We start from the raw sequence: 144179 nt of genomic DNA, 5'->3' as shown, positions 1-144179 counted from the left end.
AATTAGCTTTTCGCACTAAGTCGAACACATTGAGAAGGGGAGTGGCACAAGCTAGACATCTGGAGTCTTGGAGAACAGAGGTGCTACACTGTTCTTCATGAACTCAAACATAAATGAATCACCAATTAAACTGGCAGCTATAGTTGCTTCTGCAAGCCACATTAACTGGTAGAGAAGAGAACTCACACATCCACAACCCTTGTGGGAAATTGAACCCTCCGACTACTTTAGAAGGTGAGGAAGTCATACTGGGCTACAACCCTTACCGAACATATCCCTTAGCTATGCCTCAAACACAAAATAGTCAGGGGTAGCCATTTCGAAGCAGTAATCGGAGCTCATCAACAGAAGGGAAAGTTTGTATACATTGAAATATGCCCCAACTTTACAACCATGGTTTATAAAATTAAACCTTTAAAGTAGAATGCTAATCTAAAGTCTAAACTACTCAAAAAAAGGGTGCCAAATGAGCCATTTGGTTCCCACAAAAATCTAAAGTCCCCCGACATAAAATTAACTAATCATATAGATGAGAGATCCTCGTATATAGTTTTGATACCTGGCCTCTCAGATACAGAGTGAATACATCGTAGAGCTATCCCAAGGACATCTTTCATTCCCTTCTCTGCTAGTGGATTTCCCATCTCTGGCGCCAATGCAGCATCAAAGCAATCTGGTCCGCGACCTTCGGCCACCCTCAACCGCACCCAATCTGTTAAATCAACCCCTCCGTCTTCACCAGAAACCACATCACCGGCACACCTGCCAGTTAAAAGTTCCAACAAAATTACTCCGAATGCGTAGACATCAGACTTAAAGGAAGGCATTGGCTTCTTGGAAGCAGCCAGCTCTGGTGCACGATAACCAAACACCCCAGCATCAAGGATCTGTTCGACGGTGCCAGCTTGAGTCATGAGGCGATGGAGGCAGTAATCAGCAACACGGGCATTAAGATCAGGACCATCTAACAGTATGTTGGTTGCTTTGAGGTTTCCATGTGGAATGGCACGGTCAAAATGGAGATAATTCAGTCCACGTGCAACATCAACTGCTATTTTGAGCCTCTGAGCCCAGGATAGTGGAGGACCCTTTCTTCCAGGTCGATCTGCAGATGTTGGTTTATCAGATACCCAAATAAAAGCCACCAAGAAAACATGAACAAATACTATAGAGTCAACATATGAGCAATAATTATGGGTGAAAATGGGGTCTCATTGGGATTTGGGACTAAACTCTCAACCTTCTATTTGGAAGGAGGTGGAGATACCATTTGGGTTAAGTCCTTGGTGTGAAAATGGATTTTGTGTCTTTCTATATTATACAAAAGCATGACAAATACATCAGCAGAAGCCAATTAAAGCTGGCATGGTATAATGGACAACAGGGAAAAGAAATAATAGAAATATGATTAATCATACAATTTGACATGTGTTCTTAACAGAATGTATGTTGAAGGAAAAAAAATGGGTTCTGTTTTTGTTATTGGATGAAACGGGATTCTTTCAGAAGTTTGTTGTACAGGACTAACATAATTTTTCAATGAAAGTTAGTTGTATAAGGCATAAGATTTCCCGAGCATTCAACTAATGAATCATATAATCTCGACCAGGGCCATACAAGGGCAACAATTATTAACTATATAAATAAATAGCATGTTTTCAATTTGTTAGAGAAGACTTCTGGTTAACACATAACGGCAATGCACCATGATTAAAAAGGGCTGTCAATCTATATTGCTCAGATGATGATTTGTCAGGCCATGACCCTGAAAATGCTAAAAGTGTGATTTGATCAAATGGATGTTCAATTGCAAATTTGCAATACAAGATAATAAAACCTTATTTCCATAGTGGTTATACTATTTTTATTATATAGCATGTCCAGATAGGAAGAAGTGGATATTGAATCCAGAAGAGGACGGCGACTAATATGATGAGTGATGTTGATAAATTAACAGCTCCAAGGTGCGAATGAAACTTAGCCAACCAGCTAGTGACGTACCAATTACCACTTCATGATACCAGAGGAAACTTACCAAATAAAGCATTCAAAATACAGTTTGTGGCATCAGGCCAGAGAATTTAAGAAAAATAACGATAACTAGTAATTTTACCTGGAATTACATATCAGTGTATCACCTTAATGGTTTAAGAATGAGGACTCTCTAATGAGATGGAAGTCCTAAGTTATATCTTTAACTTCCGGGAAACATATATATATAATATATGTCTTCTAGCAAAAGATAATATGCTGTATAACTAACATTAGCTTTTCATCTTCACTATTAAGTGCAATAAAAAAGGGGGGGCAAGTATCATATCCAATCACTTAACAATGGGAATGAGGTTTGTCCATCGTAAAGGAATCCCGGAATCATATAATTTAAAATTTTCTTTTCTTTCCCCCCAGTCTGTCAAAAGGTTATAGGTCTGTTTCCAGTTTTCCCCATCAAGTATAGCATGGCTCCTAGATAGAACCAACACTAATTATTGATTATAGATAAAGCAACCCACCAAAAGAGCCAAGGGCACAATCCATGTACGCACAAATTATACACAGAAGAAACAAGAGCAAAAAGGAAAAGAACCAAACAGTACCATGATCATACCCTTATGCCCCAAAAAAATTAACAAAAAAGTCATAAATCAGATCTTTAAGAACAGAAAATATACAACACTCAACACTACACATTTATCTTTAATATTTAGTGAAGAATGGAGCTTCATGCCCTTAAGAGATTTCATTAGGAATTTCACATTTTCATAAATGAGTAGCCTAGTAACAAGATTTCCTTAATGCTCACCCAATAACTCTCCCTTTCCTCTGAACATCTCTTGCATGGCTTTGACCCACACATAACTTTGTCAGGATACCACATCCATTAATTTGACCAGCCTATGGAGCCAAGCTTGAACGATTCTACACATAAATTTTGGCTGTGGGACTCGTGTGGTCCTCCACAAATTTATCTGATGGGCATCAGCAACCATGCCAAACATGTACATATTCACAGGAGAAGTCATGGTACGCATTTTAATGCCACCCTTTGGCAGCCTATTCTTTGATCACTGCTTCATCAGTGGAAGCAATGCACAAGAAATGTCAAGCACCACATTTTTTGAAAAATAATCACCAATTTCTTTTCTTTTTTTTAACCAAAAAAATTCTTTTTCACACAACAAATATGGGCAGTACGAAGGCAATTATAGGAATAGAAGCAAATCCATTTCAGTTCAATTCTTTTTCAGTTGGTTATGCAAATCTAATTAATGGGTCGGAAAAGATATTACCATATAGAAAGCTTGCAAGACTTCCAGGTGAAATGTAATCTGAAAGAATGAGTTTTTCATGCTGTGTTGGTCCCCAATAGTACCCTCTCAAGCCCACCACATTTGGGTGCCTGATATTTGCAAATTTTTTTGCCTCCTTGGCAAAATACTTTCTCTGTTTTGCCACCCCTTCTCTCAACCACTTCACAGTCAGTAACACCCCATTATCAAGGGTAGCCTTGTAAGAAGTCCCATGGCTGCTCCTCCCCATAACTTCAGCTGGGGCCCTAGATAGTTCTTCGGGTGTGAAGGAAATTGTATCGTCAAGAAAATACAGCTCACCAGCCAATCGATCCGGTGACCTGGAACTCAGTCTTGCAAGATTTTCTGGTGTATCAGACTCTCCAGACTCTGGTGACCAAGAGAAATGGCTCTTCTTTGTTGGGGAGTAGCCAGTTACAGCTGCCATTTTCTCAGTAGGACTAATCATCTCAGATGAGGATCCTTTTCGAGTAGTTGTAAAATCCTCAGCTGAAACAACTCCAGTACCGGCACTGTCCCTTCCACTAAAGGCGGAAGGATTTGATGGGGCCTGCCTCGGGATGTTTTTTCCTGTAACATGTTCCGGAAGAGGTCTCCTTGATATGCGGATGTAATGTACGAAGATGGCAAGCAGGATTAGAATAACCACTGCAGTGACACATGCAATTATGACCATCACTTTGACTATAGTCTTGATCGGTTTACCCTTGGGATTTCCAACAGGAAAATTGCTCGATCCAGGAGGAGCATTTGGAAATTGTAATCCAGAATTTCCAGGATAGAAAGAAGATTGTGGAAACTTCCTCAGATTCTCTGGGACAACCCCAGACAGATCATTGAATGATGCATTAAAGCTTTCGAGACTGTTTGACAGGTTATTCGGCAAAGGACCTGTGAAATGATTCTGGGATATATCTAATGAACTCAGGGAACTGATTTCAGTCATGGATGTTGGCAGAGAACCAGAGAAATTATTCCCTGCAAGACTTAGCATTTGAAGGCCAGTCAGTGATCCAAATTCACCTGGAAAATAACCATTCAACCTGTTATGAGAAAGATCAAGAACCCGGAGACTGGGTTCTGTCGATCCAATACTTTTGGGAGTGAAGTCAATACTTCCTACAAGCAAATTATTTTCAAGATGAAGTTCTTGCAGTGTGGGCAAGCTTAACAGTGTAGTTAGAAGAGGTCCATTAAACTGGTTGAAACTAAGATCAAGGACCGTGAGTTTAGGAAACTGCATAATAACTTTTGGGAGTGAACTACTAAGAGAGTTATGGGATAGGTTGAGGTAATTTAACCGCAAAAATTGTGAAGTCATCTCAGGGATGGACCCTGTCAAACGGTTCTCGCTGAGATCAAGGAATTCAATGTTTGCCCATTTTGCTAACTTGGTTAAATTTCCTCCAAATTGGTTTTTTGACAGATCAAGTACTTCACAGCTTCCAGTCAGCAATGGAAGTTCACCAGAAAGCCCATTTGAGGAGAGATTAAGAATTCGCAAAGTTGTTGACGTAATCATGCTTATTGGGCCTGAAAGATGAACTAGAATATAAGAGGCATAGCACAGACCAAATCACACAGGACCAGTCATTGTAGCGGTGGCCAAATAGACCAGTTTAAGTAAAATGGAAGTTTGAATTATCAATCACAAAGCAACAGTATTCGCCTTAAAAAAAATTAAGATGTTTCTATATTAGCTTTAAGATTAAATCATTCACTTTTAAAAAAATGATATTTTATAAAGATAAATTCCTAATCATAGAAGTACCTGTGAGGTTGTTTCCGCTCAAATCCAATTCGGTTAGAACCAAAGAATCTCCTTTCAAAAGGTCATTAGGGATAAAACCAGAAAATCTGTTGTTGCTGAGCTTGACAACCTGAAGATCATAAACAAAATCAAACCCAGGTAATTCTCCAGACAGCTGGTTGAAGCTCAAATCCAGCACCTTCAAGTTCCCAAATGATTGTGGCTCCCCACTGCTTACCAGTGATCCAGTAAGCTGGTTGTGGCTGAGATTTAGATACTTAATAGTATCAGAGATACCCAGTTGAACTTTCTGCTTCATAGAATCGGAAGTCACTAGCAAATTCCCACTCAAATCAACATGAATTGCACTAGAAAGGAGAAAGAATTCCTCATCTAGACTTCCATCAAGCATGTTGCCATGCAAGTCAAGCACCTGAAGATTTGTCATCGCCTCAAATCCTTTTGGGATTTTCTTTGTGAACCTATTGAGAGAAAGGTTAAGATACACCAAACTTGTCAACCTTGTAATAGATGACGGCAGTGACCCGGAAAACGAGTTGTGACTCAAGTCCATAGTCTGGAGAGATGTAAGCCCGAAAATTGATTCCGGAATAGGACCAGAGAAGTTGTTCCCCGCCAATGAGAGGTTCCGTAAGCTCCCCAATTTACCAAAAGCTGGTGGTAAAGATGAGAAGAATAGATTGTTCGAAACATCCAGAAACTCAAGGTTTTTAAAGTCACCTACATTTTCAGGGACTTTGCCGGTCATCGAATTGTTTGACATGGAGAGTTTTACAAGCTTTGTAAGGTTCAAAAACAAAGTCAAATCAGCATCCCCGGATAATCCCAGATTATCAAGGACAATCCCTGCAACATTGCTACCATCACACATGATCCCATTCCAAGAGGAAGGGCACCCATTGAAGTCAATGGACTCCTCATTCCACGAATTGAGCACAAAACCAGTTGGGTCATTCTTGATTCCCTTCTTGAATTCAAGCAGTGCCAAAATGTCCTGTGAAGGAAGTTGCCCCATGGCAGATACCAAAAATAGGGAAACCACCAGAACCCTAAAGTACCTCATACTAACCCCAAAATGGCTTCGCCCAAGTAGTATTATACAAGCACAATGTCAAGAACCAAAGTACTATTTTTTCAAGCTCTCAACTCCAAAAATTTGAAGAAATCCAACTGGGTTATATATCATTCAACATCCCAAAAACACAATTCAAAACCAAAAACTCCAATTTGTTCAGCAACCAATTCTTAAAAACAGAGTTCAAAACCCTTGAGGACTAAATCTATAAGAGACCATAGCTAAGTGATGTGGATGTTCAGAAAAATGAGAAAATAAAAAAGTGCTTCAGGAAAACACTTCAAGCAACACAAACTGAACGAAAATAAGAAATGTGTGAAATAAACTGCAGAAACAAAGTCATTTTCACATAACTAACCATGGAAAGTTCAGCATTTTCTTACCATATCCTTTAATAGGAACAATGTGGCTCGGTGCAATCTGAAAACTTTCCTTCAAAGATCCAAACTCGACTCTGATTAGAGATTTGAACAATCTGAAACTACAGATTTGCTTGTGTATGTTTAGATAACATCTCACAAACTTCACATTTGAAGGTACTGTACAGAAAACCCATGAAAAAGGACGCAAATGGGTATTCAAATATACATCTACACTGTACCCAGAAATTTTCCGCCCTCTAGAAACCCTAACAACACATTTTAGCTTCTCAAAAGGACCAAAGATGTCTGGCAATCACAGTGAAAAAACCCTAATCTTTTACTATTGTATAAGAAAATAAACCAAACCATAAACAGTAAAAGAAAAGAATTTTTGTCTCTATCAATTCATTCAGTCTCACTATCACTCTCTCTCTCTCTCTCTCTCTCTCTAAAAAAATGACATTTGGGAACCCAACAAAAAAATACACCCAGCTTTGCTCTGTTTTTTCCAATTTTTGTTGAGGGTACTATTTTAATTAGTGCCCGTGAATGACAAAGAGAAAAAGCGGGAATTAGTATATGTTTTATTATGTACTCCGTATATACTTTATTACTTTATTAGTAAATGAGAGCATTACCCGCCAAAAAGTAGAGAATCTCGGAGTGGGATGTCAGATGGTATATTATATAAATTCAATTAAGATTTTGGGATGTGGACGTGTAGTAGTAGTGTGTTTGGTATTTAGGTTCCTAAAATATTTTTTAAAAATTATTTTTTTATTTTTTGATGTTCGATTATAATAAAGAATTTACAAAAAAAAATTAAAATTTAATAAAAATAATTTATTCATAAATTTTTGATAAATTATTTTACATATCCGATGAACTTGCTCTCAACGTCAATGTAAACTTTTACCAAACACCAACAAAACATAATCTCAATAAAAATTATATTAGTAATTTCTCAACTCCGTATTTTAACACATATTTTGATGTAAATAAAAAAAAATACATGACTGAAGATCAATTTCTCAATTTATTTGAGAAATTATTAAATGGTTACTATGTTACAGTATACTGTTAGAACACATTTGTATTTCTTTAAATATATGAAAAATATCATTTGTAATGTTTACACAAAAGTGTTGTACAATTTTTTTTAAAGTAAACATAAAATATAAAAATAAGTCCTAAATCATTTGATTATTAAGAAGAAATAAAATTAAATTAAATACTAAAAAAAAAATTGGTCAATTGATATTGGGCCCACAGTTGCCCTTTGACTAGGGTTTTGCATGTTGAACTCCCAAAGTTCTAGAACGCTAATACCAGAGGTGAAGTAGGTAATGGCATAATGATAGGGTTGTGGACTATGGGACCCAGTGCACATTTAATCGAGGATATGTGGGGAAATGGGAATCCAACACAAAACCCTTTAAAAAAAAGGTTCATTCTTATAATCTTCTACATTCATTTGACTTTTGAGTTCTTTTCTTAATTCTATTAATACTATGCAAATAGTGCAAAAAAAATAAAAATAAAAAAATACTATGCAAATAGTGCAAAAAAAATAAAAATAAAAAAATACTGTGCAAATAGTGCCAAAAAAAAATAAATTACTATTGTAAGTGCAAAATTCTACTCAACCAATAACAATTGAGAAAAATAGTACAACACACTCAATAATAGTAAAAATAAATAAGAACAGTATCTAGAAAAGCGTAAAATTGCTTGGATCCCTTTATTGGAGGTCTGGGCCTCTATTTATATACAAAAGTTGGAAGGATTATGGTAGGACTCGCGTTGCTTGTCCTCTAATTCTTTCCATATATCAATTTCTTTGCAAATAGAATTCTTTCCTCTTTATAATTCTTCCCTTCCGGATTTTCCTTACACAGAACTTACTTCATTTGATGACTCCTTTTCCTTATAGGACCGGTTCCTTCTTTAAATGGATTTGGGCCGCATCTAACTTGGTACACATGCCTGCTAACGCCTTAATCCGAGCTTTAGTAAAGCCCGTAGTTAGATAGCGGGAGTTTTGGGCTTATGACCAACTCAACTTGAGCTTCTGACGAAATGGGCTTTGACCTTTATTGAAGATAAAGTTATATTTATGATGACGTGGATTGCTTTTATTGAAGGGAGATTTTTCCCTCCACAACTATGCAAATAAAAAGTGCAATTTTCTATCAAATGGATAATAAGCCATTATAGAGTAGTGTTTCAAGCTTTAATCTGACTCTATATATATATTTCCTTCATTTTAAAATAAGCGTCATACTTTTTTTTTTCTCTTTTTTGTCTCAAAATAATAATTCACGTTTTTTTTTTCAAATAATATATTTTACATCTTTCTATATATATGTCTTTTAAGTTTAAAATTTTAAATTTAAATATTTAAAACTTAAATGAGTAAGTTAGTAATTTTTTCGACAGACAATGTATGTCTTACCTGTCCCTTTAAAAATCACTACTCCCCATAAGCAGCATTTAAATTGAGACAAATGAAGTGTATTGAGATATACTTTTATGAATAAATTTTGGGATAATTTCACCTACGTCTCCTCAGGTTAGGCCTAATTACAGGCAGTACTCCTAACGTTTCAAATATTACACCGACCTCCCTCCAAGTTAGCTCCGTCATAACAGTCTGCCCCTCCTGTTAGTAGTCAACGCCGTCTTTTAATGATGTCAGCCTCTTCTCAATGTGAAATACCACATTTGTCCTTAAAAAGGTTGCAAAGACATTTACACCCTAACTTTTGATTTAAAATTCTTTAATGCCCTCAATATAAAGACAAAATGACCTACTATGTCTATATATATATATATAGAGAGAGAGAGAGAGAGAGATATACTATATCATCTCCTCTCTCCTCTGTATGAGTCTCTCTAAACTACCATGTCTATATATAGAATTTCTCTCTAAAATTCTAAATACAAGATCTCTCTAATGCCATATGTTTGTCTATTTATTAACAAACACCAAAAAGTAAACAATGAATTTCAAGAAAACCCATATTAAACATTTTTTTTTTTTTAGGTAATTACCATATTAAACATTTTGTCAAAGGGAAGGCCATATATAGGAGTTCCTGATAACAAAAAAAAAAAAAGAAACAAAGAAACCCAATTTGGGTCTCTACTTGGGTCACGAAGACGGGGAAGATTTCTCAAAGACGGAGAGGAATTTCCAGGCCGTCGTTGCTGGGGTTAGGCGGTGGCGATCTCGGCGGTGATGAGGGCCTCCAGGTGCGGACCAGGTGAATGGGAAGAAGAGGAAACCGAGGACGGCAAAGAGAGGGCTAGCGGGTTGGACCACATGTTCTTCGCCAGAGAGGTGGGAAAGAGAAAGAGAAAGAGAAAGAGAAAGAGAAAGAGAAACAAGTGACAGGAGAGATCCAGTGGCCCGGTTTGCTTCGTAATTTTTTTCTGTGCTTTGTTCTCGAAACCCCGGTCCTTGCTTGCTTCTTGTTCTCTATCCATATGTCTTCCTTCCAAAACTACTTTACCTATGGGATTGTTCAGCTCACTTTGGCCAATTGAACCCACATGCATCCAGAAGATCAAACTCTAAACCTAGAAACCATCCCCTGTTCTTTGATTGATCATCTGTTCCATAAAGGTAGCATGAGGTTGTTTGGTTGTTTTGTTTTTGTTTCCTAGGAAAAAATAAATAAATAAAATAAAAAATCAAAATCAAAATCAAAATCTAAGCTCAAGGGTACAAATGGTCATTTGTTAAAATAATTTGATAATATTTTATATTAATATAATAATGGAGGGTATATTAGTACTTTCACTTGAATTTCTACCGGAATCTAACGGAGATCGGTATAATATTTGAAATATTAAGAGTACTGCCTATAATTAGACCTAACTTCAAGAGAGGTAACTGAAATTATTCCATAAATTTTTATTCAAAACCTGGTTAGGAAATTATACTGAAGTTTATTTAAACTTATTTTTTTTAAAAAAAACTGTGGGTCTTCGATCATTGAATGTAAAGTAATGATGGGATGGTTAACAACAATTCAGACATAGTCAGTATAACAATTCAAAGTTTGATATTGTGGATATATATAATAAAACTAACATCATTTAACAAACTTAGATACTACTACCAACAATGTCACATAATTAGAGAGGACCCATGCAAGGCCTTTGATTGTGGGAGTATCGAATGGGACAATTAATTAAGGGCACTACTGAAGAGGTAGAAATGTTGAAAAGGTGGTCCCCCCACTACCACGTAGTAAAACACACACAACCATCTCTTGTCTTTGTAAACAAACATGTGGGGTGCCCTAGATTTAGAAGGCTACGGACCAATCAATCCACACATGCACAATGTGGTCCCCTTACCTCACTCTCTTGTATGTTTCTAAGTTTAAGCTTGATCTAACCGGTCAGTCACGGGTCCAAAACTTTGTATACCTAGTTTACATGCCAAACTGACTGCTGTTTTGGAACTTAAAACATGCCCATATATACACTGATACACACACTAATACATATGTAATTATGTATGTGTGACATTGTGTACATCGACGTATTCTTAGGTCTTGCTATTTCAAATGCATTATGGTTTTTTTGCTTGCACTCCATTCACTCGTATTAAACGACGACTCTTACTTAGTAATGAATAAATATAGTTCGTTATTGACATACATAGAATGCTTGCAGTTTGCTTAAAAAAGAGAGTAACAAAAAGATATTCTTGTAAAAGGGTATCATTAGACTCGAATCTCCTCCATTTCGCATTTGGATTCAATACCATCCAACAATATTACATCCAAAATCCAACAATACGTGAAAATAATAATAATAATTACTGTTTGGAGTATCGAATTCGTAATTTGAATTAGACATTGAAATAAGTTTAGTTAAAATTTTGAATTAAATTTTATTCCATCTCAAATTCAAAACATCAATTCTGTCTCCAAACACTACCATTTAACTTACCCGCGAAAAGTTGCTTTTCAAGTAACATAAATTTCAGAAAAAGAAAAGAAAAAGAAAAAAAGTAACATGAAATTCCAATCCAACAATTCACTTTTTTAGTGGAATGGTATGTGCGTAGGGCAGAGCATCCGAAAAGGTGATTTATCAAGGGCATTAAGGACTGACTGGTCTAGGTTATTGCATTGGGCTTTTGGTGATTGTGATGGGATATATGTAGTAGATATAAGTTGATGGCAATTTTATTTTTATTTTTTTCACTGACTTGCTTGGATTAACTGCCCTCACCGACTCCTTCCAATCATATTAGAGCTTAGAATCCTGCATTTTTCCAAGAATTGGAAAGATAAGACTTTTACAATTTACTTTCTCTGTAGGTCATGTGGAGATGTGCTAGTGGAATAATAATTTTCCACTACCATTTTAGCATTTTAAAAAGTTTCATCAACTCATAGTATTGCATGCCTTATAGTGCGTGACTTTGATATGATTAAAACTCATATATATATATACATTTTAAAAAGTTTCATCAACTCATAGTATTGCATGCCTTATAGTGCGTGACTTTGATATGATTAAAACTCATATATATATATATATATATATATATATATATATATTAACTTTTTGGTCTGGTGGAGGAAATACCCCACACTTAATGCTTATCAAACCCATTGCCCTGTTTTTTTGAAAGGGTTCTCCATCACACACATAGCACTGTTTTTTTACCCATAGTGGCACTGTAAAAATTTCTTGAATTAAAGGCCCTCATTATGTGCTGGGTTAACCTTTGCTGACTCTCAAGTGCAAGACTAGTAAACAAAAGTTAGGACTTTAGAACCAATAAAGGCAATCAACATGCACATCCAAATCAACATTTTTTCCTTTTTCTTTTTCTTTTTCTTTATTTTATTTTTTTTATTTTTAATTTTTGTTTTGGGATGAATCATCATCTTATAATCATCATTCACATCTAAGTAATAATGCTACTATTGGTTTTTTTCACGAATTTTGTTTTCAATGGATAGAGTCTAACAAGGACTCTTGTCAATATTTCTAAAGAGTAGGTCATGTAGATATTTATCTCAATCATCAATTACCACATTAATCTGTGACCAAAAATCGATAGTAAACTTTATTATATTTCTTCCAAAAATTAGGAGAGAAATAAGATTGAGGTGTGAGATGAAGTTGGTATTCAAACTAGGAGATGCCCAATCAAGTAAGTTGAAAATGGGACTAAAAATTATATATAAGCAGGTATTAATTCTAATTTAAAAGATACAACAAAAAACTAATGAACAATCACAACTCGTTTGCTCTGAAAACTAAAATGATACAAATCATACAATTGTTCTCTATTGCCCGTTAAGTAATTGGTTTTCAGAAGTTCATGATTCATAATTTCAACATATTTCAACTCACAAAAGGAAACTAATTAAGAAGCTTCTACAACTGCATAACAGAACAATATATGGATTCTCCTATAAAATCTCTCCATCACGCTTATACCATGAATGTATTTTCATTATTATAGAATCTTCTAATGTGATGGAATGGCTCCTGTGATTTTATTAAAGATCGGACGATATAACTCGATTGAATGGTAATCATAGATGATACAGGATAAAACGACTTGAATTTCAATATGGAAGTGTCAATTTGAGAATTCGATAATGATGATGATGATGATGAGATGGCAATCGAAGCAACATAAAAAATAAATAAATAAATAAAAATTGTGGGCTTGAACACTCATTTACCCGATTTATTGAAATTGGGTTGATTGGGTGAGCCCATTTCAAATGGAATAACGTAATAAATTATGTTTTAAACCCATGGATTGTTCTCGATGAGAGATCAAACTATCTTGCCTTTGATCGCAACTAAAATCAAGTGTGTCAGTAAACTTGATTTGGGCCTTAATTTGAGAACGGGGCAGTGAAAACAACTTGAAATGGTAAGAAATGGCAAAATTACACCTTTGAAGTACCCAAGGCCCAATGAACATAAGGAACCAGAGAGTCCAATTCTTAGGCCTAGGCACATATTAGTTTGATATTCAAAACAAAAATTTTCAATGATATATATATATATATATATATTCTTGTTAATACAAGTCCAGTGACATATTCTTAAAATTCTATTTTAAAAAAAAAAAAACAAACAAACATTTGATGATGTAAGCACAAAAAATTGAAATAGGTCGGACATAATGGAGTAATGCTAATGGGTTCTGTGTGATAAACGAATGCCAACTAAATTAAAAGAGAATACATATAAGACAATGATTAGACCCGCTATATTATATGTGTTATAGAATAAAAATCGAATAGGAGTTTACGAAAATAAGAATAAAATGAATGACTAGAAAATAAAATAACACATTGACAAATGAGTGTGTTATGGAATAAAGATCCAATAGGAGTTTACGAAAATAAGAAAAAAATGAATGACTAGAAAATAAAATAACACATTCACAAATGAGACAAAGATTTACGTGATTCGGTTATCCCTATGTCCACTGGGAGAAGACAGAATAATATTTCACTATGAAAATAAAGAGATATAAAGCAAAGTAGCTCATACCCAAAACTCAATTACACCCAAGCTAGAATCACTCCAAATGATACTGATACAAACTCACTCTTTTGATGATTTCGGGTAATCTCTAATTGAATGAAGAACAAGGTTATTTATAGCCAAACAAATACTTGGTGCCCAAGTATAACAAAGATAGTCAACTATACTTGTTGATCATGCCAATCAATCAAATTAGTTTTCTTAGGGATGTCAATTTTTACCGCCCCATCCCGCCCCGTTAATAACGGATATGGGAACACTTTTTATACCATTGGGGCGGGCATGGATACAAATTTTGTACCCGTCGCTGGTCACGGGGAGGGTAAGGGTTCAGTATACATATCCTAGGGGCCCGCCCCGCTTCCGCTAAGCATATATATATATATATATATATGTAAACTTGGTATTAAATTTGCTTTTGTTTTGGTTATGGTGGAAGTTAGAGCTTAGAACTTCTTGTGATTTGGTTGTATTAAACTTTTATTTTTGTTTATTATGTTCTTTGAATTATGTTATGTGCATGTTATTTTTTTTTATTTTTGTTGGGATACATAATTTCATTTATGTTGTGCCATTCCCAGGCTTTCCACATTTAAATAACAGGAGCTTAAGTTCCAAAAAGTGGAAGAAAAAAATTTGTTAGCGGGGCGGGCACGGGGGCAGAGTATTTCCCAACGGGGCAGGGCTGGACATGAAAATCCAACCCGTCAAGGGTCTCGGGGCGGGCATGGACTTGACAAAAATTAAAAGGGGCGGGGCGGGGCGGGATTTAGGGAAACCCTCTCCAAACCCGCCCCGTTGCCATCCCTAAGTTTCCTTACAATAATGCAATTATATTGTATAGCTATATGAGCCGTAAATTGAAACTAATATTATTAGTTTCCTTTGTAAATAAGACCAACCAACAAATTAAAGTATATATCATATATATATATATATGCTAGCTTGAATCAATCAATGGTTAGCACAAATTCCATAGTAGGCTGGCAAATTTCAATACAGATACCATGACTTGTGCTCCGCGAATAACTGGTGTAAACTGGGAGCCAAAATTTGAGCCATTGATTATGATGTGAATGCCACGTCATCTAACGATATTGTATGGAATGTTGAGCCACCAAAAGAAACACAAACAACACATTCATGTGAAGAAAATGCTAACATGATTTGTTCACAGTGATGTAATAATGTTTTAAATTTAATTATTTTTATAAGTATAATGCTAACAATGATAAATTAAAAATGTTACCTGATAATGCAAGATTTTGCAACATAGAACAACGTCGTACCTAAAAGAGAAAAAGAAAGGTGATCGAGGGGCACCGGTGTGGTATCGGCCTTGTAACAACCCGGATTTCTCAACCCGGTGCGTTAGTGATGAACCGGAAGTTGACCAGATAACGGACACGAAATGTGGAAGCGAAAGAAGCCAAATGACCTCAAGAGATGTACGTCATCCCTAAGGCCCCAAAATGACTCTCTATGAAGCCACGGAACTCAAATGAGCCAAGCAAATGAAGCAAGAATGCCTAACCCGAAAAAAGATGAATTAAGGGCAAAATTGTCATTTCTCACTGAAAAGGGTGCCATCGTGCACACCATTGGAAGGACAACGAAAAATGAACAAAATTAGACTCAAGAATCGTCGGATTCTGAGTCCGGGCAGAAACAACACACGATGCGAAAGTTATGAAGCAATGACTTAACATTTTTCAATATTTTCATAATAAACTTTGAAAACAAAAGTGCATAGAAAACGAGATACATGTCATTGGCCTCCGGCCTCATCTCATACATATTAAATACATTGAAAGAGTGCATTTACGTACACTTTACATATACGAATCAACGAATACAAGTTTAAACAAATAGGGCTACAAAGAGGCATCTTATGCTAACACTTGCATAAAATAGAAACTTAGAAACTGTAAGCCATCAAAGGAGCAATGGAATCTTCAAATCCTGAGTCCTGTACCTGAAATATGCCCTAGTATTGTAGGAGTGAGTAACATAAAGCTACTCGTAGGAGATGAGCATGCATCGACCTATCATTTTACAATTTTATCACCTTATGGTGAAATATGTTAAAGGGGCTCATGCCACCTAACGTATATGTCAAGATGAGACCCAGGGAGCATCCTAAGCTACCTAGATCATTTATATCATAATCACATTGTTCATGTAATTCAAACAACATGGAAACATGTTATACAAGGCAACAAGATATAGATTCTCAAAATCTTCAACTTAAAATCCAAAATATGAAAACAACAAGTGTGGTTCATGCTACCTAACGTCTATGTTCAAAATGAATCTATAAGGTCATTCCTAAACTACATTTGAATATCAAAACACAAATTATGATATCGATGCAATTTAACCAACAATGTAACTTCCAATACAACGTATGAAGCATGCTTTCATAAAGCTACATCTTAAGCTCAAAATAGGAAATCAAATAAGAAACAACAAGTTACTATATCATTTAGTTATCGACTTGAAATGAAATACGAAATCAAACAAAGTGGATATTCGGACGTCACGCCGGATCAGACTGACAACATAGTTACTTTAGGGTTACTAGCTCATGGGTAACCTCCCTATTTGCGCACTAGACTATATAGAGGGACCATCCCCCGTACTAGAACCAAGTCTTAGCCGTAGCCAAACAAAGACATCCTCAAGTTTCCATAATCAACAAATTGTGCAACAACGTATATATATATCAACATGTATATACAAGATATCAACTATTTACCAAGCACAATCCAAATTTTGGAAACTTATACAATACATGCTCAAAATTCACAACACTATGGCATGTAATATGTCAAATACAAAGTGTGCAATTCCTTACACATAGCAACAATATATTCAATATGGAAAAACATATTCTCATGAATATAAAAGTAACAACTATGTTATCCAATGCTCAAAAATTATCAAGTGAACATACATCAAATCCAAATCCATGATTTAAATATAGAAGCAACTTCCAAAATGCAATTAAATCTATGGAGTAATAAAGTAGAGTTTAATTAAACATAAATAGTTAAATTATCTTAATTCCAAGTTAATCCAAATAACCTCAATTTAATATATATTGAAAGACATGTCATGGTCATCATATATATAACATCAAATGACAAATTAAGTGATTAAAACACTTAAAACAAAATTAATTAAGCTAATTAATTAATTTCCTCTAGATTTTTAAATAATTCCAAATGCCCTCAATTTAATTTATGTTAGAGAACATGCCAAGGCCTATTTAAATACCACATTATAACTTGATTTAATGCTTGATACAACCATGTGAATTAAACTTTCACTAAAGATAAATATTAAATAAAAGTTATAATTCTTAATCAAATGATCCAAATTTGATATATGTTAACCAACATATCTAAGCATAATTTCCTAACATGTTACAATTCAAATCAAAGTTATACATCATCATAAATTTTAAATCTTATACAAAGAAATAAAATTACTAACTTTCTAGATTTGATCAAGGCATATATATATGTTGTATAATCATGGCAAACACACAATACAACACACAAATAATTCTAAAACATTCCCTACCTCAATTGAAATGAAAATCCCAATTACCACCGAAATGAAATCGCCCCAAATTTTCGGTCCGCAAAACAGATTTTTCAGCTTGCTTCCTTTAACTTGTAAAATTCATAAAAAATTCAATTCTAACCCAAATTGAATGAATCCAAAGCCTAATGAAAGCTTAAGCACTGTAATTTGATCATATCAATTTAGTTTAACAAAATATTTTCCCAATTGAAACAGTTTTGACCCACAACTTTGAAACAAATTCTGCCCAGAAAACACATTTTCAGCCTGTAGCTTCCAACTTTGAAAATTCATGAAAAATTCATTTGACATCCAAATTGGGCAAACCTAATTTATTTTGGAAGTAAACATATGAGAGTATAAAACTGGAAATTTAAGCCATGATCCAATGTCAAAAGGTTTGTGAAATAAATCATCTAAAAATATATTTTCCAGCTGCAATAAAAACATGGACAGCAGATAGTTTCGGATTTTTAAAAAAATTTAGAAATGCTCTAAAATTGTGAAAAAATTTTGAGTAGTATAAAATCCATGGAGGAAGTTCCAGTAAAAATTTTAAGGTAATTGAAGCACGACAACTCCATATAAAAATTCATTTCTGGACCAAAAAGGAAAAACTTCAAATTTCCAGCAACTAGCTTGCAACTTCAAAAATTCATAACTAATTCATTTTAAATCCAAATTACATGAAACCAAAACTAAATGAAAGCTAATTGAGTATATTTTTATATTCTATATTTAATTTGACAAGATTAATTTCAAGTTAAAACAGTTTAAGGGCAAAATACAAGTCATTCTCTTCCATGCATGTAAAACACTTAATAATGACATAAAAATACTTCAAAATAATAGATCAATACGTCACTAGAGAATTGAATCTCTAGATACCAAAGCAAAACTAGGAGTTAGACTAGTTCCTTCAAGGGTTTTGAAGAGGAGGATGAGGGGAACAAAAAGTATTTCAAACTTTATGGTCTAAAGTAAGTGGAAGGGCCTCAAAGATCAAGTTCAATGCCTAAGGCTTCAAGCTCCATCTATGGAGGCTAGGGTTTTCTTGTAAGGAAGAGAATGAAATAATATGGTTAAGTGTGAGTGGAAGAAATAGAAATCATCCACTCACTATGTGCTCTTACACCATGGTTAACACACACATCTATAGTCAATTGCACAAAAATCCTCCTTTAAAACCATAATCCCAAAGTGACCCAAAGATATTTGCAAGACTAAATTGTGAACCTACACTTGTCACCAATCCATGACTCCTTCCTAGGCTTAATCCCACACCTACACTTGTCAACCATCCAAGCCAACAAGTGCACCAATCCTAGGCCAACAAGTGGGTGAATCCCCACCCTCCAAATGTCATCATCCAATGCATTAAAGTGTTTCCACACAAATATCAACAAGTGGACCAATGAGAGTATGACACTTGTCACACTTTTCAAAAATTGCAAAAAGGTCCTTTTTGAAAATATCTTCCAAATTTAATTACAAAATGGTTCCCAAGATGAAAAATAATTACTTTATTTAATTACACTAAAATCCCACAAGTTAAGAATAATTACACTAAAGTATGCATTAATGCCCCTTTATGAAAGAAGTAAGTAATTAACATGTTTTTCTAGAAAAGTAAAAATACCACTATCATGGAAATCAAATATCATGAATGCATGCAAAACCGGAATCAAATCCGAACACAAAAAGTGAGGTTGTGCAAGGAAAAAGAATAAACGAGAAAAGGACAAAATGTGAATAGTGTTTGGAAAAATAAAATATGGAAATGACACAATCCCCAAAGGAAGTTGTCAATCCAAGGAAAAGAGTATTGGAAATCATTCCAGAGCACTCGAGACGACATCAAGTGATGAAAAACCGAACCCAAAAAGGAAAAGACAACGGAAAAAAAAAAAAATCCGTTAAAATCTGAGAAAAAAAAAGGAAGAAAAATGACCGGGTCATTACAGGCCTAAGAGCCTCCGACGATCAAGTTAGTGCTAGATTAGGAGGTTAGAAAGAATGTGAAAGGACTTTTTTAGGGATTTGTGTCGTACCTTTTCTATTGACCAGAACGCCCTCTTTATAGAGGTGTCAAGTTACATTAAAATAGGAGTGTTATACTAGAATAGGGGGCAATTGATAAGGAGGTGTCAATTGATAAGGTTGATATATAGACTTATATGACGGTCAAACTTTATTGGTGAAGACTCCTTATCAATTGCCCCCTATTCTAGTGTTTGCATGTCGAACATAAGAGAATATAAATATTTATGTTTTGAGTTATCTTTCACCCTTACATATTTATTAACTGGGTTAATCAGTAAAAATAGCATATACATATTTTATTTGCTGAATAAATACACATGGGCTCATATAACCCACATGGTTAAAGCCTCTCACTATGATACTAGAGGTGTTGTTGCATCAAATAAAGTAGTAGGTAGCAGAATCAAATAATTATATGCTTATAGATGAATTAAAAAACAGATATAGATAGATATACATTAATCTTATCAAAGAAAGATATTGAAAATAAACGTTTCTCTGTGGAAGAATGGAATAAAGTAGGTGGCTATCAATATACAAGCATCAAATAAAAGAAGAGCGGAATAAAGTAGGTGGCTATCAATATACAAGCATTAAAAGCATCAAATAAAGGAAGAGCGGAATAAAGTAGGTGGCTATCAATATACAAGCATCAAATAAAATAATACATTGTATGTTGTATGATAGATATTGAAAATAAACGTTTCTCTGTGGAAAAATGGAATAAAGTAGGTAGCTATCAATATACAAGCATCAAATAAAATAGTACATTGTATGTTGTATGTTCAAAAATCAAATAAATGGTCGGAAGGCAGGAGAACAGTCAAGCAGAAGAATAAAATCAAAGCCATAAAGCACTGACAAGGCATGCGTTCTCTTGCATCGGACATATCCAGTCGTCGAGAACAAGGCGTGGAATGCACAGGTTTCTTCGTTGACTTCCCGTTTGGCTATGCTCTACTTTGTCATTGTCATTGTTACCTTCCATAGGTGTTGCAGGGATAGCTAAGTGTCGCATGATTGCCACATTTTGCTGGACTAACTGATTCATACCTTGACTAAGGTTCTGAACATGTTGTTATAATGTTGAAACACGTTCATCCTCTTTTGGAGCACTTTTTGACGCATTCTTATGACGGGATGCATGCTTGGACTGTTTTCTCCTCACGTGAGACTAAGTTGCGCGAGGTCGGTCATCTCTAAAACGGGGTTGGTTATTGTCATGGTGTAATTGATGACCACTGTTATGACATGACTGGTTCCCACCATCATACTGATGATGTGTGATACCCCTAAATTTCCTGATGTGAGTTGGCCAGGCCTACGCTCGATTACCCGAGGATATCAAACCAATTAGTAATAAACGAACACATAATACAATTAAGATAAAAAGGAATAAATAAAACTGCTGAAAAGAAACTAAGAAGATAATCCAAAACTGAAACCTCAGAATAAAATTTTTTTAATAAGAAAATTATTCTGATACATCAAACTTCTCCATTTTTAATACAACTAGGGAATCCATTTGGTGGACCCCTAATAAAAACCAACACTGAAAAACGAACAACCAAAAAGAAGTCCAATGCTAAACCATGAAGAAACCTCCTACGTCGTCGGTAGAATGAGTAGCCATCTCTGCTCAGCACGAACAAACTCTAAGACTTGGAACAGTCCGTTACCTGAAAAAATAATAGTGGGTCAGGCTCACGAATAAGTTCTATCCTAATTACAATCCAAACAGAGATCCGATACGCAGATACATCCTAGATATCTCAACCATAACTATATAGTCCATAAATAAATATATATATATCCATACTGCAGGACTCTCGCTAGACTATGATGAGGGTCTCAACCTGAATAGAAGGCAACATGCAAAACGTACCTGAGTGGGCATGACTACCTAAGCCTAACAGGGTATACCTCAACCAATATAGCCAGCTACGCATCCTACTGCATATACGCTCCCTAACCGTCGATTGTGAGACTCAAGCTCAGATCGCGGTACCATAATTATATATATAATTTCCATCCAAATACAATGTTGTGTCGGTCAACTGTTCGTCGTCCAGACACGACATATAATTAGGATTTAAATGTTTTAATTAAATCCCTATCCTTCCTACTACAGAAATATAAACAACCATCCAATATGTCGTTCAACTATTTTAGTTGACAGGACATGATACCATGTAGGATTTAACTATTTTAGTTAATCCATTCCGTATGTATGAATGGGTAGGAGTTAACGTTTTGATCTAACCATTCTCTCCGTATGCCACCGTCCCATACCGGTGCGTACCATGCAAATAATCCGTAAATGATGCAACACCTCATACAGTACACCAAATATTATCCACATAATCCATATAGCTGATAGAACAGAACTTAAACAGTTTATCAACCCAAAATCCAACTAACAGCTCTGTAAATTGCTAGAACCTTTTTAAACAGTTTAACAAAAAGAATCCAAAGCATTTTATCCATGTAATTGCATAATAGAGTTTTAATATCTCAGCAATTAAAGTTCCAAAACCGTAATCCATAGAATTGCAGATTAAAATATAATATCTCAGCAGTTATAATCCAAAGTAAGCATAAAACAAGTCTAATAATTAAATGATTCTATTATACATTCAGAACATGATTTAAAAATCATTCTACAGTCCATTAAATTTTTAAAATAAAACTGACCAATTTAATACTGCTTATTTGTTAAAAGCCTGCAAAATTGGTTAAACTTTCCTACGGTTAAATCCATGAGCACAAAGACATTAATTTATTTAATGTGGCTCTAATATAGCATAATATCATGTTTAGAGTCCATGCTATAATTCGTTAAATTTTTAAAACAAGATTTAGTAATTTAGTCCTTCCTATTCGTTAGCAGCGTACAAAGTCGCTTATTTTTACACTGTTTATTCCATTTGCCTTATGGACCAAATTATACAATTAGAGGGATTAAAATCCATTGAAATTACTTTAGAATTCTCATTCTAGTCCCTAAAACCATTTAGAATCCCAAACAATGTCCAAACAGTGTCCAAACGCACCCAAACAGAGCCTAACCAAGAGAGCATGTTCTCAAAACCACAGAGCAGGCTCTTTGCACCATGGAGCCTGCTCTTAGAAGCATAGAGCCTACTTTTGAGGAGTGGGACCCTGCTCTTGGCTTCCCAGAGCCGGCTCTCCCTTTCTGAGAGCCTCCTCTGTCCAGTTTTGCTCCGTTTCGCCTATCAGCTTCGTCTCCTGCCATTCCCAACCTTCTGTTCATCTTTAATACTGAACCTAAGAGTCCTATTTATACCCAATATCATCCCCATGACTTGTTCGCAACAGTTTGAATCAATTACAGTGATTAAAACCGTTACCGATTTAACATGCTTTTAAACCAAACTGAAAACCAGAGATGCAAGAACTGTAACATTGTAATTCAATGCATACAGATAATTGATTTAACATATAACAAGCATGTAAAATTTAATTAATGATCACTTAAAACCCTAGAGACTATCTAAGGATGAACATAACACAGGCCAAAGGGAGAGAGAAAGAAAAGAACTTGCCTCTGTGATTTTTGAATAAAAAACCTTGTTGCCGTCTTCCTAAATTTTTCCGGCGATCATGACTGCCGTCAAGAACTCCTCTGCTCCAGTTCTCCTCCACAAATAGACCCTCTACATTCCTCCTTGGTCTAGCCTAATCCACAGCCAAAACCTCCACCAAGGTTGCTCTGTTTTTCTCACAACCTCTCTCTGTTTTCTCTCAATATCTCTGAACGTGAATAGGGTCTGTGTTTTGTTTTTCAACCCTAAACAGCCTTAATACCATATATTTATAGGTGTACAGGAAAACCTAATTCTAAATAACTGAGGAGACGCCACTGCGAAATAACAATTAAACCAACTATATGTATACATCGGCGCTTAATAAAAAGATAAAACCCTAGAATTATATTCCACCTTATATAATGAATAAAAAATATAATTCAATTAATAATAATAATAATAATAATAATAATAATAATAATTATTATTATTATTATTATTATTATTATTATATATATATACATACCCTTATATACTTGTATATACATCCATGGGTATTAATCGTACCCATTTACTCCATACTATCCAACCCATCCTTAATAAATTAAACACCTTAATTGAAACAATTCATTTAACCATTTAATTCCAGTCACCTATTTTATAATTTTAATTAAACAGCAATGCTAGTTAAACAAACAAATTAATTTACACAATAAAGAAATTCAAATTTCACACAAAAACAGGAAACCATCAAAACACGTATCCACGTAAGCACCTAAAAATAATAAATGAAATAATGAAATCAATAAAATCAATAAAATAAATAGTAAAATTTCAATTATATCCATTTTAAAACTAGGGGTATTACGTGATGGTTGCTGTCATAGCCATGCTACGACTGATTTCTGCCTGTTAATGGTTGTAATACTCCTAATTTTAAAAGGACTGTCTCGGTATTTAATTAATTATTTTATTTTCATTTTTAATTTATTTAATTAGTTTCTTGGTTATTTTGTTTAATTGCTTATTTGACTTAATTGATTATGTGACTATTTGAAATAAATTGTTTATTTAAATTATGCGCTAAATGATGTGTATTAAATTATTTGAATGTTAGGTGCTTACTTGTAATTTATTTTTTAGGAATTAAATGGTTGTTTTTATTTGGTTTTATTTTATTTTAATGGTTTTGGATAATAGGAATGGACCATCCAATTGAGTCATATGGACTACTTTGATAGGACACTTAATGGGTATGGATATTACCCAGGGGAAACTATGCATATATATATATATATATATATATATATATATATATATATATATATATATATAGGTATATATGTATATAAGGGGATTATATTTTATTATAATTTTTTTTATCAATTTATATATATATATATATATATATATATATATTTATATTTTCATAGTCTAGGTGTGTGTGTATATATATATATTTATATATTATGTATACCTTATATTTTTATTTTATTTTATTTTCTATTAAGATAGCTGATTTAATAATTGATTGGGATTAAGGTTAGCTTATACTATATATATATAAGGTTGTGTCTGCTAAGGGTTCTACTATATATATATATAAGGTTGTGTTTGCTAAAGGTTTTAGAACCCTATTCACGTAATAGTGGAGGCAGAGAGAAAGAACAGAGAGTTTATGAGAGAACGGAGAGAGGAGGAAGGAAATGATTGGTTAAGAACCAAGGTTGAATCAAGGAGAGGAAGAAGGGCTGTTGTTCGTGAGTTGAACCAAGGGCAACAGAGGAGTTGAAAGCAGTCAAGGGTTGCCGAAAAATCTAGGAAGACGAAGTTGAGATTTTAATCCGAAATCTCAAAGGCAAGTTATATTTTTATCTTCTTCCCTTTGATCTGTGTTCTATGCATGCCTAGGAAGATTCCAGGAGCTTTAAATCATTAAAATCAATCTTATATGTATACTAAAAGATTAATTACAGTGCTTTAATTGTATTTATATTTGTTGATTTATTTTGTGGAATTATATTGCATGATTCTTGATAATAACTTGTTTAAATTATGCATAAAGGACTAGATTAATGTTTAGGGTTGTTTGGGATTTAAAATAGTAGCCTTAGGACCCTTGACGGAGGAAGACGTAGTCGTCGGAGCCGTGGAAGACGAACTGTTGCAGTTCGGTCAACGGTTTAGGGCACATGTTAACCGGTTTGCATGAACCGGTCGATGTCTAGGGTTTTCGGTCGACCGGTTTATACAAATCGGTCAACACCTGGGTGATTCGATAGACCGGTTTGCTTAAACCGATGGACCCTTGGAGGAAACCAGTTGACCAGTTCCTGTAACCATTGTCTGTGTTGTCCAGTATAGGATTTTGGTATGGGGGTTGGTACCTATGGATGGTTGGGTCTGTTTAAATGATTTTTTTTATGAATTTCTTGAACCCGACAATTAACTGGAATGCATAATATACAATAATATACTAGGTTTGGAATATAATTAACATAATGGTTAATTTATAGGTATTATTTTAAACTGTTTTAAATCAATCAACTGAATTGAAATAATTTAATCATGTTGTGGATGTTATATAATCTATTTGAGATGCCTGATACTTTGTATAAAATAAATTATATGCATGCTATCTAGATTTATTATTATTGCTAAATAATATACAAGAATTATACACGTTTTATATCATGACTATATGAGATCAATGGATATATTTATAATTATATGCATCTTTGTATGGATTAATGCATCAGTATGAGATGGTGGCATTTTAGGGATGAATTAATCAAAGAAGTTAAGTCCTACCTACTTAGATTCATTAGGGACAGATTAACTAATATGTTAAGTCCTACCTGTTCATGCCAGGCCACTTATCAGATGGATGACATTTTATTATACGGATATATATATATATATATATATTTATTTATTTATGGTGTCATGATATGAGTTTGAGTCTCGGGATCATGGTTAGGGTGCGTATCTCGCCAGGAATGTGTAGCTAGATATAGATGTAGTTATGTACCTTGGTAGGTCTAGGTACTCATACCCACTATATGTGCGTTTTTGTATGTTGCCTACTATTCAGGTTGAGACAACCCTATAGTCTGGTGAGGTTCCTTTAGTGTATGTGTGTGTGTGTGTGTGTGTATGAACTATTTAGTTATTGTTGAGTTGACTAGGGTGCATACGTGTATCGGGTCTCTGCTTGGATTGTAGTAGAGTAGAACTTGTTCATGGGCCTGACCCACTATTATTTTTCAGGTGTTCGATAGTTCCAGTCTTAGAGCTTAATCGTGCCGAGAAGAGACAGTCATCATCACTTTACCAACCTGATGTAGGGTTTTATCTATGTTATCTTATTTTCAGTTTTTTTCCAGTTGTGATATTATTAGGGGTCCACTAGATGGATTCTTGAGTTGTAATGATGTCGGAGGTTTTGGATATTTTTTTCATTTGGAGGATTATTTATTATTTAACTTAAGGATTTTTATTTAGTTTCTCTTTCTGCTCTTTTATTTATTCTTAGTTATTTATCTTTTGTATTCAATGCTTGTTAAATACTTTAATTGTTTGATATCCCTCGGGTTTGGGCTTGGGCCTGATCAACCCATGTTTCAGATTCGAGGGGTATCACAATGGTGGCTGCCATGTGACTGATTTTCGCCTTTCAGACTAAAGGTAGCTGTCATCACTATGTTATAACTGATTTTTGCCTTTAGGCTGATGGGGGCCTCTGCCATCAAGACGCAATGGGTGTTGACTTCCTTCTCCCATATGAACTCCGGATCACAACTTAACCACTGTTTTTCTAGAAAACTAGTATTGTTTCCCACAGATGGCACCATTGATTGTAATCCCCCTAGTTTTCAAAAGGATAAAATTGGGAATTAATTTTGTTTTTATTGATTAATTGATTTAATTATGTAACTTAGTTGTTTTGGTTAGTTAATTATGTGACTTATGTGTTTTGACTTCTTAATTGATTAATGGTGCATTTATTTTAATTTAATTATTTAATTGAAATTTTTTTAATTTAATATATAGTTGGTTTAAATATTTGATTATTGATGTTTTAATTGACGTGTCTTTGTAGTGTATAGTTGGTAGATTATATTTGGTAGCTTACAGAATTTATTTGCGTCGTAGGGTTTTATTGTTGTGTCTAATTAGGTCGCCGACTTATATTAGGTTTAATTAAAATTGGTAGATATAAGGTTACAGGCATACTTAAGATTGGGACGGCTATATATATTTCTTATAAGTCTGCTAGGGTTGGAAAAAAAAACCCTATTCACGTAATAGTGTATTGAGAGGCAAAAACAGAGAGGGTTGGAAGGGAAAAACATAGAAGGAACCTAAACACCAACTAGGCTTTCAGCTATGGACTGAAGGTCGGACCAAGGAGGAATGAAAGGATGGCCTGTGGGGTTGAAACAGAGCGATAGGAGATTGGCTGGCAGTCGGCAGTTGCCGGAATTTGGAGACGACGCTATAAGGTTTCAAACCGAAACCTAAAGACAAGTTTCATTCTATCTCCTTCCTGTAAACTTGTGTTCTGTGCATTTTATATAGTCTCCAGGAATTAATTAAATTTTTAAAACTGATGTTTGATGCATGTTTGCTGGACTGTAAACTGATTAACGTATAAATATCTGAAGTTTGCTTTCCTTGCATAAACTGTTTGGATTATGTATTAAACTCTTGTAAATTAATTCATAAAGGAATGTGAGGAGTTTCTGGGATGGTTTGGATGTAAATTAAACTTTAAGATGGAATATTGATGCATGTTATCTGACCCTAAATTGTTGGTTTGTTTTGTTAACGGAAACTATGGTTCTTGTATAAACTGTTTTGTTATGCCGTAAGTTTTGGGTCAATTAAATCACAAAGGTTTATGAAGGGTTTCTAGGAATTTAGGAACTTAAATAGAACTCTAAGAATGCTACAAGGTTTGGGATAGAACACTGGACTTCTCTGGAAGCACAGACTGCAACCGGATGAAACAGAGACGAAGCAATGGAGCAGAGACGGCTCTCAGGGAAAGAGAGTCGGCTCCCTAAGTGAGAGAGCCAGCTCCCATGAAGGTAGAGCCGGCTCTCCATGAGGGAGAGCCGGCTCTGGAAGATGAAGAGCCGGCTCCCATAGGGGGGAGCCGGCTCCTTTGAACAGAAACCCCTCCGGGGTATTTCTGGTAATTTTTTGATACTTTGGGGCAAAAAGGTAATTCTGGAGTTTCATGAGGGTTCTTAAATGGTGTACAGAGCATGTTTAAGATCTAGGATGTATTGGTTCAGGTCATGGGAATGGATAACATAAATTTTAAAATATGAATGTTCAATGCTGTCAAGAAAGAAGGAGAACTAAAATCGTTGGTTGGCTAGCAAATTAAATGAACTGCTATAAAGGTAAGTGTTAGGATTTTATACCAATGATATAAATGACATGTTTCAGTTCCAAGAAGGTTGGTTATGTTGTGGTTAGGGTCGTAATGTAATTCTAACTGATAGGTTGCATGCCGACATGAGTTGTAGGAGTTTTAGTTACTAGCTTTATTTTAGCGAACTAAATGGACTTGTATGGGAATACTTTTGGGGTTTCATAAGATGTATTCCGTGTAGATTTCTGAGTGTCGTTATATCAGACACATGATTTATAATGAGGATTAAAGGGACGTAATGTAATTTAAGCATTACTTGGCATGTCGTTAAGGATGGTGCAGGTTGTGATTACTAGTTTTGTTTTAGCAAACGAACTGGACTAGAATGGAGGTATTTTTGGCAGTCTAGTATAATGTGCACAGTTATAACTCTATTTGTCATTATATTGTGCTATGGATGTTAATTGATGAACTGTTAAAATTTATGTTCGATCAATTGTATGGAATTGGATAATTTAAATTGTTTATCATTACTTTAACAATTTAAAGGAAGGATTTATGATTATAATCATATACTGGATGCATGATAGGATCTTAATAATATCTTATTTCTATTATGCTGGTTTCTGGATATATTTGATGTTCTAATGAATGTGCATCATTTGTGGTTCATTTGCATTATATGTACCGGTATGGGACGGTGACATATTAGGGATGGATTAGATCAAAAAGCTAAGTCCTACCCCTTCATACATACAGAATGGATTAACTAAAACAGTTAAATCCTACATGGATGTATATCCTGTCAACTAAAACAGTTGAACGACATAACAAATGTTTGTTTTATCTTTCTGCATTAAGAAGGAATTTATATATATATATACTTATGGTACCGTGATACGAGCTTGAGTCTCCTGATCATGATTAGGGTGCGTATATTGCAAAGGTTGGGTAGCTAGATATAGCTGATATTCCCTGGTAGGTCTAGGTACTTGGCCGCTGGAAAGCGTGTTTTTATGTCACCTGAACTATGTTATAGGCTAGTAAGCATCCTATAGTGTGTGTGTGTGTGTATATATATATATATATATATATGGATTATTTTAGATATTTCTAAGCTATCTAGGATGTATCTGCGTATCGGGTTTATATACGGATTGTAGTAGGATGGAACTTGCATGTGGGCCTGACCCACCTTTATTTTTCAGGTGTTCGTAAGTATCAGGCTTAGTGCTTGATCGTGGTGATGCAAATACAATCACTCATTCTTCCGACTACGTAGGATTTTTTTTCTTATTTTAGTTTGGATATTTATTCTGTAAATTTATTTATCAGTTGGGATTATTAGGGGTCCACTGGATGGATTCTCGAGTTATACGGATTTGAAGGATTTAAATAATATTAATTTATTATTTAAAGTTTGAGGTTTTTTACTTTAGATTTCTTTCAGCGCATTATTATTTTATTCTTAATTCAGTTTTATTCCTGCTTGTTTATATATTAATTGTTTGGTATCCCTCGGATCTGTGCTCGGACTTGATCACTCGTGACTCTAAAATCGAGGGTATCACATTGATGATATAAGATTTCGCGACCTAGAATGACGTCATACTTGAAAGAAAAAGAGAAAGGTGATCAAGGAAGTCCTTATCCCATGACAAAGTCCAGCACAGAAGAGGGAGATTGGGGTTACCAAAGAGGAAAAAGACCTTGACGAATGCAGAGTGACCCTGTCTATATTTTTCTTGGGAAAATTCCATCATAGTCCTACTTTTTGGCTTTAAAGACCATTAAGTCCTAAAAAAATTATTTAGGACAAATCAATCATACTTTTACCATTTATTTTCATTCAAGTTCTTTATAATCTATAATTCCTCATTTGTCCTTTTACTTATTATTGTAGTCAACACCAGAGAAATGGCTGGTGAAGAGAGAAAGAAAGAACCACCGCAGGTCTACCACCTCTGCACTCTCCATCTCCAAGCCAAAGAGAAAAGCGTACTTGCAAAATTTGCCTACCCACCAGATTGAAGTTTTGGTGTTTCACTTATTATCCAAGTGATTGCACTTGGATACAATATGCTTTCAAGATATGTTGCTCTGTGTTTAACACCAATCAACCCGTCTTTTCTTGCTATTATCTTTGTCCCTAGTCATTGTAGTCTTTTGTATCCACAAAACCTAACAAAATCTTCGATACCAAGTTTCAAAATTGACTATGGAGGCAACTATAAGCTTTTGTACTTTGCAAGCCTTTTCACCAAGTTACAAAAACAAAAGGAAGAAAAAAAGAAACAGTATTATACAGTTGTGAAATTGAGCTGCAGAAAGTTTTAATATGAAGTTTTGGGGGGCACTTTCTCTACAACTCCTAATGAAACCAAGATGGCTTATTGGAAACTTGGTCTGAAATATACCTCCTGTCATTAACAAGGAGGTAAAATGTGTCTATAACACTAATTAGTAAACAATAATCACTCAATTTGATATATATTGTTTATATGCATGTTTTTTTCTTTGTTTTCGATGTGAATTGAAGTGCATTTAACCCAAATTAGTGAACTTTTTTGCTGTTATATTTGGGATTTCAACAATTTAGTTGAAGAAAAGATTCTACTATATATAGATATTTATTGTTCAAATTACGAAGAGTTCTATTGTAAATTTATATGTTTTTGGGAAAATAGAGATAAAATTTTGAAGGAGGCAATTTAGTTATGTTATACAAGACATTCTAGGGAAAGAAAGAACTTGGATGGAACTAAATAATAAAAGTAAGACTGATTTGTCCTTATTAATTTTTTTAGGACTTGATTATTTGTAGAGCCAAAAAGTAGGACTATGATGGAATTTTCCCATTTTTCTTTGCCTCAGGTGGAGCAGATGACGGGCGAAAACCTGCAAAAAGAAGTATTTGTCACCTACCATGTAATAAAACGTGCGTGCATAAGTAACTCACCATTGAGGTCTAATTGACCCCAAGTCCGCAGAAGGTGAAGCCTAGTTCGGCATGAGTATCTTGATAAGAAAATTTCCAGTTCCTTCCTGAGACAAAGAAGAAATGACTTTTCCACTCCGAATCAAATTTGGATAGTCCCTCAATTAAGGGACATTCACATTGGCTGGTCAGGTTCCACCACTATCGATCTACCCTATTTGGAATATAACAGAGTGGGATCTCGCTCATAGTTAAGGGAGGGTTGCCACATGCCTTCCATAAGACAAGACACCCTATTAAAACCTTCCAGGCATTTGGGGTGAGTTGTCCAGGTGTAATACGGAGGAAGAAGAAAATTTTCCTAATACAAAGGGGAAAGGGTAGGCGTAACCCAGTAAGAAAGGCACACTCAAAGAGACGAAGTTCACCATTTGGAGCCTCGGAAGCTCTTTCATGGGGAAGTGGAGCCCGGATAGAAATACAAAAAGGAATGAAGCTCTTTTATAAAGCATGCCTGCTACGGTCAGTGCTTCATAACTTTAATTTGAGCACTTGATTGGTTTTGAAGCATGCCTGCCACGATCAGTGCTTTATGACTTTAATTCGATTCTTTTGCTTGATTGTTCTCCTGTTGCCTACTACTTTATTTAATGCATGTACATTGATAACCACCTACTTTATTTGATTCCTGAACATACAACATACAATGCTGTCATTCTTGCTGAACATATAACGCTGCTAGCCACACTTTGCCACGTGATAGCCTCCGCCTTCGCCACGTGGCACCCTTCGCCACTGCCACGTGGCACCAATAGAATAGGTACAATGTAGTATATTGAATTTTGAATTGGAATAATTATTTTGGGAGAACTAAATAAAAAAATGTATAATCTTAAACAGACATCAGTTAAAAACACTCCTTTAAGAAGGGATTTTTTGACAAAAATATTCATAATGGAATTTTTTGCAACTTGATAATATTAAAAGAGGATTTTTTACAATTTGTCCCATTTTAAATCCATGAAGTAATAATTAGGTGACATTAGGTATTAGTGTATTCAACATCAATGATAAGAAACAAAAATGCGGATCAAATTAATAAAATTAAATGATAAAAAATTAAATAGATCGTGTAATAGAAAAGAGTGGAAATTTTTTTTTCACACATTGGTTGTCAATCATTCGAAAGAGCACTAACAATAGACAATCCTCTCATGCAACAAATACAATTTTCCTTGTTTGGAAAGGAAATATAATTGGGATAGTGAGGGGTAAAAAACGACGCAATCTTTGTTTACCCCAAACATAATTCCCAACGAAACCTCGTAAAATTCAAACCAAAAATCCAAAATCTATGCGGGCTCGTCCTCTCCCCTCTTCCCCTGTGTCCCTCTTTTTGACCCACAAATTCTCTCCCTTTTAGCTCCCTCTCATCGTTTGTACGTACATATATATTTATGTATATATGTGTATGTATTGTTATGTATTGATTTGACGATGATGAAGAAGAACAAGGATGGAGAGTTATGGGGATTCGAGAACGGAGATGTTGGTGGGTCTAATTCTGACGTGATCTTGGGTTTGGATGGTGGCACCACCTCCACCGTCTGCGTCTGTATGCCACTCCTTCCATTTTCCGACCACCACCACCTCCCCGATTCCCTCCCAATTCTTGCTCGTGCCATCGCCGGTTGCTCCAACCACAACAGCGTCGGAGGTACAATCTAATCCCCATTATATGTGTACAAATATATACGCATTTTAAGTCAAAAGTGATGACTTTGTTTTGTGTAATCCATCAATGATCAACAAACAAACCTATTCCCTAATTTTAAACCCAATACGTACATACACATATAGATAATTGGTTTGGAACTATTGGGTATTCTCAAAAATGCATTTGTTGACTACAATTAGTTGTTGTCTAGTCTGATTTTCTCAGCATTATTGGTTTTTGAGGAACGGTAAGGTTAATCGATTGTGACCAGGTCACTGTTTCAAGTCAAGAAACAGCTCACCAAATGTGGAGATAATAAGGTTGCTTATTGGGTTTTCGAGTAAGATGGAATTTTGATAATTCAGTGTTATTTTGTAATAAATTAATTGCCGTGCACACACATAAATAATAATAGTGAACATTATGGGTTTCAAGGGTAGAAAATATTCTTATTTCTTTGACGATGAATATATTTTAATATCATTGAATTGCTAGAGAAGTTGACTTCCATGTTATAATGTTGATTATTCCAGATATTTCTAAAATGTTAATTTCAGAAATATCACAGAAGCAGAAAAGTGTAAACTCAAAATTGCATCTTTGTGCTACATAATTTCAGAAACTGCGGCCAGGGATACAGTGGAACAAGTAATGGCAGAAGCCCTTCTAAAATCAGGTTCAAAGCGATCTGCTGTCCAGGCTGTTTGTTTAGGTGTATCTGGTGTTAACCATCCAAAGGATCAGGAAAGGATATTAAATTGGCTAAGGTGTGGTATCAGGAGAATCTTATTTTAGATGTATTTTGATTTACTTGCCTACTAAGTGATTTGTTCTCCTTAAAGTTTTAGTCTTGTTTCTATACTTCTTAGAGGGGAATTAATCTCACTCACCAGTAAAAAGGCTTTACCTCACTGTTGAAGTTAATAAATCATTTACAGAAAAAAGAATGAAGAATCTTGAGTTAGAAAACCGAAGAAGAAGAAAGTCTTTTTCTCAACTACTTGGGGTCGGCTAAATGAATCCTACGTTTTCATTCCGCTCTATCTAAGGCGATAGCCTCAGTAAATCCACATGCTATTATCTCCTTCCTTACTAACTCTACCCATGTTATCTTTTGTCTTCTTCTTCCCAAGCTCTTCTTTGCACATGTCCAAACCACCATAACTAATTTTTTCTCATTTTAACTCCAATTTGTGCTACTCCAACCATCTCCCGAATGTGATCATTTCTAATTCTATCCTTTCTAGTCTTACCGCACATCCATCTCAACATTTGCATTTGTGCCACACTCACTTTATGCGTATGTTGTTTCCTAGATGCCCAACATTTTGTGCGATAAAGTATGGTTGGTCTAACAGTTATTCAATAGAACTTCCCTTTCAATTGTATTGGGGCCCATCAGGGCCACCTCCATTTGACCCATCCTACCTTGATTCTATGATTAATGTCCTCTGTAGTTTCTCCTTCATTATGAATAATTGAGCCTAAATAACAAAAATGTTCATTTTTTTTATACCTCTTGATTCTCAATCCTCACTACATCGTCATTTCTATTTCTAAATTTACTAAAGTTACACTCCATAAATTTAGTTTTATTTTTACTTATCGTAAACCCTTTTAGTTCTAAATCTTCTCTCCAAACCTCCAAGTTGGCATTAGCTCCTTCTCTAGTCTCATTGACTAAAACGATAATCGGCAAATAACAGACACCATGGAATCTCATCTTGGGTGTGTCTTGTCAACTCATCCATAGCCAAGGCAAAACAGTATGGTCTTAATGCTAACCTTTGATGTAAACCTATGGTAATTGAGAATTCATGTGTTTCTCCTATAGGCTTTCTAACAAAAGCCACACAACCACCATCATAGATGTCTTCTATTGTGTAAATTAAACTATAAGTACATTCTTTGAAAGAATTATCATGTTGCTGAGTCTAAGTTATAAAATGGGATTATGTGGGCTATATGAACAGATAAATCTTAATTTACACACACACACACACCTCCTCTCCCCTCCAGAATATATATATATATATATATATATAAATCAATAAATAAATAAAGAGTTGTTACTCAGTATGGTTCCTGTTAATCCAAGGTGCGGGAAGGGGTGGACAGGATACAACCTAACATTTAGCATTATTTGGATAAAGTGATTTCAAAAACTGATGGCTGCAGAAGTTATCTTAAACATGTTCTTTAGAGCCATACAAGGCATCTTTGTCATCATCTATATATATGCAAATTTTACAGATTTTTCTAGAGTGAAAAAGTTATGGTCATTGAAAAAGAGGAAGGCTTTTAACAATGAGACTGCTTTATTGCCTTGCCGTGCACAAGTTTTTGAAGTGAGAAATAAAAATGGTGAAAGTTAGGTGTCTGGTTAAGAAACTAGGGGAGTTGTACAATACTGAAGACCGTGGATTATTCAACCACTCAAAATGTTGGCATGTGCATGGGTGTTAGAGTTGGGATTACTGATGACAAGTGAAAAACAATGATGTGTATATATGGATAATATGAAAGGACTTCCAGTATGCTGAGGGAATTGATGAAATTATTATGTTCAAGTTCATTTTCTTTTTTGAAAAGAAATTTCGATGTGTCAGACAATTCCTTATAGAAAAAATAAAGTTCAATAAGTTTTTAATCTTTTGACAAATATATTTTATAGAACAACATACACGTGTGTGTGTGTGTGTGTGTGTTTATGTGTGTGTGTGTGTGTGAGAGAGAGAATTGCTGACAGCCAATTCAAAGAAAGACGATGCCTATAGAATAATAACGCAGAAAAGGAGTCTTGCTTTCTTGCTCTTGAAAAGAAAATTTGAATAAATGAATGTATGTCAACAATTTTATACTGCCTTGATTCTTGGAATTTTAAATTATGACTCCATTAAAATTTTGGACATAGGCATTTTGCAGACGAAGCAAAAAGAGGATAAGAAAAATGATTTTGTGAAGTATGGATGGCTGATGCAAGTTCCTCTAGACCTGGTGATGTTAATTTTCCCCTTGATATCACCATTTCTTGTGCTGCTCGATTCGTAACCATATTATATAATGAGTGTCAGTGACGAATGTTAGGCATTTTTGTTGCTCCTGAAACCAGATATATTGTTGTTTGTTGGAGTAATATGATAATTGTATTTACTCTATATTGAAAATTACAACATATACTGGAGAAGCATTTTTTTTTTGTCTAGTTGCATATTTAGTACGTTAGTGCACCACAATCAGCTGTTAATTGAATTTGATGATTTCCTCAGGGACATATTCCCAAGCCATGTCAAGCTATATGTTCAGAATGATGCTGTAGCAGCTCTGGCAAGTGGGACCATGGGAAAGCTTCATGGTTGCGTTTTGATTGCTGGTACAGGGAGCATTTCTTATGGATTCACTGAGGAAGGAAAAGAAGCCCGTGCTGCTGGTGCAGGACCTGTCTTAGGTGATTGGGGCAGGTAATTCTGGATATGTTCTCATCATGTTTTATGTACATGGAAGATGTGTTAGCTTCATTTTGTTTAACCTTTTTTATTTTCGAAAGTAAAGATTTGGTGATTTTATCAATTATTAGCTTTAGTTAAATGATCTGAGAATAACTACACGTTTAAGAAGATGGAAAGTTATACTTATGATAGCTTCCTATTGTTAGGAGTGAGTTGTAGTAAAACCGAAAAGGACAAATTAATGGATTACCTATTGATAACCCTTTCTGCATAAAAATATGAATTGCCATCCATTTACCGAGATTTTAAAAATTTTGTGAATGTGTCCTAGGAATAAATTAAAGAAACACTGAACTGCTCAGAAGGGCATGACAGATGATTGTCATCTTAGAAACAGTAATTTTTTTTCTCTTTTGTTGGTGCCAGAAGGAAGTCACGGTTGCTGAATGTTTTACTGTTGATGAAGCCGCTGTCACGATCGTTGATTTTTAATTTTATAGACAGTTTGCAGCTTATAAAGCAAAGGAGTTGCACTTGAGAGTTCTTTATCCTACTTAAACAAACTATAATCTTTAGAATTTCGCAAAAGAAATGAACTAGAAGATGGTTTACATCATTCAGTGGTAAAAAGAACAAAAGTATGCTTAGACACTTGTAGATTGATTTGAGTAGCATAATAAATTTGCTAAGATAGAGGAGCATTAATAAGAATTGAAGAAGGTGCATATGAGGAGGTAGTTGATTGTATTGCTGACTACATTTCAAAAGAGAATGGGAAAGAGACCGAAATAAGGATTTGGCCAGTAATTGCTAGAATTATTAAGAAAATTTGAAATTTAAGTTTTTACGTACCCAATATAGATGAGTTCGACATTGTAAAACCCAGAAGGTGAACATTACTTTGTATAACATCGTAAAAAGAAGTATAAACACTTAAATGGTAAGTTTAGAGCAAATATAATAGAAAATGAAAAGGTACATATCGGGAGGCACGGTATAAGCTCTCTCCCATACACTTCACTTTTCCTTTTACTTATTATATTTTCCATCCATGCTAAATGCAGCTTAAGTGTCTAATTACCCCACTAAGTAATTACTCTTACCATGTTGAATTTAAAGTGGAAATATATGCTACTTGAGACAACCACTTGCACTGTGTGACTACGAACTGTTTTGCTTCTTGTGAATTGTTGGAAACATTGCAATACCAAGTGCCTATATTTGAAAAAAAAAAAAAAAAAAAAAAAAAAAAAAAATTATATTAGAAAGATTACTTTAGTTGCGCCTGTGTCGTCTATCAAACAGCCACTCCAAGTGTCAAGGAAAAAGGAAGGTCGTGCTTGGTAATACGTAAGACTTATAAACGAAGGTCATGCTAGGTAATATGTAAGACTTATAAACACACATTTTCGATCTTATTTTGAAAGAATATAGTTCTTGATAGAATTGAATGGAAAAGAATGATTGCTATAGGTTATAACCAACTGGAAATACATGGTTTGGAGACTTTGCCAATTCAAGTTTTTCTTCATTTGACTAAAAATAAGGAACGCGTAGCTTTTATTCTAAAATGATTGCAGGTGTGGTAGTGATATTATGTCCATGGAAAATACTATTACGCATCTTACAAGTTCTATGGACATGCTTATGATCTAAGATTGAATTTTGGAATGTTCGCAATTCAATTTGATTGATGGATATCTTTTCACTTGCAGTGGCTATGGAATTGCTGCACAGGCATTGACAGCAGTAATTAGGGCTCATGATGGCCGTGGTCCAGAAACAATGCTTACAAACAGTATTCTACACACACTTGAGCTTTCTTCTCCAGATGAATTAATTGGGTATCTCTCATTTGAAATTTATGATTATTGCTGAAAGATCTGTTGTTTCTGTAAAATTTTGGGATTTGGTAGTCTTTCACATGATTTCGACATTATTTGACTATCAAGTCCAGTCTTAACCTAGAAACATAATAGCAAGGATGTACAGACCCAGGAAAACAAATCTAGATTGAGGTTAAGTCAGATCGAGTTATCTGTTTGGAAAGATTAAAGACATATTAATTTTTTAGGGTAATTAAGCTATAATGAGCAAGAAGAATATGATGGATTAGGGATTTGAGGGTATGAAGTTACTGAGAGAAAAAAATAAGGCTTAGATAGAGACGATTTGGGGCATAGTTGGAGCCACTGTGTCGTTTTGTGCGAGAGAATTGTATGTAGGATGAGATACACGACCATGAACTGTAATGAGAGACAAGAAATCGATTTACAGAGAGAATGTGGCTGTGACCTCGCCAGTGATGGTGGGCAGTGGACCTACAGTACAGGGCCTAAACCGGTGTGCTTGTATAAAGGATCGTAGAGGACGGGAAGATTCTTTGGTGGAACCTACGACTTTAAAGGGCACAAGCTACACAAGTCACAACTGTCTTTTAATGCTTTAAGCCTTACAGTTGCTGTGGAAGCAGCAATTTGTGTTGCGTTAACATGCCCACCAATTTCTAATTTTAATTTCAAATTTCAACTTTTTAAAAGCCGATAATCATACTGATAAAAAAAATTCTAGATAGACCAAAAGAACCCATTTCTTTGTGATTTCATAGTCGGGGAAGATTAGAAGAGATATCAGGCAAGATTTTTTTAGAGAATATTTTTAGTAAGCCTTTCAGAGAGGAACTGGTAGAGGGATGTTTTTTTGTTTCGACTTTTGCCCATGTGGGATTGCCGAAGGGGAGATTTTCCTCAACCCCTATTACCTTCCTCTGTAGAATGTGTACTTGATTTTCTAGATTAACTTAAAATAGTATTTTGCTGGAACTCTTCTTGACATTTGCTCTGTAATGTAACAAGGTCACATGCATCTTTGACAGCATACAGTATCAATGTGTGGGGTTATGACCTCCAAAATAGTGATTTATTATTTATTGAGACGTTAAACTGTTGGTGCTGTCTGCGACTAAAAATTACCTGAAACTGATTTTTGCATTCGTGATCTCATGTACTATTAATAAACCATTAATATTTGAGACATTAATTTGCATTATATTCTTTGGATATGCACATCTTTCTAATTACACTCGGTGATGCTTCTTGCATTATTGTTGGAGCATAATTGTAAGCATCAATAATTTATGCTCTTGTTTCATGAAATCCCTTAAACATTCCTCCCCCCCCCCCCCCCCCCTCCCTCCCGCTTTTTGGCCCCTAAGCTTGTTCTTCTATAACCTCTGAATATGCTCTCCCTATTCACGTAAACCTTCCATATGGGTAGATTTTCCCTCTCATTTAAATTCAATTTACTAACAACCCACTTGTTCTTCTAGCAATCTTGTATATGCTCAACCCATTCATGTCAACCTTCTATGTGTGTAGATTTTACGCCTCGTTTGAATTCACTTTACTTAGTACTGAACAATGGGCATCCTGTAATTCCTTCTTTTTGAAATCCGGACCATGACCCAAAATGTTACAGTGGCTTTGAGGAGATTGTTGGCAGATAGAATAGATTAAAATCTAAGCTTGAATCCATAAGATCATCCTAAGAAAAGCTGAATTTATGGATATTTTAATGTAAGCCAAAGACATTGACTCATTTTAGTTGGAAACAATTTTGTTATGTTTGAGAAATAAATATAGTTTTGAAACGTCTGAATGAATATCATGGAATGTGTTCACTAAAGGCACTGCATTTCAAATTGGTTTCACTGTTCTTTTTTATTGGGATTTAGGTGGACCTATGCAGATTCATCCTGGGCGCGAATCGCAGCACTTGTTCCAATAGTGGTTTCTTGTGCTGAAGCTGGGGATCAAATTGCAAATAACATCTTAAATGATGCAGTCCAAGAATTGGCTCTAAGTGTGAAAGCCGTTGTTCAGAGACTTTGCTTGGGTGGGAAAGGTGTGACCCTATAAATCTATTATGTTGTTTTCCTAATATAAATGAAATAAAAATTTATATCGATGGAAAATGATTTTTGGGTTTTTGATAACTCAAATCATGCATGAAGTTTAAGTTAGGTAACCTCAGCTTAAGAGCGTGATATAAATAGTTGGTCTCAGGTCTTAATAATTTAAGCTTTTGGAACAAGTTCTCTAACATGGTTCTGAAGCTTTGTTTTCGAGAGGTCTTGGGTTCAAATCAATTCATCTTCATTTGTTACCTTCTCCATGTGTTTGTTTACACTATCCATTGATGGATGGCATAAGATCTTGATAAATGTTGCTGGACCGTTCCTTTAATTGCTCAAGATTTTGGGCAACTACTTCTAACTCTCAAAGAAATTAAAATGTTGCTGTAGCTATTATTTCTACCCCTAAGAATTGTATGGTATACCACTGATAAATTAATAAGAGCCACATTGCAGATCATCAAATCTCGTCTGACATTTTTCATGAGATGCAAGTATTTAACAGCTTCAATTTGCATATTAATCTCAATTTGTAGATGGGAATGGTTCTTTTCCAATTGTGATGGTCGGTGGTGTTCTCGAAGCTAACAGCAAATGGGACATAGGGAAAGAAGTAGCCGACTGCGTCCAGAAGATCTACCCTGGGGCCTGTCCAATTAGACCGAAGGTCAGCCTCTTGTACTGATTTTTCCTTTTGTTTTTCTTAAAATACCAGTGAGAAGTGATTATAATTCTCAGTTTTTTTAGCCCGTTGCAAATATGGATTTCTTGCCATCTTATATACTCCGGCAACTGTGTGTTTTTTCTAAATGCCTGTTTGCACCTTTTTTTTTTTTTTTTTTTTTTTTTTGTCAAGTTACTTTCAGTGATAATCCAGTCAGGATGTTGACCACTGACAATCATATACTGTCTGAAGATTATCCACCTGTAAATAAATTCTCTATTGGTGTCGAAGTCGAGGCCCTCAACTTTAGTTAAATTTACCGCATAAAGGATACAATATGTCAAACTATCATCATCTCATTTTATTTTATAGTTCCTTCACTAGTCACCATTTTTCAAACTAGTAAACACTCTCTCAATAATAACCAAACACTAATATAACATCCATGATCAATCACAAAGCATATTAGTTTTTGATTGTCGTGCACGATCATTCCAACAGCTATGTCCTGGTAGTACCCAGATGTCTGCATTGTTCTAGGTGAGCCTGAGATTTTAGTTCCCGACACTGTAACTATCACCTGCTTCACAATCTTTTCACCATCTTTGTGATGTTTACCAGAATTCTATAACTTTCTTGGTATACCAAAAATAAAAAATAAAAAAAACTTTTTATATTATCCGAGGCCCTTTTAGTTGGAGAGTGCCAACCTAGAGAACCTATTATAAACCACATCTTTCTTATTTAAATTCTTGTGATATGGATAAATTTTACGCTTAGTCTACTTTTGATCATCAGGTGGAGCCTGCAGTTGGGGCAGCTTTACTGGCTTGGAATTATTTGACCAAAGAAACAGAAGGGAACTGTCATAGATGACCATGCGGAGCGAAAATGTTCGACTAAATCTATTATCCTGTCATTTTGTCCGAAAATCTCAGAATTCATTGTTATGGTCTTACTCCTATTTTGACAGGCTTACAGTTGTGATGAAGCCAGAACACCAATCTATTGGTCACAATTAAATCCCCTTCATACCCCATGTTTAAAAGATGTAGACGGAAGCATCAAATAATTATCATGAAAGTACATCAGAATGCCTCTATTTATCAGATTTTTTTTTTTTTTTTTTTTTTTGGCCCTTTTCTTAATCTGAATTTTTTGTATACCTGATGTATGCTGACCGTCTAATGGCCTGGCTGTGGAACCAGCTTATCTGATAACTGTAATCACATAAACATTGTCTATCTCGTGATGTATCAATAGATGGTTCCACAGACGGGTAAGGAGTTGAAGATCTTATGAACCAGGGATCATTCATTCTGGAGAAATGATGAGCAATGCAATGCTATGCCGGTTGAATTAGTTGTTGCTAAAACTGATTTAGCTGCGACATTTGATCATTGGCACAGCAGTCGCAAGTACAAAGTTGATGAAACTTGAGAACAAAATATGTTAACATTTTCTACAGAGTGATTGCTAGTTCACTCGAGGAAAATTCCCACATCTTGGAATTTACAAACTGGAATGGCTATTGAAAATTGGAAACTAAACGCCGTCAATGCATGAGTAATAGAATAATTACATGTAATGTGGTCTTCACCCCGTTTGCGATCTATATTTCAGCTCTATCTTGGAAGCAAGAGGCACGCTAAATCACTAATGAGTAATAAGAAGAATGAAAATAATCTGTAAATTAACTGTCATTTACTTCTACTGAACCAAATCTAGATTCAGTCCTACATATAAGATGACCATAAAGAAGAAAAACACTATAATATTGTGTATCTCTATACTTCTATATGCAGCAAGCCAGCTCTCCTGGCCTACCTGCCAAGTCTGTCAAAAACATGTTTAGTCTTTCACCTCCAACCCTCTCCCAATCCAAAAACCAACAGTCATTTCAGTTTGCTTCTGCATGAGTAATAGAATAATTTACCGACGTAGAAACTTCTTGTGGTTTCAACAAAAACAATAAGTCATTCAGCACAAGGTCAATCGGCAGCAAATCACCAAAATCATCCCCAAAGGCAAGAAATATAACAAGTGGGCACCAAAAAGAAAAGGTTCCTAACCTTGTATCTGCCCAACATAAAAAGAAGTATTAAAGATGAGTGAAAAATCTATATTGACAAGGATGAGACAAAGCTGTGTAAGACTAAAAAATCAAACATGTGTGTCCTTGTGCCATGCCATTTGTTAATATTAATCTCCCCAAGCTAGAGGTGTATTTTAAGATGGATGGTAGGATAAATCCCAATGAACCTTTTTATATGCCCCCGGGGGAATATGTGATAAACACAAAAGACCTTAAAACAACCAATTTTGAGGGGTTCTCCTTCGTACGATAGAGAGACAGTATGTCAGCGCACAATCTCCCTTGACAAGTCAAATATGCAAGTATTGGCCTGTTGGTAGTAAGATGAAACTAAAATCTGCTATAAACATTACCTTCTCAAAAGATCATCAAACTGGCTTGGTGGATTCTCCACTTAATTCTCTTCTAACCAGCTTCAGGATCTCAATAATCTAGAACAAATGAGAGAAGAAATTGGATAAATAAATAGAAACTGTCCACAATCAAGCAACTAAGATACGACACAAGATTACATTAAATTGCATAAAAATAGAAACAAACAACTATTCTAGAAGTTCAAAACTAAAAGAGAGGGTGTGCACTATTTATTTCAATACCCTCGTGTGTAGCCTCCTCATTAGCAGAATTATGTTGTAAAAAGGGGGTGCTATAGTTTGAACTCCAGACTTTTGCCTCCACTATCATGTCAATAACCAACTCCTTCAAAACCTTAACTAATAGAGAGGGTGTAACTATTTATTTCAATAAAATGGAACTACGCTGTGATTGATGTCTAGAGTCAAATCAGGTTTTTCCATGTGTATACTATAGCATTTGGATAGCACAGCACTATCCACTAGCTATCAAAAATATTGGTTAAGGAAAAAAAAAATGGCACTACTTTTTAAATGTTAAATGATATAAAACTTCTTCAAGAACAAAAAATATACACTGATACCAAATTTTATCAAAAGCAAAGTAGACTCCTTTATGCAGAAAAATAGAATTGAGTATAAGTCATGTGACATTCAAAGATGTCTTCCTTCGACATCCAAAGATGTCTTCCTTCCCTAGAATTGAGTATAAGTCATGTGACATCCAAAGATGTCTTCCTTCCCACCTTAGGGATTTTTTAATGATGGACCTATGGTATAAAACCAAAGATGAAGACATCCAAATGGATATGGTAGGGACTGCACAGCGTAGAGAGCAGGTTCAGCATAAAGACTTACAAACAATCGGAATACTTCTATGGTAAAAACAGAGCAAACATGTACACACACACACACACACACACACACACACACACACACACACACATACATATATCAGAGAACTGTGATGCCGCTGATCTACAAGTAAACAATGCCCAACAGTGCAGGACCATTCCAACCCTAAGAGAATTTTTTATCAAGGGGAGGCTGATTTCAAATTTTAAACTGTAAGACCAAGATTTCCATAAAAGAAATGAACCATATGCACGACAATTTGAAAGTAATATTAAAGAAAGAGGGAAGACTATCTTACTCCAGGATAATGCTGCAAAATTGGTGAGTAGTGATCAAGAGCTATATATATCTTTTCGAGGAGGCTTAAAAGTACATCCACTTCATCCCCCAAAAGATCAACCTGAATTCCAAGGAAAATGTCCCGTAAGGAATGGTAAAAATATTTCTAAATTGTTCTCATTTCTACTGCAACAAATTCAGATAAAATGACAAAGGTCAAATATGAATCCAATCTTTTTTTGGTAGGTAAAATACAATGCATTGATAGTGTGGGATACATAGTTCCTATTTCTTTCCTTCACTTTATAAAAGCGAACATATAACGCACCCCTAACTTTTAGTTTCCATAAAAGCACTTTCACCAATTTGACACATCGACTTCGTGGCATAGTTTCTGATCACTTGTAGACTATTATATTCTCTTTTCTTTTTAAGTGATATACACAAACCATAAAACTGTCACTGTTCAACAAGTTTCAGTTAATTATATTGAAATGTTCCAAACAAATTGACAATATTTATCATGTAATGTAAGATTTCCTTGGATCATTTCCTGCTAGGTGCAAACAATTCCTTGGGGGGGGGGGGGGGGGTGGTGTGGGTTGAGTCAACTAGGGAAAAAAAATGTAACATTTCCTTTATGATGATAGAAAGCCAACTAATTTGATTTCTCATAGATCTTCTTGTATATATCTCAAAATGTGAATGTCATTTTATGTGAAATTCTAGTCACATGCACAATCATGTAATGTCAAATAGTTTTTTTTTCATGATTAATTGCAGATCTTTAATGCACCAAGATACCATCTCACACATGCTCTAGCGACTTCCTATTTTAATATGACATATGCTTACAAGGCTTCAGTGATTATTGAAACTAATGCATAATTCATGTGTATACCCTATACTCTTGAATATATGGTAAAATATACACCTGTTGCAGCTATTACATGCCATGGAACATATGCAATGGCTAACAAAAGCTTTTCAAAGCACAAGAAGAATCCTTCCATTACCTCAGCTTCAGCCATTTGAAGGTCAGAACATCTTCTTTCAAGCCTTTGTTTGTACGACAATTGTGTCTTTCCAAGTATATTAGCTTTCTGGATAAGAGAATTCAACCGAATATTTAAAGAATCCAACCTAAAAATAGTAATGTAATCGGTATTAGTTTTCAGACCGATAAAATCAATAGAAGTTTCAGGCAGAAAATATCTTTAAACCAGGCCACATTACCCAGACAAAATAATAAAAGAAAATTTAAAAAGAACACTAAACCAGCTTACAGATAGCATAAGGTGCAGACGATAAGTACTCCCCATGCATCAACTTGTAAATAAAGGTAATTACCACCTTTTTCCCCTTCTTATTGGAACTTCTAATCGTAATCCTCAGACCAAAAGGCTACAATCCTACCCGTAAAACACTCTAGATCTCAGGTATCAAAGACTTGAAACCCCCGGAGAAGAAGGGGAGGGGGAAGGAGGAGAGGCAGATAAATAGCATTAAACTATAAGGTCTTTGTTAAGGCTTGCTTGCCAAGAAACAACAAATGACAGGGTATTGGACCCCACACACGCAAGTAGTACTATTGAATGGCTATATAAAACTAAATTGACAGAATAAGCCGACAAAAGGAGCTGACAAAGAGCAGCTACCAAATCGAGGTCCAAGAAAAATGGACATGCATAGGTCACAAATGAAGAAGAATAAATTTAGCAACTAGATTGAGGCCCTAGAGATGCGGATTTTAGAGGAAATTAAGCAAGCCATCCAACTCAAGTTCAAGTCTCTGCATAACTATGTCAATGCTACAGATTTATAGATCAATAATGCAGATCTTTGGAGAGTTGAGAAAAATAGAAAGTACCTCAAATTGTTCTTTTTGATACCCTCTGCTACTTTACAATCATAATCAGCAAGAGCATTTGACAGTCCATGGACAAGAACAATTACTGCTCCCATTTGCTTCCTCTGTTCCTCTTCTTTAGCTTGAACCAATGACAAAGTGTTTTGCTTCTCTTGGGTAACAATTAGAAGCATATTTCTTTGTTCATCAGCTTCCCTGAACTCTTCCAAATTCTTTTCAAGCTGTTGATTCAATTTGTTTATTTCCGCTTTATAAACATCAATTTGCTCCAATGCCTCTACCAATTCACCCTTCGCTAATTTTAGTTCCTTGCTGCTCTCAGAAATTAATGTCTGCTGACGATTTTCACGATCTCGTAGACTATGAAGCTCCTGAGAAGCTAGCTCAAACTGCTCTTTTTCTTTCGTCAATGCAGCTGATACTTCTTCTGCTATCTTTTCCTTTTCTTTGATTGCCTCTGCCAGTAAGAGCACCTCTTGCGATTCTTTTAACTCCAGCCTTAATTCTTTTTCTCTTTCCAGTGCTTCCATTTCAAGAGAAACTCGAATTTTGTTTTCATGTATATATCTCCTGGTCCAGTTGTTGAGTTGTGATTCGGCATCCTTGAATGCTTCCTTAAATATTACTTCACAAAGCCCTTGCATAATCAAGGATTTCATAACTGAATCTTCAATACACTCCAACTCTGTCTCCTCATTGCCACACTTGATCTGAGCCGTCATTTCCCTGAGAATACATTTATTTACCTCTTTGCTAACAAAAGCTTCTATATGTGCATCTTCTACAGAAGATTTGAGATTTTCTATCAATTTTAGCGAGTCCGTCTCAGTCAAAGAATACTGTAACATATTTGCTGCAGCATCAGAAACCTGTGTTGAAAGACAGTGCACTTCTTTTTTCTTATCTGTAAGTGAGTCTCTTAGTTGTTGATTTTCCAGAAGAAGGTTCTCAAGACGAACCATTAAGCTGTTGAGACTATCAGCTTTATTGCTTAATGGGAGTAATTTTTCATTTTCCACAAGGATGCTGTCCAACTTCAAAATGATATCTGGGATTTTTCTCCTTAATGTGTCAAACTCCTTATCCTTCCTGAGATGCAAAGAAGACCCCCTGTCTTTCAAGTATTTACCCTTTAGAGTAAACAATTCTTCAGTTTTCTGCTGCACAGTAGTCTCGTGATTCCTTTTCATCTCTGTTACATATTTCACCAATGCCTCCCTCGACATGTTTTTTAACCGGGCAGGATCCCAATTCTCCGGCATACCAGTTTTAGACTCATCAAATTTACCATTTTCCTCCCAAACTGAAGTTGAAGACGAAATATGACTGCTCAAAGCCTTGTGCTGGAAATGATCCAAATCATAAGAACCGTGAGAAATCAGCTCCATAGTTTCTGGACCAGATAGCCACTTTGAAATCACATCTAATTCCGTGCGCAAACTTGAAATCTCATTGATTCTTTCATGCCAATTTACTCTTTGGCTACTACAAAAATGAGCAATTTGATCCCATAATTTCCCTTCGAACTCTTCCTGAAGACTCCTAATACAACTCTGGATCACCATAGCTTCAAGTTCCCCTTGAAACTCTCGCTCCTTCTGCCACTCACAAACTGATGCCGTAGCCAAGTTAAGCATGCCATCAACCTGCGTGCAGATGCCGTCCAATGTAGATTTTAGAGCATCAAGTGTTTTATCAACACCAACCCAGGTTTCAGACGCCTTCTCTTGCAGAATTCCACCCAATCCCACCAACTCTGAGACAGAACCGATCCTCTTGATTGACTTGCACCCCCTAATACCATAAATCTCTTTCTTGAGCTTCTTAATCTGTTGCCCGACCACACTTTTTAAGTTGCCTAGAGATTCTCTCATCTTACCATGATCCACAAAGGCGTTAGAAAAACTACAAGGAAGCCCAAATTCTGCATTTCTTGATTGATTCTTTACCAGTGACCCTGAAAATTCAATTTCATCCCTACCCACTTGGTTAAAATGTAATGTTTCCTTCAACCTAGCCACCTCTAGTTCTTTTGCACTGATTTTCTCCGCCGCCTCCTGCTCCACTGCGTTCACCATCCCTCTGATGACAGAGTCAGTAACCATTCTCGAAATCGTCAACCGGTCATCTATATCTTCCAAATACGAATCCAAACCCTCAAGAAGGTGATCACCCAAGTTCTCACTCTCCTTAAAACCACTGCTCTGATGTTCTAAGCCATCACCATTTGAAGCCACTGTACCATTCGAAACTTTCGCGCTCACCATAACCTCTTGATTCTCCATATTTATATAACTATATATATATATATATATATATATAATCTGAAAATTTTAGCAACCAAACATTTAATACAAATGAGTGCGAGAGCAAATTTAGCTGAAACTTATCTTCAATCTAACATTGAATTTAAGCCATAAATAACACTTCCAATTCAAGATATAACACAAAAAAGACTTAGAAATGTAAAAAAATTAAAAACTTACAAGTGAAAATAAGGGAAGTTGTGAACTTCTTCAAGAAATTACTCCAAAAATTAAGAGTCCAAAGATTTGAAAATTCCGAGACGACAGTTGAAGTGTTGGATTTTCATTGCCAACTGTATTTAGAGAGCTTTTAGGGTACTATCTCTGTGAACTGCAATCCTCTGTCTCACTTTTCTCGCTCTTCCTCACACAGTCTCTCTCTCTCAAGTTCTTGTTTTTAGGGTTTTCCTCTTCCACAGAAAAGTATAACTGGATTTGGACAGGTTGAGTGAGCAGCAGTAAAAGAATATTAAATGGACCTTAATAGAGGCCCCATTTACGGAAATTACCATTATTGACTTTAATTGTTGCTTTCAAGGTTAAAGAATTCTAAATTTAAATTATCTATTAGCGTAATTAGCATTTACTTTTCTTTTTTCTTTTTTTTTTTTCTTTTTTTCTTTTAAGTGGGAGATGATATTTGTAATTCATTTGCAACAGATTGTTTTTAATAAAGGATAAATTGACCACACTGATTATTATTTTGATTTCTATTTAGGTATATAATTAATGGGATCCTTAATATTTTTTGTCCGACAGATTTATTCATTAAATTTTATAAAATTATAATTTTATCATTCTTTTGTATAAAATATAATATAATATATTATTACACTATAAGGAAATTATTGACTTTTCATCACTTTTAGACAACCAACAAAAAAAAAATATCAAAGTAATAAACTCAGAATTATTTACCCTATCCAAAACTCAAGAGAGGTTAATATAAATTACCATTTAATAAATGAAATTATATAATTGCCTTTTAAAACACATTTACACTATACAATTATTATTATAAAAAAAAAAAGAGGTTGCATTTCGCTTTTGAATGATAATAATTTCATTTATTGAAAAGTTGAAGTTAAGAAAAGTGAAACGTGAATATGTGTGTATGTGTGTATCCTAATAATTGCATAACATGTGTGTGTATATCTTTCAATGATTTCCTTTCCTTTATCATACAACATTTTTTCCCATTCATAATGTATCATGAAGTTGCTTTCATTAATCTTGATTATTTTATTTTATTATTATTTTTTTTTTCAAATATATGATACAACCCTACCAACTTAGGTGAGATACCACTTTCAATTTCGTTTGTGCTTCGAAATTAGTCTATGAATTAATTTCATCTTTAAATCACAAGTATGTGACAATAATACAATAAACTAATGAATGTTTCAAATGTCTTTATTAATTACTCGAACCTCTATAAAATAATATTAGAATTTGTTGTCTCACAAATTAATTGCTTATGAACTTTAGTCGCAATCAATGTTACTTATGATCATGATTGTTGCTTTTCTTTTATAATTAATCAATTTAACCAATAAATAATTGATCTCCTAAGAGAAAAGTTTGTAACAATCCAGTTTAAGAAAACAATAAAAGTTTGGGTGAATAGTAAAATAATGGCACCTTTTAACTTTTGATGATTGGAGTTAAATTGTTTATCGCTTGCAATCATAGCCTCATTTAAGAGGCAAATCATATTTAATCTTAAATTTTGATGTAAATATAATTTTGTTATATTATGTTTGACAGAATTGAAGTCTTAAATTTGATATTGGAAAAAAATTAGTGCAAATTTTGATTTAAATTTTTTTTAATTTCAAATTCAAGATACCGATTTAATACTACACTAACAAATATTTCAAATAAAATTGTACTTCAATTTTCTCAGAAGAATTTATGAATGCACATCTTGAAGTATATGCTTTAACAAAAATGTTTGTAGTAGTAGAGTTTCTACAAATCACAACAAATAAAAGAATATGTAATTTAATTTTATAAATTTTTAATCCATTTTTCATTTGACAAGCACTATTAAAAAACTCCATTAAAAATTGAACAAATCTACTTATCTCAACTTAAAGTCTAGTGCATATGTGACAGGGTAAAACATAATCATTTCATCATGTGTGACTAAAAATGTAAAAAGAATGATTTTGACGTATGACAATATAAAAATAATATACTAAAGACTAGTTTAGCGGTATTTCTTTTCCTTTTAAAGTGAATTGGTGATTGTTCATGTTCTCGTATAAGTAATACAGGTGTATGAATTTCTTGTCAAATATATATATATAAAGAACATAATGCTTTTACCTCGTAAAAAAATGATTTTGAAGTTCAAAATAACCTAGGTTATTATAACCCATACCAAAAATTGTGAAATAAAATTAGGGTTTAATAAAGCTTGGGACTATGTCATCAAGGGTCCAACCTTCCATTAACTTTCAAAAAGCATTAGCTTTTTGACTTCAAAAGTTGTTCGCATTCTTTACTTTCAAAATTTGTCTCATTTTGATCATAGTACTACAGTTGATTGGTAGTCTAGAAAATCACAGCCTTACAAGAGCCTTATGTATATTATAATATTATTATATTTATATTTGTACAATAGTATATATAATTATATTATTTGCTGGACTTATCCTTTTTCTTTTCTTTTCTTTTCTCTTTAGCTGTCATTACTACCTTTACACGCCTGCTGGATGCTACTCAACTATTGAAATAATATTTTTCCTTGTTTCTTCACAAAATTCATTGTTTCTTCAAATATATATATATATATATATATATATCCAGAGCTAAAATTACTTTGGCAATAATATAAATTGCACTCACACCCTTTAAGTTTGGGTTAAATACAAGTAGCTACAACTTAAATAATTTTTGAATAATAACACCCCCAAATTTGATAAATTAAACAATGATACCCCAAATAAAGGTAAAAATATTTTATTGCCATTTGACTTATGAATTGACTTATTTGATTATTTCTATTTCTTTCCTGTTCTTGCTTTTATTATTACACCTAGTATTCCAATTGATTCTTGACAGATTTATGTTGTCAAGAATCAAGATTCAAAAATAAATAAATAGAATGAAAAAAAAAAATCAAGATTCAAATATCTTTGCTGCCTAATGGGCCAATGGCTAAACATGTGGTCCACTATCACTGAGCAATCTGAAAATTAATGCCCATTTTTTTCCTGGGACGACTGGATCAGCTACTCAATCGATGGGCCAAAAATATCACCTACGCTAAGAGCCCAATAGTCCACATGTGTCTTTCCAAGTTTTTGACTTCTATCCATGTCATGGATTTGAAAATTTGAACCCTTGTTTTTTTAAAGTAAGAACACACTCACTCATTTTGTCCCACTTTGAAATTGAACCTTTCACCCTTGAGTTATATAGAGCTGGAGTGGGAGCGAGACTACGGGAGCATAACTAGAGCATGAAAGCGGTAAAATCTAAGGCTCCCTTTGTTTTGACGTAAAATATTTTCTTTTTTCAGGTAACATATTTATTTATTTTTTTATTTTTTTTGGGTGTTTGTCAAAAGTTTAGTTCAAGGGAAAGATCTAGTCTATCGGATGGGACGTGTAAAATAGCTTGTCGAAAATTGATGAATAAGTTATCTTTGTTAGGTTTTAATATTTTTTTCTTCATAAATATTTTACGACAACCAAGTACATCAGAAAACGTATAAAATATTTTACGTTCAAACTAGCGGAGCCTAAGTCAAACAAAATGGGAGTAGAAATAAAAGCACGCGGAAAATAAGAGCGATACCCGTTTCAAAAAATTGTATTACATAGCTTCCCACATCCGCCTTAAAGGAGCTGAATTATACCACCAACACCAACAGCCCAACAACAGTCCACAGGTGGTTTTCAATAATGGCAGTTTGAATGTCCTTAAATTTAAAAGGGTCCATTCACTTAATTGTTAGATAGCATTTCAATTTAAAAGGGTCCATTCACTTTAAAACTTTATGTACTCAATTTAAGATGGACTAGTACATTAGTTAAAAAGACTATTACAGACATGAGTTTACATTGATCAAAACTCTACAAATGATTAAATTTGTTAACCCAACATAAAAATATCATGTGAGTTGAAGAAAGTTTTGTTGAATTGATTTGAGTATCAAAATATCATATTAACTATGTGAACTATGGTAAATAAAAATGGGGTTTTTGTTTTTTCTGGTTTTTTTTTTGGTACTCTCCAAAGTCCAAGAAGGAATTGAACTCCTAAAATGAGGAATAGAAGGGGTTGTAAAGTAATCAACATTAATATATATATCATCTTATTTAATTTTATTGTTTTAACACTTGAAATTATATTGAAATTAGAAAACTCACAAATATTCACAATAGGGTTGGAAAGATCAGTATCCCCTCTTGTTTGGAGGGTCATGTGCCCCTTCGTGCACGGACCCATGAAGTGTTCAGTGGGGGCAATCGCCCAATTTTTCCTATGAATGTTATGAAAAATTTGAAAATATTCATACTTTTGTATAAAAAATTTTAAGAATACCCTTACTCAAATTTTAATGATATCCCACTATATATTGTTGCTTTTCAAGACAGTTCCCTTTCATATAATTTTCTGGGTCTATACCTGACTGTGCACTTGACCAAACCCACGTAATTTTGGTACATTGTCATGAAATTCAAGACAGGTCCCATGTTGGGGCTTCGTGAGATACATTTTAGATTTCGTGTTGTATATCAAAATTACGTAATTTTGATTAAGGACCTCATCAAACAGACAGAGATCCATTTTTAGGGTTGGAAAACCTCACTGCCCTTTAAAGGAGGAGTTGTTAATAGTCCAGTAGTTTAAATAAAGTTCACATTTGCCAAATATAGAAAATTGTTTTCTTCTTAGGATATATTTATTTGATTTGAGATTTCAACTTTAGTTTGACTTGAGCAAAACTAATTATAACAACGAAGTACATATGCGTTGGACTATATTTGTATATTTGATTTGAGACTTCAATTTTAGTTTCACTATAGGAACAAATCTAAATTACAGTAATAATTACTCAAATGAGGCTAATTAACAACATGGTGGAAATTACAGTATGTATTATGTACTTTAAAATGTTGACGTTCGAAGATATAATTCACAGTTACTTAAAATTAATTAAGAAGGTATTTGCACATTCTTTTAAATAACATATTTTGTTTTTGAAATATTAATTGCTCTCAAAATAAATCAACGTAGTGAAAACTATAATTGAATATTTTTAAAAGATTTTCAACAAAGAAAAACAATATGTAATTTATATATATATATATATATATATATATATATATATATATATATATATATTTATGAGTGTATTTCAATGAATATATTGGTTCTTGATCAAATTAGATTTATATATATGGGTTTAGGTGCACAGCGGCCATCCTTAGAGAGTGGAGGAGTAAGAAGTGGAGATGGCCATGGTTAGAGGGTGAGTGTGTAAGAGGTGGAGAAAATAGGGTGGTAAATATGAAAAAAAAAAAAAGAAAAAAAAAGAGAGGAGAAATAAAATAAATATAATAATAATAAATTTATTATATTTTGAAATATTATAAAAATGTATCATAACATATTTTCACTCTATTTTGAAAATGGAGTGATACATATTATAATAAGTATGAATTGTTGTGCCTCTTTATACTCTTGAAACACATGACAAGACCACATTACATTAATCATATTGATCTAGACCTCCTATAGCTAGCTACTTGGTAGATTTATTAATTAAAATTTAATGAGGACTAACAAATAGAACTATTTTCTGACATGTATATAATGGTAATTAATAACTTATATTGTTAAATCTCCAACAGCATGTATATATGGAATTGTAGTAGATGATCATGATCAGAACCAGAGGTAGAAGAACATTCAAGGAGAATAAGGTGTTGCGGTAAATACTCATCTTATATATATATAAAATATTCCTTGATCTCACCTGCTTTAATGGTTCACATTCAGTTTTTATCAATTTTTTAGATACATATAGGACCACAAAAATTTATATAAAAAGGTAAGAACTGAACTTTATTTATTTATAATTTTACCAACACTACTTAATTAGGTGAAATCTAGCTTGGACTTATTAATGGAAGCAACATTTTTTTTTGGTAATTAATTTTAGATTTTTTATTTATATTTTCTTTTTTTCGGTAATTAATTTAAAAAAAAAAAATTTCGGACAAAGAACCCACAAAATATTCGTGAGAAATTCAAACCCTTTAACTTTCAATTTAAAGAAAGAGGAGATACTACTAACACAACAAATTTTGGTGTTTCTCAATTGAATTGAACTAAGTAATTATCTAATGGCTTCTCGATCTCCCACATCGTTTTTGTTTTTCTTTCTAAAATTGTTCTCACTTGTTATTATATATTTCTTCCTTTTTCTAGACTTGTTTTAATTGGTTAAAGAGCAAAGTTTCTATAAATTATATAGATTTAATTAACACTATTAATATTAATATATACTAAAAGGAAAAAAAAAAATATTGCTTTAAATTTTTTTTGCTTCAGTATGGACCCTATATATATATATATATATATATATATTATTCAATGGGATCTTGTTAATTAAGTGTGCTAGGAGGAATGAAATACGGATGACATACATGAACAACCTTTAATAAAAATATAAAGTTTTTTATTATTTTTTTCCTAAAAGTTTAAGCAATGTATAGTTTTAGTTTTGTTCGGACTAGAACACTCAACCTCATTTAAAAAAAAAAAAATAAAAAAAAAAAAAAAAAAGAAGGAGTCCATTGATAAAACTACAAAGTTAAACCTGTATTTTGACACTAAAAAATAAAATAAATAACAGTGCACTAAATATGATAACTCTTTTGTATATATATATATATATTGATATATAATATATATAGAATTATGGTTCGAAGCGTCGTTCTACGCAATGTATCGGACCGTTTGCGATCATTTTTCAAGGTTGATACGAGACTCGTATCAACCAGTTTATATTGTTGTCTGAATTCGTTATCATAACCGATACTGCGACCAATACTATATAATAGCTACTCATAAATTTTATTTTATTATTATTATTTTTTAGTTAGTACTCACAAACACTTATTTCTTTTGAGATTTAAATTATTGACCTTCCTTTCAAGACGTAAGAGATTAATATCACTAAATTCCTATCAATTGGTTACTATATATCACTAAATTCCTATCAATTGGTTACTATAAATTGATACTATATATAGGAGTATATTAAAAAGCCTTGATGTGAAAGTGGATGAGCAAATTGCAGCACATGCATTCATGGATCCAACAACGCTCATGCTGCCATCCAGAGCTATTAAATATATAGAGCTAAAACTTCAATAAATTTATAGTAACAGAATACCATGGAACTCTCTACTTTTGCATCACCTATCCCTAGTCAAGGTTGTTAACCCCATGCTAAGGTGGGAAGCCAAGTAAGTTATTAATTATTATATATATATACACACACTTATATATCGATGCAGGTAAAATATCAAAATTATTCTGAGATGGTGGAAGTTGCTAGCAACGTATCTCTCCATTGATTGCCATAAATTAATGCCAATGGCCTTACGTGTTGATCCCCCACTCAATAATTCATTGGAATCTCCCAATGCGGGGATACGTGGATCCTCTCCTACCCTTTATTTTTTCATTCATAGCGTGTCTCATCCGGCCACTAGTAAATTAACCAATGCAACTGACTGTCAGAATACAACCGTGTTATATAATGTGATATGACACTATATACTGCTGTTGCAATATAAAATTATTGCGTTAACGATTTAAACGTACACGAGAGCTACCGGGTTTTAGTTAAAATTAAAATAAAATAAAATTAGGTATAAGTAGAATTCATCAAGTAAGAATGTAAAATAATTTATTAAAAATTAATAGATAAATTATTTTTATTAAATTTTAATATATTTTTTTAAGTTGAAAATATTTTAGGATAACCAGACACTAAAAATTATTATTTCTTAAATTCACGTGTCGGTCTCTCACAAGAAGCCAAATTCGTTACGTTGCACCGCAGCTTTATAATGATTTTTTTTTAATGTGTGATGTGTAATTTCATTTAATTTCCAGTATGAGGACAGTTGGGAGATAGTGAGATACATAATTTATGTCTATATATAGAATGTGCATGCAATAACATGTGTTCATGCTCATTGTTCCTTAGTTTCCAATATTGTTGAGAAAAAAAGCAGAGACATATAGTAATATAATATGGCTCACCCAATTCACCAAGCAAATGAAAACAGCCCTTATGGAGACCTCACAAGGGAAGAGTTCTACAAAAAGCACCATATACTCCATGAACAGAGCTTCATGTTGAACCAGCAAAACATGAAAATATTCACTCAGTCTTGGCGCCCTAATTTGGCTCCTCGGCTTCGAGGGCTTGTAGCCATGGTTCATGGCTACAACTCCGAGAGCAGCTGGCTCTTCGAGCTGAATGCAGTAGCCATAGCCAAAGCCGGGTTCTACGTCTGCGCTCTTGACCTCCAAGGCCATGGCTGCTCGGATGGCTCACCGGGGCACATCCCCAACATCCGTCCGGTGGTCGAGGATTGCATAGAGTTCTTTGACTCAGCTCGAGCCGACCATCCAAAGCTCCCGGCTTTTATATACGGTGAATCACTGGGAGGTGCAATTGCTACACTCATATGCCTGAAACAAAGATACCAATGGGATGGTTTGGTGCTAAATGGAGCCATGTGTGGAGTTTCGAAGAAGTTCAAGCCGGCTTGGCCACTCGAGAAGCTGCTTCCGGTGGCGGCTCTCTTCGCGCCAAATTGGAGAATAGTGATCTCAAAGCCGGTTGCTAGTAAATCATACAAGGAGGAGTGGAAGAGAAGGCTGGTGGCGAAGAGTCCGAGCCGCCGGACCGGTGGGAAGCCGCCGGCCGCGACCGCCCTCGAGTTTATGAGAGTGTGCGAGTATATCAAGAGGAATTGCCATGGCTTGGAGGTTCCGATGTTGGTCGTGCATGGTGGGGATGACACGGTTTGTGACCCAAACTCTGCTAGGTTTGTGCATGAATCAGCAGCTAGTAAAGACAAGAGTGTGAAGATTTTTTCGGGTATGTGGCACCAACTGATTGGTGAGCCAAATGAGAGTGTGGAGTTGGTGTTTGGGACTGTACTTTCATGGATTGGAGAGCGAGCTGACAAGGCCAAGACCAACTCATGCCCATTGATGCCAAGTCTAGATTTGGAGTATGCCATATTGACAAAGTAGAAGATTGTGACCGATTAAATCTTGGTCACTCTCAAAAATAAAATTTACCATTCGACAGGAATACTTACCTTCTTTTTTTCCCAATGTTTTCCTACATTTTAGATCTTAAAGAAATAATTTAATTGACAAAGTCTTCAATGTAATTTTTTTTTTTTTTTTTTGTGGGTGTTGCCTTGTCATGATAAAGGGTGGAGAAATATACAGACAGATGATAACTAAATTGCTAAAATTTTAAAATTTGTTTGATTTGTCAATTAAAAAAGTTCTCAAAATATAAAAAATAAAAAATCTATTTTCAAATAATTACTAAACACAATTTTTTAAAATTGAATTTAAAAAAATAAACAGATTTTTGTATAATTTTTTAATTTTCAGTTATTAAAAGAAAAAAAAAAAACTATTTAAAAATAGAGAACCAAACAGACTCTCAATTTTTTTTTATTATTTTTCTTTCAAAAGTTCATGCATACGTAGGCACCTCCCGTTAAAGAAAAGATCATACTGACCTAAACTTTTAATTGGGTTGTTTGAATGAAGTTGACAGTTGTCACTGAAAATGAAGGACAATGTTTAGTTATTGATTGGTGGACAATTTCACTTTGAATCGACCCATTTTAATTAGATAATCACCATCTCTTTCATTGATTCCTAACCCATTCCCTCCTCTCTTAGCCCTTCTTACTTGGTATCAGACATGCCATTTTCGCCATAGGTTTAATTCCATTTGATATCACACATAATCTTTCCTCTCTTTATTGAATGATGATTGAAAGTCCCTTTCTAAAAATTGAACCCTACATGTGCAAAACAAAGAATAAAATCATACTTCCACTACAAGATTTAGTTGAACTCATAGTTCTTGCTTGTCTGTTGAGTGATGATGTTCAATAGAGCACGAGAGGAAAAAGAAAAATAACCCAAACATGAATTAGACATGTTTGCTCATTGATTGATGATGTCTTATGAAGGTGAGAAAAAGAAAAAAAGTGGGAAGAGGAGGGTGTGGGTTTGGAAAGCGATGAAAAAGAGAAATAGAAGAGCAATTGTGAAGAGGAAGAAGAACAGTGAAGAGATGAGAGCGTGGATTGGGAATTAATGAAAGAGAAAAGAGAAAAGAGAAAAGGTGATTATTCAATTAAAATAGATAGATCTAAATTTTTTTTAATAATTATTTTACTGATTTTGTTATTAAAACTGATACGTTATTTTGTTATTAAAATACACAAAGAGTGAATAGAGTGAATAGAATAAATTATTCACCGGTGAATAATTGAATATGTTTCGAAAATAAATATTACTCTTGTCCTGTATTAAATGTCACCATTAAAAGTTGTGACTCATAGCTTTTGAATGTAATATTTAAAATGGGATGGGGATAGTAAATATTACTATGTCTATGTTTGAATATAGGTTTACAGTTGTCACTGAAAACAAATAGTACTACTTTAAAAATATGTTATGTTGCATGGGTAGGTATTATGTCACTTCTTCTGTAAATATAGTATTCACAATGAATGTTGTCAGTGTCCATAAAGAGAGCTGTGCGGAGTTGGAATCGAACAGTAAAACATTAGTTTCATGTCAGAGTCTGTTTGATCTCTACTTCATCTTATAGTCAACAAATGTAGCTACGTCTTATCAATAAGGAATTAAAAATGATAATGAAAACCAAGATTTGGACTGAATAGGCTAGCTGAGGTTTGTTCCGCCTTTGGATTATTTCAAAGGAGCATAAGCAAAAAAGTAATAATGCAAGTAGTAGCATCATTGTACAGTGGAGTTCAAATGAATCACACACACAAGGACTCTAATTGTTTGAACGTAAAAAAAAATATATATATATATATATATTTTTATGATGTATAATTGTCGTCAAAATATTTTTAAAAAATTAAAAATTAATAAAAATAATTTATTTATTTATTTTCGACAAATTATTTTATTTTATATACCCAGTCCTATAAAATTGACTTCTACCTTAACATATTAGACCTTTATCAAATACCAAAACATATATATATATATATATACACACTTAAAAAAGGAAAATATTTCTCGTGATAAGAACTTTAATGCATCCAAGAAGGAAGCTTTTTCTTGGAAGCTTTGTTCAGCTCTTTCAGCAATCACTGCAAAATCCCTGATGTTGTGATCTGAAAGCCTCCACATGGCACCAAATTGATAACGACTATTCATAAAAGTTTAGTGCCCACTAATTAATTAATAGACCTGTTTAAATGGAAGTCATTATTAAATTTCAGTCGTGAAGTTCCATCAGAAACAGAATATCCAAATTCCATTAATTTCTCAAACACCAAACAATAGAAAATCTTAACCTTCAATACATTACCATAGTCATCAATCTAATCTATGTCAAGCCAAACTTCATTTCCAAGATCAGATGCCTTTGAAATATAATTTGACCCCTTAGAACATCTGAGCATCAAAATTAGATCTCATCAAAATTAAAAGTAACCTCCCTCTACTTATTTTCCAAATTTCCCAGAAACAATAAAAGTAACTCATTTAATAGCAAAATCACCAAAATCAGCAGCTAGTAAAGACAAGAGTGTGAAGATTTTTTCGGGTATGTGGCACCAACTGATTGGTGAACCAAATGAGAGTGTGGACTTGGTGTTTGGGACTGTACTTTCATGGATTGGAGAGAGAGCTGACAAGGCCAATACCAACTCATGCCCACTGAAACCAAGTCAAGGTTTGGAGTATGCAATATTGAAGAAGTAGAAGATTGTGACCGACTAAATCTTGGTCACTCTCAAAAAATTTTTTTACCATTCGATAGGAATACTTACCTTCTTTTTTATCCTAATGTTTTCCTACATTTTATATCTTAAAGAAATAATTAAATTGACAAAGTCTTCAATGTAATTTTGATTTGTCTTTGCGGGTGTTGCCTTTTCATGATAAAGGGTGGAGAAATATACAGACAGATCGTGAACTAAATTGTTAAAATTTTAGGATTTGTTTGGTTTGCCAATTAGAAAAGTTCTCAAAACTCAGAAAATCAAAAACTATTTTCATATAATTACTAAACACAATTTTTTAAAATTGAGTTTTCAAAAAATAAAGGTTTTTGTATAATTTTTTAATTTTCAATTATCTATATATATGTATATATAATTATTATTTTTTTTTAAAAAAAACCATACAGACTCTCAATGTATTATTATTATTTTTCTTTCATAAGTTGATACATATGCAGGCACCTATGAAGTACAACTACCCCTCCCAAGGGTCCCGTACCAGTGTCCAAGGTTCGGATACGTGTCCGACACATCTGTGGAGTGTTCAAAAATTATTTTTTATTGGACACGACTGGGACACGTACTGAACACGGCAGGATATATTTTGTAATTTTTTTTTAAGAAAAATGTTGTACCTAATGTAATTTTAGAAGTTTAACTCTTTTGACTCTTTTGTCTGAAATTCTGAACTTTTACTGTTATTAAATTTTATGATTCATTATGTTTATTTTTTTGTTTGATTCATTCATCTCAGTACAGGAATTAAATAAATTTTTACTCCGTAGCAAGAAAAACAGAGAGAAATTAAAACAATTATATTTGTGGATGTATATAAAATATAAACTCTAAAGTTATTGATAACTTTGCTTTGTTCTTAATTAATTAAAGTATTTTTTTTATTACAATATTTTTTTGAGGGAGGTTAGATTTATGGTATTAGGAATTTTGAATATATATATATATATATATATAGATGTATTCTCGTCGTGTTTGTGTCTTAATTTTTAAATATTTGCGTTATCATTATATTCGTGTCGTGTTGTACCCGTGCTTCACAGAGCACCTTCTGTTAAAGAGATTGCAGTGGCTGGTGCCAAACCTTCAACTGGGTTGATTGAATTAAGTGTTGACAGTTCCCACTGAAAACAAATACTTCAAATAAATGTTGCATGGGTTGGTATTACGTCACTTTCTATAAATATAGTAGTCACAATGAATGTTGTGCAAAGTGTCCATAAGGTGTTGCCAATAAGAGAACCGTGTGGACTTTGGAATCGAATGGTATACACATTAGTTTCATGTCATAGTCTGTTTGATCCCAACTTCATTATATAGTCAACAAATGCAGCTACGTATCAATTAACAAATTAAAAATGATAATGAAAACCAAGATTTGGACTGAATAGGCTAGCTGAGGATTGTTACACCTTTGGATTATTTCAAAGGAGCATAAGAAAAAAGACTAGTAATGTGTCACACACGGTGAATTCGCTAGTTCTGTGAGACATCCGATTAGACCATGGGGCATTTGCGGCCTTAAGGCCGACTCGTTCCATGTCCAAACTTCTCCACCAGCTGTGATGGGATTCACTATTCACGTGGGGTTTGTGAGTGTCAAAATATCCGATCCGAACACAGAGTCTCCATCATTCTACTTGGAGGGGTCTTAAGAGTAGCCTCCATCATTGTGGGAGGGTCTCTTTCTCCAAAATGAAGTTACTTGAATGCACCTAGGTGGAGCTCAAATGAATCACATAAGGGCTCCAATTGTTTGGATGTAAATTTTTTATTTTATTTTATTTTATGATTATGTATGGTTGCAGTAAAATATTTACAAAAAAATATATATTAAAAACTAATAAAAATAATTTACCTATTAATTTTTGACAAATTATTTTACATGCCCCGTCCCACAAAATCGACTTCAACTTCGACCTAAATCTTTGCCAAACACCGAAAATTAATTAAAAAAATATTTACCTAAAAAAGAAAAAAAAAAAATCGACAAGAACTTTAATGCATCCAAAAGGAAGCTTTTTCTTGGAAGCTTTGTTCAGCTCCTCTTTCAGCAATCCCAGCAAAATCCCTGATGTTGTGATCTGATAACCTCCACATGGCACCAAATCAATAACTCCTCTTCATAAAAGTTTAGAGACCACTAATTAATTAAAAGACCTGTTTAAATGGAGGTCATTATTAAATTTCAGTCATGAAGTTCCATCAGAAACAGAATATTCTAAGAATTATATATATATATATATATATATATATATATATCCAAATTCCATTAATTTCTCATTCACCAAACAATAGAAAATCTTAACCTTCAATACACTACCATAGTCATCAATCTAACCTATGTCAGGCCAAACTTCATCACCAAGATCAGATCCAATATCTGAGCATCAAAATTATCTTTTGATGATATAGGTAAAAGTAGCCTCCCTCTGCTCATTTTCCAAACTTCCCAGAAACAATAAGTAACTCATTTAATAGCAAAATCACCCCTTAGCCAACAACCACATTCTTCTGCCTCGAGTCCATACCAGGTTACATCCCGGGAATAGAATTCACAGGAGCACTCTGATAGAAATTTTGTAACTGGAGATGCATCATCAAGTTAAAGGAAATTCATCAAAATTCTATCCAACGAAAGGGAGGACACATAGCATTAATATAATTCAGGAGTACGTTGAGAAAAATTTCTCTCTCAAACCCCCAATAAAGAGAGCTTCCATTAAAACACAAGTCCCCCAAAGTGGAAGATTCATACATGTCAGTAATTTTAGAGCTATGCATATAGATGGTCATAATGGATTTAAACCATGAAAACAAGGTGCAGAGGGGGTAAAAAAGGATATTCAAAGACACCAGAACAGTACAAAGATAGGAACATGGGTTTCAAAAAAAAAAAATCTCGGAGTAACAAAAAATTACTCTTTGAAATGCCCCGCTTCGGTCAACAGTTTTGGGATATCCAATAGTTTAACACGGTCTTTCCCTTCAAATAAGGGCTTCAATTTATCATCACAGTGGATGATTCCCACGTCCACGGGGTCCTGCAAAGTGCAAAGCATCATTGCTATGTCATGCCATTGTAGCATTATCAAAATACGAACTTGAAAAACAAAAAGGTGAAGAAAAGTATAAATTTTAACCAGAAAAGGGAGTAGGCAAGAAAGTCTTCACACACCTGCTGATCATTACACAGTTGAAAATTACCTCAACACAACCTAAGACCCTCCCCTCCCTCTTTCTTCTTCCACCCATTCTTTTTCCTCTCTAAAGAAGAAGAAAATCCTATAAAAGGAAAAATCATAAAATCATATTCACATCCATCTCCCCGCCATCTTTGTCTATCTATACTATGGAAGCATCAAGCATGTTTTATTCTGCCTACACCTCCCCTCTATTCTCTTTCATTCCTCCAAAACTGAATGTAAGAGTGGCTAGGAAATCAAGAGAATAAGAAAATTAGTTTATTTTGTGTTTGCCTTCAAAATAGAAAAGGGAAGGGGAAGAAGGTCTTCTTCTTCTTCTTCTTCTTCTTTTTTAACTTTAATTACTTAAAGTATTTACCATCTCTAAATGGGAGTAGTTAAAATTTTATCATTTTTTTTAATAGTCGAATATATATTTTGGCCTTTCTGTTCACATAATAAAAAATCCATTTATTTTCTTTCTTTCTTCTAAAGCACTGCAACTAGTAGCTGGTAGCTCCTTACTTTACTCATTTGGGATTACTATTACTTAAAAACACTTTTATTTTAAAATTTTAATCATTAAAAACACTATTAATATTTATCAATTTTAACTCTGTACAACTTTTGGATAAAGTTAAAATTTAATTTGAATGAAGTTAAAATTTCTAATTTTTAAAAGCTACAGGTTCTATATTTTAAGTAATTATTTTTTCTTTGATAATTTATCCTTTTTTAAAATTTAATAAAAGACAATTTCATTCTTTCTTTGATAACACCTAAGTATTATATATTATAATATTAAATAATATTTGTCTAGTATAGCATAAAATAATTATATTATGTTGGATAGGATTATTGTTGGATATCATTCACCATAGTTTACATTTAATTTGTTTAGTTAAATCTGAATGATTATGGAATTAAATCTTCAACCTATTTCTAGTTATACAGTCATATCCATTGGCACTCCTAATTTCATCATTTTGCTCCGAACTTGCTATGCATGTTTCCTCTAAAACACAACGATTAAATACATTTATACATGAGAAAAAGAGAAGATAGAAGGACTTAAATCTATATATATATATATATATATTATTATTATTATTTTGATACATTGCTTTGTTTTGTAGTGCAGGGTGCACATTCTCATTATATTTATTTTGAAATTTCACCATTTATAATGGTGATGCAAAAATAAAAATATAAAATAATTAAATAAAGTGATTTGCTAAGTGACACATATTACATTGGACAGCTAGATGCCGGTACGGAATAAAATTTTGTTTTGTAGTGCAGAAATGGGGGGGGGGGGGGGGGGGGGGGGGGAATTTGTTCTACAACACGTCTGTCACTAATTCCCCACCCATGCAATCCACATGAAACAAGAAAAAGAAAAAAAACATTGTTCTACGAAATAAATATTTTACAATCATTTTATAATCCTTAAATGCACCAAAATATTTACTCTCCACGGTTTTTCCCTAGTTGCAGATATTAGATCATTCGTATAAACCATTCACAACAGAATGGTAAAATCATTCACAGGGCATTTGACCTGGCTGCAAATTGCTAATTTAAACAATCCGCGTTTTAGTTAGAATTTTAGGTGTTTGATTGCACTAAATGAGTTCCCATCACTTAAAGGCATTCAAAAATCTCAACAAACAACCATATTTCTTGCATTTAATTATTGATAAAATGATTCTTTGAAACATTATAATTCACCTTGTGCGTTCAGCTTCTCTTTAAGACACAATGATAGGAATAAATTTTAAGACTATTCCCAATTAAAATTCCGCCACATATGTTTTCTGTTCATTTACAAAGCTCAGCAATAACATTATTAATGCACTCAGAAATAAAATGAACTAATTCAACTGACCTAGAGCAAATTATCTACGACATTGCTAATGCACTAAGAAATCAATAGAACTAATTAAAGCAACCTAGAGCAAATTATGAATACCAGATCCATACCATTACAATTTCTAAAAACAACCAATAACTTGCGAGCTAATGAAGGAGGTTGATGGCTTCACAATTGAAAATGGCGCAATTGAAGATGACCTCAACACAACCTAATATCCTCCCCTCCCTCTTTCTTCTTCCCCCCAATTATTTTTCCTCTCTAGAGAAGAAGAAAAGCCTATAAAAGGAAAAAAGGTGCTTGCACTATAAATAAAAATTAGTACTTATCTAACCATATTATATCTTTCATAGTCATCAGCAATTTGCTATTGACAAAATGAAACTACATTGGTCACTAATACCCCAGCCCCCGTGCAGTGGGAGGAATTGTTCTCCAACATGTCTGCCACTAATACCCCTGTCCATGCACCGCATATGAAACAAGAAAAAGAAAAGAACATCATTCTAAAAAATATATACTTTAAAAATCATAATATTACAAGGGCATGCCCACAATCCATTGCCAGGTTCCCTTTCTAAAGCCATTTTATAATCCTTAAATGCACCAAAACATTTACTCTCCACGGTTTATCCCCGTCAACTAGGGCTATGTATCTCACACCAAGGTGCACATTTTAGATCATTCATATAAAATTGTGCATTGCAAGTTTGCAACGAGCTCTGCCCATTTCTAGGTGTGTTCAATGCACTAAGAAATCAAAATAACTAATTGAAGCAAACTAAAGTAAATTATTTATATCACAGCCATACCATTACAGTATCTACAAACAACCAATAAAAATGAAAAATTGAATAAAAAGTATAAACCAAACAACAACAATAATCAACTCTATGCTAAATATTTGGAAACCAGTTTACCTAGAAGCAAGCACAAATCAACATTATAACGAGTCAAATAGCAAAATTGAATAAAAAGTATAAACCAAACAAAAACAATAATCAACTCTATGCTAAATATTTGGAAATCAATTTACCTAGAAGCAAGCACAAATCAACATTATAACGAGTCAAATAGAATGCTAAGAACAAAATTGAACGTGATAACCCTAAAATCACATATGGAGTATGAAATTGAATTTGTTGGCTTTAGAGAGAGAGACAAGAAGACACCTGGAGCTTGTTGGCCACTATGTAAGCCCACATTGTCCGAATGGTGTGGGTGCGGGATGCTTCAGGCGATTCAGGCAGACCGAGAAACTCCCCTAAAGCCGGTGATACTGGTACAACTTTAAGCACGCTAACCAGCTCCGGAGTGGCGGCGGCAGTGGCTGCGGCGGAGCCCTTGGCGGCCGCCAAGAGTGCAGTGCAACCCGCGAAAAAACGATTTGGAGCCATGAGTAAGCTTCTGCCTGCAATAGAGAAACCCTATAGTTATATTTTTTTCTTTTTAAACTGTCAATTTGGTTTAAATGACCATGTAGAATCTTAGGACATATTTTATTATCTTCAACTCTTTTTTTAAAATCTGTTGTTAGGAAAAAAATCTGTTGTTAGAATCTTAGCCCTTGGCGGCCGCCAAGAGTGCGGTGCAACCCGCGAAAAAACGATTTGGAGCCATGAGTAAGCTTCTGCCTGCAATAGAGAAACCCTCTAGTTATATTTTTTTCTTTTTAAACTGTCAATTTGGTTTAAATGACCATGTAGAATCTTAGGACATATTTTATTATCTTCAACTCTTTTTTTAAAATCTGTCGTTAAAAAAAAAAAAAAAAAAAAAAAAAAAAAAAAAAAAAAAAACTATGTTTGTCAAATATACAATGACTACAATTTTTATATTTGTGATATTACTTTTTATTTTTTTATTTGTTTTTAAAATATAAAAGGAATTAGTCATAAATTCATTAAAGTAATTTTGTTTATTTTTTCTTTAAACATGATTAAGTGTTAACAGAATAATATTCCCTCTCTTTTTTTTCCCTCATTAATCAATCAAGGTGAGTTATTAACACTGTCCTTTGCTCTTTTTTTTTCTTCTTCTCATAATTCATGTTTTTCTTTCTCTTTTGTCCTTAGTGACCCAGGGGCGGAGCTGGGATGGCAAAGTGGGGGGCTAAAGACAAGAAAATAAAGGGCATGCCTAATTGCCTATCACCTATTAAAAAGAAAAAAAATTTAGTGTGTCATCCATGCTAAGTATATTTATATATTTTAAAAAAAATATTTCCCAATTAAAATTTCTAGCAAGTTAAATAAATAAAATACGAGCACAAGAAAGAATTCAATGTAGTACAAAGTAACCTAGAATTCAGAATATGGTATAGGCTGGTCTTAAAGGTATACATGTTAATAACTAACAAATTCAACTTACAAGAAATTCAGCAAACTAAGTCTCTAATTGACAATGTTGTTTGACCAAATAATTCTTTTTGCAGCACAACTCATCTAGTCCTTGTTGATTTAGATAACCCTTCAAATCACCACTTCCACTTGAAGAAGTGATTTACATTCATTTCCCCAATTCTAAAGTATCAATGGCAAGCAATAGAAATAACAGTTCTAAATTTTAATAGAAGTAACATAAGATAGTGGAAACATGAACTAAAAGAACCTATCACTTCATTTACTATAAATGGAACCAATTCATATTTATTCCCAAATGACGAGGAAAATTAACAATGAACATCTCTGCTCTATTATCAATTATAGTTACTTGTCAGCAAAATAATCCAATGAAAGATTAAAATTCCAAGTTCCAACCCAACACACACTGCCAGTGTGGTACAAAATCACTATAATGTATCAAAGCAAATTGCAATAAATTATAAACACACAAGAAATTAAAACAAATCATTCAGGAAACAAAATTTAAAACAAAACCCATCAAAAAAAAAGCACAAAGAACAAGCAGAAAACTTACAGTTCACTTGAACAACGGGCGATCAGCAATGGAAAAGAAGTTGCAAACTTGTAGAGACTAGAGACAATCTGATATAGTGATATGCGGCATATGCTGATATGGGTTTTGAACTTTTGATTCTTGCAGTTGCAGAGACTAGAGAGAGATGTAGAGAAATATATAGGTTTTAAACATTTGATTCGGAAGATCAATTCTCAACCCTCGAGATTGAAGACAATTGGTAAGGTCGAATGATTTGCCCTAATTTTTTTTTTTTTTTTGGGTGGCCCATCGACGATGGCCCAATAAATTTTCAGGCCCCATAAATTTTGTTTGTAACGGGGGCGTTTTTGTTTTACTATGGATTGAGCACGGCTGAATGGCGACAAAAAATAGTAGTATTAAATTTATTTATTTTTGGACATGAGCTATAGTTCAGGTTAGCCCATTAATAGATCCACCCATGACCCTTATTATTAAACCAAACGCAATCTTAATACTGTGTCCAGTAAGAAGGAAATAAAAGGCGTGGAGAGAAAATAAGAAGGAATATACTAATTTTCTTTGTTCAATAGATATGATATAAAGAAAGAAAGAAAAATATGATAGATGATTCGAACAAGGAGTTCGTCATGGTGTGGACAAAGGGTGTGATTGTAGACCGTTTTTCCTCCATTACAAATTTTCATCCGCCCAAGAATGGGTGGAGTGAGACAAATGAACTACTATAGAAATTTTAAATTAAATACTATTTTAATTTATACAAGTTTTAAATTACAGTACTATCATTCATAAATTACAATATTATAAAAATTATTGGATATAATGGTAAAAATAATTAAAACTTTTTCTTTCCTCTCTCCTGACAAACATAATAAAGTACGAGCTTATTTTTTATCTTCTATCCAACTGAACAAAAAAAATGATTATATAATCTCTTTCCTATTTCACCCATCCATTCTTATATCTTCCTTTGGTTCAATTTTTTCTTTCCTATTGGACAGAGCATAAATAATGGTATTTTTTGTTTCAATCGTGCTCTTTTGGATCAAGATATTTGCACAGAAAATAACAGAAATCTGGGAGGGAAATGCTAAATTTAGGGTAGAACAGTACTTTTGAAATTGAGGAATAGAAAAGAAAAACAAAAAGAAAAAGTTTGGCGGTACTTTTAAAATCAATTACCCAAAAAATAAAAAGAAAAATTGAGGAATACAGAAGAAAAAATAAAAGAAAAAGTTTGGCCCCTGCACAATGATAAGAGTATTATTTTCACGAAAGTGAAAGAAAATGACAAATGCATACACGTGTGATAGTGATAATAGTATATTTTGCCCTTATTTTCCACAATAAATTAACAACTAATTAATACTATATGTTTTTCATTTTCTTCTGTCCACCAGAAAGATGGAGTTTCTTTTTATACACACACAACTACACAAGCACTAAAGATGTCATTACTTGGACAAATTTAATGGATAAAATATCAACACTAATCTAATTTAATTTCACAATTACATACTAAATTACAAGTTCTATTTACAAATCAATCCTAGTTAACTCAATAAAAAGCGCCACATGTCAATTATTTAGCGACATAGACAATTTCAACTCAGAAGATCAGGAGTTATTTTCCATTTTGTACAAGAATACAATTACATGTATTAATTTATAATTTAATTAGTGAATAGGAATATTTATTAATTTTGTATACATATTTTAATAGATATTTAAAAAGTCAGTGTGGTTGTATCATTACAATTTGTTAGACTTGTTTAGAAGAGGCTAGTCACCGATAAAAAAAATATTTCTCGTGTTTCTTAACATTCACCATCTTCGTCCAACCATAATTAAGTATGAACCGACGTTTAATTGTCCTTATTATTTTTTCCTTTCAAAGTTGCCTCATATTTTTTCTTATTATTATTTATTTATTATTCTTTCTTCTTCACTTGTTTTTGTTATGGTAGAAACAGTTGTAATGAGAAGATTTTTATTTTTATTTTAAATATAATGTAAATACCTTTTTATAAAAAAAAGTAATTAAAACATTTTTTTTTTCTTTCACGACACATTATTACCAAAACATGTATTTGTTTTGAAATAAATAAATCACAACACAAAAAAATAAAATAATAATTACTGTTTATGCTTTATACAAAATCGAACTTGTTGCAAAATGTCCATTATGTTTACAACTTTTTTTTTACATCAATTGTCTTTTGAATTATTAAAAAAAAACACAACTAAACTTTTATTTTTTAATTTGTTGTCTTCTTTGTTGTTGCACACTGCACAGTTAGCCGAATATATATATATTTTTATCCTTTTTAACCCATAATAACAACAATTACTTGTTTATTTTGCGATAATTAATTAATTAATGTATGCTTATTAAAAGAATTAAAATATGCATTCAGTTTTTATCGCGCCTCAAATAATGCTTCACCCCTCTTTTGCATTTCTCTCTCATCTTTCTCTCTCTAGCTTTCTCTCTGTTTACATAGCTGGTTGAAGAATCAATCTCTCTGCGTCATATACGTTCCAATTTCGTGATTAGGTCAGAATTCAAACTCTCTTCAAATCTTTCACTCATTTCAACTAAATATCTTCATTTTCTTTCTCAATTTTCGCACATTTGGTTTGTGAATTTATTAAACCTCATTGATATGTTATATTGTGCCTGTTAATTAGTTCCATTATGGCTTTGAATTAGCGTTAATAATTTCTTTGATCGTAGATTCTTTTTAGTGATTGTTTGGTTCAGTTACGTTTTAATGTGCGATTTATTTTTTTGAGATCATTTGAATTACCATAACTAATGCAGTTTTAATGCTGATTATGATTATATTCTGCATTTAAATTTGGAAACATTGGTCAGTTTGATCTTTTGTTTTCGTTGCTATGATTTTAAAACAAAATTTGTAAGTATGAAACAACTGCATTTAATAATAATAAGACTAATAAAAAATTCACAATTTTTTTTTTTAATGTGATTTATTTGTAAAAAATATTTAAATTTCAGGTACGTTGAGTGAGTAGCTACATTGACTGATTTTTTTTCATTTTTTCTTTTTCCTCGGAAAATGTTACTTGGGGAGTTCCTTGTTTGATATTTATTTATCTTCACTGTTACTGATTTTGTACATCTGTTTTCCTCATGGATTATTTTGTAAACATTGAAAACGACACTTTTTTGTGGATGATTTTGGCTTGGAAGCGGAACGATGAAGCATTCATCCTCAGGTACGCTCGCAATATTTGCAGAAATGACAGTAGCAATAAATTGGTATCTCGTAATTCGAGATGTTTTAACATTAGAGTTATCTATACATATTTTTGTATTTAGTGTGTGAAATTTGACTGGGGTGTATTGTGAATTGGTGATTTGATGGAGATGGAGGGAGGTGTAGGATTATAAATGTAGTTGTATTTTGTAGGTCAATTGCCATGAATAATGTCTATAACAACCTTTTTGGGCTCTATTTTATTGAGGACATAATGTGACGGCGGTTGTTAGACTCTACACATCTGACTATCAGCATATTCTCATCACTCCTCTGTAACTATGCATCCCTATAAAGAAAAAGAGAGAAAAATAAAAAAAAAAAAAAAAAATTCATGTATTCATTCACTTGTCAACCCAAGCTTTATTCAAGTTCAGTCCCTTGTTCTCAATTTTCTGCATTGATCCATGACCATTCTTGGTTCCTTTGTAAATATCTCACCTGAAATACCTCCGTCACATATGGAGATTTGATATAGAAATGGTGGTTGGGCCTGTGAAGAACAAGCAAAGATGGAGCTTGGATAATGTTACATTCCCTTGAGAGAAAGGAGGCGGACTGGTGAACAGGTTGACAATATAGGTGGTTGAACGAAGAAGCAATAAGACATTGACTTTTTAATTTCGATTTCTGAGCTTTTTTCTTCTTCATTATATGTTAAAAATCTTTTGTAAATAATGATGGGGGTTGGGTCTCTTCCTAGTCCATTTCTACCACCCAGTGCCAAAAGTGGCAAGACCAACCGGTAGTGTCCTTTCTATTCTGCTAATAACTTTTGACTTTAATATTTTTCAGTGATCTAACTCCATACCATGTTCCAATATCTTCAAAATAGATGTGTGTGTACATTATTGAATATATGTATATAATTTTGTTTAGATTAGTATGTAAATTTATATATCTATACATATATATATATATATATATGTATGTATGATAGTTGTTAGCAGAATTTATATATCTATATATATATATATGTATGTATGTTGGTTGTTAGCAGCCATGTTTTTAGTCTATATGTTTATAACATTCATATGTAGTTCAACAAAAGCTAGAAAATGAATTAAAAGAGTAATTGTCATTGAAGACATTGACCTAATAATATGTTGGACTGTTTCAACATAGAACAACTTATAGAGGATTAGGGTGTTATTGGGTTCTAGAGTTGTAGTTTCCATATATTTGTTTGCAAACTCATGCTCTTAGAAATAATCTTTCTGAAAGAACATGAAATGAATGCACAAAGGATTCATAACATCTACAATTTCTAATAAATATGTTTTACCAAAAAATACTGATGCCTAGTCTCGTGAGAATACTAGATATTTATTTTCTAATTCTTTTTTGTATTTTTGCTTTCCTATACAGCCATTTCCTTTGTATATAATGTGAAACATAATTTAGCATGCAAGATTGTTTTCCATCTTGTTACCCATGAAATATAATTGAAAATTTTATGTTTAGCGTGATTACACAATTGATTGGCAAGGTATCTTCTTGACTTTGTATAATATTTATAAGCCTCATTCCCCAGGTCTTGCAATAATCTACAGCATAAAAGTTTGTTCTAAGAAGTTGAAAACATGAATTGTGCTCGTGCAGGTAAGCGAAGATTAAATGATCTATTGCTTAAAAGTGATAATCGGGGTTGTGCTGATTGTGGTGCTCCAGACCCTAAATGGGCGTAAGTTCTACCACCCAGATTACTTTAGAATCTCTAGGTTGCTTGTAATTTCCTGGTAATAGGCTTTATGATAGTTGATGGACACATGCAATTCTACAGCTGAACTTTTTTTCGCAAAAAATTCTTTCTGCATCCTTGCTTAAGTTGATTTGTTTTTCTTTTCTGTTTTAAGATCTTAGAGAAGGCTTTATGCTCCTATTGTACTCCAATGGAGAAATTGTACTCTGGTGGAGGCTTGGAAGTCTGTGGGTGATTTTTTTTTAGCAAAGTCTGTGGGTGATGACAAAGTGCCTTTTGACCAAATCAGTAATAAAATTGCAAAGGCTTTAACATAAAAGAAGAGTAATTTTAACTTATTAAACATACTATAATAATTGGTGAGGTAAATCAAGCCAAAAATTATGCATGAAAATACAGTACTGGAAAATTCTTGCTTCTTGCCAAGGATTGACCATGGAACATCTTTTATTTTCCCAGAAATGAATGGAAAGGATTGGAAGAAGAAGAAAACCTCCTTGTGGTGTTTATTGACAGGAGAAAGCATAGGATAGAGTTCCCTAGGAGACACTGTGGTAGGTTGTAGTAAACAGTATGATATTGATATATCAAAACGATCAGACACATGCATCTAGGCTTGGATTGAGCCTTTGTTATTTTCTTTTTCCTTTTATTTTTTACATTAGTCATATAAGAGACTGAGAGTGGACATTCAAAGGGGGAGTTTTGTGGTATTTTTAATTTTTTGATGTTGTGATTTTAGTTGATGAATCATACTTTGAACTGTGGTTAGATAGTATTAGAACTTAGAAGTTCTTTTGAGGAGACATGTAATATGCAAATTTTGGTTAATATTTGTATACGGGTATATCCAGATTTTGCTTGAGTTGGTGCAACAAACATTTATAAGATCAACTCTTAATTTATAAAAAAAAATATTTACGTCATTGCCCATATGGACACTTCAAACATGCTTAAAGTGTCCATGTTGACACTCAGACATGGGTATGATGTATGCATGTCACACGTTTAGGACAGGAACCTAATAAGCACATCTAATAATTTAAAATTATTATATGGTTGTACATAAAACTCGTTTATTATGTTCCTATTTTTGCTTCTATTTATTTCCTACATGGATCTTTAAAGAATCAGTTTTACTTTGCATTTCCAGATCGGCAAATATTGGAGTCTTTATATGCTTAAAATGCTGTGGTGTGCACAGAAGCCTTGGTACGCATATCTCAAAGGTAGCTGCTCCAAGATTGTTTCCCACTTCTTCTTCTTCTCATTTTTTATTTTTATTTTTAAAATACCTGAAAGAAAAGGAAAGCAGGTTAAAAGTTACACAACAAGTACAATTAAAAATGTGTCTCTCGCCGTTGGGAAAAAGTCTTTAAAATGTCATCTTCCCAATTTATTTCCTTTCTCTAAAAATTTTCAATTCGCCATTCAAAAATTTCTTTTATTGCATTCAAATGCATAAATTTAATTTTTTATTGGGAAATAATTTAGATATACTTAAATGGAGCCCAAAGGATTTTAATTCTAATACTATCTATGTATTCTGTTAAGAGGACAGATTTACATTAGACATGCCATTAGTTGCATCCCTCAGCGACCACAGTTTGAATGATTCTTTTAGGAGTTTTGGACTTGAGAATAGTGAACAGTTCGCAAGGAAGTTTTGGCTTGCATTTAGTTGCATCCCTCAGCGACTTTACCAAGCTTAAATTGTAAAACAAAAGATAGTGGGGATCATGAAGAAAATAATTTTTTTAAAGGCAATTCTGCTTTTATTATTCCTTCAAGATCTAATTTGTTTTTGTCCTTTTTTATTTTTATTTTTTCAATTTTGTGTTAGAATGCTGCAATAGAGAGAGAGAGAGAGACTGAGAGAGGGATGCATGGGAGAGAATGGTAGAATCAAATCCATTGATGGGCTGTCTTCACTATTATACTTTATTCGTAAGAATAAGCAGAAAAAAAAAGTACAGGACAGCTCTCAACTTAACCAGTTAGACATATTACTCTTAACACCATCTCAACCTCGAGCGTTAAGTATACCTAAGCTAGAAAGTTATTATCAGTTTTGTCAGAAACATGTCACCCGCATAAATGACAGTCCATCAATGTACTTAGTCTGCAGTGCTCAGTCACTGGCTATATGCCTGGCTGCCTGATTATAACACAAAAAATTCAGAGCTAAAATTATTTTCTAAAAGTCCTTTCTCCTGGTAATATCACTGCAATAGGGAAAAAAAAAAAATTCAGTTAACATTTTTGAATTTTATTGTTTTTAAGTTTCTGCCCCACACCTCTACCTTATATCTGCATAACTATCCAAGTTTGAACTATGCAGGTTTTGTCTGTAACATTAGATGAATGGTCTGATAAGGAAATCGAAAAAATGTTTGAGGTTGGAGGGAATGCTTCCGCAAATTCAATTTATGAGGCTTTTGTTCCTGAAGGATTCTCAAAGCCTGGACCAAATTCTAGTCATGAGCAGCGTTCAAAATTTATTAGGTCAGATGAAACCTAAGGATATTTTACCCATGCTCATGTTGTGAATCTTCATGGCTTCTTTCAGAATCTCTTCCTCCTCTACTTAATATTACTATACTTAATTTGTGGGTGTCCACCTCACTGTAAATTGATATGAGATGTATACTGGCCAAACTTCAGCATATTTTGGTACTCTTTTTCCAATAAAAAAGTGTTAGGCTGCCCCATTTTCTGCCTGAAAAGCAATTCAGATTCACAGATTATTGGCAACATATAGCATGTGCACCCAAATTCGAAAGTCATAGGCAAGAGTTTTTTAAACTTATTTCTCTCTTCACTGTCTCCATATAGGTCTAAGTATGAGCATCATGAATTTATAAAGCCTAGCTTGCGAAGCTCGTCAACTGCTGGAAGGGGCTCTGACCAATCCCAAAAGATTACCGATAGTTTTCGAAGTTCAAGTTCATCGCAGAGAACGGTAAATTCTTTTACTTTCATTTTCCCTTTCCACTTTTTAGTTTTTACTCCATGGTTGGAGGTTTAAGTCAACATTGTTGGAAAGGATGCTGTAGAAGGTCAAGGGTTCAAGTCCCCATAGGGGCAAGTGGGTGTGTGAGCATGTTTCTTGCCAAGGTAAAAAAGAAGAAGGAATATAAAGGGGTTTCACTGTCTCTTTTGCTTCGGTTACTCATTTCTCCTGCTGATGTTCAAACTGTTTGCAGGAAGGCATGGTTGAATATATTGGATTATTGAAGGTCAAAATAATAAAAGGCACAGATTTGGCTATCAGAGATGTGATGTCAAGTGATCCTTACGTCATCCTGACTCTTGGTCAGCAGGTTAGTCACTTATCAAGAAGTCTTATCAATTTTCAATGAAACCTAATAAAATTCATAAATTGACCCCCAAAAAAAAAGATCCAATTGCTAAGAAATGATTGAATATTTAAATAAAAATGGGGATTTTTTTTTTTTTATAAAAAAAAAAAATCACTTTTTGGACAAAACATATAATTGCACAAAAATTTAGTTTCAAATTAAGAAGGGTATAAATGCAAGATTGAGAGTTCTAAAACTTATGTGAACAGATGTTTCAAAAGTAGAATTGGGTGGTTTTACTGAAATTTTACAGGGCTTATTATTATTTTTAAGCAAAAAGTAGGACTTATATGTAATTTACCCTTTATTTTATCCCTGTGGCTGAACCTTAAGGGCCTAAATAAGGTCCATGGTCCATTCCTATGACCATTACTATTTGTTTAGATCTTCCTCGTGTATCTTTGGCACCAAGGTCTGCTCAGTGATCCTTTAGTTTTATGTTTGTATTAAAGTTCTTGATAAAGTGCGTAGTTTTATCGTGGGTCAGACTGAGAATAGTGCTTCAGCAAATGGACTTAGTTTTGATACATTTTTGTTTTGATGGATTCCTTGTCCAAGTTATAGGTTGTAGCTTTGACATATTCCAACAAATGGCTGTTGTTGTATTTTATTTTCTTTTTCTTTTTTCTCCTTAGGTTGTTATATTATCTTTTTCTTTTTTTCTAATGTGAAACTGGTTGTTACTGTTATTAGAAGTTTCAAACAAGTGTAAAGAATAGCAACTCTAATCCAGTCTGGAATGAGGAGTTCATGCTTTCTGTTCCTCAGCATTTTGGTCCCTTGAAACTGGTGAGCTTATCTTTTTCCTCGTCCTCTCGGTTACTGTAAATGTTTTTCTCTTTTATTCTTTTAAAAATTTAGTCTCTTTGACTCTTGATGCTTTACCGACATAAGGTATGGCATGCTAACTTGGTTCTAGACCATATCTAGAAGTACTTAATACAACTCGGCATACAAAATTGAACCCACTTCTTGGTATTTGCTCATATGTTCTGCAACTAGTAGAACATTTATACTAATAATAAGGCAGTCATAATGCGCATCCTTCACCACCTTGGCCGGCTTCCCACATCAGCCTGCCATTAAAACCCCTCCTTAATACCTGGCTTGAACTGACATTTTCTACATTTCTGCCCTTACTAATCTAATATTTAGCTGATCAAAAATTTGTTTGTCATAACCTGCACGGATGGCCCAATGGATAAGGGGTCTCCTGGGACGAACCGTAAACTCAAACGTCCTAATAATAATAATAATAACAATAAAGTGCTTGTTGTACGTTTGGCCTAGAAAGTAAAACAGTCATACAAGTGGAGTTGGCACTTAACTTTTTTTTTCTCAATGTGAGTGAAAGATAAATTTGGAAGATGTACACTCACCTTTAATGTGGACTGATACTGTTTTCCTGTGCACTAGATGAGGTTAATGTTGACGGTAGACTGAAGTTTACATGCATCTTCTAATGGTGGTTTTAGATAAGCTGGAGACATGGTCTTCAATTTTGAAGTGTAGATTCAGAAAACTTTGTAGAGTTTAGATGCATCTTCTAATGGTGGTTTTAGATGGAGACATGGTCTTCGATTTTGAAGTGTAGATTCTGAAAATTTTGTTCCGAACTGCAACTTTAGTTTCAGTTTCAGTCATATATTATGATTAATGATAATCTTCTAATGGATCTCTCCCCTCTCCACATCCTTCATCCAGACAATCTCCCAAAATCTTCTTACCCCCTTGAATTGCTTGAAACTTCGAAACTTTTGACAAATTTGCCTAAAACCTTTAGTTATGGCTTTCAAATCTGGCCCCTGGTCTACAAATAGACTCGTTGGATGCCATATTTCCGATCCACCATCTCTTTTCATGAACTTTCTCCTTCGGAAAAGCAAATGATTAGAACACTTGGGATATTAATTTGAATTTCAACTGATGAAATAAATATCACCACCGGAACTGGTCTATTGCTGCCTCTCGTTTTGGTCTCCGCTCAAGTAACCGTAACCAATCCTTTTGTCACGAACAATTCTGGTTTATAGTGATTCTGAATAGCAGTGTTTAAGTCGAAAGTTCACACCTTATTATCCTTGACCTTGAGCAATTTGATATGTGATCATCATTATTATCGCGTGGACATAGTTTTATAAAGTCATCACAACATGCCTGTTAAATTCACAAAAATGTAGATATATGTAGAAAAATGAATTACATAGATAAATAATTATAGTTGATTTTTACTACAATGTATAAGATTCATACAAATTCTTCTAACTATCAGTTGTTTTTGTCACATTGTTTCATCTAATCTTTTTGATTTTATATACAGCAATTATTTGATTACGACACATTTTCTGCTGATGACACAATGGGAGATGTTGAGGTCGATATCCAGCCACTCATAAGCTCTGCAGTTTCAATCGGAGATCCTTCAATGTATGGGAACATGCAGATCGGAAAATGGCAGAAATCGCAAGACAATGCGCTCATAGACGATAGCTCCATTGACATCATAGATGGGAAGGTGATACAGACAGTGTCACTCAAGCTCCAGAATGTGGAATCTGGAGAAATACAAATAGAACTGGAATGGATGCCTCTTGACCAATAGTCTACTTATAATTTTTTTTTTTTTTTTTTGGTCCCATTTAATTTCAATAATAAATATCATGTTGTATTAATTACTTATGTGAAATTGCACCAGAGTGGCTTTTTTTTTGGTAATTAATTTATTCGAACTTCATTCTTTATTTATTTTTCTTTTTCTCATCGATTTACTTAAAGTTGATATACTTAATGAGGTTGCAGACAATTTCCATTTTCTTAGTATTAATCGGTTGTTGAGAAATAAATAATAGTGGTCAAGGTCATATGGCCAATCAATCCTGAGTGTGAATTTCTCGTAGCATGACCAAGTTGATCACATGGTAGGGTCTACCTTAAAAAATTTAAATTCTTTAAAAAAATAAAAATTAGTGTGTGTGTGTGTCTATATATATATATATATATTCTGGCGAAAAGAAAAAAAAAAATTGTTATTAGTGATCAAGAAAAGCGACAGCACAACTGGAAAAGCCGCCTTCTATTTTCACCCTAAGCTTTCTCGGGAAAAGTCATGGACATTGAGTAAGCTCAAAGCTTTCTTGTGTTGTCCATCCTAAACTTTCTCGAGAAAGATCATGAAAATTAGGTAAGCTCATCATAGATTGCCAAAAGTCTGCTTTATTTTCTGTTATTTGCCTATCTTTACAAAGAAAACGTAATTGGGTTATATATATATATATATATATCATAATCCGACAAGAAATCACGCGTTTTCTTGTAATTGACTAATGTGTTTCTATATATATTATGATTATTATAACTAATCTATAGAGTGAGAGAGAAGCTTAGAGAGAGAGAGGGGATGACTGAGACTGTGATATAGTTAGAGAGAGAGTGTGTTTTCTCAGCTGAGATGGAGTATTGTCGGCGATACGGCGTCGTAATTGCCGTTTGCTTACCGTTGATCGCCGTTTCGATTATCAAACACTCAGACGGTAGGGAAATCCGGCCGTCGGAGCACGGACTGGCGTACCAGAATGCGCCTGCGACGGGAAGGAAGTCGCCGGAGATGCTGTCCTTCTTCGGCGGAACTAGGTCGGCGGCGGCGTCGTCGAACGTGACGCTTCCGGAGGCGAGGAACACGAGCGGTCCGTCGTGGTGGACTGACCCCATCGGCGGCGGGCGGAGAGGGCACGGCGGCGATCGCGTGAAGGATGCGTTATTGGTGGCCTCGGTGGTTTGCGGGATAACAGGTGTCGCTTTGCTACTTGTCGCGGCATTTCTTTTTCTCTCTCACTACCGAAAGCAAAGGACCTCGTCACCATCATAGTCCATCCATTTGTGAGTGCTCAATGTCTATCACTACTTTTTCTCCGTATAGAAATCAGTTATTCTTTTTCTATATACAAATTATATACTGATATTCATCACTAAGAAAATTAAGCTTATTTATTTTATTTAGGGAGAGTCATATTTATTTAGAATTGCTTGAGTTAAGAAATGCATAATTTGGGATATATAAATGTACTGTATATATGATTATGATGATTTTATTTATTTATTTATTCCGAAAAGTTAAGCAATGTATGAATGAGGATAAAACTGTACAAGGGTTAAGGTTACGTGGACTATCGACCCCAGTTAGTCTAATGGCCCAAAAGCCCATCATATCATAACAAAATCTACTAAACACCAAAAACGGTGGGGTGACCCAGTTGGTAGTGGGAACCCATGTTAATTAGCGAGGAATTGGTGGATTTTTTAAATTTATTGAGTGAGTAATCCATTTATGGAATTAACCATTATTATGTTTAGCTAGTTGGGATAATAATTGCAAAGACAAACAAACAAATAAAGATATGAAACAGAATATGAAATAACGGAACAAAAACAATGAATCAACTTCAACCAAAAACAAAAAAAACAAAACAATAAAACAAAAACAACAAACTAGCAAGCCTAACTATAACCAAACTTAACAATGACATGAATACTGATCAAAATATGCCATCTTACGTCCATCCTCCATATCATGTCGAATACACTACATCAATCTAAGCTCTCAAGGGTGTTTCCAATGTCGATGACAAATCGATAACGGACATCTCCTTTCGCGAGTCGCTTCATGGCCGTATTCACATAATCCATGGGGATAACTTCAACATCTGCAGTTATGTTGTGTTTCCCAGCAAAATCTATCATTTCTTGTGTCTCCTTCATTCCCCCTGAGATACTTCCTGCTATAAGCTTCCTCCCTACATTTCAAACAATTTTGGTTTTTCAATCACAAGAAGAGGAACAAAGAAGAAGAAGAAAAGTACTTACAAATTAGACTTCAAAAAATGCTTTGGACGGTCCAATCTCATCCGTTGAAAAAGACATGTCCTATGGCGGAGCCCATATAGGCCTTGCCCTTGAAACAATCTTGGAGCCATCAAAATCCAAATGATTCATTCCTCTTAGATTTTTCTCTTACCTAGAAGCAAAGGCAAAAGTGACAACTCAACTGGTTTCTCCAAATCTGGTGCACCCAACATTATTAACTTCCCATCATGTTTCAAAAGATCAATCATAGCATTCAGAGGATGAGGAGCAGAGACTGTATCAATAATGCCATCCAGAGTCCCCACTGCAGCCTACAAAATTCAAAACACAAATTACGCATAAAACATATGGATTTCTCGACAACTTAGTTCTCACAATCTCACCTGCATTTGTTGCATGTCACGACTAACTACAAATGAATCAGCTCCTAGTCGATCAATTGCTTCCTCTTTCTTTCCCGGGGATGTGCTAATCACAGTCACCTTCATCCCGAATGCCTTCCCAAACTTCACGGCCAAGTGCCCGAGTCCACCAAGTCCTACCACCCCCAAATGCTTCCCTGGCTCACTAAGCCCAAAATATTTCATGGGACTATAAACTGTAATGCCAGCACAAAGCAGGGGAGCACCGCCTGCTGGCGAGAGGTTCTCAGGAAACCGGACAGCAAAGTGCTCCTCTACCACAATGATATCGGAATAGCCACCATAGGTTTTAGTTCCTCCGGCTTCAAACAAGGTATAAGTGAAGATCACATTTGTGCAGTAGTTTTCCAAGTCAACCTGGCAGCTATTGCAGGTACCACAGGAATCAACCATAGTGCCCACGGCTGCTTTATCTCCTACCTTGAATTTCTCTACTTTGCATCCTACTTGAGTAACCACACCAACAAATTCATGCCTGTGTTTGAGCAAGGAAGCTGAGGTTAGCCAAGTAAAAACCTAATTGTTTGGAACTTCTTCTTCTTTTTTTTTTTTTTTTTTTTCTTCTTCTTGATTAGGTAAGTACTAACACACATTTCACAAACAAACCCGAACCCCTCACTTTCTCCTAGTATAAGTTGTATAACTAATAAGGACAGGAAAACATACCCGGGAACGATGGGGTACTGGGAAATCCCGAATTCGTTTGTAATGCAGTGCAAATCAGAATGGCAGATCCCACAGTAGAGAATCTTCATTGTAATGTCATTATCTCCATTGACCCTAAGATTAGATGACCAAAATTAAGACAAATATTACTCAGTGGTGCAATGGTAAAAGCTTGTGTTGACATGAAGATGCGAGTTCAAGTATGAGAGTATCAACTTTGTCCAGAATAATACTAAAAATTAGATATATCTCTACTCTTTTCTTTTCGGTATTATTGTCATAAGCTGGTAAATCCACCTACTAGTCACTTTGGACTCTTGGATGTTTGCAAGCGGATGCACGGAATTGCTTGCAACGCACCTGCATCATTTGATTCCAAGTCTCACTAAAGGTGAGACCCGAATCAGAGACCAAAGGAGAATTCCTCCAAAAGCCTCACTAGTTGAACTAGTCCGTGTATAAACATTTCATATCATAGACGAAAGGAAAACAAATAAAAGTGATAAAATACAAAATAAAAATCTCCAACCTTCTAGTAAAGTGGAAAGGGGAGAGTATCCCCGAAGAATCTCTAGCTGCCCATCCAAATGCTTTCTGGATTCGTTCATTCTCTTGTGTTACTGACATTATTTTGTTTTTGTATCTTGTGTTTTTTTGGTTTATGGGAGAGAGACAGATATTAAAGAGAAAACTTGCAATAGATTTTTTTTTTTTTTTTGGTTGTTAACCAGGTATTCATGCCTTATATATAATGTTTGTGATGAGGGCCGGACAACGTAAATTGTGACATAAAAGTGTGACATTTTGTTATGTTATATTCTTGTTTTGAAGAAGAGTCATGATTGGTGGCTACCTCTTCTCCAAGAAACTGACATTTTCTTTCACAACGTAGACTTTTGAATTGTAGTGAGCAGAATAGGATAGTTGAAAAATATTGGTGTGATTATGAGATCAAACTGCATTTTTCAGGACTCTGAAACTCGTGCCAAAGACACCAATGCTCAAGCATTTTATTGTGGAGAAATTTAAGATGATCATCACTTTCATAATTCATATTCAATTCAACAATATTTTTAGATTTGACTTAAATCACACCTAGAGCGGTTGCAGAGCGAATTTGGGAGTAGAATAGGATAGTTGAAAAATATTGGTGTGTGCATTTTTCAGGACTCTCTGAAACTCGTGCCAAAGACACCAATGCTCAAGCATTTTATTGTGGAGAAATTTAAGATGACCATCACTTTCATAATTCATAATCAATTCAACAATTAATTTAGTTTTGACTTAAATCAGACCTAGAGCGGTTGCGAGAGCGAATTTGGGAGTAAGAACGTGAAAGCAGCAAAATCTAATTCAAGGAATAGGAACGAAAGCGTGCGTAGCAGCACCTGCCGAGAAGAATTGTGTGACTATTTGAGATCAATTATACAAAATTTTATGTGACGTTACACCTCATTGAATAAGATTATGTTGATACTTATGTATAAATGTTTCTTATCGATAGTAGTGTAAATGCATTTTAAAAATCATTAGTACAAAGTGTACAAGACTCCGCGTAACACTTTATCGCCCCAAAGAAAAGTTTAACCACACAAGAAAGTTCTCGCCTTTTTAACAAATTCTCTTTTGATCGCAGCCAAAACTTACTTCTTCACCCGTGGGAGGGAAAGAAGATTTAGACCGTGGACCTCTACTATTAAAGATATAGAATTGTTACGTGTGCGTGAATGTGTGTGTGTGTGTATATATATATATCTCTTTAATAGTGTATACGTGAAGATTGCCGTAACCTTGTTTCTCTCCAACTTTGTCCCTTCTCTATGTCTCTTCTCTCTTTCTTTGAAAACATAGAGCCACGAACACTTTTAGTACGAGATTCAAGTTTTTATGGGAGGCAAAAATGAGTGTGTGAGTTTCTAAATAAAGTAAAATCAATAATTCTATTGCATTAATAGATATAATTGCATGGTTAATTTTGATTTGGCGCGGAATGAGAATGATACTTACTTCAACTAATGCAATCTGACGTCTCATATTTAATCACATTGAAAAATCTAATTAATCTTTTAATTTAGTAATTAAATATAAAAAGCTTATGACTCTGAAAGTGTTACTCTTTCGGTAATTCCTAGTGGTAATAGGCAAAGCATTAAATCAACTGCAAGGTTATCTTTATTTACTAGTACATAAACACATGAAATACATGTAGAGGCAATAAAATAAGAAAAATATATAAGAAAAATAAAACTGATGAACAAAAATTCACTCTATAGAGATACTGAAATAGATAATCCTCCAGCACCAATTAATCTAGATAAACATCAGTTTTTCCATGCGTGTTAAGTTTATATCGCGCCCTTCCTGGGTCTTCAGGATTAGTTGGGACAGGATTAGTTGGGACAAAGCCTCGGATACCCCAGATTATCCAAAAAAAAAAAGTTTACATCAATTGAATATACTAATCAATCAGAAGAGCATGTAAGTAAAATTTTCTCAAAATGAAACAAAATTACAGTATTCGAAGGGGGAAAAAAAGGAAAAGAAAGAAAGAATGAAATTTGAATAAATGAATACAAAAGAACGAACTGTGTATGGTGCAATTCCATATAAGTAATTCACACAACATTACATTTACTTTTTGAATCTAAATGAGGGGAAAAAATAAATTATATATACACCACCTATTTATTGCTCAAGAGGCATCCATTCTAGTTCTAAGTCTACTTCTCCACATTCCACGTTCTGGAGCTTAAGCGACACCCCTTGTTTCACCTTTCCTTCAATAATGTTTACAGTGCTATCCTCTAGGAGTGCGTTGTCGGGCGACATCAACCATTTTCCGATCTGCATGTCTCCAAACATACCAGCATCTCCGAATGCCATTGCCGAGGTTATCATTGGCTGAATATCAATCTCGGCTTCCCCCATTATGTCATCAGCCGAAAATGTGTCATGATCATAAACTTGCTGCATTTCAGATAGATCGAAAACCATATCAGACCACAATATAATAGAGAACAGAGAAACTTTGATCATTCATGAATGACAAATCAAAGGGGATTTGAACGCACTTCATAAACCTTAGTAGAACCAACACTACAGTAATTTATTTATGTAATCATTATTTCATTTTATGAATTTAGCAGGCATGTGATGAGTATTAAACTATGTCTAAACATTGACTGCAATGATTATACACACAAAACCAGAAGCCTGAAACCAATCAAGGATAATCAAGTCTTTTGAAACCTAAACAAGATGAACCATGATTCAGAATCATTATAAACCAGAAATATTCACAACAGAAAAAAGAAATTTTGATTTAGGCTCTTAAGGTTCAGGTAGCATGTCATATCTCATCATCCGTAAAGCAGCATAGATATTAAAACTTGAGAAGGACAAAATAGAATTTACTTGCGATAATCAAGAGATTAAAGCAAAAAGATATACTCACCAATTTTACGGACCCATATTCCTGAGGAACAGAAAGCATGAGCTCCTGATTCCAAATTGGATTCAGATTGCTCCTTACTACATGTGTTTGGACCTTCTGTTAACAAGAACAACCAATTTATGTCAAATAAATAAAACAATTAGAACCTACAGAGAGAAACGTCGTCATATTTGTTGAAAGAAATGACAGCAACCACTATAAGTTTTACAACTGATAAATCGAAACAAAGATGTATTGACATCTAGGATGTAAAAAAATAAAAAAAATAAAAAAAAAAATTGAAAAAGCACCTTTAACAGGGCACTGACTCACCCAACTAAGTTTTTCATCAGAAACTTCAACACAAAACCAATTTTTTGCAAGTGTATTACGGAAAACAATTAAAAGACGAGCAGATGTTGTTGCCAAAATCCACAACCACAGAGATCTCAACACGTAGCACTGTCATAGGTATGGATTATGGACCCCATTTATGCCCTTAACGTTCATCCAGAAGGGAATAAAACTGAGAAGAGCGACTGACCTGCTGGCCAAGAGTCAGGACTACATAAGGATCACTTGACAGCATATCTCTGACAGCTAAATTTGTGCCTTTTATTACTCTGACCTTCAATAATCCAATAAATTCCACCATGCCTTCCTGTTATTAGTTTGAACATCAGCAGGATATAAGTGATTCATGGAAGCACCAAAAGCCTGTGGAACTCAGATCAGCTAGAAATAACTTGGACCTATCCCAATAAATTAATAGCACTCGGAATTTCTTCCTAGGAGACATAGTTGCATCAGAATTGAAAGCAATGGATCCATCTGATCTTGATACTTAGCATGCATGCTCTTTGGGTTATCAAACAAGTTCATATACCAACAATGCAACTTAATCCTAGGAGTAGTAGAGCAGAAACTGGAAAACCAAGTAAAATTTTTTTACCGATTTCTGTGAACTTGAACTTCGAAAACTATCCATAATCTTTCTGGATAAACTTGATTGGAGAAAGCTCTTATTTTTAGTTGATGAGATTCGCAAGCTAGGCTTTAAGAACTCTTGAAGCTCATACTTAGACCTACATGATAAAATTGAAGAACCATAAGTAACCAATCCAAAATTCCTGCATATGACCTTTGAGTTCATATGCTATAGAGTGCCGACCATTCATCAAAGCAAATGAGGCAGTTCAATAGTTGATTGGAAGACAAGTATAAAACATAGGTGTTAATTTGACCAATATAGATTGCATATCAGTGGTCACTCACCGATCAAGTACATTAAAGTAATGGAGGGAAGGATATTAAAAACCATAAAGGTTCACAATGATGACCATGAACAGAATGCACGACTAGAAATATCTATTAATATCATCAAACCTAATAAATTTTGAACGATGATCATGACTAGCATCCGGTCCAGGCTTTGAGAATCCTTCAGGAATAAAAGCCTCATAAATAGAATTTGCAGAAGCATTCCCTCCAACCTCAACCATTGCTTCAATTTCATCATCAGACCATTCATCTAATGTCACAGACAAAACCTGCATGTTTCAAACTCAAATAATTAAATACATACAAGGTAGGTCTGAGAGGGAGAAATACAAAAGCAAAAACAACTAAAACGTTGAGCAAAAAAAAATCATATTGCTGCCCTACCACTTGGGAAAAAGGACTTTCAGAAAGAAAAAAACGATAGCCTGTTTTCTTTTTCATTGCAAGCAAATAAAACTAGACTTGCAAACAATGATGGTAGATTGTAAACAACAATCTGAAGTGCCAGTTTTTGGTGGGTAACTTAGTTTTATCTTGATTTTCTTGTACAAAAAGGACATAATATTTTAAGTTTCAAGGAATGGCATTTTCATAAAAAATAAGAAATACACATATAACTGTGAACTTACAAAGATCACATTCCATCAAACTTCATTCATGCTAAAATAGTGTTAGTGAAACATGAAATTTCAACCTCGTAGGATCATAATATCAATTATACTTTGCTTAATTGATGATCAATCCGTGCAGCAGAAGCTTCTCTCCATTAAACAATTTAGATTCATCCACAAAAGCACACTGTTAAGAGGTCATATTCCATTGAACTTCATTCATGCTAAAATAGCTTTAGTGAAACGTGAAATTTCAACCTGGTAGGATGATAATATCAATTATACTTTGCTTAACTGATGACCAATCTGTGCAGCAGAAGCTTCTCACCAATAAACAATTTAGTTTCGTCCACAAAAGCACACTGTTTTATACATTTTTAGTTATAATATATAAACAGAAGAGTCATTCCATCTGTAAATTTGAATCTCTCTCTCTACATTCGCAACAGCCAATCATTTTTACCTCTTCTCTTCCTTACCTCTTCTATTACCCATATCAACTGAGGAAATCAAGAATCTGTGGGAACGTTAATCAGGGGCTAACAGGAAGTTACTAAGCTGTCCGTACAGTGTCACACAGTCTGAACGGCATAAGGACATAATATGGACCCAAATAATTTGACCCGTATTCTTCTGCTTTATTTCCAATCAAGAGAGTTTCTTGTTTTTTATGCCATTTGATATGCCACAAAACATAATTTTTGGTAAACACACACTTGGTTACGGTAATCAGATTCATGGAAGTGGTTTCAGTTGCTTGATTTTTTTTTCTTTTTCACAAAGGTTGTATTTGTTTGTCGTGCATATCCAATCATGGCAAGTTTATTCTAATCATCCTAACAAGTACATACATAGTATGCCGAACTAAGATCCTTTTTGCTCCATTTAAGTATATCAAAATTATTTCAAATTTAAAATAATAATTTAAAAAAAAAAAAAAAAAAAAACAATGTATGCCTCCAAATGCAAAAAAAGAAGAAGCAACTTATATGTCTGAAATCTTAATGCAACAAATGAAGTTTTTAAATGGTAAATGCAAAATTTTAGAAGAACAAGGAAATACTAGTAAGACCAGTGTTGTTAAAGGCGCGCCTAGGCTCCAGGCTCATACATGCGCAACTCTTGCCCAGGTGTGCCTTTGACAACATTTGCACCTTTAATATGAAATATGAATATACTTTAATAGTAATTTAATTTTTCAATTGTGCGCCTCACTTAACTCAGGCGTGCGCCTAAGCTCCAAAGGACCTCTAGCGCCTTAGTGCGCCTTGGGCCACTGATAACATTGGGTAAGACAATATTTAAAAGAAATATTGCCCAGCATAGAGATGCATGTTTCTAGGATGGAAATTCATGTAATAGTATTTCTTTCTATGTATGACCAACAGTCTAGAATGAATTTTTTGTCAAGAATTTACAAAAAAAAAAAAATAATAAAAAAAAATAATAAAATAATAATAATAGAAAAAGGGGAAACAATTTAGTGCAGTTACCTTCGAGACATGCGTACCAAGGCTTCTGTGCACGCCACAGCATTTTAAGCATATAAAGACTCCAATATTTGCTGACCTGTAAATGCGATGTACCACTATTTTTAAACATCCACGTAGGAAATGGATTGAACCAAAAGCATGTATTCTGTGCAAAACAGTTGGTCTCAAATCCTTACACCCAATATGATCCAGTAGACTCTAAACCTTGCAAGTACAAATATTGTAAATCTAATTTCAGTGACATTTTTCATTTAGGAAACTATAGAAGTAATTTTTCCTTCCTCATACGTTCACAACATTATATTTTCAAGTATAAATGTCATAACTTGGAGAAATTTAATTAGCCATCTAAATCAACTCTAAGAAGCACTATACCATTCATTGAACCCAATTTAACTCTGTAGATACTATCCCTTCAATCTCCCCTCACCAAGTATTATAGCATGACTAATAAATTTAAATGCACTCTTTTATGGTAAAGGAAACATTTACAATATTACTAACCCCACGGCCCCCCCCCCCCCCCCCCCCCCCCATGTCCACTGGGATATGATTGGGGCATAAAGCCTTCTCCATGATTTTACAAAAGAAAAAGAAACAAAAATTCAACTGTAAGTAAACAAGGTTGTTGAAATATATATAGCCTAAAAATGTTCAGGTGTAGATTTAAGCGTGTATGTGTATGTTGTGAGGATCATAAACGGTATTAACAGGAAGAGGCAAGTAAAATAGAGATAATAAAGGCAATAGGATGATAGATCTTACGCCCATTTAGGGTCTGGAGCACCGCAATCAGCACAAACACGATTGTCTCTTTGAAGTAATAAATCTTTTAATTTTTTTTTCCCTGCAAAATATCCATTCATGTTTTCAACTTTTCAAAACAAGCTTCCAAGTCAAAAAATTGCAATAACCAGAAAAGGGGGTGGTGGAATATCACAAAAAGTTCCTAAATACATTGTTAATCAAATCTGCATCACACTACAATATTTTCGACTAAGAATAATGGGTAACAAAATGGAAAATATTTTGATTTTATGCTTCTCAGATATTCTCCACATTAAAGTTAGAGTGCAAAAAGTTGCTTTGCTTTTACAATTTGGAATTTTATTGATGGCAGTTGACCAACAAAATACAGCTACATTTTGAAAATAGTTTATTCCACCATCTCCATCACATCTCCAATTTGCAAAGTCGAAATTTATGCACAGAATTCAGGGGAGAAAATAGAGAATTCTCATGTTATAAGTTTGTCTAAATACTAGATTACTGTTGCTGCAAGTCTTCAAGCATACCTGAGGCTGGACGGTGGTGACTCATTGCTACGCTTGCAAGCCAAAATCATCCAACAAAAATTGTCTCTACCAATAATCTTCATAATTACCCACCAAAACAACAGGAATACAAAATCAATAACAGTGAAGCTAAAAACCAAACAAGGAACTCTGCATTTAACATTCTCAAAGAAAAAAACAAGAAATAAATAAATAAATAAAAATGAACTTTTCAACAACAGATAAATCAAGCTACATGCCTAATTACTTATTAATAATTAAATATACCTGCAATTAAAGGTCTTAAGCAAATCAATTACAAAAAACAAAAGGGGCAAAAAAAAAAAAAAAAAAAAAAACATAAAACAGCACAGCATCTTCCTAAGTTTACAAGAAATCAAATACAAAACCTTGAACCAACCAATGCCTCCAAAAATAAAATTCAGAAATAGTATTAAAATGCAATAATTGTTATTGGAATTCAAATAATTCGACCAAACACGACAGATATTAAGACGTAACTAAATCATAAAAGAAATGATTAACGCTAATTCAAAGCCTTAACGAATAGTAATAATTAAGAAATGATTAACGCTAATTCAAAGCCTTCACTAACTAATCAACAGACACAAAACAACAGATTTAAGGCATATAATCAAATCGCAAAGCTTAAAAATTATTCAGGTAAGAGGTTTTAGTGCGATTTTATCATCTGCAACAATTACAAATTCACAAACAAAAAAACTGAAATGAATGAAAGATCTCAAGAGAGTTAGAATTCTTACCAGATAATCAGGAAATGGGAATGTCTCACTTCGAATTCCAAGACACGGAACATGGAGAGAGAGAGAGAGAGAGAGAGAGAGAGAGAGAGGGGGAGGGAGGGAGGGGGAGAGAGAGACTGGTTCTTCAAACAGTTGGGTAGAGAGAGAAAGATGAGAGACGCGAAGAGGGGCGAAGCATCATTCGAGGGGCGATAAAAGCTGAAATGCTGAATGCATATTTTCAAAAAAAAAAAATTAAATTTTTTAAAATTTTTTTTATTATTGAAATGGAAATAGTGTCTTTTTAAAGTTGGAAATATTCTGTACTCAATATTTTGTTAAAATGGATATATTTTCCATTTAAAAGGAAAAGTCATTCTTTTCTTTCCTAAAAAGAACTGTTTCACACATTTCTACTTTAATAGCATGCGTGAATTGTGCGAGTCACACCCATTCAAAAATTTATGTTACTTACGTTTAAAATACAAAGCATTTATGTTACGAAAATAACAACGCTATATTAGTAGATGGATAAGCGTGAAGAGAGAGGAATATCAAAACTTTGGTCCGATAAAATAATTAAAAGTAATTTTAAGAATTTAAATAAAATAATAATAATTCATGTAATCAATCTAGATGATGATGTAACAGTATGATACAATGAGATAAATTTATCTGATTTTTAAGAATACAAACTTTACTAACATAAAGTTTTCTTTTCTATTTATGAAATTCATCTGACGTGAAATTTTATGAAGTTTTTTTCTTCCGGTTGGTATTTAAGAGAATATATAATTAAGTTGAAGAAATTGAGAATAATAAAATATGTAAAGTAGCAAATTTTGTATATTGTACCTAAACTAATTTTGAAATATTTTGAGAATTTTGTAAGAGATTTTAGAGAGCAATAACAACACGAAAGACAAGAAGAATGACTTTTTTTAACGAACATATCTAGAGCTTCTTTTTTCATCATTAAAATTTAAATATCGACTATTAGGATTAGATTTACTCAATAATAATAAAATAAAATAATTTGGTTTAAAAACCAAGATATAATAATATAATTATATCACATAAATTAAAGAGTACAACGCATTCCATAGACAACCGCCAAGCACGCAATTTTGTTGAGAATGACTTTTTGTAATTTGATAGGATACTCGTAGACATTAATAGGATATGGGCATCAGATTATGAAGTTGAAGATGGCGAAAACGATTTGTGGGTTTCATTTAAAAGAGATTACGAAACAGGGTGCACAGTGCAAATATATATATATGACAAATATAAAATATAAAAGAAGAAGAACAAAATTATTTCAATATGCATGTTAAAAAAAAAAAAAAGAATTTAAAAAAAAATTGAGAAAATTTTGAAAGAAAAAAAGTTAGTTCAATTAAGAAAGAAAATTTTGACTTTTTTTTTTTTTCCTGGCCTACATCGCTCCCTCCCTAACTAGACCACATATCTTGATATAAAGACACATATATCACCTTGGCATTATTTTAATTATTAATTTTAATTTTTATTATTATTATTATTATTTTTTGAAGTTCAAAGAAATGCGCAACTACCCATTTTATTTTACACGAAACTCTAAAAGGAGTTTTAAACGGTCTCAAACCAGCTTAATGCCCAATGAGAATTGGGAGCAGCTGCCCTGCTCACTTCTCAAATAGCCCAAAATGTTGTTGGGCCAAGTCATTGAGGCCCAACTGTAGTTTCCTGTCAACAAACAAAACTGGCCTATTAACAATTACTAGCTTCATCGGCATGATTGTGTCTCTTATAAAATAAGACTACACAGTTAGAGTCCAAAGGTTTTCAAGTCCAATTACATTTTCAGAAAAAGCCGAACAGTCCTCGGACTGAAGATCTTTTGCTGTCTTTTAAGTTTGGGTTAAGTGTAAAAAATTGCCCCGCGATACAAAAGGTGTGCAAATAAACACCCTATTAAAAAGAAAAGAAAGTGCATATAAATTCCTTATATAATTTATCTTTTCAGCAAATTAATCCTTAATCATCAATTTTGACCAAATTTTCTTATAAAAATTCCAAAATGTCCTCCTAATGTAAGTATGAATTTTATTTCATTTAAATCTAAACATCTTTGTCTTCTCTAAAATAGAATTACCATCCAAACTCTCCAACTCAAATCTCTTCATCTAAGAATTCAATATCTTTGTGATGTAACTTCCAAACCATTCATGAACCACCACCACCATAGGTGTTTATATATATATATATATATATATATATATATATTGTAATAGCAGGAAAAAAAAAAAAAAAAAAAGAGGGAAAGAAATTAAGCATCACCGTGCTTCACCACCACCACCAAACCACTAACCGGCGAGGAGGAAACTCAGTGGGGAAGCCAAAGTTGAACCCAAACTTAAACAGGGCATCCCAAGTTGAACCCAAAATTAAACAGGCATTCCTTGGGTAATTACGCTATTCAATTGATAAGGAGAGAGAGAGGAGGTGGGTATTGTGATGGATTCACGGGTTTCTTTGTCACATGGTCAGCCAAATTTTTTTTGTTTTTTTAAATTTCTCTCTCCACCAACCCCAAATCAAACCTCTCTGCCATATGTGTGCTTCCAGTGGAATTTGGAAGAATGATTCATCAATGAATAGACATGGTACTATTTATGTGCATGTTTGCGTCTGTATATACAGAGAGTGGGTAGAGAGAGAGGAGGTAAATGAAATTTTAAAAGCAATTTGGACAATTTGGACCACAAAAGTATGGAAGTGGTCGGGGAAAAGGTCGCCGGAAGAGAAAGACGGACAAAAAATAAAATGGTGACTTATATAAAAAAATAAAAAATAAAATGGAGAGAAATAGAGGGGAGAGAAAACATTTTCCTCCATTATTATTTTATTTTATTTTTTTTATGGGGTATTTTAGACATTTCAATTGCTAAATTGACATAATGTCCTTATTTGCACAAATTGAAACAACAAGGGGTTAATTGCACCTTTTGTATATTATCGGGGTGTTTTTTGCACTTAAACCTTTAAGTTTTAAGAAAACATTTTTCATAATGGCTATGTTGTTTGAGCCTAAAATATTCTTTGAAAAATATTTTTTTTTAATTTTATGGTATTTGGTTGTGTAAAATATTTACGAAAAAATATATATTAAAATCTAAAAAAATAATTTATTCATTAATTTTTAACAAGCGTTCCGCCCAATAGACTCGACCTCAACCTCGATCTAAATCTTTTCCAAACATCGAAATAATAATAATATTTTATCTAAAAAAGAAAAATATTATCCAAGGAAAATATTTTAAGTCTCAGCCTAACCTTATATTCTGCATCTTTCAAGAAATCCCACTTGCAAAACATGTGATCTTTAGGGCCTGTTTGGCATAAGATATGTTTTAGGCGTTATGTAGTTTTGTTGTACGAGTGTTTTGAGTAGAAATCAGAACCATGTTATTATTTTTAAAAAATTCAAAAATTTGCTTTAGTTCCTCCTACCAAAACACACAATATTACCAATTTGATGATATGAGTTTGAACAAAAAAATTTAATCTGTTATGAACTATATCAAATCAATATAAGTCGTTCTAAACATGATTTGGGCCCAAATTTAAAGGCCAATATCCGAAAAATAATATCATAGCACACTCCATCCAAGCCCTTAACATTTTTGCTATGTGCAGATCCAATGCGTTTTTTTTTTTTTTTTTTTTTTTTTTTTTCTTTCTAGTTGGGACTCACACACACTGCCTCTACTAAGTTTGAACCCCTAGCTCCCTTTTGAAAGTAGGAGCCCTGAATCGCTAGGCCACAAGACTGTTAGTATCCAATTCCGTTTCTAAAGAGACGGAAAGATCACTTGATAAGAACATGTAGATAAATCATAAAACAATACAACAGGAATAATCAAAAGAATTACCAAGGAGGTTTTCAATTTGTATTGAACAAGAGAACAGTTTGTCCTCTTTGTTTTCAATTTGTATTGAACAAGAGAACAGTTTGTCGTCTTTGTTAATTAATACAGTTGTAGAGATGAATAGCAAGTGCTAATCAAGTTCCTCATAACATCAATAACAAACATCACATGAACAAACAGGGAGTGATGCACCGTTTTCTTAAAGTAAATGTTTAGTAGACTTCGACATGCCATTGCCTGTTCTTTTTGAGTTGTGAGAGCTTCTCTTCCCAATTCTCCCCTCTTTGCTCTGCGACCCTTTTCAGTGTGTCTTGGATCCCCGGCATCATCCCCCTGAGCCCACAGAAATAGATATGGGCCCCGTTATCAAGGAGTTTGAAGATTTCGCCACTGTATTCTTCAATCTTATCTTGGACATACATCTTTCCCCCTGTCCGGTTCTTTTGTTCTCGGCTAAGGGCTCTGTCATACCGGAAGTTTTCCGGGTAGTCCTGAACATATTTGGTGAATTCATCGTCATAGAGGAGACTGTCAGAGTTAGCTACCCCAAGGAACAGCCAAGCTAGGCCACCAAATTTGAATGTAGGGACGGATTCCATAAACATACGACGGAGGTAGCCTCTGAATGGAGCCACGCCAGTGCCAGTTGCAATCATAATATGGACGGCATTTGGATCATCTTCAGGCAATAGCATTATCTTGCCAGAAGGACCTGCCAAAATACCCTCGCTAATTAATGGCTGAGAGTAGCAACAGTAAAAACTACCAAGAACCAACCAGTCATTAAATTTGTTCATTTTTAATACTCAACACATCAATAATAAAAGTTTATATTGCAACTTCTCTTTCATAAATAAATTAAGTTAAAATCAAATTATTCAAAATGGTAACTGGTCATATTTGTTTTACATGCCAACCTACCAGTATGCCCCATTGCAATTTGCAAAAAGCCTAAATGAATGAGTTGCAACTCAGAAACTAAATTTATGGTTGAAAGAGTCGGTAGTATTTAGAAATATATGTAGTTCACTGCTGAGAATTCTCTGAATAGCACAACGTGATTGATATGTAAGTAAAGTTTTACCTGTGATCTTAACTTTGTCTCCAGGCTTCGAGTTGCATAAGAAATTGCTGCATATGCCATTCTTCGAAGGGTCTTCCTTTCCTGTTTCAGGATCATAATAGATAGCACGGCGAACACACAAACTGGCTGTCTTGCCATCAAAAGAGTCTCCATACCTGGTGGATGCAATTGAGTAAAGACGAACATTGTGGGGACTCCCTGGTTTCTTAGGGTTCTCACCCTATAATGCAAAAATAAAAAATAAAGATTCAAAAAGCTTAACAAAAGTAGTTCAGTACAGTAGTATCATAATAAGCATTTAAGAACAAATTCAAGATGCATGTTGCTCAATGGCACAAGGTTGAGACCCACCATATAAAGGGACTTAAATATTGAAGCCTATGAGGCATGGACATTAACACAACATGGACCCAACACGATATCAAGATACCAACAACATGATATGGAGATGCGGGGAAATCCAAAAAAAGTAGGACACATCATGGAAATATCGAAATATATTTATAACAGAAATATTTTATGTGCAACAAAATTACTCTATGATAAGTTAGATGATTTCCATAGCTCGTAACATGACATCTATAACTTATGAAACGCATTGATCAATAATCACCCAAATCACATAGACAGGACTTACCATATACACGGAATACAAGTCCATGCATATGTGTGCCATAAACACATAATTATGATGGTCACGGTACTCCTTCAATGTACATCTCTTTGTTAAAAACTTCCAATCGTTTTTTGATAAAATCCATATAAAACTTTCATCTGTTTTTTCTTTGTAATTACAACTTTTGCCATACTACAAGAAAGTTCATCTCAAATTTGTTGATCACATGTTGGCAAGTCTCCACAAAGTGTCGACCACATGTCCCAAATTAATAATTTTACTTTAAAATTGTAAACACGTACTAGAAGTGTTGAACACTTGTCCATGAGAGTCTCAATTTTATTGGCAGTCAACATGGAAACAACTCTTTCTTTGAAGCGTCTTAATTTCTTAGATTGACACTTTAAATGTACCCTTCAATCATCCTCAACTTTACAATAATCTTTGACATTGGACAGTACAATTGGACCATCTCATTGAGGCAGCAATGAATGCTTTTTAATGCCACTAAAGATCCACAAGCAAAGGGGTAGGAACTAGGAAGACGAGAACCAAGGATATTGCTCCCCCATATGAAACTAATATCACAATAAATCCACAAAGAGGTACTACAAGTACTTCTCTTTCTTCAATTCTTTTTTTATAAGTAAAGAGGTATCACTACATTTTTTTTTTTTTTTTCCCCCTAGTTGTAAAGAGGTATCACTTCTCACCCTTTAGCGAAAAAAGTTATCAGCAGATAGCACAAAACTCTATGAAAAATAATGAAGGTGAAGCAAAAGCAAATGGAAGCATGACTTACCGGAGGAATTACACCATAACTTTGTCCTTCCCAGTAGGGAACATTGCCACCATGATCAATTACAATATGACAAGTCTCTCCTGGAGCTTTTGGGCCTACAAGCCTCTCAACAGAAACAATGGTTGCTGTATAAGGTTCCTTGGGCTTGTATGTATTCAGTGGAGGCTCTTTCACATCATCGAGTGCTAAAGGTGAAACTGTGACCTTGGACTTGCTGGCTTGTTGCACTGACATGCAAATTATGCCCTGATTTCTTGATCGTGCATTATTTAATTTCAAGTCCAAAGGCAGGGCAGACATCCATGATTTCTCATGAAAGCTTATATTAGATGTCTGCAACAGAATGAAGCAAAATTACCTTGAAAACTAATTTATAGTAAGCATCACATAAAAGTTAAACTGTTCATCCTATATCAAGTAAACTTGAAAAAATAATAATAATTATAATAAATTCATAAAGGTGCCAAATACATGAAGGAAGCAAACAATGGATTTAAGCTAAAGGTTCAGAATAAGATTTTATTTGTTGTAATGGCTTCCACAATCGTTACAACCCTGGACCCGTGGAAACAAGTTGTAACAGACATTATGTAACTTGCATGAATAATGGAGCCTAGAATGTTTCTCTTGACACAGTTCTAATGTAGCAATATGGTGTAACCTCCGAATCTCATAAATTTACAATTTATTTTCTCTAATGAAATTTATCAAACTTATCAGCAGGATTTTTTTTTACCCATTAGTGGGAAACGCTTACACTTTTTTACCATTCACCACTTTTGTGAGTAAAAATGGACTTAAACATGAAGTATTTAGAATTAAAGCATTTTTAAACAGTATCATTGTCTCAATATTACATAAGTACAGAGTGGAAGGAGTCAAATTTATAATTATTATCAATTAATTATTGTACTCTAATTTCAAAAAGAAATACTAGGTTAGTGTTGATAAACCAAACCCAAATCACTTCAAAAAAGTGAAATTCAAAAGAAAATTAAACATAAAGAGTCAATCTTCTAGGTATCCGAACCATGAGTAAATTGGCATAATATGAAAATTCATGTATACATTAAAATAAACATGGAAACGTGAACTACTCCATGAAGCTATAAAATTTGTTAATAATCACAATAAATCATTGAAACATAAAAATTCTATTACTCATGGGTATAATATTTTTTGGAATTTGTATTTCGAATTAAATTATAAGCACAGAGAAGTAAACAAGGCAGAGCACAAAATTTAGAAGTACTCAGACGAGATTAAGTACCTTAAACACAGATCTCCGGAGCGATGAATCACCATTAATTGGAACAGTTAGTGAGACCTACAATCAATTTCAAACTGCATTAGATCAATCATAAAATCAACTAAATGCAACTCAAACGGCACAAATTGAAATGAAAGATCGCAATCAGAAAAATATATATATATATTATAAACCAAAAATAAATTCTAAATTTATGGCCAATGTAGAAAAGATGATTATAAAGAATACGAAATTTATTAGTATTACGGACCTGAGAGACTGCCGATTGAGTCATGATCGAACAAGGCGTCAGAAAATATGAAAAAGATATTTCGTGTGCGGATGTAAGTGTTATATATATATATATATATATATATTTTAATAGAGAGAGATAAATCTAGGGTTTAATTGTAGGAGATGGTTTGATCATTCGAAGAAATGAAGGAAGGACAGGTTTAATACTGGCTCGTTGGAGCTGCTCTGTGCTCTCTTTCTCTCTCTCTAGGAATCTACCTTGCAGGTGGTATATGTTTAGAAGTAAAATTACTTTTCTCATCTAAATTATACATATACTTATATATATTTGATAGTATAACTTATATTTAAATCGCTTATAGCTCCTTCTATTGGACTTTTATTAATTTAATAGATACGGCTGCTGGCAGCCGGCAGCCAGCAGCCAGCAGCCTTTTATTATTTTTATTTTTGCCTTTTTTAAAAGTATTCAATATGTTTTTATTTTTTAAAATTGGAAAAATGTAATTAAATTTTTGTTTGTTGGGATAAAAAAAGTATAAATATTTCTACAAGAATGATGTATATATCATGTCCATATGATATCATCTATTTGAGCAGTAGTGTATATGTACCAAATATTTTATAATCATATCCAAAATTTTAATATATTAAATAGGTAATTTTAAATCTAAATATATTATATAGATAGAAGATGAATTATGTGTATAAGATCTGATATAGAACTTTCTTGATGAATCTAATTTTCATTTTAAATAAATTTATTATTGATTTGCTCTATTTCATACCCCTGTAATAAGGCAAGTTAGTGGAGTTACTTTGGACTCCTCTTCTTGTTTTTTTTTTTCACCATTCATTTTAAGAGCCAAATCAGATATCACTTAATACAAAACTCAATTTGTCTTTTGGCTAATTTAATACTCTATATATGTATATATACCTAAATCTTTAAATCTTGTTTGGCTTTATCCATATAATATTTTTGGAGCTCTAATATGTGGGACTATATAAAAAAATCCATCCACGTGAAAGTCGAGGGAACATTTTACCTTAAAAAAAAAAAAAAAATTAAGATGTACCATGTAGTAGTCACGTGAAGCACCAATTGTCTATTTTTGTCCATGGAATATTTTAGAGAGGAATGGAATATTTTAGAATATTGAAGAGTTTTAAAAGTTTTAATTTGATATAAGGAAAATGAATTAAAAAAGTATTAGAGTTTTGAAATATATAATTTGTAATATATAAAAATAGTATAATAGTCAATCTGATCATTCAAATTGGTTTCCTGCCCTCAAGAAAAAAAATCCACGATAGTTTTATTAGATTGAAAAACATTTATAACTAACTAAAATGGTTGGAATAAAAAATTATGTTAACTATAATTGTTCTATTATGGTTTGAAAATTAATATAATTTTATTCAATAAAATATAATTATACAAATGAGTGGATTTTGTATTTTCTTGAATTACTTTCCCTATTTTTTTATTTATCATTTTGTAAATTCTCAATATCTAAATTGTTATTTTTGGTTGCATAAATTTTTGCTTTAAAATTGGAATTGGGAAAAAAATAATTTAAATTTTAAACTAAATTTCTCCAATTTCAATTTTAAGACTCCAAATTCATCTAACCAAACATCGCATATAACTAAAATTGAAGAGAAAATTATAATTTTTAATAATTAAGTGAATTCTAATTACCAAAAAGAAAAGGTAATGTGTAACATGATCATGTCTTAAAATGTGAATTACCTACTAAAGTCATTTTTAATTCGTAATTGTTATTTGAGACAAGTGCAGAAAACACCCTTAAAGTATACTTCGCGTAACACTTATCCTTATTTGAAAAGTGTACAAAAAACACCTCTAATCTTTTCACATTGTGCAGAAAATACTCCTCAATTAAAAATCTGACATAAATTAGTATTATAATACTCATTTTGCCTTTTTACTATTCCGAAAATGCCTAAGATGGTATATATGCTACTAACCTTATAGTATAAGGGTATTATGTCCACGTTATCTTTTATATATATATATATATATATATATATATATAAACTTTTTTTTAAAAAAAAAACTTTGATAATTTGTAGAACAAGAATTTAAATTTTTTGAGATTTAGTTTACTGTTTTCTACTAAAAAAAAAAAAGTTCTTTATTTATTTTTCGTACCAACACTGTTAAAAAAAAATAAAAAATAAAAAGGAAAAAAAATCTCAATATCATTGTGAACTGGTTTTCGGAATTTGGAACAAATTTGTTTTCTTTAATTTGCACTTTATTTTCGTTTTTTATTTTTTATTTTTATATTTACTAGTCTTTTATACTTTTATTTTCTATTTTTATTTTTACTTGTCAATTGTCGGCATCCTCCAATAGTGTCATTTTTTGACATTTTATAAAATTATTTATTTTTATAAAATAGTTTAGTAAGAGTAATTTAGTCAACTTAAAGTTTAAATTTGTCATATGAAGTTATTTGTACCAAATTAAAACTTTAGGAGTGTTTTTGCATGTGAGGGTGTCTTCCAATAGTGTAATTTTCGATCATTTTATAAAATTATTTATTTTTATATATTTTATAAAATAATTCAATAAGGATAATTTCATTAATTTAGAATTGTGTGTTGGAATGGAGTACTACTTTGAGGAAATATTGAGGATATCATTATTAGTGTTGGTTTTGGTGCACGGTGTTGGAAGCAAGAGAGAATCGCTCTTTTGCAGCTCAAAGCTTTCATCAACCGCCCATATGGCTCTTCAATGCCACCATGGGAGGACTTGGATGGTGAAGAAACTTCTGATTGCTGTGAGTGGGAAGGTGTTGAGCGTAATGCTACCACAGGCCACGTCATCAAACTTTTACTTGATTCTAAAACAAAAGGTTGACTAAGAAATTGGTATTTAAACGCGTCCTTTCGTATTTTTTTCCTTTGAATCGCTCGTAAACCTGAGCTTAAATAACAATTACTTGGATAAATGTATTGAGAATAAAGGTCTATCTAACTTCTCTATTTATAAATATATATATATACCATTTCTTATGAAGGATTGCATATAAAGAATGTTTCCCTTATTTTTTCCATTTTTTTTTTCCTTTTCTTTGTTATTATTTTTTAGGGTAAAATGCATTAAACCCCCCTTAACTACAAATAACCCCCCTCAACTATGGTTTTAGTGCAGTCTTAGGACAGAGAAGGTTATTCCGGTCATCTCCTATTACCGAAATTTGAAAAAGTCCATTTTACCCCTCATCAAGCCACGAAATAGAGATAGAGATAAAGAGAGAAATTCGTAGAGAGAGAAAAAAGGGACCAGAGAGAGAGAAAAGGTACACCGACGGGAGCACTGGAGGAGGAGAGGCATCGGGCTTGTTGGGTTCAAGAACAGAATATATGTGTGAGGAGTAGGCGATGGTGGTGGCGGGGAGTGGGCAGTGGGTTTGTGAAGTAGAATGAGAAGTTTGAGTTTCCAAGGCGATGGAGAGAAAAGGTCGTGGAAAATGGTGGTGGCGATGATGGTGGTTGTGGCAGTGGGTTTATGGTTTCAATTGGGTTTGACGGCGTGTGGTGAGGTTCGGTATGAATTATCTCCAAGGGTAATTGGGCTATGCAAACATCATCTTCTTCATTTCCAATCTGAGATTAACGATGGTGGAGGATTTGTGGTTTCAATTGGGTTTGACGACTTGTGGTGTATGGTTCGACCGAGCATGTCGTCGGTTGATGCCCTCACCTGTCTGTTACCGCCGCTGCACCACCCACTGTCCATCACAACCGATATCATCCGAAGCCAAAACCGCTGAGCCCGTCTTTATCATCTCCACCGTCCGAAGCCTCCTTGCTCGCCGTGAGTTAGGCCGTCGTTCAATCCCGCCAAGCTCGTCGCCGCGAGTCATTCAAGACCGAGTCAGCCAAGCCCTCCACTGGCTGAGCCGCCGCCGTCTCTGTCATTCAGTCCACCTGTCTTTTAATTTGAAGCTTGTGCGGCCACAAGATCTCCTATTCTTGCAACCCAAAACTTGAATGCCCTTTAATTGGACTCAATTAGAGTAATCAGGAAAGGGAATTTCACCATTGCTCGATCTCTCAGTTCTCTCATTTCACCAGGGTTCGGCCGTGAGGAAGAAATGCTGCAGTGGAGAGGAGTGGCCGGCAAGGATGAATCCAAGCTTCTTGTTCTGTAAATAGGTTTTGATTTTTTGATTTTGATTTTTTATTGTTGTTCTGTAAATCCAAATAGATCAATGGAGGAAAAAGATGATGAGTGAAATAGTTAGGGCTTGATAAAGGTTGTATAGTCATTTACATAAATTTGGCCTCTCACGTGGGATCGGCCGGTTGCCGGATTGGGTAAAGTGCAATTAACTAAATAGTTTAAGGGGGTTTTTTGTTTATTTTGAAATTCAGGGGGATTTTTTGCTCATTGAGGTATAATTTAGGGGGGTTTAATGCACTTTGCCCTACTTCATTTTTTAAGAACAAAGTTATCTTGGATTTGGCTGACATGACAATTACGTTTTGCCGGTTGCATAAGGAGATGAATCCCCTTCCGGGGTTCCAAATGTAACACTAACTATATATCAAAGGTAAATTATGCAGGTACTGATATTCTGAAAATAAATTAAATACAATCCATATCTTATCAAAGGTAAATTATGCAGGTACTGATATTCTGAAAATAAATTAAATATAATCCATATCTTAGAATCTTTTGCCTAATTTCATAGAATGACGTATAGACACCGAATAACTCAAACTCTCACCATCCGAAGAGACACCACTAAACTGCAACCTTTGAAAATTTTCAATTTCCATTGAAAAGTGTAGAAATGTGGAAAGTTCAATTTCCATTAAGAAAAAAGGTGTGATAGTAATCTGACATGGTAGAAAGAAAATGTGACTTAAGAACATTTCAATATAATATTAAAAAAATAAAATTAACTAAATTAAAATTAATAAAAGAAAGAGAAAGAGAACAATCAATTTCTTCCCTAAAAAGAAAAGAATCTGCTTTTAACCCACCTTCTTTAGAAAAATCTTATTGAACCCTTACTTCAAAAGAAAATGTTTCTCAAACGCAAAAAACATAAGCCAATTAATCATATTTATGACCGCCAAGGGATGTAACCCAATCATATTTTCTCGCCTTCTAAAGGGAAAGGTCAAGGGTTAAGGGCATGTAGGTGTATTGTTCCCGGGAGTACCCACAAAAAAAGGAACCTTTCCTTTAACTTCATCTCACCAGCCGGTAAAAGAGAGAAGTTTACCAGAGAATGAAAGGTTATGAGCAAACCACCCTCATAGTGACGATTTGAGCTTTATTGGTATTTAGTTTCTTGCCAGGATACAAAAAGTAATAATTAATCATATTTATGAGATAATATCATGTGCACTTGCAAAGATTTTTCACAGAGTTTTGCTTGGGTGGCTCACCTATAAATTGGGTACTGCTTAACCAGGAGGATCAGGTGACTTGCAGAAAGAATAGAATTAGACCCTCCAAACATTATTCGTCTAGATTTCTGTTAGTTCCGGCCAATCATTGTCATTCCGGTGATCAACAGCTACGCTTCAATTTCAAACCCTACTTTGAGGGTTGCCTTTAAATATGTCAAAGTACGTACTCTATTATAGGCACTGTAATTGGATTATTGTGCACAATGTGGCAATAGGGTTTGAGATTTGTAAAGTGTAGTCATGTCCCATATGTCAACATACTCAACATTTCTAAGACTAGTTAAAATTAAAAATAAAAATAAAAAAGTATCTAAAACCGATAAAAAAGAAAGAAAGAATTATATGCTAAAACTTGTGTCCTCCATTTCATCCTAGAAGGCAATTATGAAATGCCTTCCTATTTGGGAGGAACTACCACCTTTTTCCAGGGAAGGCAGTGTGAGAGACATCCAGCAGGGCCTTGAAGCTATATGGCTCCAGCATTGAGTGCTCTGACAGAACTTTCCTATTAGGTTGTATGTAGCCCGTGCATGAAGTTACCATAATTAACCTGATATGAAGCAAAAATAAGTACAATAAGATAAGTCAGCATAGCATCACACTGCATATGTTGCTTGAAAAGAAAAGTCTCTGGCTGCTTGATTTATACAGATAGGTGAATTAACAGTCCAGAATAAGAAAATAAAATCATCCACAAGGTAACCAAGATCAAGAATATGATATAGCATCTGCATCTCAATTTGAATTAGTAGTAGTAAATCTCATAGCACCGATAGTGGTGTGACCATACAACCTTTGTGTTCCCTAATCCACAATAAGGTTCACGAAACTTATTCCAGTTCTTAAACACCATAGTCTTCCACTCTAGAAAATACTACTACTGGAGGAAGCACAGATATACCGGAGAACCACACTGAATCTATTGGATTCATATACAAAATACTACTACTGGAGGAAGCACCGAAGAATTTTAAATGTCCTTCCTCAACCCAACAAATTTATTTTCCCAATGAATCCTATTTTTCTAAACTAAAATACTACATTATGCAAGAAACAGAATTTCTCCATTTTATCATATCACGCCCATTATCCTAATGCATAACTAGGCATATTCGCTTTTGATAGCCATTATACATGTGTTCTGTAACCTCCACAACTATTGAGTGTCTGGAAACCTAAACATGGGCAGGAGTTGTTTAGACATGTTTCTTCGTATCTGCGAAATCACAACCCTTCCCCAACCATCTTTATGCCTAAATGTCATGCCTTTACTATCACTCTGCCATATGCCTATCTATTACCACCTATGACCATTTGTCCACCATTTTATTTCCTATACTTGTTTCTTTCGTCTGTTTGCTTTCAATTTTCTGTTTTTCATTTTCATGTTCCTAGATACCGTACAAAGCCACAAGTCAGTTTCAGTACTCTGATACTACATATATGTGGTGATAGTTAATGATTACTTAAGGATAAAAGAAAATTTGACAATGAAATTATTAAGGGTGGCACCATTAAGACTACGGTCTATCAGGTCATTTGATTTAATCACCACTGAAATTTATCTGGACAAACGGTTGACTGCAGCTCAAAAATAGCAAATGAACTCTTGTCCCAGCATATGTACTATGCGAAATGACATATCACCGTATTATGAATGTTTAAATCAACATGAAGTCCATTTTCAGGGAATCATAGAATCAATAACTCATAATTGCTCAAACTATTACACAATTAAGGGCTTTAGGGTTTCAGGTTTAGGGTTATATCAACTACATGTGCATGACACCCTCCTATATGAACTTCTGGGAAGATCATAGCAAAGAAGTCTGAGACCTAAAAAACATTAAATTCAAGAAGTAGAGACCTAAAAAAAATTAAATTCTGAAGAGGCGGATATCCGGTGGGTAAAATCACCGAATTTGAAAACAGGGTATAGAACACAATTTCTAATATGTTGGATTATTGAAGCTTGCCTATTATTAGATAACTTCACACCCTATACCATGCTTACTGCACTAATGCGTATCACAACTCTGATACACTTTGACCAGCAAAAGAAACTGCTTAATAATCTTCCATGTGCTTCTGTAGAAATGTAGGAGAACCAAGAAAAATATATTTTGAGTCTCATAATTCACATTATCTGGATCCTTCTCCCACTCTAAAACAAGTACCTAATTCATTTGAGTTGAATATTTTCAATTTTACTGAAATCAAAAGAAGAATAACAAAAGATACCCCAAAACTTTTTTTCTTTTTCGTGTCTTTGATTTTCTTGGCACCCAAACAAAATAGAAAGTGAGGCGGAATAGTAATTGTTCACACAGTATCAATCTAATAAAAGAATTAAACTAAATTCTTAACAAAAAGTCTATAATCATTTGGAAGCTAAATACTTAAAATAATCGCACTATCGTAAAATTGCAGAACTATTACTGAAACAGTGAACATATACAAATATATATATATATATATATATATATATATATAAAGAGATAGAGAATAGGGAGGGGATAAGGAAATTACTCCGTGTTGGCCGGCGTTGATGCGTTCGATCCAGAGAGGGTGCATTTCACGTGTATTTCTGGAGCGTCCCTAGGGTTCAAATTAAAGCTCAAATGATATCTAGAGAGAGAGACTAATGGCTAGGGTTTCAAAACTGTATTTCTGTTGATGATTGATGAAGGTGAAACGTATTCGGTCGATTCGCGAGAGATGCTGTACCTGTTTCGGCAACTCGTCTTCTGCAAACGACGTCGTCCGTATAGAATTTACATTATTTACTACAATTACATGCTCGTCTTAGGCCAACGACGTCGTCTTTGCGACAAATTATTATTGCTTGTTCGTCTATGACTAACGACAGCGTTTTAAAGAGTAATTATTGCTTGCTCCGCGAGTACCTGGTCCCGGTCAATCACTGGGGAAAATGGCAACTGAATGTCATAGCTTTATTACGTGTCATCAAGTGATTGATTGGGAAATATAGTCCCGAAACATGCAATATTTTATCCTAATAACAACCTTCTTTAAGTATTCAGCAACTGAGCGGGAAAATCACAATTCACAAACAGAAAACGTGAGAAGTTAGAGAGAGAGAATGTAGAGAGAGAAGTTAGAGAGAAGAGGATCCAGAGAAAACCTAGAGCGAGAAAGACGAGTCAGTGGAAAGATGAAACCTATAGTTCAGGTATAATTTTTCTTCAATTTCTGAAACTTTTTTTTCCGTGTATTTTCATAGATTCTATCATAATCTTTATTTTGAACCTCTGTCTTTGATAATTTTCAAGTAATACAGTCATACAAGGTTGAATCAATCATAATCTTGAATTGGAACATCTATCTTTTGATAATTTTCAAATCTATTTCTTAGCAAGTAATTTTTCTTCAATTTCCGAAACTCTTTTTTCCGTGTACTTCTATGATTCTATCATAATCTTTATTTTGAACCTCTGTCTTTGATAATTTTCAAGTAATACAGTCATACAAGGTTGAATCAATCATAATCTTGAATTGGAACATCTATCTTTTGATAATTTTCAAATCGGCAATAGAGTCATACAAGATTGAATCACACACTGATTGCTGAAATTTTATACTCCGATTGATTATTGTTTACTTGAATTAGGTATATTTTGGTGAAATTTTTGTTCTAATCAGGACCATCGGGTGGATAGATCTTTGATTTATTTTTTTTCTTGCTTTATATCGCTGATTTGAACTTGAATTGTTAAGAATTTTATTCTCTCACGAGAAGAGATTAAATATTTTTGTGTTACAACTTTCTAACTGTTCTGCTTTATTTTTTCTGTCCTGACATTCAACAGTCAAAAGGTTACTTGAATCAGGTATTTTTTGGGAAAATGTTCTAATCAGGACCATCAGATGGATAGTTCTTTGATTTCTTTTTTTCTTGCTTTATATAGTCAGAGCTGCTTCGAACTCTCTCTTAATTTTTAAGAATTGTATTATCTTACAAGAAGTGATTCAAACCTGTAAGTATATATATATATTTACAATATAATAGAAGTTATTTAATACTCTGTATAGATTTACAATATAGTATAACCACAGTGGTGGTGTGGATGAGATAGTAGAGAGCCATAGTTGACTGTGTTTGCGATTCTAGATGGTGATGTTTAAATTTACAATTCCATATGAACGCTGAGGAGTATAGGTCTGTCCGATCAATCTTTCTGGGCTTCCCCTAGTCTCTGTTGTCAATTGGTGTTTGATTTGTGTCATGAAAACTTATAGTTGCATATTAATGGATAAATATTTGACTGAAGTTGAGAATAATAATTGCTGCTGGTATGTCATGCTTGAGGTAAGCTCTTTTCAAATGAATATATATGTGCTTGTTCACTGTGATAAATATTTCTAATGAATATGTCTGGGAACCAAACATGCATTCTGTGTTTTTATAATTTGCCAATTGTCTTGTGATCCAAACTGTTTGTTTCGACTGAGTACGTTTACTCTTGGAACCAACTTCCTTACTAATGTTTAAGTTTGGCTGATGCAATATATATAATTATGACTCTGAATCTCTATCTGTTGGTTGGTTCTATTGCTTGATTGTCAGAAAAAAACTATTCTGTTTTGGAAGGCTAGTTAGCTACCAATACACTATTTATAATGAGATATAAACTTTAGTGACATTGAATTGAAATATCTTTCTATATCTTTGTTAGTCATATATTTTTAATTTTTTCATATGTCATTAAACGCAATCGATTTATATTCTCAAAATAATTTAGTTTCCATTTTTTTTTTTTTGGTGGTGATATGCATGTACTTTCCTGTAGTTATCATTTTAAAAATAATTACTAACAGTAATGTTTTCATATTGAAGGTCTGGCTTAGGACACTCATGTCAACCCAAAAAAACACTATCCTGTCCTTGCCAAAGACCAAACCCTCCCTCCTTCTACCAGTTACAACAACCGCACTACCCAAGCTTGCACTGTTTTTCCCCCAGCTATTCACAACTGGTGAGAATCCTCAAATCCCACCCCCTCCCAATCTCTGTATCATCTGTGAGAACTCATCTAAGAAGAAGGGCAATGATTATATTAGTTTTAGAGGACTTTCGGAACATTACGACAAGGTTGACAGCTATGAATCAAAAAACCATGGGAGCAGGGACTGGCAATTGGCTAACTTCCATTATGCTAAGGATTTCTGCCGTACTTGTGGAAACAAGTTCCAGGATTGGAAGAAAAGAAGTGATCATGAGATATATTGTCTGATACGCATCTACAAGGGTATTGAGCTTTAAATCACTCGGGTCTGCTGCTTACTCTTTTTGTACTGGCCTTGGGGCTTCTATTAGCGCTAATAAATAAAGAGCCCCAATAGACCTTACTAGCTAGCTGCTTGTAAATTTGTTTTCTAATATGATATGAAGACTTTTTTTTTTTGTGCAAGTCAATACAGTGTTACTATTAGATAAGAATAGAATTGAATTGAATATAACCACGTGCGTGTTATATGTTGGGCATCTTACAGTTTGCATTTCAGAAATTGCTGCTTTGTCTCATGGTCTAGTTGTTTCATGCATGTTTGTTGTTCTGTAGGTGGTCCTATTATGTAAGCTGTGTTTTTTCTTGAATAAAGGAATTGAGCAGCTCTAGCTGCTTGCTTTGCCAGCTTGTACATTTTCCATTTTCAATATGGTTTGTGGGAACAAGGTTGTGATGTTTATGACACTTAGATTATATGCAATTCCTATATGGTAGATTGCTTTGAAAATACAGTGTAATCGAGAAGAACACGGCTTGCATACTTCAACAGTTGTATTAAATGGAAGCAGCACCACCTTGGTCCCATTGACCAAATTGGTGTTGCTTGGTGGAGTGCCTGTATAGTTTGAATGGCATTAGAGGGTTGCTTGGGAAATATGTGATATAATAAACCCCTTTGGACTGCCTAAAGAAATGGACCTGAAGGAGTGCCATTTCAGGGAGAACAAAAAGAGATGTTGACAAAAGCAGCCAATTTTAATTTTGTGATTATTACTTGGCCCTTGACAAGTTTTGTTTCTGGGAACAAGCTTGTGATGTTTATGACACTTATAATCTATGGAGAGTATAAAGTAGTAGGTGCTTTTACTTAATAGCATATCAGTACTTGGAAACGCCCTTGCCATAGGTGGATTTGAAGATGTCCCAAAGCAGAGGAAATTGTGATGACATAAACGCCCTTGTATGATCAAATTCATATTTTCACAACAAATCTGCCAATGAGAGTCCCACCAGCTAGTTCCGGCGACACCAGACCCTCAATCAGAAATCCCTTTCCAAATCACCTCAAACCCCCATTCCATCCCTCCTCCTCACTCAAGTGCACCAACCCTCGCACCTCCTCAAGTCTGCAACAACCCACCTCCATTCTGAAGAGACCAAATAACACAAACAAGGCCTCATCCAACCCATTCATCAGTGAACCAAAGGACACACCCCATAAACCTCTTTATAAGCACAGAAGGGTTACCTTCTCGGAACACACCACCCCTCAACCCCCAACACCCCGCCCGCCCGCCCCCCTCCTCTCTCAAAATGACAATGTCAGCAACCAGAAACCTCCCTCTCGGTTCATCGATGATCACATTAACATCCTTTCTGATATTGACCCTAGAAACACCCAATCCATGGTTGATGAAATCTTCAGATTACGAGTTGAGTTGGCTGAATTTAAGAGCAATTACTAGTACAAGCATCTGCGAGAAGAGGTTGAATGACTCGGGGTTAATGGGCGTTGGTCTTGAATCTCAAAGGACTTTGAGGGATAGAGTTACTGAACTGAGTGATCAGATCATCAACCTGAATCACATCAATGACACTGCTCCTCAAACATCCAGTTTGCAGTCCTCACCACCCATGCAAAGCACCTCCATCCACCACCCGAACCGCCGTGACAGTCACTGTGAAGTTGCCGCCAAGGATAATTTGAATTTAGTTTCAAATTCAAATTCAAATTTGGTCTCCTCAATTTCAGGCACTTGGCGACTTTACCATGGACTTACTTAGCTGGGGGAAACCATTAATTCCAAAGCATGCGTTTACACTATGGATTGCTATCAAGCATAGACTTCCAACTCTGGACAGGCAATGCACTTCACACATTGACTTGGTCACTTGTGTTCTCTGTAACAATGCTCTGGAATCTCATGACCACCTTTTCTTCATGTGTTCATTTGTTAAGCCCTTGTGGACCTTTATACAAATGCATTGTGGGTTCCATATCCAACCGACAAATTGGGCAAGTTTGATTTCTTGGGCGGCTTACCATTGGAGAGGGGAAGGGTCTCCTCACAGTAGCTCAGTCTCGAGATTGGCATTGGCCTCCTTGGTCTACATTGTTTGGGCGGAGCGTAATTGGAGGATCTTCAGAGGGAAAAAATTGTCCCAAAACTCACTTCTAGATCTCACATTGGACTCAGTAAGAACTAAACTCCTATCCACCTCCATTAAGGATTCTACCACCGGAAGACAGATTGTTGAAGAATGGAATCTGTCGTGATCTGTTTTGTTTCCTCCGGGGAAGCCGCCGAATACCTAAATGCGGAGGTTTCCTCCATGCGCTAACCGGAATGTGGATCTGCCGGTATCGGCCTCCATTGCTCTCAATTGTGTTTTGGGTTGTCGCCTTTGGGCATGTCATCTTTGGATTGCCTTTGTAATTTGTTTAGTTGGGCTTTTCTTGAGCCCTCTTCCTTTGGTGATGTATTGTTTCTATTTTCAATAAATTCATTTTACCGTTAAAAAAATATATATATATGTCATATCACTGCTTGGAAGTTCAAACACCTTTTTTTAAAGGAAGATTTGTGCAGACAGTCATTTCGTGAAGATTTTATGAGGTGGCGCTTTTTGGATATTTGGCTAAACAGTTTTTGAATTTTTTTTTTTGAATGTTTTGGATAATTATTTGGACTTGTGATGGGTATGTGGTACTGATATTTTGTTTAATTATTTTGATAATATTATTTTGTTCCTGCAATGATATTAGAGGTTAATTCTGACCCTCCTAGTTTAACTTCCACTTAAAAGTGGGTGCTTAAGACAAATTACAGATTACCTCATAGTTATTCTTACACAAGTACTCAGAAATATTGACAGATTTTTTTGTTGGGTTGATGAGCCTGATTTTGAACCTATTGGTAAAATAATAATAATAATAATAATTAAGATTAATAATAATAATTAAGATTAACTATCCAAACTCACTTGTCTTCTAATTGGAACATACGTGAATTCATATAAAAATCCGTTCCGAACCAGTAGAACCATGTTATTGTTTTTCTTTTTTGGTTTAACGTTATTGTTCCGGAATGTTGATTAGCTTTGTTATTACTGTATTAAAAAAAGAATAAAATATTGATAAACTAATCACAAAACAAAAGTCATGTCAAGGAAAACATAATTAATAATACTCCATAATAAATGAAGAAAAGACAAAAGCATGCAAAAAATGAGTAATGAAAAAAATATTTAAAAGGTTACGAAAGGGAAGAAGCTTTGTTTGTATGCTGATAGTACTAGTATACATCAAACTTGTAAAACACGCATATACCGAGTAGTGACAGGTGTCAGATATAAAAGCAACAAATCACGTGATTTCCTGGTATATGCAATTCCATTTTCTTTCTTTTTCAGTTAGGTACTGCACTTCTGTAATTTTGTTGCGTCGGAGTACCTCCATCTTATTATTGTGCAGTGGACAAACCATCATAAAAATGTAATTACTTTTATAGCCTTTTATACAATAACAAACATACAAGGACACTAAAATAACAAATATACAATGATACTAAATATAAAGGAAAGAATTGTGGAACATATATTTTATGACAGGAACATGTCATTTCTCATGATATCAGAAAAAGAAAATTTTAATAAATTATTATTATTATTTATCAAACAATACAAATATATATAGATACATGAATATTAAAAAGAGAAAATACATATTTGTGGAGTGTATAATAAGATAATAAACTTGAAGAATTAGTAAGCATGATGAATAAAAGGTGATCAAATAAAATAAAATGGATAAGATATCACTCATGCCATGCATGCATGAAAATGATAGGAAAAAATAAATAAAAAGGAAATGCATCTTTAGTCTTTTTCTTCATAGAGAAGAAAAAGAAAAACATCTATACATTTTACTTGGCTGTTAATTTGTTGTGAAAAATAAGGGTAAAATGTGCAATTCTCATTCGCATATACATACATACACACACACACACATATATATATATATCATATTTTTCTTTTTGTTTCATTTACTTATTAGCTGTTATACAGCATTTCCCCCTCATATTTCATCCTTTTAAGTACAGAAAAAAAGAGAAGGAAAGCATCTCCACACTCTCACAAAAACTCTCTCTCTCTAGGGTTTTATAGGTTGTGTGATAGTGAGAGAGGAGAGCGGAAGTGAAATGGCATCAAATGGGGTTTTTGGAAGGTTCTGCAGAGCTCTGATGGCGGCGGCCGCCGGCATTCCGAAGGACACTCGGGAAACCAGGGTCCTGAAGGTCGGACCCATCTCCCCGGAGCTGAAAAAATTTATGGGCGTCCCTTCAACGTGTCGCACCGATGCCGTGAGAAAGGTGTGGGCACACATAGTGCAACACAAGCTTCAGGTACGTTCATGTCTCTGTGATTCCATTTCATTATTGTTCGACCAAATTTTTTCCTTTTCTGTTTATAGATTTATTTGTATATATATATATGTGTGACCCTTTTCCACTACACAGTTTTCTCTGTATGCTCTTTTATTTGTTCATGATTTTGAATTTTTTTTTTTTTTTTTGGGCAAGTTTTATTTTGAATTTTTACTTGCTTCGATCTAGCTAATTTTTTTTTTGTAATGTATGTGTATAAATGATTATGGTACTCCTATTATACGGTTGTTCCTGGGATTTTGAACAAAGGGTTTTGAATGCATCATTTCTTTCTTGGTTTGTGTAAATATATAATACTACTCCTGTTTTATTATATGCTATTGATTATCTAGCGATACACATCATATCCTTTGCTAATAATGTCATGATATGGCATTGATGGGGCAGAAGATGATTTAGTAGCTTGACAATTAATCACCCGGTTACAGTTTGGATAACATTGCTCTGAATATTTATTTATATTAGGATTGACTCATTGTTGCCAATTAGAAGTAAAACCCTTAGCTCATCAAACAAGAAACTCCAAATCAATCTATAACATGCCAAAATGTGCTTATCTAAAATACCATATTAATGCAATTGTCTAGAAGAAAAGCCTTAGCTCATCAAACAAAGACTCAAATGACTCGTAGACATATGTGCATATATGTTATTGGGATACATAGTGATCATATCGTATGAATCGTACCTGTGGTTCAGAAAATTTATTCAAAGAAGCAGACTATAGTCACTTATCAAAAAAAAAAAAAACAGAAGCAGACTATGGTCATATATATAAATCACACATGTAGAGAGTGAAAGAGGGAGAGACATACATGCATACATTGTTGAGAATATAGTTCTAATTGCTTGGAGCTTGAGTTCTCATGACTCTGTTGTTTTGTAATTGGCTAATTTGGTTGTAAAAACAATTCGATCGGACTTGTTTTGACAACGAAACAAGCCAATTATAAAATATATATCTCACAAGTACAAATTAGACCCGCAAATGGATCGGATTAGGCGCAATCCAGTAATATTCTTTTTATTTTGTATTTATTTTTATACTGAGTTATTCTCTATTGCAATGTAGAGTGAAATATCAATTTTGTGGTTGTTTCCTCCTTTTGGAATTTGGAGTAATATAAAAAAGCACTTATAAAATGTTGACCAACTATTTTCACTGAAAAACCAGTAAGAGAGCTCTTAACCCCCTACCCCCACCCAAAATAAATATAAAATATAAGAGACAGAAAAAAGAAAATAGAATACTAGAGACTAACTTGTATATATTTGTTTATCTATTGATTATCTAGGGATAGACATCCTTTGCTAATGATGCATGTAAGACCTCTTATTCTATCATAAATGCTCATAGTATATATTGGATTCGCGGATAATTAATTAAGTTAAATGGATTTCTTTTTCTCTTGTTTTTTTATTTATTTTTAGATTTCAATTGTGCATCACCATGATTTTTGCCAAATGTCTGTCTCTTCTTTTAAGCTAACAAGGAAGTCATCAACCAACCTCTTCATCTCTTTTAGTAGTCCTACTGTTTGACTAATGTTTGGTTTTTATTTTTTTTATTTAATTGCTATTGTTATTGGTTGTTTTTAGAAATTGTAATGGTATGGATTGGATATACATAATATGATTTAGGTTGCTTAAGTTAGTTCTTTGATTTCTTAGTGCATTAACAATATCATTATTGGGCTTTGCAAATGGATACAAAATGTAACATTTTAAGACTCAAGAGTATCACCAACTCACCATGCCAAAACCCGTATGCTCATAATGTAGCTAGTGTAATTAATTAATGTTTGATGTGTATGCTCATAATGTAGATAGTGTAATTAATTAATGTTTGATGTGCTGTTGTTTTGCTGGTTTGGTTTACATTTTTATTTGAGTTGTCGTTGCTATTGATTGCTTTCAGAAGTTGTTGTGGTATGGATCCAACAGAGATAATTTTATTTTTTAGTACATTAATAATGTTACTGAAGAGCTTTGTTAATGTTTTGGTTCAATTTAAGGAATGGATTAAGGGCATGCCCTTATATTTTGTTTTGTGTTGCTAATGATTTTTAAAATATTTATTTTGTAGAGATATACTCTATATTTTTTCTTTTTCTTGTTTCATATGAACTACTTGGACAAGGGTATTAGTGTGACAAAAGTGTTGTTCTGACTATAAAAGATATACATGGTTTAGATAAACAGTAGGGGTACTGTGAAAACTTCATGCCTTCCCCCTTTTCTGGTTAAAATTTTTAGTGTAATTAATTATGTTTGATGTGATTTAACACTGGCCGGTTTGGTTTATATTTTCATTTGAGTTGTCATTTCTCTCGATTGCTTTCAGAAATTGTTTTTTTTTTTTTTTTTGAATGTTAAGGTAAACACATACTCATTTTTTTCCTTCCTCTTTGAGGATTGAGAGGTTATACCGCTAGGCCAAATGCCCTTTTTCAGAAATTATTGTGGTAGAGATCCAACCGAAATAATTTACTCTAGGTTGTTTAAATGAGTTCATTTTATTTGAGTGCATCTAATAATGTTACTGTTTAGCTTTGTCAATGTTTTGGTGCAATTTAAGGAATATAAAATGGCTTTTGAAAGGAAACCTGACAATGGATTAGGGCCTTAAGGGCATGCCCTGGTATTTTGTTTTATGTTGCTACTTGTTTCATGTGCTCTGCATGGACAGGGGTATTAGTGACAAATATGTTGTTCCGACTGTAAAAAAGGATATAATATGGTTGGATTAACCAGTAGGGGTGTGAAAACTTTCATGCCTGTCCCTTTCTCTGGTTAAAATTTGTACTTCTCTCTCCACCCGTTTATAATGATGCTTTACACTTTGCAGGAACTCGATGACCCAAACTTCATTCATTGCGACGATGAACTGAAGCCCTTATTTGACGGCCAAGAGAGCGTCAAGCTCTTGGACATCCCAAAATTGCTGTCCTTGCATTTCAAGGAGAAATGAAACTGGATCTGGATGTTAGGGTGTTGTTTAAAACTTGTGTTGATCACAAAACTGGGTGACTCCATTAACACCATTTTGGATGTTAGGGTGGTGTTTAGATGCTTTTTTTTTTTTTGGTTTTCCTCTTCATGCATGAACTCGAGACAAGAAGCCAAGACTGTTGCAGTTTCTTTAAGATTGATTTGCTATTGAACGAGATACTTATTATTTATGGGAAGTTTTGGAAAATGGTTCAGGCACATGTTTGTGTATAATAGCATGGTATATGTATCTTCTTTTCAAATTAAAATGAAACATTAGATCAAAGAACCCTCTCTAAAGGTTCAACTCATTGTTTGGATGAAGGAAAATACCTGTAAGCAAAGTGCCAATATCAAATCCATATAATAGACGAATCAAAAATAGTGATGCAACCTTCATTATCAAGTGTCCTGTACTTGGCATAATAACATCTGAGAATTGGTGCTTAATTTTGAATGTATTGTTTGTTTAACATCCAGTGGCTTAGTCGGTAGAATACCTAACTTCCCCAAGCCGTGTTTGAGTCTCCCTTCGCCCTTCGAGTATAGATCACGACGAGTCAACGCTATCTTCTGAGGACACTTGTGGATAGTTTCGAGGAATGTAGGCTAGGATCTTGCCAAGAACTGTTTTTTGTGAGGACCTTGTATTGCGTTCACCCCGGCCATATGAAGTAGACAGTAGCTGCAAGTTCCATTTTGCACACATACACATGATTCAAATGAAAAATATATATTTTGGTTGAAAGAAAAGATTGGTATTAAAAGAGCAAAAATGGAAAAATCTATTCCAAATTCAAAAGCTTTGACCTTTGCTGCACCTGTAAGACTCTTCTATTCAGAGAAGTTGGATAGTCTAACAAAGAATCCAGTAAAACTCCCAGAACCACATCCAAAATCATCTTGCAATGAACATGGATATCAATCTCCACTCTTTAACATCAAATTTGGAAAATTGTTACACAAAAGCCAAGTGTAATGCATGGTTCTCTGCATCAATATGGAACAAAATAATCCGATGATAAGATAACCGTTGTTTCTCATTTGAAACTGTTCATCTGCATGCTGCAACACTAGAAAACCTCATCTAAAAATCAATTTGTGCATGTCCATTTACCCATGTCAGCAGGAACTTCTTCCATAAACTAGTAGTTATTTCCAGCATAGTAGAGCAACACGACAATAATCAAATTATGGATACATTGCTTGTATCCAACATTGGTGCTACCACCTGACCAGAATGACAAGGAATTTTTGTTTTCAAATCTTTTACAAAAAAAAGGGAGGCAAACAATTTCCAGCCCCTCAACTTCAACCCACAGGTTAATGCATATATCCAACATTTAAATGAAAAGAAAATTTTCTTCGGTCAAAGTTCCATTATTCTAGATCTGGCTAGCTCCCTATACAATCTCATGAAATTGACATTAAAAAAAATATACATGTATAAACAAGCAGAGTTGACCCACTGACATCTGTGTCACAACTCCTTCGAGACCGGTGATCACTGCTCAGAACCCTATCTCAAACTCAAACTCAAACTCTTCACTACTTTCAAGAAGTTCTTTCATAACCTCTCCTTCTGTTAGCAAAGGAATATATAGAGTACAAGCTAAACACCCATTGGATGGAGAGACTCCAGATTCTGGACCTTCAATGTTTGCAGGGCACACACCTCCCACTGCATCTATTTGATTAACCGATTTCAAATGTAATACTCTGCCTCCTTACGTCCGAATACTCTGCCAAACATTATGTACAAGTAGGCACAAAGCAAACTTCATTAAAAAGTCCTGGGGATAAAATTGAATGCCAATAACATCTCCTGAGGAGGTCAGCTTATCTAAAGACATCTCTAGTTGCTTTAAATATGTGTTCAACAATGAGAGAACTCAAAAAAGTATTCTGGATAGCATCACTATGCTTCTTATAAGATTCTTTTGGTGAATGCTTGAAAAATATTTTTATTCCACATCTATAATGTTACTTGGATCCCACTGATTCATTGACACCTCCATCGGATTCTGATACCTGACTCGGTAACCTTCAACCTCGTGTGAACCAGGTAACCGTAGCACTGATTCTAAGGGATCACTCGTAGTAGAGAAGGGAGGTTCGGAAAAATGGTGCTGACGGCAAAATACAAAGAGGAGACTCCTGCCAATTTGTTCTCGTAGTGAATGCTGCAGGCAACTCTACTGCAAGTATTTCATTTCTGGACGTCTTGTAAACTCCACTAGGTATCTTACCAATAAATATCCTGTAAAACAAATTATCAATATGACTGAGTAATGAAATTTAGAAGGTACTCAGATTACTATAATTCACACATGTAGATGCATCACATAAAACATTACAATCACCCTAAGACAAGTAACAAACGGTTTTCAAACTGGACAGCAAGGAAACTTACACAACCAACAGACTTGAACATCTCTGTAAACAACACTGACATTTCATGAGGTTTCCATAATCAACCCAAGGTGCGTACAAACTTTCACGAATGACCATCCCTTCTTTATTTTTGGAGCGATAGAAGTATTGTCTAATTGACAATCTTCCCTGATTTACAAGGGATTTCAATGATCTTAATAGCACTAAGAAAATGATAGCTTCTGTTTTCTTAGTGTTTACAGTTCACATAAACAAAAAATAACACATGATAAAATGGTTGTGTTTAAGTCAATGGAGCCAACCTTGAAGGTTATTAAGTTGATATTTATTTCATGATCAACTTTAACACAGCAAGATAATTCCATAATAATAGTACTTATCGCATGGAAAACTAGAGGAAATGTATGCATAATAAAATATAAGCACTGGAAAGTCTGGAAGGAAATGTTAGGCCACTTATTATTGTTCTAAAAACATAGAGGAAATCTAGGCAATCTGCCCATTAACCTGACTAAAGATTCTGGTGGTACTTGCGCGCAGTGTGGAGCACAGAGGCTCAAGAAGCTTTCACTACTGGATGGCTTCATATTTACCAGAATCCTTCTCAGCAGAATTGCCAACATTGAAAGGTATTCAAAAGATTTAGCTGTACGCCACTTGGTAACCCTATTCACATACCTGTCCAGCAATCTAGGAATTTTTCCAATTTGATTAACTTTTCATGATATGATTGCAAATCTACAAAGAATATTTTGAAACAGAAGAAAGTTTTTAGGTAATTTGCTTAAGCAGACTGTTCTTAGGATTTCCTGTTATTTTTAGAGAAATAATTTAATTGTTAAAGAAATTTTGGTTATTATGTAGATTAAAAACGGTTGGTTTTTTAGCTCTACTGACCAAGGAAGTGATTACGAGTCAATGAACAAGGTCCATCATTACAACGAGCGATTAAAGTTTCTTTATGATCCTTGGTGTGAGGGGGCGACTTTATTGCAGAAATTTGGCTATAGAATTGTCAGAAGGTTGGGTTTCACATGGAATTCATCATTGTCGCAACTAATGATTGATGGTGGATGGAATTTTGAATTGTTACAGGAGGATATTTTTAAACCTATTAGAGATTATTTGTGTACATTGACAATTCACTCTAGAACTGATAGGTTACTTTGGGATGGAGGAAATTTCACATTCAAAAATGTGTGGGAAAGCTGTAGGGTCATAAATCCAGAGGTTAATTGGTCTAAAATTTGCTGGGGTAAAGCTAGACCGAGGTGGTCAGTTAATGGTGTCTTTCTGTTCCAAGATAGACTACCATCTATGTATAATTTGCAGAGAAGAAAGGTGCAGTTGGCTCCAAGATGTTCTCTTTGTTTACAAGGGATTGATACCAGAAATCATTTGTTTGTTCAATGTCCATTTGCAAGGAATTTCTTGAAATGGTTGGCAGACACTCTTGATTGGAGGACTGATTTTACTCTTTTGAACTCAATGGATGATTTGTTGACTTGGTTTTTGCAGCAGAGTAACAAAATGGTTCACACTATGCTAGTTGCTGGGCTTTGGGGTATTTGGCAAGAGAGAAATTGAAGACTTCATGACCACAGTTCTAGGTCCACCTCTGAGGTGGCTCGACAATTTTATATGAAGTTCTTGATGTTTATAATGTCCCCCTTAGGGACATTATTTAGCATTATTTGTTTACATTTCATTTCTTTTTCTGCAATAGGTTTTTCCATTTCTGTTTCATTCTGAGGGAATGCCCTCTGTGCGCCTGTAAATACTTTTTCTTTCTTTTACACAAACCCAATTATGAAAAAAAAAAAAAAAAAAAAAAGAGTTTTCTTTATGATCATTAAACATTAATTCCCCATCAACATGATTCTATTAGTTGGGTCCTAAAAGTATTTCTTCAGCTTTTTCCTTTTTTTCATTCTATTCCCAGCACCCTCACAAGTCACAACTTTATCAAAAATCAATACTTCTTGTCCCTGTTACTTCACCTTAGCATATTTCTAACTCCTAACCTTCTACCAATCTTCACTCCCTCTGATCAACAATAGTAACCTAGTTTGGTTGCTTTCCATGAAAATGAAAGGCCTTCTTTTCCCTGCTACAATAGGAGATTGTGACACCCTTGACTTGAAGCAAATTCTCAGGTTTCTTTTTCTTTTTTCTGGTAAACAAATTCTCAGTTTCTTTGTTATCAAATTACTCAAAGAAAAGGTATATTGTGAAGGCAACTTCAGGCCTCCATCACCTAGAACCATGAAATCTCATATTTATTCTTTGTCGTTGGCTAATTTGTACTTAATAGCCATCTCTATTGGAATTTCCCATGACAACCTTGCAAAGTCTTCTCCTACAAGCATCTCAACCTCGACCTACTGACCAGAAAGCTTTATTGCAAGGACCTCTTCTCAGAAAACCGTCTTCTTCGTCACACACATGCCAAGACATCGAAGACTTAAAGCCACCTTGACATACATTGTGCACTTTGTGGCAAAGAAGAGGGCTCGGGAAGCTTCTACAAACTTGGTGCACCACCAGAAATGAGGGGTTATGGATGTTAGCTGTCACATGAGATGGGACGGGTAAGGCCAGATAGGTAGCACCACATCTAATAGGGATGGGGAGGGTCTCGGGCTTATAAGGGCGGGTAGAGAGCACCCCCTAACAGCTTAAACTTTTAAGTAGAAGTGAAAGCGCCCACCCCATTATATGAGCCCTATTGGATCCTAAGAGCTACTTGGCTTGGCAGCTAAATCCCAGAGTTTGCACACACCTCAAATGCACTTTACAAAGAAGAGAGACCAAACACTCCTAGTAGCCAACCAAACTCCAAGGCTCCAAGAAACCCCGATATCCCTTGAGATGACCTATGACCAGTACAATGCAACTCCCCATTGCAATGTTGTCTTATAAAATTAAATGTCTAACGTACTCCACTAAATAAGGCCTTATTGTGTCTTATCCACACCATGCCCCAATGATTACACACTTATACTTGTAATTAAGAACACAACTGTACTTAGTTCTAATCGTATCTGATGCAAGTATTCATATGGCCCTGTGGGTTGACCCATCATGTTGCAGAGGGTACATGTGTTATAAACAGATCCCCCATATATATTTGTATTTACCTCTATGTGCCCCCCACTCCAGCGGACCAGCGCTACAGGAGGCATTAAACCCGCATTTAAGAAGGCAAACCATCTCAACTACCAAAAACCTCCATTTGGACCAAACCTCAAGTATCGCTGGCATCTTAATCCTTCCGCTGCTCGCATCACCTCTCACTAATAACTAAACCTGGAGGAGTCATTCATCACGTTCCTAATTTTCCATTTTCTGACTCTCCCATAAGAATTATTTTGATTTCCACCTAGATCAGTCCACCTAAACCTCTCATCCATCTCAAAGAACACCTCATCGCTTTATTCCTTATCTTGAACCAACAAATTATAGACATGAGCGTTCATGGATCGAGATTAGGGTGACCTGAACTGGCATTTAGACACCTTTTGCTCAAGTTGAACTCAAGGTGACATGCATGGCATAGTGAAGCTTTGCAGGTTACATAAGGAGATGAATCCCATTCCTGGTTACAAATTTAACACTAACTATTTATTGAAGGTAAATTATGCAGATACTGATATTCTGAAAATAAACAATGTAATCCATTTCTCATAAACTTTCAAATAATTTCATAGAAAGACATATAGACACCATATAAGAAAGAAATAATGAATAGGATCTTTTTTAAAGAAAAAAGATAAACAATTATAATCACACAAATAAGATGCAAATCAATGCACATTTAAATTATATTCAGAAAACGCTCAAATAATAATGTAAGGATTTTTTTTCATTATTATTTTTCCTTTCAGTACAGATCATGCCAATACTTAGAAAAATACTAAAGAATTTGGAGATTAAGAAGTATAAGGGCATATATGGTGGAATAAGCAATTCCACAAACCAAATGAAGTCGGAAAGAGACCTGTAATATGTACACAACGATACATCTTCATGTGTACCCAACGGATGCCAAAAGTGCATCACCGTAAATATCTTGACCGGAGAAGTAACTTCCCCTCGCGTTTAAACATTCCTTGAACTGAACAGCCTTTTTTTGCAGTAGTTCTGATGACAGATCCAGCGGATACCATATGGGAGCACGAAAGTACGGTCTTGTCACTGAAGAAGCTGTGCCAATGGTCCTGTAAAAATTGTGTAGTTTTTCAAATAAACAGATATTCACAAGGTACGTTTATATAAAAGAAAGAAAGGGTCCACCCTCTCCCACTCTACCAAACTTGCACTATACCCTACAGGGGTTGAGTGCCAAAACATTTAGCATCAACTTCCAACCTGTCAACTCAAGCCCACCGGTACATAAAACTTCCCTTCCTTGCTTGTCAAGCATGGAAAATTAAACTTCACTGGAGTCTATGAGCTGCCCACCCATTCATATTAGAGTTTTGTGCAAATCTATTATTATCAGAAATGTAGTTATGAATTTCCCAGCTAACTGTTTTTTTTTTTTTTTGTTTTCCTTTCAAAATAATATCTAATTCAAGTTGGGCATGGCAAAAAATAAGTTCCACAAAGATTTAGGATTCAAAATTATTCCTTACTTTACCTAAAAATCGGAATATTAGCCGAGTAGTACAAATAAAATTCAAGTATATGAGGATATTCAAACCACACCACACACACCAAACTATACCAACTAAAATTTATGCAATCCCCTACCTGGAAATCAGAACCTTAGATGCATCCGTTAAACCAAGTCCGTGGGCCATAACATCCAAGTAATAACCACTAAAGGAGACACTAAGAGTTATGGGTATTGGGTACAACACTTTTGTCAACTGAATATGGAATACATATGGCTTCAATCAAAGTGCTTTCTGGCAAGCTACATTGTTGGTTACTACAGACTATATAATCTCAGGATCGTAAGGATCTTGCCTCTTCATCGAAAACTGTGCTTCCGAAATAGAAATGAAACCAGGTAATGTTGCAGCAGCCCTCAAAATAAGTGACATGAGTTATAACCAACAATGGATTTGTTTCAACCTCAGGATTTACATATTTATATAAATTATAAGACTTTGCATCACAGATGGCAAGAACAGAAACTGGAACTGAACCATTCAGCTGATCCTCTCTCCATAAATCTGCTCTAAAGTGACCGCTCAACAGATAAAAAGATGAAAGAAACTTCACCAATGGAACGAAGATAATGAAGAGAAGTCAGAATTAACTCAATTTATAGAAGATAAAGCACTACCAATCAGATGTTTTAACTAATGACATAAAGATGCTAGACATATACCGAGATTTCTGATCACTGAACAAGAAACATATTTTCTTACTTGGTAAAATGAAATCTTCTTGACTTTAGTCTATTTCAGCTTAAGTAACCTACCTCATTTGAGAATAAATATGTGAGACGTAGAACTAAATCATCCCGTGCTTCTCATACAATGGGATTACTTGTTGTAGGGTTGATCCCTATCTGTAACAGAAGAATAGAACTAATAAAAAAAAACATACTTTATCAGCCAATTACAAATTTACACGTAATAAAGTAAAGAGGTGAGACGAAACATACATAATAACCTAATCTGAATATTGCACCCAATAAGAAATTTGTTTTAGGAGGCATGTAAAAACAGAACAGGCAAAAGTGTTAGCCTTGTACAAGTAGAAAATAGTGTTAATAATTAGGGTGTTTGCCACATGGACAATGACATGGTTTTTAACAAAATAAGTGTTCAACAAGCATAAAGGTGCCCATGTCCTAGACCTGTATGATTGGAGCTGTAAATAATGACAAGACAACTGAAAGTTTGATGAGTGAACTCGCAACCAAAAATGAAACACTGAGGGTTAACATTAAGCTAAAAACTCTTCTTTCAATGCTGTAAATGAACCGACTGGATATATAAATGGAAAAAGAAAATAGAGAAGAGAAAAGAATACTGGAATATAATAAAATGATCTTCTTAATATTATCCTACAAGGTAAGTGGAAAAGAAATCATTGTCACTACTCTGGGGAAAAAATTTAATAAAAAATCATTGTTGAAGTTAACTCGTATCAATATCATAAACATCATTTAGTGACTATCACTGGTATTAAAATGGTATTTGAAGTTAAATAAGTATGTAGAAAATTGAGTGAAATTTAATTTAGATAACTACCACTGAACAGAAAAGAGGAGAGCTTATAATAAAACCACTACGCGTTACTATTCTCCGCTGTAATTTTGACATCATTTCCATTGTTGAATCAAAATCTAGAATTTATACTGGAACCGTTGGTAACTGAACATTGCCAGTACAATTCACACGATGAGCAGTAGCCAATTAATGTGGTATCAAGGAAATAAGAAAGATAAGGTTTATAATTAACAAGCACGAAGCAAAACCTTTTCCAAAGCCATCTCTGCAGCAGATTGCTCTGAGTCATTCTTTTTACTTTTTAAAGGTTTCTGACACCACAAAAATTTCTGGAAGTTGCAAACAGCAACGTTTAAGGCAAGGACCCTTCTGTGAGATGGATAGCCCTGAGAATCCTTTTTGAGTGGATTCTCGTACTTCCTCGATCTTATAGCGTGCCTTGGTACCAAAGTTCCGGTGTATAATAGCCTTAGGGGTAAGCAATGTCTTCTTTAATGCAACACCTGGGTATCCTCCCGTTTCCATCAAACCCCGTCCAGGTGATGGAATAAATATAAAGTATTTGACAAGATAAATTGGGTTACTGCTACTTTCCCCATGTGTTGAAAAACATCTCAAACCAACTCAATCACATGATATAATTCATTCACAGCAAACAAAGAAAACATCTGGAATTCAAATTTGCCTATTAAAAATTAACTAACACACTACACTCAATCTCTCTCTAGATTCACAATCATAAAAAATAAAAGGGTTAATTACATCCACACTCCCTGAGATTTGCTCTATTAACAGCTAGATGAAACTTAGCACATTTTTTAACATGCACACCCCCTGTCAGAAATATCATCCAAACAAGCCTTTAAAATGCAGAAAAAGACGAATTTGCCCTCCAATCTTTAATTCATTTTAATAATAAAAATAAAAATATATATCTCAATTTGTAAAATGACAAATTTGTCCCCATTAATTGAAGTCCTCTGTCCGTATTTGACGCCCACAGCTTCTCTTCCCCTCTCTCTCTCCACCGGCTGCCACCGTCTCTCCTCAACAACGGCTGCCGCCTCCACCCGCCACCACCATCTCTCTTCACCCATCGTTACCATCTCTATTCAATCATGATCGCAGCCACCATATCTCTACACCCACTGCCACCATCGCACTCCACCCACCGGTGATTACCGTGTCACCATCTCTCTTATCATTACCAACATGGTTGATCTGTGCGGACCGTGCCTATAGGTGGCCCAATAAGCCGCTGTGAGAGTAAGGAGGAGGTTGGTTGTAGATGGGCAGTATGAGAAGGAAGTGGATTGCAGTGGTGAAAGTTGCAATGAACTAGGGTTTGTGAAATTTTGTGAAGGAATTCGGATTGATTTATGGTTTGCAGACTGCGGCGGAGGTGACGATGAAGGAATTGTTCCTCTCATTCTTCTTCTTGCTCCTCTGTTTCTTCGAATTTGGGTCGGAGCTTTCCCGGCATTCGAGATTCTAAATTGATGACCGACAACTCTTCATTGTGTATTATATTTGTGTATTAATTATCAGTGTGTGACTAATGTGATTGAAATCAGATTTTTTTGTAGAGAGAGAAGGATTTGATTAAAAGGAAAGTTATTGAATTTGGTATGTGTTTGTGCGTATGTACGTTTATGTGATCACAAACACACTCAATTCTTAGCTTTTGAGAAGTAAAAAAGACATTGAATTCTTCAACTTTCCTTTTCAACAATTATACATATGTGGTGGGGGTTTGAAGCGGTGGTGGGGCTGAGTGGTGGCTGTGGGTGTGATGGTTAAAAGGTAATTTTATTATTTAAATAGGACAATTAATAAGTCAAGGGGCAAAAAAATCAATTCACCCTGTGTCAGATGTGGCAGGGGTGTCTTTGTAAACTTTAGCAAATTTGAGGGGATGTGGTTGTTCAAAAAGGGGTTAAGTTTCATCTGTCTGTCAATAGGTCAAACCTCAAGGGGTGTGAGTGTAATTAACCCAAAATAAAATAACAAAGACTGGCTCACAAATAAACTAATCTATCCATGATCTCTTCTTAAATAAAAAACTTCAAGATATATAGCGTTCGGAAAGAAAAATAAATAAATAATCTGCATCACCCAGATTTATATGCAAGTGAAGTTAGTGAACAAATAGTTTTATAAAAAAAAAAAAATTAAAAAAATTTTTTTTAAAAAAAACCTTCTTAGTAAGTGATGTTGTATCTCTAAACTAACATGTTTGTTAGTAAAATGATCCGAGTGTCGTGTGAGAATAAGGTTCACTATGGAATAGACAATGCAAAGCTAATCTTCAACAACCAGAAAGATTAAATTTTGCAAGCATGAATTAGCAAGGCCCTGCTTGGTTTGTGTTTTGTTTTAACCCGAAACAAAACAAGTGTTTTGTTGTAGAGTGATTTGAATACTAATCGGAAGCATATTTGGTAACGTCCATTTGTTGCAAGATTTTGGAAGCAAAAACATGAAAACATGTTTGGTAACAGAGTGTTGCAAGTTTGAAATATATAATGGTTAGTTTTAAAATGTCATTTAAGAGTTTTTCAATATATATATATTTATTTATTTATTTTTCATCGCTACAATACCTGTTGCTACAGTGCTGAAATATGTAAAAAACACTAAATTGGTGTTTCGATTTTTGACTATTATTTACGAAACGTTTCAGCACTGTGCAAAATAAAATATTTTTTACCAAACATTCCACTGTTCATTGCACTACAGTACCCGACGAAAACACCAAAAACAAAACACATACCAAACAGGCCCCAAACGATTATCAATCCCAAGGTTGTTTAAATTAGAAAGGGGACAAAAGACAAATTGACATTTGGCTGTCTTACCCACTCTTTTGAGGTAAGATCTTTCCAAATTGAATTAACAGCATCAAGAAGCAATTATGATAACTATATTGATTTGTTGCTCAATAGATTGCACGAACAAGGACATATAGCACGGACCCAAACCAGACATGAATTTAACTCTATCAGTGATGATACAAGCAGTATTTTTTTTAAAATAATAATAATAATATTATCTTTCCATGTCCCAAATGACTCTATCACATCTCCCCCTATGGTCAATATGTGCCAATATATAAATAAACCAAAAAGTACTATTTTCACATCTAACACATATGGAGTGTGATCGACATTGCTTATCAGGGGAAATTAAATAATAGAATGTGGTCAACACATCAGTCATTATCGTCTATCAAAACATGAGTTCGTACTTTGACACAACGACAACTCCTACACTAGAATGTCTTTGCTACATATGCAAAGCTCAGCACTAAATTACTTGAAAAAGTATGTTTGTACATTACTTTCAACAGTTACTTATCCAACGCTCAGCACTAAATTCACCTCCCTCCCTCCCCACCTAGAAAAAAATATACCTTCACATTAGATATTGTCCAAAGCATAGCATATACAATTCTAGATCATTTAAATAAAAAACGTCTAATTTTACTCTTCACCGATTATAAACTTTCACTCTTCACCTATTATTACACTTTTGGCGGTATCCAAAATTTGTTGGGTACCACGTATATTGGATGCAAGAATGCAAGGGAACAACTTTACACGACACCCCAATTTCAAATTTTACAACGCACTATATGTACTTCATGGTCATGGTATCAAAAGAAACATTAATCCATGACTAACAGAAGCAAAATAGATGTACAATGTACTGGGAATTTCACAAAGCATTAAACCCCAAGATTCTGACGAAAATGACTAAGAAGATCCAGAATGTGCGTCTGTGTATATATATAACAAATATAATAAAATTTAAATCTTTTTATTAATTAGTATATAATAAAGTGATGAAAGTTCAACACAATATTACATTAATTCTAATAGTAACAAACAAAAGCAAAGAAAAATAAAAGGTACAAAGATGGAAAATTAGTTGAAGAAGACGAAGAGAAAAAGGAAAGGAAACTGAAACTACGTTAAATATGATAAAGAAATTCGATAAGATAAAGCCTACGAAGCTATACAAAAATGGGTTGATAATGAGGAAAGAGAACGATACCTCTCTCCATCAATTTTTCGTTTAAAGTTATTTATCAGTGTTTCACTCTCTCTCCCCCAGTGTATCGAACTGTCTTCATTCGTAGGGTTTTCTTTGGGACCATGTTTGGTAAAGTGTGAAAATAAAGAAAAAAAAAATTCTTATCATTTCCTTCCTTTTTCTTCTATTTATAAAAAAAATAACAAAATCAACGCATCATTCCTCCATTTCTTTTTATTTCCTTTAATAATTTATATCAAACATAAAACATTTCCCTCCATTGTAATTTTTTTCTTTTCTTTTCCTTCCGTTACTCTAGTACTAGTCTGGGCCTAACTGATTTAAAGGAGAGAAGAGTGTTGGAAAGTATATTCTTCATATTAAATTTAAGAGAGATAACTAACATTAAACTAATATGTCATGTAAATTTAAGAGAGATAAGTAACATTAAATTAATATGTCATGAGGTAATTAATAATGTACTAAAATAATTAATTAAATATGAAACTCAACATTTAATCAAACATGCAAAACAATGCAATAAAATACTATAAAAAATAAAGAACTTGGATCGAGACTAGTATTTAATACTATATCCGTAAGACAATTTACGTCCCGTATGATGCTGACGGATTCAACGCCTAAACTCGTGAGTACGACGAACGTGGAACCACCTGTGTGTAATACTCTCTTCGACTCAAAAATGCACATATACTATAAAAAAAAATATGAATTGAGTTCGATTTGAACTACTCCAGCTCAGTCCAATTACAATATGGCTCGTTGCTATAGATATTGGTATAATGGTTCAAACCACTTGACTATCGGGTTGAACATACTTGGGTTCATGAGAAAGGGAGAGAAGAAATAAGAGAATTCATGTAAATTCTTTATCAAAAGCGTTGGTGTTTTTTGGAATTGGGACACACCCATTCATACACGCACCCTTACACATTCCAAGAACTGAAATATGTTGTTTGTTTACCGAATATGACAGGGACCACCAGGCGCGATGGCTTAAAATGTTGCATTGGTTTAACCAAATGCGATGGCTCAAAGCGTTGCATTGGTTTAATACGTTATTGTCTAACGTAATATACATGGACACTGCAAAGCCAAATTCACATCGTAGTAGTTATACATATATATATATGTGTGTATATTTGATGTGTGTGTATATATATATTAAATATGTGTGTGTGTGCGCGCGCGCGCTACTCTATTATACAACCATGGGACAAATTGTTTCTTTAATACAATGGCAATATTGAAATTTTATTATTGAAGTGTATTACGTTATCGAAGTATAAAGGGGAAGGTTCCTAGAATAATGTTTGAATTTTAAGGAGGTGAGAGTAATGACGGGTAATGAAATATTTAATTATTCGTGAGTATTTAAATAATATAGATATTCAATACATATCCATATTAGTAATACATCGCTGTCGTAAAAATATCTCGTTAACTTTGAACCATGTGAAAATTCTAGCAAGGAGGAACATTATTGAATCCCACAAACTTCCGTGCTTTTAGTATTTAAGGTACAGTTCTTTTTTTTTTTTTTTTTTTTAGGTGTTATTTATTTTTTGCAAATGTAGATTTAACCTATCGGGAGTATATAAAATAACTTATCAAAAATTGATGAGTATACTATTTTTGTTAGATTTTAATATTTTTTTCTTTATAGATATTTTACGACAATCAAACACCATAAAATAAAATAATTAAATCTAAACAATTGGAGCCTTTGTGTCATATATTTTAGGGTTAAGTGAAAAAAACTCTTGAACAATTGCCCTTTTGCAAATAATCCCCTTGAACTAAATATTGGCCGCCTAAATTATTGATTTGTTGGCAATTAAGGATAAATCCATCACAAAAGATTATTTTACCCTTTCTTATTAAATTTGTTATTTCTTATTAAAAATTTTGATTACTTCTGCTATCTCATTGTGATTCACAATTCCCAAAATACCTAACTATTTTGAAACCAACTATTTTGAAACGGATGGAGTATATTTTCTCTTATTTAAATATTAATTAATTTTATAATTAGTATCAATTTATAATAAAAATGGAAAAAAATAAATAGATTTGTAGCAACCATTTTCTAAAATGGTTAACTTATTATACTCACTTAATATATATATATATATATATATATATATATATATATATATATATATATACCTTATTTTTTAAACAATATTCATAAAAATTTAATAAACTACGTAAATAAAATATATCTTCTATTTTATTCAATATATTTATGAAATAATAAGAAATTACTTAAATTGTTTTAAAATTTTCTACTTAAGATTTTTATTTAAATAATTAATTTCAAAAATTGAAGTCAAACTTATGCAAATTTAATAATAAATATTTTATCAAATTAGTATGAATTTTTTTCATAATTTATTTCAACAAGAAAAATAGAGAAAGTATAATTCAATAAGAAAGTGTATTATGGTTATCTAAGGAAAATAGTCAAGGCAATAGGACATTATGCAACTAAATATGATAGTTCAAAGAGTTTTGTGCAAAAATATATATTTTAGGAGGGTTATTTTCAAATTTGGACATAGTTTAGGGTTTTTTTTTTTTTTTTTCTTTTTTTTTGCATTTTACCCTATATTTTAGGTTGCTCCTCCTTTTTCTCTTTCTCTTTCTTTTTCTTTTTCATTTTTTCATTTTTTTATTGTTCATAACATTCTATTTGTTAACTTCTTATTAATTATTTAAACAACTTGAGTCGAAGGAGTTCTTGACAAATTGAGTTTGGCGTAAACTGAGATGTAACTTAATAGTACTACATTGGGTCTAGTGTGAGAGTGTTGGCCACGACATCGACCCATGTGTCTGCCCATAGTTTTTTCAAGGGTGTTACTTTTAAAATCATGCATAAAACTCCCCAACAAAATTAAATAGGTCTCTAAACTAACAAAACTCATCATTTTACCCCATACCCGTAACCAAACGGTTAATGGGCTGTAAAATGACAAATTTGACCTTATCATTTAATGTTAAAATTAAAACTTACTATACCTAATTTTATCCCAGTCCAAATATATATATATATATTATTACTACTATTAGCCCACACAAAAAAATATTAGCCCACAGACAATTCTTGGATTCGCTCTTGGCTGAAACCCTAACAGATAACACAAATATATTTGGTTTGGATGTTCGAGACTATCGCGACGCAGACTACCTTCACATTGATTGGACTGGTTCTCCAACTTTGCAAAATCAGAGCTCGTTGACAACTCGCCGATCTTCCACAACAGCAACAACGACGATGCGTTGTCCCTCCCCAGTTTTCTCTATGGATCTTATTCGCCGCCACGACTGACAACCCCTTAAATTATTCCACGCTCACATTGCTCTTCATCGCCATCAATCATAAGCTGTCGTAAATTACAAGATAAATTGAAATCAAAATCAATTTCATGGATTATATGCGTCTATTTGAAAAAGTGTGTAATAAACACCCCTAATCTTTTGACATTGTGCAAAAATACTCCTCAGTACAAAAATTGACATAAATTGGTGTTGTAATATTCGTTTTGCCCTTTTACTATTTCGAAAATACTCAAGGGATATATATACTATTAATCTCATATTATAGGGATGTTATGTGCACATTACTTTAAGAATATATAGTATAAGAGTGTTTTATGCACTTACCCTGTTTATTTTTAAAATTCAATCCCATTAATTGTTTTTTTTAGTTCAACACTAAAGAATCCTACACTTAAATACCAAAATCTTGTAAAAACACTCCTTCAGTATACTAACATTTAACTGGCGCACTTAACATTAAATTATTTAAATTAACATTTAACTTACAATTTGAATTTTTTTTTTTTTCTTTTCGTCTTGACAATTTGAATTAATTCTGTATTAAACTTGAGTCAAATAAACAAGTGGACTTTCTCTCTCCTAAAACTCACACAGGTCTCTCTAGTCTATTCTTGATCATGCCATTGGCCTCCTCTTTATCTTCATAAAAGAAATCAATTTGTGCATCTTTTACCAAAACTAATGCTATTAAGAATAGGAATTCAACACCTCATTCTCTATCTAGATCCCGCTTTTACCCATTCCCTTGTTTTTGCAAATTCTGCACCCATTGGAATATGCTACGGCCACCGTTCATCGCCTGTAACTTCCTCAAATCCAACGAAATCTCAATAATTCAACTATTTAACGCCGACCCTGAAACACTGGCTACATTTTCTGGCACCGGAATATTGCTCATGATCGAAGTCCCCAACGAAGTCCTCCATGACCTTGCCAGCGGCACTATGAGCACCTCGCTGCAATAGCTTCAATCTAACATTTTTCCAACATCATCGTTAAGCAAGTCCAATATATTGCCATTGAGAACAAAATCTTCCTCAAAGATCCATTCTTCACTCCAGTTTTAGTCACTGTCATTGTCAACGTACAACAAACTCTTCAAACACCAGGCTTTGATAAGACAATCAAGCTTTCCTCGCCCCATGCAACGTCCATATTCAGATCGCTGCCAACTTTAGCGTTGTTGTCCCCTTATTCGCTATCTCATCACTGTTACGGGAGTATTTTCTGGCGGTCGTAATTGTCATCATCGGCGCTTCCCTCATTGTCAATTAGAGAGAGAGAGAGAGAGAGATAAAGAGAACTTATTGTCAGTGAGAGAGAGAGAAAAGGGGGGGATTTGGGATCCACAGTAAGGGTCAGTTTGGTGTAATGGAAAAGGGAGGAAAGGAAAGGAAAGGAAAGGTGATGGAGGGTGATTAAAAAATTGTGTTTGGCATAAATAGTGGGAAGGAAGGGGAAGGTGATTGATGATTTTGGAAGGATAACTCAAGACATAAATTGTAATTTTTTTAACCTCCCAAAAATGGGAAGAAATGGAAGAAAAGGGAAGGCTAGGGTTGATGAATTAGTTCTGATGCCAAATTTACCCTTACACAAAATCAAGATTACACTTGATTTTAGGATTTAGTTTGCAAAACAAGAATAACAGACATTGATTAGTTGATTTAGAAAAAAAAAATTAAAACAAAACCCATAAATACAAGTTAGCAATTGCAGTGAGAAAGGGGGGCAAGTTTGGAGAATTGAGAGACAGCGGCTGAAACTTGCGAATGGCGAACCCGAACTGGAAAAGTAGGCAATGGAAACAGAAAGATATGGGTTTTGATTTTTTGAACAATCTGAAATGATATGCCGATATGGGTTTTGAACTTTTGATTCTTGCAAACAGATAGATAAACTAAAATATATGGGTTTTGAACTTCTGATTCTTGTAGTTTGTAGTTGCAGAGAGAGGGGGGGAAGGGGGCCGGCAAGTTCAGAGTTGAGAACGAGAAACTATAAATAAATAAATAAATAATGTTCCATTGTTCCACTCTTTCAAATATGTGATATTCACATTACATGTTTTATATATATAATACAATTTGGACATTTATGAGTCCAATATCAGATCACAGTGATTTGGGTGAACCTAGTCACCTGCCTTATATATGGTGTGCATATATATATATATATATATATATATGACAAATTTATTTATATTTTAAAATATGAAAGGGTATAATAGTAAATTTATTAAAATAATTTACTTCCCTTTCTTTTCCTTTCTTTCCCCAAATATAATTATTATCCTTTCATTTCTTTTCCTTCATTAATCAACCAAACACGATATGAGATTAAAATTATCCTTTCCTTTCCTTCCATTCCCTCATAACTAATGTTTCTTTTCCTTCATTAAGGCTGCTGTCATATGGCGCATTTCATTTTGTGTCCTTTTTTTGTCATTTTACACAATAATGTATTTTTAATTAATTTATAAAATGTCTTCAAAAGGAATTTAGACAAAGTCTAACTTAAATGCATCAAATGACTTATTTGCATCAAATCAATACTTCGAAGGTGTTTTGTACACGCGAGGAGTGTGATATGCATTGTAAGCATAGTGTGTGTATATATATATATATATATGAGTGAAGTGTAAAAAACACCCCTATACTATGCTAATAGTGTGAAGATATGTGTTATGTGCGTGAAGTATAAGAAAGAAAGAGATGGTTTGGTTTGGTGAAACGACTTAGTTCATTTAGAATATTTAATGGAAAGGTAAAATCATCATTTAAAAAAAATTAATTTTTAATTTAAAATTAATAATAAGGTCAAATTTATCATTTCATAACCCAGTTCACCAATCGGTCATAGATATAATGATCAAATGATGAATTTTTTTTTACTTCAATGACCTATTTGATTATGTTGAAGATTTAATGCACAATTTTAAAAGTAGATGAGAGTTTTATGATTTTAGTAGTGCATATTATATAAGAGAATTTTTACTCGTAAACTTTACACTTTAGAAAGTGAAGAATTAATATAGACTTACAACATTTAATAAACTTGTGTGATTCGTAAAACCTTCCGCCCATGGTCCAAACTTAATATTCAAAATTCTGAACTTCACCAAGGTATGTTATAATTTAGGGACATTTTCTTTTACGTAAAAGTGCAAAATACTCCCCTGAGGTTTACTCCATCGAGCAAAATACTCCCCTGAAGTAAATGTTAGAAATTTGGTGTGAATGGAAGTTGTTTATCAAGGAGTCTGTAACTAGAGTGGTGCCACCATATCTTTTGCGATATTAATAACCCATGAATATGGTTATTGATGCAGAATGTTTCTGTAATACATAATTTCCAAATTACAACAAATCCTTGACACATGATTCAACGTGATTAAGGATAGGTTGGAAAGTAAGGGTAGCGTGATTGAGAAGTCACATTGAATCATAATCATATTTGTGAGTTTTGGGTTACAGACGTTGAAAGAACGTAACGTTGTTGACAATTAAGAATCGGTTGAAGGTGACCAAACTATGAAAGGATACGTTCTTTCCAAACAGATACACCCATACTCTAAGAGGTATCCCAAATAGACATACCTATACACCAAAAAGGCATCTCTAAGTCTATAAATACCCCACTGGCTACCATAATTTATCGTTCAAAAAAATTTATTCTCTCCCTTTCTCAAAATGAACCCAACCCAAGTGGATATGGGTTCAAGCCATGGTCAAGTGGTCTGAGCCACTTAGGCCCAAAACCAATTTCATTGAGCCATATTAAATTTGGTCCGAGCCATTTGGTTCGGATTGCACCCAATTCATTATTTAAATAGTATAGATGCATTTTTAAGTCAGAGAAAGTATTACACGGAGGAGGTTCGCCGTATCCACGAGTTTGTAGTGCTGCTACTAGTGGATGTAGACCGTTATATCCTGGGAGATAGACACTACTGAGTCCGTTAGCATCATAGCGGGGCAAATCTATCTTAAGGACATAGTATCCAATACTAACATCGGTCCAGGTTCTTTATTTATTATTATTATTTTATTACTTTATTTTACATATTTAATTAAATATAGAGTTGCATATTTAATTAATGATTTCTTAGCATATTGTTAATTATCTCATGACATATTAGTATAAGGTTTGTTATATCTTAAATGTCACATGAAACATATATTTAACAACAATCTTACGACAGATTTGCTCATTGCGTATGTTTTATTATATGCTTCTATTTAAGATATAAATAAGTAAAGATTATACTAATAAATGTGATATAATAAAATAATGTTATATACATTATTATATGATAATATGCTAAATATTGATGTGTTCAATATTATGTGAAATTGAAACATGTTATATTAGTAAATTATTGAATTATTTATATAATTCAATATTGGTTGAATTATTTTAATTTTGTAATATAATATTATGTAGTATATTATATTATCTTAAATTTGTGCCAATTAGAGCTAGAAAAATGTATTTCATTCTTTTTATCAATGCTTGCACAAGATGATGTTATCTATATCTGTTACGAAGCAAATATAAAGTCTTAGAAATGTTTAAACATTGCAAAAATGAGGTTGAGAATCAACTTGACAAGGTGTTAAGAAATGATAGAGTTCTTGAATATGAATCATCATTTGTTGATATTTATTCAAACATGGTATCATTCATGAAGAAATGATGAATGCTATGTTGACAAGTTTTGGTTTAACACATAATTTGTGGGGGTAAGTTTTGCTTTCCATAAATTATGTTATCAATAAAATATTTCAAAAGAAATTAATGTGGTATCATATGAATTATGGAAAGGTCAAAAAACCTTCCTATAAATTCTAAAAGTGTGGGGTGTCTAACTAAGTTTGCAGTTCCTACTCCTAAGAAAGTTAAAGTGCGACCTATAATGTGGCAACCTTGTGGGTGGGTGTGCCGTGGGCTGGTGCAAGAAGCACTGACATGCTATCACACTGAGCAAGTTACAGGTGCACAGTCCCACACCACCTACGTAAGGGAAAGGTAAAGTAATTTTATGTAATGGTGTTATCTCCAATTGGTATAAGGTCTTTTGAGATAAAACCCAATAACAAAATCGTGCGGGCTCGATCCCAAAGTAGACAATATCATACTATGTGGTGGAGTGGATCGTTACATAAAACCTTTGATAGGTTATGCTCATAACATCAGTGCATATCATTTTCTTGTGGGCTAGAACGTCTATATCTTTTGGTCCTGATTTTCTAGCATATTTATTGGAGAATGAGGCACAAAGCTTTGAGAAAGCAAAGTCTTTTTCTGAATATTATTATTTCTTAGATTAGTTATGTGATATAATTAATCATGTGGTATAATATTATTTATGTGAGTTCAATATTATTTATATAAGTGCTTACTTTTAATTGAGATTATAATAATACTTAATGTGCATAGTAATTTAATTTTACAATATAGTTAATTTAATGTATGATATTATTAATTTTGTATGAGTTCATGACTGGTTTGTATATTTAATACAACAGACAAAAATTGACTAGTCTAGCTATGTCAATTCTCCCAATAGTCAAGGAAAAAAGATCTATACTAGTGTTTAAAGACGCTTATAGCTGTGAATGGGTTGAATAAGATAAGATTTTTCGATAACTTTAAAAGTGTTTAATGAAAAATATTATTGATACAGTAAGTAAGTACATTGAGATAAGCTAAATCAAACTAATTAGCTATAATGTACAATTTAGCTGAAAGCTAAAATGTTACTGAGTTGCAAACTAGTTAGCTTAGCCATAAGTTAAAATGATTAATGAGGTGCACAGAACCTAAGAGGAAGATAAAAATCTGTTAGTTGGTTCTTGCTCTCTACTTGGTAGTAAAAAACACGAGGGTGATGAGTAGCCATTTCAGCAATAAGCTATTTGAGTTATACATCATATCTGCTTATGTAGGAGTGAATATTATTACTTGTAAAGTAATAGTTTTTGAAGAATATTCTTCAAAACAAATTACTCTACTACTAAGGTAAACTACTTAGATAAGTGTGTACTAAAGTTATGAGCTACTAGAATTGATAGCTAAACAAACTTAACTTCAAGCTAGCGGTAATAGCTGAGAAGTAGGTGCTCATCATAACTTAGTAGTGAGATATGAGAAGAGTGTAACAATACTTGAGAAGTGAGTGTTCACTCTATGGTGATTGTATCCAAAGCTTAAATAATAGAATAATTATTTGTTTAAATAATTGAGCTATGTGATGTGTGACACATGAAAGGTCATGACATGTTAATATGACTGACTTAACATGAACCTAAACATGAATAACTCAATTCATAAATACAAGAGATGTAGAAGCAAATATGAATTAAAGTCCATTGTAATTAATATCTCTAACATTAACTCACAGTAACGTTAGTGACATATTATAAGAACAAGTTAGAGATAAAGTGAATATTTATGCACTAGAGACTGTTATACATGCTGGTTGAGAAGCGAATATAGAACCTTGGAAAGGTATATGAGGTGAAATATTTAATATATGGTAATTTAAGGTTTGGAAAACCATAAGAAATATATCATATATAAAATTTCAGGATTATCCCAAAGTTGTGGGGGGATAATGTCCATAAATGAAATTTGCTATGAGTTACCTCACCAGATAAGAAATACTTATAAATGTAGGGTTCTTAATCATAAGAAATTTTGGATAGAACTAAAAATCATTTATAGTATTATAACAATAATGCATGTTGTTTCCTACGAGTAAAATATTATGGAAAAACTAGAAGAGTTCTTTTTTCAGCGGAAGAGCTGAGTTATTTATTCTAGTTGAAGAGTAAAGTGTGCAAGCTTATAAGTCCTTGAGTGGATTAAAGCTGGTACCAAGACAATAACATAAATATGATGTATAAGTCATTGTATGCCTTAAAAAAAAAAAAATTAATGATATACTAATTAGTATATTTGATATGAAAGATTTAACATCTGATAACATAGTATATTCTCAATAGAGTGAGATTGAAATAATATTAGTTATGATAACAAAAGCCTAGCTAACTTTTGTAGATGTAAATCTCAAATATAAATACTAGTCAAAGTATATCATTGGTTGAGATTGCAAGGCATCTTAATAACTGTGTTTAATTGCACATTTTCAATCCAGGATCGGATCACTGAAAAACAATAAGTTGGGTAGTTGAGATACACCCTAAATCCAATATTGCATAGATCGAGGTATCTAACTAAATTGGAGGTGTAACAGTGATGCAATCTAGATGTGATATTAAAGACTTCAAATCCAAGAGTGGATATGTCTTTTATATTAAAGGTGTAGTTGTATGTTCTTAATATAACTCAAAGTTAGAAACTTTGAATAAATCAAATAGGAAAGTCAATAGACTTCACCTAGAGGACATTTCAAAGTAAATCTACACTTGTGCCACTAAAGAAAATGATATTGCTAACAATAAGCAATATTAGGGCACAAAGTATACAGTTACTCTCACCTGGAGAAATCTCTGCGGAGTGTAATATTTCTAAACACAACCTTGTGGCCACATATAAAATTGAGGGTTGTACTATAGAACAATTGTACAGATCATCGAGGGGAATGAGATTAAAAGCCGAAAGCTAACGAGTCATCTTAATGGAAATCCAACCTAGTTGACTGGAGATCTCAAGATCTAGGTTCAAAGGGACAACAGAAATTTTGAATGACTCACCAGAAGCACTGAGAAGATATAAATCTTCTGCCCATTTCTATGATGAGACAGTGCTACCTACAGCGAGGATTATGATAAGCTATGCTTTTAATGACTCTTATACCTTGAAAATTCAAGTGGGGTATGGTAGGATACTCTTAATAAGAAGTCACCTATATGAGTGTGAAGTGGGGCCGCTTCTATGAGAACTATAAAGGCTAAGTTTTCTGGAGCACTCATTGAATACCAGGACTTGTTCAGGGCCAAAATGAACACAATAATGAGAACCAACTTTGTGAGGAAATGTACTGTGTGTTTGTTATTGTCTTGGTTTACACAAACGGCTAAACAGTTCAAGACATCGCGTTCACTGGTTAGCCAGTAAATCCGATAGTAATACACTAGGGAAGGTTCAAAGCCAAAAGCCACCTATCCTGATGCAGTAACTTTCCAACAATACTCTCTCTAGTGTCTACATTATCATTTGCATTTTAGCAGCCAATTCCATTCATGTGGGGGATTGTTAGAAATTTGGTGTGAATGGAAGTTGTTTATCTAGGAGTCTGTAATTAGAGTGGTGCCACCATATCTTTTGCGATATTAATAACCCATGAATATGGTTATTGATGCAGAATGTTTCTGTAATGCAGAATTTCTAAATTACAACGAATCCTTGACACGTGATTCAACGTGATTAAGGATGGATTGGAAAGTAAGGGTAGCATGATTGAGAAGTCACATTGAATCATAATCATATTTGTGAGTTTTGGGTTACAGACGTTGAAAGAACGTAATGTTGTTGACAATTAAGAATCGGTTGAAGGTGACCAAACTATGAAATGATACGTTCTTTCCAAACAGATACACCCATACTCGAAGAGGAATCCCAAACAGACATACCTATACACCAAAAAGGCATCTCTAAGTCTATAAATACCCCACTGGCTACCATAATTTATCGTTCAAAAAAATTTATTCTCTCCCTCTCTCAAGATGAACCCAACCCAAGTGGATATGAGTTCAAGCCATGGTCAAGTGGTCTGAGCCACTTAGGCCCAAAACCAATTTCATTGACCCATATTAAATTTGGTTCGAGCCATTTGGTTCGGATTGCACCCAATTCATTATTTAAATAGTATAGATGCATTTTTGAGTCAGAGAGAGTATTACACAAAGGAGGTTCACCGTATCAACGAGTTTGTAGTGCTCCTTCTAGTGGATGTAGACCGTTGTATCCTGGGAGATAGATGCTACTGAGTCCGTTAGCACTATAGCGAGGCGAATCTGTCTTAAGGACGTAGTATCCAATACTAACCTCGGTCCAGGTTCTTTATTTATTTATTATTATTATTTTATTACTTTATTTTACGTATTTAATTAAATATAGAGTTGCATATTTAATTAATGATTTCTTAGCATATTGTTAATTATCTCATAACGTATTAATATAAGGTTTGTTATATTTTAAATGTCACATGAAACATATATTTACCAACAGTAAGAAAGTGAGCAACTTAATCATAGTAGTTCTGAAATTGAGCACTTTGCCCCCCTCCAGACGTCGGAATCCTTTTTCCGATGATATGTATAAGTGCAATTACATATATGCCCTCTATAATTATCATTTTAGAAAAAATCAAAAAACATGAAAATGCAAAGTGTAGTATATACCCCTTAGTAGTTTTAAAGGCATGTTTGACTAAGCCTTAGTTAGTTACATTAGTTTAGGGTTAGAGATTAAGTTTTCACCCCATTTGTTTTTTTACAAATGTAACCTTATTAGACCATGCCACCTCAATAAAATCAGGTATATTAATGTAATTTTCAATAAAACCCCAAACCCACATTCTCTCTCCATCGTATTGTCTTTTTCTCAACCAGTATTCTCTTTCTATATTCTCACGAAACTCCATTATCATTGTTAGATCATCGCCTCCGTCGTCGTCAACCATGGTGCCATGAACTTTTTACCGTGATCCATACCATCGCGGTTATCGTCAACCATGGTGCCTTGAATTAGTCACCGTGAATCACGTGGTTGGCAAACACATAAATTTCTACTCATAGCTAAGAAAAATCAGAGAATCAAAAAGTTCAATAAGAAAGCCTGTTTGGTTAAAGAGAAAATGCAGGGAAAGAAATGAAATTAAA

General features: G+C 33.9%; 11 protein-coding genes and 2 long non-coding RNA genes across 16 annotated transcripts in view; 5 read left to right on the top strand and 8 right to left on the bottom strand.

The window, feature by feature from the left end:
• Positions 1–7015, bottom strand: part of LOC132312232 (LRR receptor-like serine/threonine-protein kinase GHR1) — a 7062-nt gene extending 47 nt beyond the window's left edge. Inside the window, exons 1-3 of the mRNA XM_059810514.1 lie at positions 5083–7015; positions 3291–4844; positions 1–1105 (exon numbers count right to left, since the gene is read on the bottom strand). The exon at positions 1–1105 is cut by the window's left edge and continues 47 nt beyond it. Of these exons, the coding sequence (XP_059666497.1) occupies positions 522–1105; positions 3291–4844; positions 5083–6145 (3201 nt within the window). The 5' untranslated portion in view covers positions 6146–7015 and the 3' untranslated portion in view covers positions 1–521. The remainder of the gene's footprint in view (positions 1106–3290; positions 4845–5082) is intronic.
• Positions 7016–32829: 25814 nt separating this feature from the next.
• On the top strand, positions 32830–42445 carry LOC132312221 (uncharacterized). Its single transcript, XM_059810504.1, has 7 exons — positions 32830–33290; positions 33910–34057; positions 36560–36751; positions 38455–38583; positions 40473–40642; positions 41189–41319; positions 42115–42445. Exons 1-7 carry the CDS (start codon positions 33071–33073, stop codon positions 42190–42192), a joined length of 1068 nt encoding a protein of 355 aa, XP_059666487.1. The 5' UTR covers positions 32830–33070; the 3' UTR covers positions 42193–42445.
• A 297-nt stretch (positions 42446–42742) lies between these two features.
• Positions 42743–49533, bottom strand: LOC132312204 (WPP domain-associated protein-like). Of its 3 annotated transcripts, none has more exons than XM_059810480.1 (6): positions 49255–49527; positions 46769–49092; positions 45915–46041; positions 44918–45019; positions 43765–43842; positions 42743–43395 (listed from the first exon to the last, which is right to left on the bottom strand). In XM_059810480.1, the coding sequence occupies exons 2-5, from the start codon at positions 49051–49053 to the stop codon at positions 43780–43782; spliced, it is 2577 nt and encodes an 858-aa protein (XP_059666463.1). In that variant the 5' UTR covers positions 49054–49092; positions 49255–49527; the 3' UTR covers positions 42743–43395; positions 43765–43779. The 3 variants fall into 3 exon arrangements, 2 of the variants coding, with proteins under 2 accessions (XP_059666463.1, XP_059666471.1); XM_059810488.1 differs by having other exon boundaries at positions 46769–49063; XR_009483221.1 differs by lacking the exon at positions 42743–43395 and having other exon boundaries at positions 45915–46001; positions 49255–49533.
• Positions 49534–57291: 7758 nt separating this feature from the next.
• On the top strand, positions 57292–58535 carry LOC132312198 (caffeoylshikimate esterase-like). The gene has a single exon (XM_059810467.1). It carries the CDS (start codon positions 57364–57366, stop codon positions 58375–58377), a length of 1014 nt encoding a protein of 337 aa, XP_059666450.1. The 5' UTR covers positions 57292–57363; the 3' UTR covers positions 58378–58535.
• Positions 58536–63007: 4472 nt separating this feature from the next.
• LOC132312184 (upstream activation factor subunit spp27-like) lies at positions 63008–69397 on the bottom strand. Of its 2 annotated transcripts, none has more exons than XM_059810459.1 (4): positions 69135–69396; positions 67388–67626; positions 64080–64201; positions 63008–63317 (listed from the first exon to the last, which is right to left on the bottom strand). In XM_059810459.1, the coding sequence occupies exons 2-4, from the start codon at positions 67610–67612 to the stop codon at positions 63305–63307; spliced, it is 360 nt and encodes a 119-aa protein (XP_059666442.1). In that variant the 5' UTR covers positions 67613–67626; positions 69135–69396; the 3' UTR covers positions 63008–63304. The 2 variants fall into 2 exon arrangements, with proteins under 2 accessions (XP_059666442.1, XP_059666434.1); XM_059810451.1 differs by lacking the exon at positions 63008–63317 and adding an exon at positions 63408–63743 and having other exon boundaries at positions 69135–69397.
• A 2160-nt stretch (positions 69398–71557) lies between these two features.
• LOC132312166 (ADP-ribosylation factor GTPase-activating protein AGD12-like) lies at positions 71558–80344 on the top strand. Its single transcript, XM_059810428.1, has 9 exons — positions 71558–71673; positions 72334–72359; positions 74003–74084; positions 75256–75331; positions 76444–76607; positions 76938–77064; positions 77309–77425; positions 78158–78253; positions 79785–80344. The coding sequence occupies exons 2-9, from the start codon at positions 72341–72343 to the stop codon at positions 80064–80066; spliced, it is 963 nt and encodes a 320-aa protein (XP_059666411.1). The 5' UTR covers positions 71558–71673; positions 72334–72340; the 3' UTR covers positions 80067–80344.
• Positions 80345–80496: 152 nt separating this feature from the next.
• On the top strand, positions 80497–85201 carry LOC132312176 (uncharacterized). Its single transcript, XM_059810439.1, has 2 exons — positions 80497–81340; positions 85049–85201. Exon 1 carries the CDS (start codon positions 80913–80915, stop codon positions 81327–81329), a length of 417 nt encoding a protein of 138 aa, XP_059666422.1. The 5' UTR covers positions 80497–80912; the 3' UTR covers positions 81330–81340; positions 85049–85201.
• LOC132312152 (probable mannitol dehydrogenase) lies at positions 81858–84112 on the bottom strand. Its single transcript, XM_059810410.1, has 5 exons — positions 83942–84112; positions 83413–83526; positions 82708–83221; positions 82476–82635; positions 81858–82254 (listed from the first exon to the last, which is right to left on the bottom strand). Exons 1-5 carry the CDS (start codon positions 84037–84039, stop codon positions 82049–82051), a joined length of 1092 nt encoding a protein of 363 aa, XP_059666393.1. The 5' UTR covers positions 84040–84112; the 3' UTR covers positions 81858–82048.
• A 782-nt stretch (positions 85202–85983) lies between the features above and the next one.
• LOC132312159 (ADP-ribosylation factor GTPase-activating protein AGD12-like) lies at positions 85984–92466 on the bottom strand. Its single transcript, XM_059810418.1, has 9 exons — positions 92290–92466; positions 91526–91602; positions 90996–91077; positions 90231–90306; positions 88232–88395; positions 87798–87930; positions 87390–87506; positions 86867–86962; positions 85984–86379 (listed from the first exon to the last, which is right to left on the bottom strand). Exons 2-9 carry the CDS (start codon positions 91548–91550, stop codon positions 86098–86100), a joined length of 975 nt encoding a protein of 324 aa, XP_059666401.1. The 5' UTR covers positions 91551–91602; positions 92290–92466; the 3' UTR covers positions 85984–86097.
• Positions 92467–96169: 3703 nt separating this feature from the next.
• Positions 96170–100493, bottom strand: LOC132312143 (ferredoxin--NADP reductase, root isozyme, chloroplastic-like). Its single transcript, XM_059810399.1, has 5 exons — positions 100205–100493; positions 99955–100011; positions 98685–99017; positions 97267–97486; positions 96170–96894 (listed from the first exon to the last, which is right to left on the bottom strand). The coding sequence occupies exons 1-5, from the start codon at positions 100226–100228 to the stop codon at positions 96395–96397; spliced, it is 1134 nt and encodes a 377-aa protein (XP_059666382.1). The 5' UTR covers positions 100229–100493; the 3' UTR covers positions 96170–96394.
• Positions 100494–105806: 5313 nt separating this feature from the next.
• On the bottom strand, positions 105807–108406 carry LOC132312138 (uncharacterized). The gene is made up of 2 exons (XR_009483191.1): positions 108184–108406; positions 105807–106204 (listed from the first exon to the last, which is right to left on the bottom strand). It is a non-coding gene; the product is annotated as an uncharacterized LOC132312138 (long non-coding RNA).
• A 6580-nt stretch (positions 108407–114986) lies between these two features.
• Positions 114987–118561, top strand: LOC132313434 (protein TRI1-like). Its single transcript, XM_059812232.1, has 2 exons — positions 114987–115309; positions 118200–118561. The coding sequence occupies exons 1-2, from the start codon at positions 115106–115108 to the stop codon at positions 118320–118322; spliced, it is 327 nt and encodes a 108-aa protein (XP_059668215.1). The 5' UTR covers positions 114987–115105; the 3' UTR covers positions 118323–118561.
• Positions 118562–119169: 608 nt separating this feature from the next.
• Positions 119170–131239, bottom strand: LOC132312130 (uncharacterized). The gene is made up of 4 exons (XR_009483190.1): positions 130984–131239; positions 126171–126260; positions 124737–124956; positions 119170–120602 (listed from the first exon to the last, which is right to left on the bottom strand). It is a non-coding gene; the product is annotated as an uncharacterized LOC132312130 (long non-coding RNA).
• Between the last annotated feature and the right edge of the window lie 12940 nt (positions 131240–144179).

Source organism: Cornus florida, unplaced genomic scaffold, assembly GCF_030987335.1.
Source record: "Cornus florida cultivar Cherokee Brave unplaced genomic scaffold, ASM3098733v1 CherokeeBrave_3.0.0_Hap2_Chr01, whole genome shotgun sequence".
In the NCBI taxonomy this organism is placed as follows: Eukaryota; Viridiplantae; Streptophyta; class Magnoliopsida; order Cornales; family Cornaceae; genus Cornus; species Cornus florida.
Note: the sequence above shows the minus strand (reverse complement) of the source record. Positions and strands in the feature narration are given on the sequence as shown.

Coding starts and splice junctions, on each gene's coding strand:
- LOC132312221 (XM_059810504.1), top strand. CDS start 33,071: ATGATGAAGAAGAACAAGGATGGAGAGTTATGGGGATTCGAGAACGGA. Junction 34,058..36,559: donor AGGATATTAAATTGGCTAAG/GTGTGGTATCAG, acceptor TGATTTCCTCAG/GGACATATTCCCAAGCCATG. Junction 41,320..42,114: donor CCTGTCCAATTAGACCGAAG/GTCAGCCTCTTG, acceptor TTTGATCATCAG/GTGGAGCCTGCAGTTGGGGC.
- LOC132312204 (XM_059810480.1), bottom strand. CDS start 49,053: ATGGAGAATCAAGAGGTTATGGTGAGCGCGAAAGTTTCGAATGGTACA. Junction 46,042..46,768: donor ATCAAAAAGAACAATTTGAG/GTACTTTCTATT, acceptor TACTATTTTTAG/GTTGGATTCTTTAAATATTC. Junction 43,843..44,917: donor TTTTGCAGCATTATCCTGGA/GTAAGATAGTCT, acceptor CATTTGTTCTAG/ATTATTGAGATCCTGAAGCT.
- LOC132312198 (XM_059810467.1), top strand. CDS start 57,364: ATGGCTCACCCAATTCACCAAGCAAATGAAAACAGCCCTTATGGAGAC.
- LOC132312184 (XM_059810451.1), bottom strand. CDS start 67,612: ATGGCTCCAAATCGTTTTTTCGCGGGTTGCACTGCACTCTTGGCGGCC. Junction 64,202..67,387: donor TAGTGGCCAACAAGCTCCAG/GTGTCTTCTTGT, acceptor TGCACTTTGCAG/GACCCCGTGGACGTGGGAAT. Junction 63,744..64,079: donor GAAGCGGGGCATTTCAAAGA/GTAATTTTTTGT, acceptor ATGCATCTCCAG/TTACAAAATTTCTATCAGAG.
- LOC132312166 (XM_059810428.1), top strand. Junction 77,065..77,308: donor CAAGTTCATCGCAGAGAACG/GTAAATTCTTTT, acceptor AACTGTTTGCAG/GAAGGCATGGTTGAATATAT. Junction 78,254..79,784: donor ATTTTGGTCCCTTGAAACTG/GTGAGCTTATCT, acceptor TTTTATATACAG/CAATTATTTGATTACGACAC.
- LOC132312176 (XM_059810439.1), top strand. CDS start 80,913: ATGGAGTATTGTCGGCGATACGGCGTCGTAATTGCCGTTTGCTTACCG.
- LOC132312152 (XM_059810410.1), bottom strand. CDS start 84,039: ATGTCAGTAACACAAGAGAATGAACGAATCCAGAAAGCATTTGGATGG. Junction 83,527..83,941: donor CCTTTCCACTTTACTAGAAG/GTTGGAGATTTT, acceptor ATCTAATCTTAG/GGTCAATGGAGATAATGACA. Junction 82,636..82,707: donor GTGACATGCAACAAATGCAG/GTGAGATTGTGA, acceptor TGAATTTTGTAG/GCTGCAGTGGGGACTCTGGA.
- LOC132312159 (XM_059810418.1), bottom strand. CDS start 91,550: ATGAGTCACCACCGTCCAGCCTCAG. Junction 91,078..91,525: donor TCACCACCGTCCAGCCTCAG/GTATGCTTGAAG, acceptor GATATTTTGCAG/GGAAAAAAAAATTAAAAGAT. Junction 87,931..88,231: donor CATCGTTCAAAATTTATTAG/GTTTGATGATAT, acceptor TTTATCATGTAG/GTCTAAGTATGAGCTTCAAG.
- LOC132312143 (XM_059810399.1), bottom strand. CDS start 100,228: ATGACTCAATCGGCAGTCTCTCAG. Junction 100,012..100,204: donor CTCAATCGGCAGTCTCTCAG/GTCCGTAATACT, acceptor AATTGATTGTAG/GTCTCACTAACTGTTCCAAT. Junction 97,487..98,684: donor GTTATGGTGTAATTCCTCCG/GTAAGTCATGCT, acceptor TTTGCATTATAG/GGTGAGAACCCTAAGAAACC.
- LOC132313434 (XM_059812232.1), top strand. CDS start 115,106: ATGGCATCAAATGGGGTTTTTGGAAGGTTCTGCAGAGCTCTGATGGCG. Junction 115,310..118,199: donor TAGTGCAACACAAGCTTCAG/GTACGTTCATGT, acceptor TACACTTTGCAG/GAACTCGATGACCCAAACTT.